At 51.4% G+C, this 127,221-nt stretch overlaps 7 protein-coding genes across 23 annotated transcripts; 2 read left to right on the plus strand and 5 right to left on the minus strand.

Annotated features, from left to right (window-relative positions):
* Positions 1-5: 5 nt before the first annotated feature.
* On the plus strand, positions 6-1,199 carry CAMK1 (calcium/calmodulin dependent protein kinase I; the record flags this gene model as incomplete). Its single annotated transcript, XM_062634096.1, has 5 exons — positions 6-99; positions 213-291; positions 384-471; positions 571-697; positions 783-1,199. Coding segments are annotated over 5 exons (444 nt in total), but the record flags the coding sequence as incomplete, so codon positions are not given.
* OGG1 (8-oxoguanine DNA glycosylase) lies at positions 1,142-2,955 on the minus strand. Of its 4 annotated transcripts, none has more exons than XM_062634113.1 (7): positions 2,753-2,954; positions 2,408-2,637; positions 2,159-2,338; positions 1,905-2,083; positions 1,689-1,833; positions 1,560-1,609; positions 1,142-1,486 (listed from the first exon to the last, which is right to left on the minus strand). In XM_062634113.1, exons 1-7 carry the CDS (start codon positions 2,875-2,877, stop codon positions 1,415-1,417), a joined length of 981 nt encoding a protein of 326 aa, XP_062490097.1. In that variant the 5' UTR covers positions 2,878-2,954; the 3' UTR covers positions 1,142-1,414. The 4 variants fall into 4 exon arrangements, with proteins under 4 accessions (XP_062490097.1, XP_062490098.1, XP_062490095.1 ...); XM_062634114.1 differs by having other exon boundaries at positions 1,689-1,830; positions 2,753-2,953; XM_062634111.1 differs by having other exon boundaries at positions 2,159-2,637; positions 2,753-2,955.
* A 73-nt stretch (positions 2,956-3,028) lies between these two features.
* On the minus strand, positions 3,029-15,297 carry BRPF1 (bromodomain and PHD finger containing 1). 12 transcript variants are annotated; one of them, XM_062634099.1, is made up of 13 exons: positions 14,434-15,297; positions 12,003-12,962; positions 9,761-9,917; positions 8,522-8,734; positions 8,048-8,194; positions 6,693-7,005; positions 5,768-6,082; positions 4,910-5,197; positions 4,683-4,830; positions 4,036-4,172; positions 3,833-3,951; positions 3,570-3,724; positions 3,029-3,500 (listed from the first exon to the last, which is right to left on the minus strand). In XM_062634099.1, exons 1-13 carry the CDS (start codon positions 15,027-15,029, stop codon positions 3,296-3,298), a joined length of 3,753 nt encoding a protein of 1,250 aa, XP_062490083.1. In that variant the 5' UTR covers positions 15,030-15,297; the 3' UTR covers positions 3,029-3,295. The 12 variants fall into 12 exon arrangements, with proteins under 12 accessions (XP_062490083.1, XP_062490085.1, XP_062490090.1 ...); XM_062634101.1 differs by having other exon boundaries at positions 3,029-3,479; positions 5,768-6,079; positions 14,434-15,296; XM_062634106.1 differs by having other exon boundaries at positions 8,522-8,653; positions 14,434-15,295.
* Positions 15,298-15,916: 619 nt separating this feature from the next.
* On the minus strand, positions 15,917-22,436 carry CPNE9 (copine family member 9). Its single transcript, XM_062634109.1, has 20 exons — positions 22,258-22,436; positions 20,902-20,942; positions 20,769-20,815; positions 20,412-20,515; positions 20,207-20,246; positions 19,568-19,644; positions 19,315-19,378; positions 19,106-19,209; positions 18,915-19,019; positions 18,420-18,461; positions 18,256-18,331; positions 18,127-18,180; positions 17,987-18,048; positions 17,677-17,723; positions 17,418-17,599; positions 17,172-17,299; positions 16,976-17,078; positions 16,841-16,898; positions 16,617-16,690; positions 15,917-16,541 (listed from the first exon to the last, which is right to left on the minus strand). Exons 1-20 carry the CDS (start codon positions 22,332-22,334, stop codon positions 16,389-16,391), a joined length of 1,638 nt encoding a protein of 545 aa, XP_062490093.1. The 5' UTR covers positions 22,335-22,436; the 3' UTR covers positions 15,917-16,388.
* Positions 22,437-22,729: 293 nt separating this feature from the next.
* MTMR14 (myotubularin related protein 14) lies at positions 22,730-51,563 on the minus strand. Of its 2 annotated transcripts, XM_062634115.1 has the most exons (19): positions 51,405-51,563; positions 51,174-51,319; positions 48,183-48,291; positions 47,102-47,177; positions 46,444-46,504; positions 45,948-46,070; positions 45,383-45,456; positions 42,912-42,982; positions 41,842-41,916; positions 40,458-40,524; positions 39,389-39,474; positions 39,029-39,105; positions 38,678-38,714; positions 37,357-37,427; positions 36,719-36,768; positions 36,362-36,500; positions 33,770-33,946; positions 26,214-26,369; positions 22,730-23,101 (listed from the first exon to the last, which is right to left on the minus strand). In XM_062634115.1, exons 1-19 carry the CDS (start codon positions 51,525-51,527, stop codon positions 22,924-22,926), a joined length of 1,896 nt encoding a protein of 631 aa, XP_062490099.1. In that variant the 5' UTR covers positions 51,528-51,563; the 3' UTR covers positions 22,730-22,923. The 2 variants fall into 2 exon arrangements, with proteins under 2 accessions (XP_062490099.1, XP_062490100.1); XM_062634116.1 differs by lacking the exon at positions 26,214-26,369.
* Positions 51,564-52,756: 1,193 nt separating this feature from the next.
* LHFPL4 (LHFPL tetraspan subfamily member 4) lies at positions 52,757-63,028 on the plus strand. The gene is made up of 4 exons (XM_062634119.1): positions 52,757-53,358; positions 60,952-61,188; positions 61,369-61,385; positions 61,564-63,028. The coding sequence occupies exons 1-4, from the start codon at positions 52,953-52,955 to the stop codon at positions 61,570-61,572; spliced, it is 669 nt and encodes a 222-aa protein (XP_062490103.1). The 5' UTR covers positions 52,757-52,952; the 3' UTR covers positions 61,573-63,028.
* Positions 63,029-64,988: 1,960 nt separating this feature from the next.
* On the minus strand, positions 64,989-101,952 carry SETD5 (SET domain containing 5). 2 transcript variants are annotated; one of them, XM_062634117.1, is made up of 23 exons: positions 101,732-101,949; positions 97,954-98,059; positions 96,874-97,085; positions 96,495-96,553; positions 95,904-96,091; positions 94,818-94,856; positions 93,061-93,303; positions 88,213-88,361; positions 87,766-87,883; positions 87,216-87,325; positions 86,684-86,930; positions 86,416-86,496; positions 83,792-84,097; positions 82,620-82,940; positions 81,721-81,963; positions 78,254-78,383; positions 76,803-77,056; positions 75,989-76,045; positions 74,076-74,543; positions 72,451-72,728; positions 69,416-69,549; positions 66,036-66,109; positions 64,989-65,866 (listed from the first exon to the last, which is right to left on the minus strand). In XM_062634117.1, exons 1-23 carry the CDS (start codon positions 101,800-101,802, stop codon positions 65,252-65,254), a joined length of 4,503 nt encoding a protein of 1,500 aa, XP_062490101.1. In that variant the 5' UTR covers positions 101,803-101,949; the 3' UTR covers positions 64,989-65,251. The 2 variants fall into 2 exon arrangements, with proteins under 2 accessions (XP_062490101.1, XP_062490102.1); XM_062634118.1 differs by lacking the exons at positions 64,989-65,866; positions 66,036-66,109 and having other exon boundaries at positions 69,418-70,752; positions 101,732-101,952.
* Between the last annotated feature and the right edge of the window lie 25,269 nt (positions 101,953-127,221).

The following is a 127,221-nucleotide window of genomic DNA, read 5'->3' on the forward strand; positions in this document are numbered from 1 at the left end:
CCCCGTTCTATGATGAGAACGATGCCAAACTCTTCGAGCAGATTCTGCGGGCCGAGTATGAGTTTGATTCACCCTATTGGGATGACATCTCGGATTCAGGTGAGCGGGAACACCAGGATGGAAGGGTGGGGACACCGGTGTGGTGTCATGGTACCGGGGTAGCAACAGGCGCAGGTGCTCATGGCTGCTCCATGCTCCATGCCCCATCCCAGCCAAAGACTTCATCCAGCACCTGATGGAGAAGGACCCCTGCAAGCGCTTCACCTGTGAGCAAGCCCTACAGCATCCCTGGTAAGGGGGGTTCCCATCACCATCTGCTCCCCATAACACCCCACATCAGCTATGGGGCAGGGGAGGCCCCACTGACCCCTGTCCCACCCCAGGATCGCCGGGGACACGGCGCTTGATAAGAACATCCACCAGTCAGTGAGCGAGCAGATCAAGAAGAACTTCGCAAAGAGCAAGTGGAAGGTGAGCACTGTGTGCTGGGGGGCTATGGGGGAGTAAAGGGGGTGTCCAGGGCCCCCCCAGTCACCCCACGGCAGGTGATGGACACTGTGGGGTCGGCAGCAAGCCTTCAATGCCACGGCCGTGGTGAGGCACATGAGGAAGCTGCAGCTGGGAACCAGCCAGGAGGGCCTCATGCAGACAGCACCAACCAGCCCCGGAGAGCAGCCGCGGGGGGGCACCAGCAACGGTGAGCCCTGACCCCCCTCCCCTCCATCCCCATCGTGCCCCCACTGGGGCTGCTGCTGGGCTCTGACCCCTGGCTCCTCCTGCAGGGTCACACCACGGGCGTCTGCCCCCAAGCAGAGCCCAGCGTCTGCCCCCGCACTGAGCACGGCCCCACACGGACACGTCCTGGGGGGCTAGGGGGGGGCCCGGCCTTCCCATGGGCACCGTGTGGGGTGGGGAGCTGGGGGGGGGGCACTGTGGATACATCCAGCCCTGATCCCTTGAGCTGTGTGGGGCTGCTTCACACTGCAGGCTCATAGCAGAGCTCTGCATTGGGGCAGCCCCCAGGAGAGCCCCCCCCCCACACCCAAGCTTGGGGCTGTGTCCTGGGCCCCCCATCACACACACCCCCCCATCACCCCACGCCTGCCCCAGCACTGCCCCACACCCCAGCATGATCAAGGAGTTTTCCAAATGGATGTTTCTATTTTAATGCTTGTAATAAAAGACAAGAGGCCAACACTGCTTGGCTCTGCCCTGCCCTGTGGGGTGCACACACAGCCCTGAGCCCCCCCATCAGCCTCACTGCCCAGGGAAGCAGCAGCTCACACTATGCACACAGCGGGCAGGGGACAAGCACCCCAGGCAGCGGTGACCCCCATCATCATAGCCGCTGATGGGGGGCTCTGTCCCTCCTGGGGTGTCCCTAAGGGGTCCCATCACCACGGCAGTCCTGCCTTCAGTTCTCCTTGTCCCGATCCTGGCCCACAGCTGGCTCCCGGCCCTTGTGGAGGTCAGCGCAGAAGAGGACCTGGTGTGGGGAGGGATGGGGTGAGCTGGGGGGTGAGAGCTGAGCCCTGTGGTGCCCGGGGTTGGGTACTCACCGCCTGCGCCCAGCCGGCGCGGGGACCCCACAGCCCCCGGAAGAAGTCGCCTGTGGATAGAGGATGAGCACCGGGAGCATCATCCCCATCCCGGGGGTCGCACACGTCCGGGCCCAGCGCTGCCCTCACCGATCTCCTGGTGCGCCCGTGGGGTGATGCTGCGGCCGCCCAGCTCCATGCCATAGCGCTGCCGTGCGATGCGCCACACGTGGGTATCCACCGGCACCGCCTCCGCCTTGTCCAGCGCCATCAGGCACACACAGTCAGCGACCTGCTGCCAAACCACACCATCACCCACCCATTCCCAACTCCTGCTCCGCGTCCCGGCCCCATGCCGGTACCCACCTTGGTGCCCACACCAGGCAGGGTGCACAGCACCCTCCTGGCCTCGGCGTAGGGCACGGTGCGGAGCTGGTGCAGCCCCTCGACGCCAAGCCCCTCGGTGATGGCACGAGCGGTGCCGCTGACGAACTTGGCTCGGTACCCAAAGCCCAGCGCCCGCAGCCGGGCCTCAGCATCATCGCCTGGTGGGGACATTGAGGGACATCAGGGGTGGATGCCATCAAGGCCTTGGTGACAGCGGTGTGGTGACACTGGACCTGCGAGTGCTGCGAGTGAAGGGAAGGCGTGGAAGGGCTGAGCATCGAGGTGGCAGAGGTGGCGGCCAAAGGCTTGGCAGAGCCGCTCGATCATGGCGGTGATGCGGGAGATGTGGTTGTTGGAGGTGCAGATGAAGGAGAGGAGGCACTCGACGGGGTCCTGCCGCAGCACCCGCACCCCTGGCGGACGGACGGGGTAAGGGGGCGCCCGGTGGGCGCTGTGGGTGCCCCCCCGTGGGGTCACCTCACCTGGGAAGTCTTTGGCCGCCTCTCGGAAGAGGGGGTCCGCGGCCCCCCAGGCGCGGTACAGCTCCCGCAGCCCCACATCCAGCTGGAAGAACTCCCGGAGGAGCCGGTCTGTGTCTGCCCCCGCCTCCCCGCCGTACACCGTGTACCAGAGCCGGTCCCGCTCCTGCCGCAGCGTCCACACGGTGTCCCCCAGCACGCCCGTCCAGGACCCGGGGCTGCTCTCCCTCCATCTGCCGCACATTGGGGTGGTAGGTGGGGACGGGGGGGTAACGTCGGGGCCAGCCCAGAGGCCACGGGCATGGGCACGGAGGGGGTGCGGGATAAACCGAGCCCCGCTGAGCTCACCGGAACGTCTGCCCCGACGGCAGCACCAGGTCCAGCCGTAGCTCGGCCGCCGGGCAGGGCAGTGCCCGCCACAGCGCGGGGCTCGCCGATGGGGTGTCCCGGAGCTTCATCCCCCCGCCCCGCATCGCGCTCCGCACCACGGGGCTCCCCTCCGCGCCGGCGCCGCTTTATCCCCACACTTCCGTCCCAACCCGGAAGCGCGGTCCGCCCAGTTCCCGTTCCCCGTTCCCGTTCCCGTTCCCCGCTCCCGCTCCCGTTCCCCGCGCGCAGCGGAGGTTTTTATTTTCTAAGAATCAATAGATTTTTTTTTTCTTCCTTCAAAATAAATACAAACAACGTCCGAACGCGGGGCCGGCCGGGGGCTGGGGGGGGGGGCGCGTGTGTGCAGCCAGAACACAGCAACGGCGGGGCGCGGCGGGAGCGGGCACCGGGACGGCGACATCCAAGCCCGGCGGGTGCAGACCAGCTGCACGGGGAACCCCCCCCCCCGAGCCCCGTTTGCCCTGAGATTCGGCGGGGAGCGGCCGTCGGGGGGGGCCCCGCTCAGTCGCTCTCGCTGGAGTCGCTGCTCTGCTCGCCCTGCACCTTGTTGCGGTGCTGCATGGCGCGGTGGTAGGCGATCTGCACCGACTTACGGATGTTGGACTTACGACCTTCCAGCATTTTTTCCTTATCCAGGTCTTGGTTCACCCCCAGTGGTACCAGTTTGGTCCTGGGCAACCACTGCCTGCGGGGAATGGGGCAAAACCTCGTTTGAGGGTTACAATCGTCTCCGGTTGCCCCCCTCCCAAAACAGCCCCCGGCGCCCCGGCCTTACCAAGTGCGCTTGTTGTCAAAGAAGAGGACAAGGTAGAGGTGCTCGCGTGCTTCCTGAGTCATCTGCTCCCCCAGCTTCAGCACCTCCAAGGGGGGCACAGGGATGGGGACGCCGTGGTGGAACATGCCTTCCCGCGGCATCTTGGGGTCGATGATCTGCAGGGATAACAAGGGGAGCACTGAATGGAGTGATGGGGATCCCCCAGCACCACTTGGCGGGACTGAGGGAGCCCTGGTGGTGTGCGAGTGGCCGCTGGTACTCACCAGCGCGGGGTAGGAGGGGTACCCCCGGCACTTCGCCCACACCAGGTCCAGAGCATCCAGGGAGGAATCCTCATCCTCGGAGAGCCAGCCCGCACCACGGCCCATGCCCTTGCGCACCACTGTGCCGGAGGAGAGGGGGGTTAGAGGAGAGTCAGCTGCTGCCACCCTGGGTGACAGTGACAGCCCCCAGCCACCCCACTTACTGCCGTGCCCCACGCCTCGCCCCGTGCCCACAGAGTAGGATTCGTTCTCTGTCCCCGATGTGTCCTCGCTGCTGTCCTCCGGGAAGTTCACTCGGGAGAAGGAGGGTTTCCCTCGGCCCTGCTTGGAGGGTGTTGTGCTGCGAGAGAGAGGCAGAGCTGTCAGCAGGAGCTGTGGTGAAGCTTCCAGAGACGGCTTCCGAGCCTGGAGGAACACCAGGGCTCATGGGCTCCAACCACTGGTCTTGGCACTGGGAAGGACTTTGGCAAGGATGGTGCTTCTGCTGGGGCTCACCAGTCTTCTGGTGCCTCAGCCAGACCCTCACCCCATTTCACCCATGAGGACTCAGAAGATGTGCATGGCTCCAAAACAGAGCCACAGGCAGGGGGATCTTGCAGGAGCTGGCTGCTGGAAGTGCCAAGAGGGAATTCCTGGTTCACACTCCCTACTAGCCCTTTGCTGCACACTCACCTTTGGGTTTTACACTATAAAAAGGCACAAACCCCACAGCTTCCTAGGGTTTAGCTAACAGCAGCCAGGCTGCAGGAGGGTGAATGGGACAGGGACCACCAAATGGGTTCCTCATGCAGCAGCTCAAGGCTGAGAGCCACCCACTGCCCCCCTGGGCAGCCCCCATCAGGGCCGGTACCTGGTGCGGTCCGAGGCAGCGCTGCTGCTGCTGCTGCTGCTGGACTCGGAGTCGGAGCTGCTCCGGGGCAGGTTGCAGTCGTTGCGGTACACCAGGAAGCTCTTCTTCACCGGCTGGCTCCCGCTGCTGAAACCGTTGGCTGGCAGATCTGCAGAGCACCAAAGAGTATTAGAACCCCACGGGACCCTGTTAGCCACCCGGCTGCAGGGGGGACCTGCTGCACCCACCCATGGGAGTATCTTCAGTGGACTTGTCGCTGTCACTGTCTGAGCTGGAGCTGGGCCGTGGGCTTCGCCCTCGCTTCCTCTGCCGCTGGGAAGAGCCCATGATGGGGAGCTGGGGGGGCCCGATGGGGCTGTTCCCATGCCCAGGAGTGATCTGGCTGTCTCGGTTCTTCGGGGGGCGGCCCGGGCGCTTTGGAGGACCTGCAGTTTTAGGGTTCTTCTTGGAGAAGAGCACTGAGGTCCTCCTGCCAACTTCATGTGCTGGGGTGGAAGAAGAATTGGGACCCAGACCTGGAAAAGGGAGGAGGTGTCAGCTGCAGGCCGTGGTTCCTGCACGGACCACACAGCAGCAGCATCAAGGAATAGCTTCATTTCTTGGGAACGTTATCGCAGAAGATCCTCCATCCTGAGCTTTGCCTGCACCCTCAGGGTGAAGCTATCCAGTCTGCCAGCAGTAAAAGCTAGATGGGGACATCAAAGAGCATTCCACCAGCCAGGGATGCCTTCCTGTCTCCCAGGCAATCTCAAAGCAGGAGTCAAGATTATGAAGGAAACAGCTGAAAAGCTCCACTGCACCCTTGAAAGACAAAGGCCATAAACACTTCCTATTTGCCAAGGAGCCTGGATGAGGTCAAAGTTCTGCTTAGGAAGCAGAACTGGGATGCAGAGGTGGCAAACCCTCAGTGGTACCTGGCAGCTCTGCCTGGAGCTTTTGCTGTGCTCCCCATGAGCCCAGCATCTCCGCCCTGGAGGCAGGGAGCTGGTAGCTGGCACTTGACGGCATCTGGAGCTCATCAGCTGGGGCTGCTGCAACCCCACCCTGTACCCCATCCAGGCAGAAGGGACACTGAGATGAGGTACCTTTGCCCGTCTCCTGGCTGCTGCTCTCCTCTGCAGCACTGTCTGTCTGCAGGTCCTTCTCGCAGGGGTTGTGTGACTGCAGGCCCCCCCTGGCCGAGGAGCTGTGCCGCTCCAGCCCGTCCCGGCCCAGGTCCCGTGGGTGGGCGAGCTTCCTGCGCAGGACTGTGATCTCCTTCTTGATCATCTTGGCGCGCCGGGACCGGCCGATGCTCTGCTTGCCAGCGTTGACCTCATCCAGCCGCTCCAGCAGGATCTTCAGCTGCTCCTCCAAAGGCAGGTGCTTCTGGTTCTCCGAGAGCAGCAGCCGCACATCTTCTGGGGAACAAAGAAGAGCAGATGGATGAAAGAAAACTGGGAACTCCTTGGAGCTACTCTACCTGAAACGGCAGGTTCCCCACAGAGGCAAGTAGCTGAGGTGGCACCAAACACTTGTGAACATGGGAAGTTATCCTAAAAGACCTGGAGAAGGAGCCACGGGGGAAGCAGGGTGGGGAAACCAGCCTGGAGAATGCCAGGGTTCCCATAGTCTAGGGCAAGGACACAGAAGGAAAAAGGTGGTGGGGGGGGTGTAACAGGAAAAACAAAAGACAAAAGGATCTTGAATCATTACAAAGCAGGGAAGTTCCTTGTCTGAGCCTAACCTGTGCTGGAGCAGGGAAAAGAGGACTGTAAAAGGACCCTTCCTGGACAAGCTGTACCTGGTGGTGCTCCCCACTGCCCAGACACAAGCAGAACTACAACCATGGAGCCAGTGAGCACTGGCTGAGGGGTATCAGGAGCTTTGTAGCAGCCAGCAAAGCCCACAACAGGGGGAAAGGGAAGCACTCGGCTCTGACAACAGGGGGGGAGTCAGTCCTTCCAGCCAGGCAGCACAGCTGGAGCCTCCGAGCAGCCCTCATACCCAGGACAGGGGATGAGAACCCACCATCCTCGATGTCTTGGACCTGAGCCTCTTCCGCCGTTACGCAGTGAGGGAAGTGCATGCCTGTCTCAAAGTCAATGCCCATCTTCTCAGCCTGCCGGCGAGCCTGCCGCAGCACAGCACCTCCCTGCTCCCGCAGGCGGACGGCTGCCCGGTAGAAGATGGTGTCTTTGGCGTTGTATTTCAAACAGTTGTTGATGATCAGGTTGAAATCCTCCTCGAAGTCATCGAAGTTCAGGTAGCGATAGGCTTCCAGGTTTTGTTTCATTGTCTGAAAGTCCATCGGCTTCTTGATGTGATCCAGGTAGTCCGGGACCTGCATGAGGAAAGAGGCAGAGCTAAGAGCCTGTGAGCCAGCCTCAGCATTACCTGCTCCAAGAAAACAGTGGTTAAAGGAATGAGGTATCACTCCCTGTGTTGTGCCCAAATGCACATCGGGGAATGCCGTCTGCTTGTGCAGCTTGAGGAACAGCAACGCCTCCGGAGCAGGAGCCCATGTGCTGTGCTCAACCTGCTCGAGCAGATACGCGCTCTGAGGCGGATTTTACAGCTCCAGTGCACTTGCCAGCATCCCGTCCTCTCCTCCTGTCTGCAGGCAGCTGGGATCCAGTATGCTCCATGGCATTCCCTGAGGGATGAAGCTGCAAGTGCAGCCCCCGGGGTGAGGGTGAGAGCAGACAGCTAAAACAGAACTGGCAGCACTGGCTGCAGGGGGGGGACGACTGTGCAGCATTCCCCCCAGCTCTGCTGGGACGCCTCCATGCTGACCTGCCTGCAGTCTGAGAGTCAAACCCTTTCCTGTGCTGTGCTCAGTGCATCACCTAGCAGAGGCCTTCATGAGAGGACAGGTAAGAGTGTGCTGCCTGCATTCTTGCCTTCCCAACGGGAATGCCCAACGGCTCACAGTCACCAGGGAGGCACCAGCAACATGTGAAGAGGAAGAACTCAGTGATGTGCTCCAGCCAACACCAGCTCAGCCCCTGGAGGGGTTTTGCTGCACAGCCCCCTCACTACAAGAGAGACATTGAGGTGCTGGAGCAGGGCCAGAGAAGGGCAACGGAGCTGGTGCAGAGCCTGGAGCACAAGTGTGATGGGGAACAGCTGAGGGACCTGGGGGCTTCAGTGTGGAGAAGAGAAGGCTTGGAGGGGACCTTATTGCTCCCTACAACTGCCTGACAGGAGGATGGAGCCAAGAGGGCCTGGGCTCTGCTCCCAAGGAACAAGGGATGGGACAAGAGGAAATGGCCTCAAGGTGCACCAGGGGAGGTTTAGACTGGAGATGCAGCACCTGGGCAGCCCTTGGCACAAGCAAGGGACGAGTCGGAGTGAAGTATAAATCTGGGAGAGGGGGTTCTTACTTCGTAGATTTCTGTTACCTCAGACAGAGGGACCGGCTCGCTGAAGATGTTGCCTGTGTCTTTCTCCTGCAGCTGCTCCAGAGTCTTGCGGAGCAGGATGAGGAAGGGGGTCAGCTGCATCTCCAGTGCTACCTGCTGCACCTTGATCTGAAACAGAGCAACAGAGTGGGGCTGAGCCCAATGCCCAGCAGCAGGGACAGTCCCTGGGGAGCAACAGTGCAGAGCTGCAGGACAGTGGCACCGTTCCTTGCAGGACAGGGGCTGCTCCTTGCCCCTGTGCATGGGGAGCAGAGGTGTACACCAGCTCCAGCACATCCCACCTCAGCCTTGCAGAGCAGCCACCTTCACTCGGAGCCACCGGGGCAGGGCACAGCACGGCTGAGGGCACCCGGCACACACCTTACAGCGCTCTGAAGAGCTGCCCATGCTCATGCCCACCCCAGCAGCTCCCCAAGGAGGACACAGAGTCGTTACCGTCTCTCTCTTGAGCTTCTCCCGCTTGCGGATCAGCTCCACCAGCAAGCGTGCGCGCTCTAGGTCATGGCGGAGGCGCTGCCATGACTTCAGCTGTTCCTTCAGGGCCCAGTTCTTATCCTCAGTGTCTCTCTGCAGGAACATCAGAGACCATGAGCTGACAGGAGATGTGTTCCCATCTCCACCTTCCTGACCGTGTGCTGGGGCTCCTCCCTGGCAAAAGGAACCAGCATGTTTGACCCTCTGGTTTAGCAAAGGTCCCAGTTCCCTTGTTGTAACCTAAGTGTGTGGTTCAGAAACAGACTGCCCTCTAGCCAGAGTGGAGTACCTGCTCCCTGGTTACCAAGCCCTTAGGATGCCAGGAGGTAGACATTCCAAGCTTCTGGAAATACTGTTCCTAACACAGCTGCCCAAGAGCACAGAACAATACCAGGGTCTGTGCTGCTGGTCAGAGCTCCAGCAAAGGGCAACAGGGCAAAAAGGGAACATAGCTCTGGTTGCTTTCACTTCTGGAGCACCAAAAAATGCCAGCTCTGATTCTGTCATAGCCAAAGATGAGCTGAAGCAGCATCAACCCTTCTCTAGAAAATATAAGTGAGAGGGGGCAAAGGCAGGAGAACACCCTGCCTGGTCAAAGGCCTCAAAAGGCCCAGGAAGAAAGATTTGGAGCTCAGACAAGGAGCCAGAAGGAAAATCTTCCTCTCTGGCATCAACGACTTCACATCTGTGAAGCAGTGACTAAGGGCTGAGGCAGACAGTGGGCTGGAAGCAGCACCCACAGGGAGTGCTCCTGGAGCGGTTTCAGGAACTGGTAGAGAGGCCTTGGATCTTTCCAGACTGTTTGTGGAGCTCTCCAGCCACCCCTCTCAACACTCACTGTTGAGCAGCCTCAGACTAGAGCCACTGTGACAGATTTGCCATCGCCACCAGCTAAATGAGGGCACAAAGCAGGAGGTAAATCTGCAGAGCAGCACGAGAGGGCAGGATTCCCTTCCTGTGGCAGGCTGCCAGTGCTGCCTGGCACATCTCTCAACACAGAGAGCATGAAGTGAAGCAGCAAATGCAGCTGGGGCTGCCCTTGTTGATGCTGCCCTTCCTCACACCCCTGACTCCCTTCTGCGCCTGCAGGCACCACATGCAAAGCAAAGGTTCCGAGCCCACAGCTCCAAAGGAAGGCACAGGAAGCACACGTGCACACACAGGCAGGATCCCTGCAGCACCCCAGCAAGCAGCCCTTACCTGGTCACAGTTCCTCTGTGACTGCAAGTGTGTCTGGAGGCGGCGGAGCAGGGGGACGCCGTTGCGGGACTGTCTCTTCAGCGTCCAGTAGCTGTGCAGCCTCTGCATGAACTGGCTCTTCCTCTGGATGGTTAAACGGTTCGTAATCTTGCTGAGCCTGAAGGAGGGAGAGGAACCACAGAGCCCATCAGCAAGGCAAGCCTGGGGAGGGGGAGCAGCGAGGCCACCCGAGAGCAGCTGAGGAGCTCCTGGGGCTGAGGTCACCCTTTCCCATGGCAGGAACTCTTGTACCTCCAAGTGACCCAGGGCAGCTGCCCCCCTGAGTCACTCACAATGGGGGACACCAGGAAACATCCAAAACAGACTTTTCCTTTCTACCTCCTGCCAAGTTTTGGGCAAAAAGCTGGGACAGTTCAGGGTACAACACATCTGCATGGGGGGGGGGGGGGGAGATCTTTAATAGCTCCCACAGTCCCCAAGACCATGAGCATTATGGCACTGTTATCCCTAAACCACTTTCCTGGCTCAGGGCCACTCATGGTGACAAAGGCCCCGGACAAATGTTATCAGACAAACTCAAGCCCCAGAAAGCCCATAATTTGACCAAACCTGGCAAAGAGTGAAGGAGGAACAGGAGGCACAAGCACAACAAAGCTCCTGTCTGATCCCATAGCACCACAGAAGGGATTTTCCTGCTGTCTGCAACAGTAGAAAGCCTGGAGGGGCTAGGACAGCCTTGTTCTGTAAAGCTGGACTATTGGGGAGCTGAAAGGATAAAGCCCCAGCATCACCTCTGCATCCCACAGGGGATGACCTGACCTGCATCCGTGTCAGCTAAAGAGGCCAGGGAGGGCAGCCTCATGCGCCATCGCCGGCCAAGCACAGCTCCCAGAGGGAGACATTTGGCATCCTGGCAACAGCCCTTGAAGAATAATTGATCCCAACAGGAAGGCCTGGGGAGAGGTTAACAGCTTCCAGCTCAGTGTGGGTTTCACTGTGAGCACAATGATAGCAGCAAGAGCCTCCAAACTGCCTGGCAGTGCATCCACAGGTAAAGAAAGAGGCTCCAGCTACAGAGCAACCCTGGGTGAGCACAAACTGAAGGTTAGGGTATAAACAGACTGTGGCAAAAAGCTGCAAGGTGACAGCAAGACCCAAAACCATCTTAAGGGTGTTTGTGCCTTCCTGTGAGCCCTCAGGGTTGGGATGTGACAGAAACACGACCTCTGGCAAGGCCTCAACTACTTCCCTGTGCTGTGAAGCCAACCTCAGGACAGTTGTGACCCTCACAGGCAAGAGTCCTGGCCCTTTTCAGACACCCCTTGCAGTCCACTGCTGCCTGGCCCTGAGGCAGAGTCACTGCCTGCAACAGGCACAAAATGCTGAAGAAGCCCAGCAGAGGGTAGGATGAGCTGTGCACAGGGATCCCAACAGATAGCTCTCTGCACCAGAGCCAAAATAACCCCTGGGGTCAGCCCATTTCCCAGGCCTGAATGGCTCCCACACTTCCCTCTTTTCCCAGCACAGCCCCAGGAGAATCAAGAGAATCACACAATGGTTTTGGTTGGAAGGCACCTTAAAGCTCATTCAGTTCCAACCCCCTGCCTCGGGTAGGGACACCTTCCACTAGAGCAGCTTGCTCCAAGCCCCTGTGTCCAACCTGGCCTTGAGCACTGCCAGGGATGGGGCAGACACAGCTTCTCTGGGCACCCTGTGCCAGCGCCTCAGCACCCTCACAGGGAAGAGCTTCTGCCTAATATTTAATCTGGATCTAAGAGCCTAAGAGCTCATCTCAATCTCCCCTCTTTCAGTTTAAAACCATTCCCCCTTTGCCCTATCACTACATGTCCTTGTAAAAAACCCAAACAAGCCTCAGCAGAAAGTTCCCTCCTCCCTGCCTGATTTACTCCAGTGCCTGAGGTCAGCACAACAGGAAAGGAGTGCCGGGAATCCCCAGCTGCTTCCTGACACATCCAGCCAAGTTCTTTCTCTGCCATTACACTAACAGCAGCTATTTCCTGCCCCGTTGAGGGCCCAGGAACCTCTGCAGGGCAGTGCATCTCTGCCTCTCTGCAGGACTCCTAAAGGAAAGCACCAACAGCCCTCTGACAGAACAAGGTGAAAAGTATCTGTGTGAAAAGCTAAGGAGAGGAACAAGGTAACACCCTTGTGAAAAGTGGGAAGTGAGGCATGGAGAAAGGGAGAAGCTTCTCCACAGTGCAGGGAGGGCGGTGGGTCGTACCTGTGCGGGGGGATGCAGGGCACAGACACCACGGGAGCCGCGGCTCGTTTCTCCGCCAGGATCTTCCTCGCTTTCTTCATCTTGATCCTCGACTTGGCCTTTGCCTTTTTGACCTTCTCAGAGCTCCAGCCCTTGCCCTCCTCCTCCTCCTCCTCGTCCTCCTCCTCGCCCTCGCTGTGGGACAGGGCGGGCAGCCTGCGCACGGAGCCCGGCGGCGTGTGGATGTCGCAGTAGGCGGTTTTGCGCACGCTGAAGGAGGTGCCATTGGCCCCCGTCTCCCGCACGGGCTCCATCTTCATGTAGAGCCCGGCCTGCTGGGCACAGGTGACATGAAAGGCTGTGTAGCAGTTGGCTTTGTGACACTGGATGCAAGCCCCGGAGCCACGTTGCTTGCAGATGTAACAGGTCAGCTTCCAGCGTGCGGGCGGTATGTGCTCAATGCTGTCGATGGGCTCCAGGAAGACGGTGTTGGCAAAGCACACCTCCGGGATCCACAGGGCACACACCACGTGTGCCCAGCGCCCGTCATCCGTCTGCTTGAAGGCCCCCCCCTTGTTTGGGCAGAGGGCACAGTCCACGGCCCGTGAGGGTGACTGCAGGCACCGTCTGCAGAGCCACTGTCCCTCCGGGATGTAGGGCACCCCGTAGCACTCCTGGTGCACAGCCAGGTTGCACATGTCGCAGAAGAGGATGACGTTGCTGTTCTGACACTCCCCGTCGTTGCAGATGCAGCAGACGGCGTCCTCATCCACCAAGGCGTTCGGATCCCCCTTGTTGTGGCTCTCAAAGTAGGACTCCTTCTCCAGCCTGTCCATCAGGTACTCAAAGATCTCCTGGGGAATGGGACTCACGCCTTCAGTCTTCCGCCGCTCATTCATGATGTCCAGCCAGATGTAATCCTCCTCGTCCATATCATACTCCACCTCCTCATCCAGCTCCTCTGCCGACTTCTCGATGTACCTGGAAGGAAAGCACAGGAGGGTGAGGGCACAGCCAGCGGGGGCTGGAGCTGCTGAACTGCAGCTCCTGCAAACGAGGGAAGGTTTAAATGCTCTGGCCAAGCTGTAAATCAACATAAACCGAACAGGGATAACGCAGGAACGTGCAGAAGCAGGAGGTGCAACTGCACCCTGAGCAGTAAGTCGGGCACGGCATAGACAAAACAACTCAGCTAATGGGTGAGGTACAGGCCTTGAGGACTTATCAGCACAAGACTGGAGCCTGCACGAGACACCAAGTAGGTGCCAGATGCTCTGGAGACAGCGGCCTTGCGCCCAAGACACAACAGCAACCAGGGATGGAGGAACCATGTTCTATTATCTCTCACAGGGGTGGCTTTCACTCCGATTGCGGGTGGAGGGATGTTATTTCATAGAAACACTGAATTGTTTTGGTTAGAAGAGACCTTAAGGCTCATCAAGCCCCAACCCCTGCCATGGGCAGGGACCCCTTCCACTGGAGCAGCTTGCTCCAAGCCCCTGTGTCCAACCTGGCCTTGAACACTGCCAAGGATGGGGCAGCCACAGCTTCTCTGGGCACCTTGTGCCAGCACCTCAGCACCCTCACAGGGAAGAGCTTCTGCCTAAGAGCTCACCTCAGTCTCCCCTCTGGCAGGTTAAAGCCATTCCCCTTGGCCTGTCCCTACAGGCCCTTGTCCAAAGTCCCTCTCCAGGTTTCCTGTAGCCCCTTTAGGCACTGGAGCTGCTCTAAGGTCTCTCCAGAGCCTTCTCTTCTCCAGGCTGAACCAGCCCAGCTCTGTCAGATGCTGCTCCAGCAAGTGACAGCAACCACCCCCCACCATGGCAGTGAGCGGTGCCGCAGACACCTCAGGAGGAGGCTTTTTTTCTAACATCCTGACCCAAAATAACATCATTATCTCATCCCTGGAACACAGTTGCCAGTGCCCACCTGGGCAGTGGTGACCAGGACAGCTGGGATGGCCACACAAATGTTACTCTGGTTCACTATTAACTCCCTGCTTGAGGAATTATTTGGCTCCCAAACCACTCATGGAAACAAAAGAGATATAAGTCTGACAACAGACACATCTTACAGGTACCCTTGGTAGTGGGGGGCTCTAGAACTACCCCAGCACACCCCCAAAGAGCAGTGTGGGAGGCAGAGGGACACATTTGGGTCTTGTTACGATTATATGCATTGTCTCAGCAAGGAAAGAGCAGAGCAATCAAACTGCCAACAATGACCTGAGCAGTAACCAAGAGCTGTGCACGTGCACAGACCCCTCAAACTGGAGTGTGACACCAGACAGAGCTCCAGGAGCCTGAAGCCATGGGATGACCCGCTCTGCAGGACCCAGGAGAAGCAGACAGAGGCCATTTCCACAAGCCACAGACAAGCTGCCTGTGCACAGTGAGGGTGATTCTGCCTCCAAACCCAAGGCACAAGCAGCAGCAGTCTGGGAGCCTCCTACCTGTAGTAGGATGTAGGGCGCGGCGGGGCGTCTGGGGTGTCCTGCTCCAGCTCCCGGTACACCACCTCGGGCAGCTTGGGCGTGGTGCCAGCCGAGGCGTTGTGGTGATGGTGGTTGGAATCCTTACGCTTCTCCTTGTTCTTGTGCTTTCCGGATTTCTGCGGGACGCTCGGGGCCTCCGTGTTCTCCTTATTGCTCCCGTTCTCGGGCACCTCCTCGGGCACCTCCTCATCCTCGGACACCACATCCAGGTTATCGAAGATGCTGATGCGATGGACGCGGCCGTGCAGGTCCACCTCCACCATGCGCTGGGCTTGAGCGTAGGTCATCACCTCCCTGCCCGGAGACTGGGAGGTCTCGGAGGGGCTGGGCGACTGCTTGTTGGCGGCGCGGGCCTGCCGCCCCTTCTTCTTGTGCTTGCGCAGCGGGGTGTGCTGCGGCGGCGGCGGGTTGTCGTGGTCATAGTGGTACAGGTGGTACTCGATGCCGCTGTAGCTCTTGTAGATCTTGCGGCAGGTGCCCACCGGGCACTCGTACGGGGGTTTGGTGGCCCGCAGGTTGTGGCAGAAAGTCTTCACGTCGAAGTCTACGCCCATGGCGAGCGGGGGGCTGAGGGGGCGCTCAGCGGGGGAGCCAGGCCCAGGCCAAGGCCAGGCCCGGCCGCTTCCCCCCGCCCCGGCCCCGCCGCCCCCTGCCCGGCGCCCCGCCCGCCTTCCCTCCCTCCTCTCGCTGCGGGGCCGCGCTCACCGGACGCGGGGCCGCTCTCAGCGGGCGGGTGCGGGCGGTGGCTCCATGGGCAGCGGCGGCGGCGGCGGGCCCGGTGCGCCCGCAACAATGGAGGCTGCGGCGGCGCCTGGCGCGGGGCGGCCGCTGGGTAAAGCGGCGCAACGCCCTTAGCAACCGCACTTTCGACACGGGCCGGCCGGGCTCGGGCAGCGGGCGGCGGGGAACGGCGGGAGGCGAAGGAGGGCGGCGAGAGCGTGGCGAGGAAAGGGGAGGCCGCGGGAAGAGCGGCGGGGGCCGGGCTTAGGCCGCGCTGCCTGAGGCGAATCTGCCGCCCTGAATCACAGGCACTGGGGGCCGCGCCCGGGAGCCCCGCCCCGGTCCCCCGCTACCGGGACGGTGCGGCCCCGGTTCAGCCCGTTACTGGTGGTCGGTACCGGGGTACAGACCCCACCGATTCCCCAACCCCCCGGCATCCCCCGGTTCAGCCCGTTACTGATGGCCGGTACCGGGGTACTGACCCCACCGATTCCCCCTTCATCCCCTGGTTCAGCTCGTTATTGATGCTCGGTACCGGGGTACTGACCCCACCGAGCAGCCCCGGTATCCTCTGTCATGGCGCAGGCCCCGGTTCAACCTGTTATTGACGGTACCGCGGTACAGACCCCGTCGAGCCGTCACGGCGCAGCCCCGGTTCACCCGTTTATTGACAATCGGTACCCCGGTACAGACCCGTCGAGCCGGCCCGGCGAACCCCGGTACCTTCCCCCCCCCCCCCCCCAAGCGGCTGCAGGGTGGGCTGTGGGGCAGGCAGGAGCGGGGCGCAGGCAGGAGCAGGGCACAGGCAGGAATGGGGCGCAGGCAGGAGCAAGGCAAAGCCCATGCCCCATGGATCTATAGGGCTGAGCCCCCCCCAGCATGCAGCCAGCCCCAGGGCGGGCCTTCCGCCCCCCCGGGGGACACACATATACAGTGGCCCCCCACCAACCGGGCCCCGGCACGGGTGCTGCCCGCACTGACAAGGGATGGTGCAGTCCAAGCCATCCCCGTTGCGCCAAGGCATCGCTTTGTACTGGGGCTATCCAGCCCCACGTTGGCCAGAAGATGGGGGTCTCAGCCCCATTCACCAGCTGATTATCGCCCTTGTGGGGAGCACATCTCCATGGCTAAGCCCTGGCCACTGTCGGAAGGAGGTGACACATGTCCTAGTCCCCATATGGCACGTGAAGCAGCTATTGGGGGTCTGCCTGGCGAGGTTTGATGTCGCGGGTCTTCATATAGGACAGGAGCTGCTCAGGGATCTCAGCCAGCACATCCTTGGCCAAACGGGCCATGCTCAGCACTTGGTTCCCAGAGTCATCCACGTAATCCCGAAAGGGCACAAACTTGGAGGGAAAGGAGTTTGTTTGTAGCCTGGTTGGAAACATCAGGATCGTCCTCATGTGGTGGGACTGGGTTACCTGCACAATGTCCCTCTCGGCGTATCGTCCTCGGGAAGACACCCGGACCTCATCACCATCCAGCTCCTCCATGGCTGTGGGGTGATAGTTGGGGTCATTGAGCATCAGTGGGGTGGCCATTAGGGATGGAAACATCAGCCCTTCCTCTGGGACGCCGACGTACATCGGCGTCCCAGAGGAAGGGCTGATGTTTCCATCCCCATTCCCCATTGTCCCCAACTCACCCTCAAACTCAGCCGGACCCACTCCCACAATGATGATGGACATGGGCAATGCAGAAGCCTGTGGAGCAGAGGCAGGGTGGCAGCAGAGGTAGCACCCAGTGTAGCTTTTACCCAAGGTGACAAGAGTGCACTCACGGTGACGATGGCTTCCTTGGTCTGCAGCATGTCGGAGATGACACCATCAGTGATGATGAGGAGGACGTGGTACTGCGAGCCGTCAGTCACTTGGGCAGCCGTCCTATGGGGGGGGAAGCAGTTGGATCCCTCCAGCACTATGGGACCAAAGTGGCATCTGGGGACAGCAAAAGGGACAGAGTCCCCCAGTGCTCACCCAGCAACCTGGTTGATGACCGGGGCGAAGTTGGTGGGACCATAGAGCTGGACTGTGCGCAGGCTCTGCAGGTAGGACTCCAGCACGCCCTCAATGCCGGCACAGCTTGGGTTGTCCATGTTGTTGTTCTGAAGGATAAGGATGGGCACTTGGAATGGGATCAACGCTCCTGGTTATCCAATGCAGGATGCAGCCGTGGTGCTTCCCTTCCCCACCGTGGCCACCCCACAGCCGGGAAGGTCTCACCAATGGGAACTGGTGGGAGATCTTGCCGTCAGGTGGGATTTTGGCACCGAAGCCATAGGCAGGGAAGAGCTTGTCACTGTCGTAGTCCTGGATGATCTCCCCAACCGCCTTCAGTGCCAGTGCATAGGCACTCAGCTGGTAGGGGCTCGCGTAGTGCAGCGAGGTGGGATGTGATGGCATCCCTGCAGCACAGCACCCATCAGCACCTGCCCCACAGCCACAGGGGCTCCCCTGCACACCCCACACCGGCTGCACTCACCGTTGGAGGCCGTGAAGTCGATGGCAACGGTGAAATTCAGCTGCGTCCTTATGGGGAAGGGGAGAGCGAGGGAGGCTGCCGGCCCCACAGCACGGTGTGGCCTTGTCCCCCCATGCAGGACCTACTGCCTGAGTCCCCCTTCCCCAGCCAGCACTCCACAGCCTGGGGCCCCCAACCTGCACCCCCTCCCCAGCCCCACGACCCCCTTGTCACCCCAAGCTGCACCTACACCATCACCACCGTCCTAGCCCTGAGACCCTCGTCCATGGGGGGGTCTCAGGGAGCCGGGGGGCACTCAGCCCCCACTCACCCGCCCCGGATGTAGTCAACGAAGGTGAACTCAGACTCAACGGAGAAGGAGAGCAGTGTCACCTGCAGGAATGGGGGGGCAGACCTGAACCCCTGCCCTCAGCACACACAATTTGGGAGGGCAGACCCAGCCCCACTCACGGTGCCGGAGTTCACGTATTTCTTCTTCTTGCACTTCTTCCTGGGGTTCAGCACCTATGGGAGCAGAACTGGGTCAGCCCCGGCATGTGTGGGGTGCCCCATAGCCCCCCCACTTTGCCCCTGCCCTACCTCGTACACTGTGAACTGGCTCTGTGCTCGGGACAGCTCCCGGTAGCTGGTGGCAAACTCCCCAATGAAGTCATGGCTGCGGGAGGAGCGCGGGGTCAGCGTGGCCAGGCACCCTGGTGAGGGGCACCCCATGTGCCCCCCCCAGCCCACGGGCACGGCCTCACCTCCCATCCCGGTCCCAGTCGTACACATCAATCTTCACCGTCCTGAAAGCGAAGGTGGGCAGTGGGTGAGCTGCCAGCATGGCTGGCACAGCCCCTGCCTTGACCCCCCCACGGGGTATGGGGACAGCCAGCCCCACGGCCAGCACCCTGCCTGTAGGCAGGCAGAGCAGCTCTGCTGGGAGGCAAGAGGGAAATTTGGGTCATGGCGGGGGCCCTGGAAAGGAGGGGGATGCCTTTATGTAATTTGGGTTGCAAAAGAGGAGAAAATAAACCCAATAAGGACCCAATTCTGAGCTGCCTGTCGCTGAGGAGAGATGCTCACACCTTAAGAGATGCTCACATCCTGAGATGCTCACACCCTAAGAGATGCTCACACCTTAAAGAAGCTTACATCCTGAGAAAAGCTCATACCCTTAAAGATGCTCATGCCCTAAGAGAAGCTCATACCCTAAGAGATGCTCAAACTCTGCTATGTCCCTATCCCCATCCCCGTACCGGTCATAGTCGCCGTTGCAGAGGGCACGCACGGGGATGGTGAAGGGCTGCCACACCGGGTTGAGCGTGTTCTTCACCACCTCTGTCTTATGGCAGATGGTGAAGCTGCGGGGACAGGGCAGGGTTGGGGCGTGCTGCAGGGTAAGGGTAAGGCCGGCACCGCATCCAGCCCGCCGTGCCCCGGCGCTCACGTGCCGTCCTCGTTGCTGCGGTAGAAGACGAGGAAGGGGTCGGATTTCCCAAAGAAGTCCTTCTTGTCCAGCTTGTTGGCGCACAGCTGCATGGTGACGATGTCCTGGGGACAGGGACATCGCTGCTGGATGCCTCCTGCACCAACAGCCACACAGACCAGGGAGCCACACAGCCCCTGCCTTGCCGGTACCGGGACATCAGCACTCACCCGGCAGTTGCTCAGCTCCTCGGCCAGCAGCAGGATGGTCCCACACCGCTTCCCTGGGACACCCCTGGGACCAGAGGAACCTGTTTGGCTTGGGGATAAGGAGGATGGGACGGGCAGGAGGTGGGGATGGGGATCAAGGTGCTCGGCAGCGTGTCCGGTGTCCCCAGGAGGGGACAGGCAGAGAGGTCTGATGGGAGGGGTGGCTGGGACATGGTGTGGGACCCCCCCATTGCCCCACCACAGGGTGACTCACGTGAGGGCTCTCTCCAGGCGGCCCCGCTGGGACCCGATCACCTCTCCCAGTGCCACAAATGCCTGTCCCAGGAAGTCCTGTGCCCAAACACAGCACCGTGAGACACTGGGGCTCCTGCCGTGCTCCCCACAATCACACCCCACCACCCAGGGACCTGCCATCACCTTGCTTTGGGGACATGCAGTGTTCTGAACACACCTTGTGCCCCAAGAGCCAGCCCTGGACCCATCCAGTGCTCCCAGGTGTTCCCTCTTTGTGCCCCAAACTGATCCTGTGCCCCCACCAAACCACCCCACATGCCCTGGACCCATCTCTCCAGCACCACCCCATATTCCCCAAACCCATCCTGCACCCCTTGAGCCACCCTACACCCACCCTGTACCCCCATGGTGTGTCCTATCCCCATCCTGCACCCTGCCCCACCAGGCACCCCCATGAGGACCATGCTCCCGGGGCAGAGCAGAGGCTGGTGCATGGTGAGCACCTACCTTCTGCCAGTCCCCATGGGGCATAGAGAGATGGAGAAGCAGGTTAGAGCCCTCTGAGGGGCATTCCCCTGACAGCAGCCACATAGGGCACAGCCTGGGGGTGCCCCACCACGGTGTCACCCCAGGGTGTCACTGCACACCCTGTGCTCACCTGCTTTAAGATGGAGCAGCTCTTGGAGTCCACGTTGTAGCTAGTGATGGGAGAGCAGAGCCTTGAGCCAGTGCCTGAGGGGTACCCTGACACGCAGCCCTGCTTCCCACCCATCCAGGCTTTTCCCTGCCATATCCTTATTATCCTGTGCCTTATTCTATTATCGGTGCCTTGTTCCACCCCGAGGGGAGCCGCTCTTACTCACACATCGAAGCGGAGGTTTTGCTTCTCCTCAAAGTAGTAGTCGAGGACGAACTTGCGCACGAAGTCAGGGTTCAGGGTGTTGTCGATCACCTCGGTGCGCCCAAACTGCAGGGAGAGGGTTGAGAGCAGATCCCCCGGGAGCCCTCCCCATCGCTGCTGCCCCAGCAATAATCCTGGTGTGGGATTAGCGCTGCCGGCACGGCCGCATCATTATCACAGACACGGAGGGATCATTAACAGGGATGCGGGGGCCATATGGGCCTGTTTAGCCCAGGCAGGGATTAACCAGGAGCGGGGACACTGGTGGTGGCATGGGCTGGGAGTCCCCCAGGCACACGGTGACAGGGTCTGTGCTCACCTCCTTCCACTCGCTGCTGCCTGAGCCCTGCACGAAGAGGACCACCACTGCGGAGAGAGGAGTAGAGCCGTGCCATTGTGCCATGCCGTGCTGCGCTGTGCCAGTCCATACCCTTCCTGTCCCTGCCACCCACCTGGGTCAGACTTGGAGAAGGTGTCCATGTCCAGCAGGTTCCTGGAGGGAAAGAGCCACGCATGAGCCACCATAAATGCCACCACCCAGCCCCACAGCAGCTCCCCCTGCCCTCCCCATTGACCACGGGATAGCACCACACCAGAAGGCCACACTGGCACCCTGGGGGGACACACTGGTTCCCACTGCAGGGTTTGGTGGGGCAGCAGCACGAGTGAGGAGCAGTGTCCCCAGCGCTGACGGTGATAGAACATGACAGAGAACCCATTTAGAAGATGAAACCTTCCCCTGTGCCGCCGGCGCCGGCGGAGTGCCCACTGTGGCTAATGGCAGGGCGCAAGACTGGGAAGAAAGGAGACACTTGGAGCAGGGGCTGGGCAGCTCCGAGCCCTCCACGGCTGCCAGCAGAGCCATTGATCACTGTCCTTCACACAGTGTGACACTGGAAAGTGCCAGCGGCTGCAAGTGCCTGTGAGCGGCTCCGCTGGGATCCTTCCTGCGCACAGGGTGGGCTGGAGCATGGCTGGGGGCTCAGCCATGGCACACAGGGCATAGACCCCCCTAGGCTGCCCCAGCAGCCCTGAGCCCTTGCCTGGCTGTGAAGCTGAATCCTGCCCATGCTTTGGGGCATCTGCAGGAGTGAATCCTGGCTCCTGTCTGGAGTTGCCAGGCCCCATGGACACGCAGCCCCACTGCCCAAAGGGGCTGGCAGGGGCAGACCGGAGTTTGCAGGGCTTGGGGCTTTATGGGGCAGCCACCAGCATTTCCTGACTCCCTGCACGGTGAGGCTGGTGCTGGTCCCCGCAAGCAAGACCCCTGGCTGCGGGCAGCGAGGGCAGCGGTACCTTGCCGGGGCTATATTTAGCCACTGACTCTGCTCAGCAGCCACTGCTTGCCCCATGGACCCACCAGAGCACCGAGCAGCACCTCTCCTATAGCCCCCGTCCCACCACCTTCCAGCGCTGCCCCACTGCTGGCCCCGGTGCCTCGCACGGAGCTGGCAGAACGGGCAGAGCCGGGGAGCTGCCCGTAGCCAACGCCGACCCCCTGCGAGCACCGCGCTGAGCGGGGCCACCGCAAACCCCAGCCCCGGTACGAGCAGCGGGTCCCGCCGAGCAGCCGAGACCGGTGCCGCATCCCACGGGACCCCACTGCGCGCACGGGACCTCTCCCCACGGGTAAAACCCGAGTGTTCAGCGGTGCCCACGGAGCGAGGCGGACCCGAAGCCCACCCCTTCCATCTCCTGACACCGGGGAGCAGCGGGATGCTGCGGGACAGGGGCACCCCGCAGCGCATCCCCATGCGCGGACACCAGCCCCCCGCCCGGGGCCCCGGCCCGCCCGGCTCCCGGCTCACCGGCAGGACACGGTGAGCTCCACCTTGGTACCCGGCACGCTGCCGGTCGCCGGTTCCAGCGCTCCCGGAGACGCCATCCCCGCCCGGGCGCCGCCGCTGCTCCGCGCCGCCTCCTCCCGCGCCGCCGAGGCGGGCGCGCCCGGGGGCGGGCACGGCACTGCACGGCACAGAGCCCCGGCCCCGCCGGCAGCACCGCCCCGGGGACCGGCAGCCGCGGCCGGCCCGACCCGCTACGGCTCAGCCCCAGCGGGACCTCCAGGCCGGGGCTGCGGACCCAGCTCCGCTCCCCAGCCCGGTCCAGCGCCGGTTCATGCCCCCTCCCCGCCCTCCTCCCCATCCCATCCCATCCCCGCCCCTCCCGGGGCTCCCTCCCGGTCCCGGCTCGGTGCTATTTCGGTGCCGCGGCTCCAGGAGCGTGGGCCGGGCTATTAATAGCGAGCTCCCGCCGCCCGAACCCAGACAGGAGGCAGGAGAGGGCACAGCTCGGGGGGTTTACTGGGGGGATTTACAGCAGAGATGGGCTGGATTCCCCCCCGAGCCCCCAGCCCCAGGCAGGGGGAAGCCGGTGGTGGGTGCTGCAGGTGCCCGCACCAAGAAGGGGGGTGCCGGGGCTTGGCCAAGGACGGGTCCCGCCAGCCCCGGTTGTCCAGGCACTGGTTCCTGTCCTCAGAGCGTGCTGCTGCCTCTCAGTCCAACACCTCTCACGAACTGCTCGAGAAGGCCCCCGATGGCCCCCGAGGGGCTGGGGGGCACGGCCTTGAGGCCGATGGTGCGACTGTAGCTGGCCAGGAAGGAGGAACGCACTTCTTCCAGCCGGGACTCGCGGTCGCTCGCTGACACCAGCCTAGGAGAGAGAAGGGGAAGGTCAGCAAGGCCAGCATCCCTCTCCCCATCCCAGCTCTCACTCCCAGTGTGGGGCAGAAGGCTGGCAGCAGGGCCGGGGCTCTGTCCACAGCATCAGCAGGGCTGTGGTGCTCAGCTGCTAATGGTGGCCAAGGCAGCACCAGCTCCAAAATGCTCCACTAACTAGAGCAGTTGCCTTCATGACTTATCCAACAAAACCCAATGCCCTCCCATGGAGCCTCTCAGTCCCAAGCTCCTGCTCTCCCCTTGGTCTCCTCCTTCACCACCCCCCCCAGTTTCTCCCATCACCCCCACAGTGCTTCGAGGCCATGGTTCATACAGAAAGTGCTGTCTTCCCCACACTGATGTCAGCCCCTGCGCCAGCTCCCTCCCCTCCTCACTCAACACTGTTGAGTGAGCCTGGCCACATGTGCTATGTCTGGACAATCACTTCCAACCTATTTGTGGCCATCCCTCACGTCCACTGGCCCCAGCACAGCCAGCAGTGGGGAAGGGGTGATGAGAGGAGGCAGAGAAGGTGACAAAAGCCCCAAGGAGGGCTCCAGCTGTTGAAAGAGGAGAGCTGAGCGGTGTTTCACATCTGCTCTCTGCAAACAGGAGGGCTGTGTGCAGAGTAGGGCATGGCTTCCCCCAGGACCTGCTCTCCTCTCCAGCTCATCCATGCATCTGCCTGTGGGCAGGGGGATGAGAGCAGAGGAAAAGAGATTATTTCAGCCAAGGGAGCAGGCAAAAAGCAAGACCAGGGTTCAGAGGCGGCCGTTCCAAACACTCCGGTCCTTGCTGCAGCGATGTACCGGTGGTTCCCAGGGAGAACAAGCCATTCCTCAAAGGTCACTCCAAGGGCACAGCGCGAACCTTCCCCATCAAATATTCTCTTTAATCTCTCCAGCGCCTGGGCTGGCTATAAATTGGCACAGCTCATTTGAATGGAAGTGTTAACCACCCACAGCCAACAGCTTCGGTCCGGAAACAGCAGCAAGAGGATCTGGTGGGAGGGCTATAAACAGCAAGCGGTGCCGAGGCAGCCAACCAGGCCGCTGTTTACAGTGTCTGATAATAAAGAGAAGACAGAGGGCAAAGGGAAAAAAAAAAATAGAGGCAACACATCTAAACACATTAAAAAGATGCTTTTTTGGCAACCTAATTAGGACGTGGAACTCACAAACCTGCCAGCAGTAAAAATAAGCTGCAGGGAAGCAGGACTTGTTTGTATCCGAGTGCAGTGATCTTAAATGTCACAGGCAGAGGTAAGCGAGGGCGTGCAGCCGCTGGGTCCCGTGGTTTCTGGCTCTCGCACCTCTTTCCAGGGCAGGTTTAGTATTTAGGTTTTTAGGTTTCTTTCCTAGAGTGAGACGCTCTGAGGTCAAGGAGCCTGGCACTGCCTGCCACCAAGCCCTGCAGGCTGGGTGCATTGGGCTTGGAGCAGTTCAACCAGGGAGGCAGGTCCCGCTTCCCTGCCAAACTCTGCCCTGCTACACTTCCTACCCGCTCGTCTGCAGCTTGGGGTGCAGGATGAGAGGAGGCTGTCAAAGCCCCAGCACAAAGTAAGCCCTGACAAGCCCCACACAAGCACAAGAAGTAGGCTGTGACAAGCGTACCTTCGTGGAGCTGCTGCCAGCTGAGATGTAAAGTGGGAACTTAAATGGAATTTAATTTTCCAAAACCCTCATACTGTGCTGGGCTGTGAAAAACTGGGATAAAGCCTGGAGCCACAATGGGCTCCTGAGCAAACAGAGCTGATGCAGAGCTGAGAGAGAGGAGGCCCTGGGTTAAGCTCAGCACAACGCCCCTGGGAACATCCCATCCCTTCCACACAGCGCCTGGTCCAGCACCCACTGAGTGGTGCCCACAGCACCCCACAGCTCTAGTGAGGAGCTGAACAGGGCAGATCACTTGCAGCACTGCTGCTTTTCCCCTCCCTTTGAAGCTGGCTGTCCCAAGCACCACATGTGCCCCTGGTCTCAGCACAGGCAGATTCAGAGCTCAACTTCCATTCGTGTTTCTCTGCCCAATTCCCTATTCTGACGTTAGATCCAGCTCCAAGAGCAGCAACAACTCACTGGTGATCAGCAGCCACTGAGCACTGCCAGAACCAGGACACAGTAAAGCAGTCACTGATTCAGATGCCCATCCTTCTCCAAACAACTGCAGGAGCAGCTCAGTGTATCCTCACGAAAGCAGGAGACCAAATCCCAGCCAGGTTATGTCCACATCTCTTGTGACATTTTCCTCTGCCAATTCATGGGTCTTGTATCTTCACCATAACTTGGGGGCAGCTGCTCAGTAAGAAGGCAGTTAGCCTGTCACAGCAGATGTTGGTTTTCACATCACTTGCCCTCTGCCTCCAAAGCATGTACTTGGATCTCAGTAAGGGACTGCCAGGTCTGTCAGCACAGCTCTTGCCCAGCTAACAAGCAGCAGCTCCTCATCTGCCATTTCAGTTTCTTGATTGAGAGTCTGCAGCCTGAAGGCACAAGCCAAGGTTCTCCTCTAACAGCAATTAAAGCACATCTCCTGTCTTTCAAGCTTCCACAGAGGTGGCTTTCTATCTGGGGAAGAACACTGGCCCCCCAGCCATTTTACACGGCAGGATGCAGGGTTTCTGCTGCTCTGCACTGGCCACATGCAGCCCCTGCAAATGATGCTGTGCAGTCAGCCAAAACTGGGGCTACAGAAGAAAAGCCCCTCTCTTATTGCAGCAAGGATCTGACCCCAGCGGGGAGATGGAGATGAGCAAGATCCAAAAGCAAGGAAATCTGGGTTAGCAGTCCTGTCCTGACATGCATGCATTCTCAAATGCACTCAATCACGCCCAAATTCAGCATCTTCAGGGAAGAAAGAAAAGCCTCTTCCTCCTACAGAAAGCAAAGTGCCCCCCAATCATTAGGCAGAGAAAACACCGGTTTCTTCCCAGTTCAGCATAAGCCAAGAGTGCTCAGCGATGGAATTTGTGATGGAAAGCATCAAGGCAGGGAAGACAGGACAGTTTGTTAACTGTCTTCTTCAAAAGTGCCAGGGTGATCAAGTTCCAGCGCTCGCAGTCAGCCGAGAGAGCGCCCCGAGGAGAGAGATGCTGCGTTTGAGACACTTACAGGCAAGTGCTCGGGAACTCATCCGGGAAGCTGCAAGGGAGAGAGGCGTCCGCGCTCAGGATTGCCTGCTCCCGAATACTGCCGCACCCTGTCACCATCTGCCAGCTCCCAAAGTCCATGGAAACGGAAGATCCGGGCAGAGAGTGGTCCCCCGATCTGCGGCAGAGAGAGAGGGACACGGCGCCGTCAGTCAGGTCAGCAGCCGCAGCCCTTACCCAGTGCTGCTGCCAGCCCGGCTGCCAGCCAGCAGCGCTGACACCCGGCACCAGGGTGCAACATGCAGCTCTGGCTGGGCCCCTGGCCAGGCCTGTCCTTTGAAAGCCAAGGGAGAGCCAAGCTGGCTCCAGAGCAGCGGGAGCGCACCGGGAGCTGGACAGGACAGAGGCAGCGGGAAGCAGATGGCCATGCAGACTGTGAAACCCGTTAGTGAGATGCAACAGCGTGTCCTGCCCCGAATCCCTCGCAGATGGGGACGTCGTGCTCTACAAGGGGCATCCCCCTGTGGCTTGTTGTAGCTGTTAGCACATCCCAGAGCAGCGGCGAGGCCTGATGGAGAGTCAAGGTTCTGCTTGGTTAGTGCTGAAAAAGACTTATTGATGCTTGGTCCATTAGAAAACAGCTCACTCTGGAGGAACTAACACCAGATCTGAACAGAGCCAGTCACTGCTCAAGATGTCCCCAAGGCACCACCCCAGCATCTGCGGATCTTTTCAGTCCTGTGTTAGAAGAATGGACTGCCCCAGAAATGAGGTGGCAAAACATCTTTAGGATAGGAAAAACAGCCAAGGGGGGGATAACTGTTTGACGCATGCAGCCTCCCACCACGAAAGCAGGAAGCATGAAATCCTGTAACTGAATCTGAGGAGTCCCTCCAAGTCAAAAGAGGGCACAATCACTTGTGACAACCCAGAGCTCCTGGCTTCTGGGGAACAAGCAATTACCGAGCCCCGCTGCAGAGCAGAGTGTACATAGCTGGAAGCACAGCCTGTGGCAGACCTACTCAATTACACACTCCCGAGATCTTCTGGATAATTTATCTGAGATCTGCTGGGCAGGGAGCAGTGCTCCAGCTCCAGCTCTGCTGGGCCAGGTACTTGCACGCTGTCTTCGCAGCCAAGAATAGCAGTGGCGCACTGCAGCTGCTCCCCAAGGGACCAGGAGAGCAGCTACACAGTCAGGATCTCCCACAGCAAGAAGGGCCTCGGTGAGACTGGAAGGGGGATGCACAGCAGGAGGCCTATTTGCCATCTCGGTCTAATTCCAGGCCTGCCCTTTAACTGGTCTGATCAATACAGCTGAGTTTGAGAAGTCTGAAAATGGTCCTGAGCTCCTTGTCTGTCAGCTTCCCATCGCAGGGCTGATGCTCCTGCAGCTGCAGTTCCAGGCCTGTCTGGAAGTTCAGGCTCTGGAAGGGCATCACAGCAGCAAATAGGAAGAGCAGAGCTTCACCTGCCCTGCACAGCTCCTGTCCTCTGGCTGCTGGATGAACAGAGGGGTGAGGTTCAGAGCACTGGCTCAAGCCCTTCATGCAAAAAGCCATTTTTCCTGCAGCATAAAATGCCGCAGCAAGACCGAGGGTGTTTCCCTGAAAGCAGAACTGCAGCAGATACTGTCAGAAAGACCTTTTGGAGATCTGTCAGGGATAACCTGCCTTTGGGGGCAGGAATTCGTAAGGGAAAGGGAGCAGCTGCTCAGTGACATCTACCCCTCTCCCTGCCTTTGGAAGAGAAAGCCAAGGAACTCAGTGTGAAGGAGGAGAGCAGGCAGTGCTTGGGCTCAGAGCACAGTGCCATCCTGGAAGCACAGTGGGAAGAGTGCAGGAAGCCAGGGAGAAGCACAGAGGAACACTGCCTCAGTGCAGAAGGAAGAGGAGGATGTCACCTCCCTGACAGTGCAGCGCAGCCAGAAAGGAGAACCAGGAGTGTAAGAATATGAGCTAAAGCAGTAAAGAAGGCGATAGGCAACAGGCTCAGGCTGAAAGGAGCCAGGGACATGATTCTGTCAGAAAAGTAATGGTTGCTGAGCAGAGGAGAGGTTTGGGGCCAGGTTTTGAGGAGGGTTAAGTGGATGGCAGAGGAGGGCTTGGGCTACAGCAGGATCTCCAGCATCTCCCTCTGACAGAGGCAGTACCAGGAGCCTGCCTGGGAGACTGTGTCCACATGGCAAGCAAAGACATGATCCATGGCCCCAGTAAAAATGTGCCTCTGCCCAGTATCATCAACCACACTGGTCAGATAAGTCTGTGCTAAAGAAGGTGAACAGAAAACAGTTTCCTACTTTGGCCTCAGCTTCCAGCTCCTGGTCACCTTCCATGGTTGTCAGCGAAGATTAGATGGATCTTACACCCCCTTCTTGGAAGTGGATCAAGTCATCTCTTGAATCCTTTCTTGGACAGGCTGATAAAAGCATCGTGTACCTCCTGCAAGGCTGGCCCTCAGTGGCTCTGGAGCTCTCTAAACAACCCTTGCTGGGGTCCCCAGCCCTGTCAAGGCTCTGCAAACTTAGTCAACTTACATCTAACCTGATAGCACTGGAGTGCAAGAGCTCAAGGCAGCCAACTCTGTGCCTCACCTCCAGGCAGCAGAATAAACACCAGCCAATTCATTGAATAAACTGACTGACTCTGCAGTAAGTCCAGGTGATGTCTCCTGGCTCAGATATCTGAGCCAAACCAGAGGAGCTAAGGCTCTGGCACACTTTCCCCTCTATCCAGAAAGCACCTTCAACAGCCTTGAGAGACAGCAGGGCCAAGGCTGGGTGAGCCAGGCAGAGAAGGCAAGGCATGGGAAAGGCATGGGAAAGCTGGTGTCTGCACTGCAAGGGCAGCAGACCTTCTTAAACACTGAGCCAGGCTTGAGCCCAAGACCAGATCTCTATGGTGACTCCATCCCACTTCAATCCAGGCAACGCCAGAGGTGAAAGTCTTCCCGTTGTTTCTATCCCTCAAGGCTCCCTCTAAAGTTTTGCTGCAAAGGCCCAAAAAGGGCTTCAGTGAAGCCCCCAGAGCAAGCTGGGGCTGCTCAGACACCAGCATCAGTCCCCAAGCCTGTAAGAACAACATGTCTGCAACACACTGCAGCCACGGAAGGACTCCAGGGCCAGGCCAGCAGCCAGATGACCATGGCAAAGCTGACATGGTTAGAGGAGATGAGATACAGCAAGTCTTCAAGTCACTGGCTCTGCCACAGACATCCAATGGCAGACAGAAAAAGAATGAAAGTGAGCTTCACACACCCACCTCTTCAGGTCCACGAGTGGGAAGAAACTCCCTCAAAAGTGCAAGATTAACAAAATTAGACTAGCAAAACAGAGATGAGCTGCAAGCTGTTCCTTCACACAAGGAAGGACCTCTAGCAGGCCATAAACTGGCAACTCCTAGCCTGGAATAGTTCCTTTTAATTAGGTCAGTGCTTCCCATGCAACATGCTGCATAGAAAAGAGTATTTCAGAGCACACGGACACTCGCCTACCAGAGGAGAGCCAATACTGGGGGCAGAGCAGCACTCAGGGATCCTTCCTTTTCCTAATCCATAACTGAGAGGAGTGCCAAGTGCCAACAGCTACGCTCTCATCCTGCCCTGCGCTGCCCCCGCTCACCTGCCACATTTCCACACACCTCGGACTATTTGGGAAGCAGCTCACTTGCCAGCATATGCTCTGTGCCTCCAAACCGAAGTAGGTACCACAAGCACAGGCAGACCTGGAGTTAAGGGCAGAGCTTCCTACCTTTGCGTGGGAAGTGTTGGCAAGGAGGACTTGGCAGAGAGCTGTACCGAGAGCCCTGGCTGAATCCCAGGCAGCTATCTACAGGCTGCTGTACCAGCCTGAGCAGCCAGTCCTCCGTGAGCACATCCATTTCTCATTGCAGCGCAGTCATGTGCCAGCCAGCAAGCCTGTTTTGTCATGCAGGAATTCCAGAAAGCATTCCTGTAAACAATCCCTGTCCTGCTGCGGCTGCCATCCCAAGTGATCTTACCACGGGTACAGCTTTCCATGCCAGGTGGCTGTAAGGAGAGAGGCACAGTGGGCATGCAGACTTATCACTGTCAACACAACACCCAGAGCCAAGGGACAGCAGCTTCTCTGCCCTCTGTGCTCAGTGTGCTCCCTCCAGACCCTCAGCTGAGCCATCTGCAGCCCTTTAAGTAAGGGAGTTCTCTGTGGCTGTTGACCAAAGCAGATCTCGACTCTTCACATCACTGCGCTCTGTGTTTTGTTTAATTAACTTAGCAAAAGCACATTCAACCAAAGATTATCCAGCTGCTAATCCACATTAGTGCTATGGACAGACAGGCCAAATCCCTGACACGGATACAGGGATTTTCTGCAGTGTCATGGGACACTTAGACTATTAGTGTCAACTGCAAACACAGAACATGGTCTGCAAGCTGCTACCCACTCGCAATCCAATGCACGCTATCCGCCATTCTCAGAGCTCTCTGTTTGCAGAACAAGGAGCACAAATAATCTATGCAGGATCTTCATGCATGTTTACCCTCAGCAGATGTGACCTTACCATCGTGTTGGGATAAGCTAAAAAAACTGCTAGGAATTTGCCTTTGTAATGCTTTGTCTAACAAGAACCATCCTGGGATTTATGGGTATCCAGGACCTCGGGATCAGAGCAGGACTTTGGCTGGTGAGGTGATGGTAGCAGCAGGCTGCTGACATGGCCCAGTCAGGAGAGGGGCTTGGCTTCCTTTGGGACACCCCAGCTCCCCTCTGGCCTCTGCTCATCCCTCTGCTGGTTTTCCTTCCCAATCCCTCTGGATCATCCCTGCGTGCCAGCAGTCGGACTGAGCTGTTCATGTGAACTACCTGGAGGGTGCCTGCTGGCATTTTACAAGCAACCATTCTTCTCCAACTGCTGCTGCAGTGGTTTAAGTGTTTTGTTGCTATGGTCACACAACCAGAAGATTAGGAAGTCAAGTACAGTAGTTTCTTCATCTTGAGAGCCTTGGATGTTAACCTGTCAGCAGCACTGTGGAGATAAAGGTATTTTTGGCATCCTGATCTCTGTGCTCCAGCCTTTCCATCCTACTGCCACTATTTCTCAGGGGGTGAAGGGACAGAATTAACTCTTCCTTCCATCACAGATGCATTCTTTCTCCTTGCAGAAATGGACTCATCCTTTCCTTTAGGATGGAAAATGGTGGCTGAAGGTACTGTGATATCCATCAGCTGTGTGGAACTCACCAGACAAATTCAGACTAACATTGTCTTAGCAGGGAGACTAAAGCCAAGTGGAGTGACATAACCCCTCTCTCTGGAGAAAACACACCATGTTCAGACCCCAAAATGTGCAAGTCATGTCAGTGTCTTCCTTTAGCTATCAACTGTTAGCAGAGAGACAGGCAGGGCACAGCCTGACTGATCTGGCAATGGACTAGGAGGCAAAGGAGCACGAAGGTGCCAGAAGACTGGGTCTGAAAGAGAAGCTCAGTTCACCTTGACAATTCCTTCCACTCCCTACAGGGTCTCTAGATTTATTCCCTCCAGCCTGCACATGGAACAGGGCAAACCCAGGTGACACCAGAGATGGAGAGCGTACAGGGGTGCAGTCCTCACCCAGCACAAGAGCAGCAGGGTAACCACCTTTATGTGCTGCTCATTTCACCCCTTTGGCTTCACAACTGATCCCCTTCTCCCGTCCCCTTGGTTCCAGGCTGCACAAGGGGTTTGTTCCCCTTATTGTCCCCTACTGCCCCATCATGTACTTTGTTCTAGCCTAGCTATGTTAACAAATTTAACAAGGATTTAGAGTGGACTGGTGCAACCTTGCTGTGCTGAAGGGATTTAAAGGCTTTATACCATGGTAGAAGCTATAATAAAGGTCAGCAAAAGGTTTATAGTGGAATTCACAGAATGTTTCTCTTACACTGACAGAATACTGCAACTCCTTCTCAGGAATAGTTATTTGGCATAAAGAAAAACCACCCCCAGGAGCTCTGGCCTGGATAAAACAAGCTTCCCCACCATGCCTGCCTGCTGCTTCAAGCCCTGGGGGTGCCAGTTCTGACACCTGACACCAATGGGCAGTAATCATGCAAAAGCTGACAAGCACCTCAGCCAGAGGAACATAATTGTTGCCTTTACCAACCCTGAGCCCCTGCAACACAAATCCCAGGGATTGGTGCTCAGCCCTTTCCTGTGCTGCTCCTCTGCCTACGCTGTTTCTCCTCTTTGCTCTCACAGAGCAGAGTCAGGCTGCAGCATCATGAACATTGCTGCAAGCTCACTGCCAGCCCTGCTCTGAACATCCTGTCAGGTCTTGGGAATGGCATGAGACCACACACAGGAATCGTGGCACTACCACCATAAACAAAAGCAGCCCCAAGACAAGCTGGTTTCTTTTCTTGAGAGAGAGCATTCTCTTCTTGGGAGATTTGTTTTTTCTTACAGACAATACAGAAGCAGGCCCCAGCAACAACTGAACACCATCCTATTGATCTCTTTTCCTGGGAGAACAGTTGGCATCACACATGAAACCTGCCAGACTGATTTCTTTGCTGGAATCAAGAGCCTTGGTAAGAAAATGTTATAAATTTGATAGACTCACAGGACGCTTTGTGTTGGAAGGGACCTTAAAGCTCATCCAGTTCCAACCCCCTGCCACGGGCAGGGACACCTTCCACTAGAGCAGCATTTTCTACGCTTCACTTGTTTGTCATTTGGTTTTCCATGTGTACTAAAATTTGGCTGGTGGCTGTTTCTGAAGGGAATCGCTAGAAAAAGACTCACTGGAAAACCTGCAGAGACTACACAAGCTTTTGATGCTGTTAACAGCAACCTCTTATCTAAGAGCCTCTTTATCCCCTGTCGGCCTACACACATGGTGTTTGCTCCACAGGCTCTGTTCTTTCTTCCCTCGCCTAGCTCTCTGCTCCACTCTGCCCTACTGCAGCATCAGACTCCAGAAGGGTGCCAGAATATCCTTTGTTATGGCATGAGATTAGGCTCAGGTCCAGGGTCCCCATTCCCTGGCTGCCCAGCAGGAACACACAGCCTTCCGGGCGGAATCCTTTGCACTGGCACAGCGCTCCCAGCTTGCTCCCAGCAGATTCCACCTCTGCTTGCCAGCAGCACCCAGAGGGTATTTCCAACCTGCAGAGTCAGGAAGGTCAGCAGGTGGAAAGGGGGACAGGACAGATGCAGAGTGAGGTCTGCTCTGTTTGAAAGGCTTCCTCTCCCACGCAACACAGCCATTTCAAGCCTCTGTGGACACATCTGACAGAGCAAGTGAGCTCCAAGCATGCGGGACGCAGAGATGCCAGAGCTCATGGAGTTCAGGCAAGCACTGAAGACAGGCAGAGCAGACACCTAGCTGTTATTGGCACAGTTCCTCACTCCTCTAAATAGGCTGAGGCAGGAATTGCTGTGTTTAATGGCCAGCATTTCATACAGTGCCAGGTTAGAGAGGAAAAGGCCTCCTGATGCCCATTTGTAGATACAAACACAAGTGCTCCAGGGTTCTCAGAGCCACACAACTGCTGCCCTGCACTCTCTTCAGCAGACACTGATTTTGCTGAGGGATGCTCTACTCCATCCCAGCTCACCTGGATCTGGGCACTTCCAGTGGGCTGCTTCCAATCCTCAGGAAGTTATCAGAATGGGTTGATGAGGAGGAGCTGGAGGACTTGACTTCGACCATCCCTGCGGAAGGCAGCCTATCTTCAGACTGCTGTGCCCTGCTCCAGAGCACAGCTTGTGGTGATGATGCACAGCTCTTTCTCCTGCAGGATAGAGGACTTAGATGAGAACAGTGGCTTTCCCATGCACTCCACCACAGCCTGGCTTTTACCCCAGCAGCTACAAGCTCTTGTTCATACTGAACCTGCCCTCCTCCCTCCCAGGGAACCACGAGTAACCACTCAGTGAGGGGGTACACTGAGCTCAACCCATCTTAGCCCATTCTTTTATAGATGCCCATCCACGTGACCTGGAAATCAGCGACAGGAGAATACACCAGCCCACACACATACAGCGATGGCTTTGTTTAGTCTAGCTGCAAAAACGCCTCAAGCAAGGGGCCTCCCAGCAGGAAAAGACCATTTCAATCTGCTCTGACTCTACAGAATGTATCAGCCCAGGAGCTCAGCCCAGGTGGGTGTTTCGCACGTACTGATGAAGGTGACAGGGACACAACACCAGTAGTATTTTCCCTTGTGGTGATTCCCTGCAGGGGAAGGTGACCACACTTCTGACCATGTGCTCAGAGCTGACAGTCACTCCAGTTGTAGACACATTTCAGTCCTCTCCCTGTCTGTGTTTACAGCCCCAGATTGCTCTGGCTTCTTTTCTAGCCAGCATGTTCATTCTCAGGTGTGATTCACTGTCCATTGCTGCATTAAGCTGCTCTTCCTGGAATGTGGATGGGCATCTTAGCTTTGAGATAGCAAGCACTGTCAGCAAGTGTAGCTAAAGACAGGCTCATTGTACAGTGGAAAGCATGATATCCTCTCTTCACTTCTTGAAGTGTGTCCACCCTCAAACATCACACCACAGCCTCTCTCAAGCATTATTCATCTCATGTTATCATAGCTGCCAACATAGCTGCACAGCCTGCAGAAACAGGCTTGTACAGCTAAAAACCAAATGCCTCTCCCTGCAAAGAGACCTTGAGGCCACTCTGCTTTCAGGGCAGCACAATGAAGCGCGTCCCCTCCTCTCCCTACTCACACTATGCACCCAGCTTGTGGCAAGATCTATCTGTTCTCTGGACTACAACAGCCTGCAGCAAGACCCATGCTAAGCACTCACAATGGTCCTTTCCCCAAGCTCATGCCCATAGCACTGGCCTAAACCATCCCTGTGGCAGCAGCAACTAATGCCAACACAGTCTGATGTCCCCAACAGGAAAGAAAGCAAACCAGAGTCAGAAAACACATCACAAAATCAAGCCCTGATACACCTAAGTGCATCGGATCTATTCCAGCACGCTCTGGTCACTTCACATCTTGGGAAAATCATGAGTACTCTGTGCTGCAGGATCTAGCCTGCATGTCCTGAGCACTCAGAGGTGTGTTCAGTTTACCATCCTGCAGCCAAGCAAGTGGAAAGCTGTTCTCTACTTGCTGCAGTCACTTTGCTGTGGCCTGATACGCTCTGTGTGTTCAAGAGGACACTGCTGCCCACTTGGCAAATGCAGTATAGGACTCTCCATCTCCATTTTGTGAGCCTCCAGGAAGAGTCTCTCTTCCCCTCTTCAGCAGTTTATAAATTGACTCACAATGTGCTTTAGAAAGGCTGCTGCCACTGGCATGGCTGCAGGCTCAGTCCCGGAGGAATTCCATCTGCCTCCAGCACAACCCAGTTTTAATTTAAAATAATTGCAATATAAAACAGTGCCTTCACATGTGCTGAGGGAGAGGAGAGAAAAATTAAACTGAGAGGGGCAACCCTGCAGCAAGGCTCTGAATCCCCAAACAGCACCTGAAACTCCACAAGCAAAGCACAACGCCTATCCCAGAGCAGCAGTGCCCAGACACCTTCCCCAGTCCCCACTTCCACACAGCCATCTGCATTCCCAGCAGAGTCCTATATGATCCCCTATCAAGAGGGAGCACTGAGAATTCCATGTTCTCCACCAGAAGTATCTCTAAGCAGCACTAAAGGCTTTCAGCTCACACCTTGTGCTGGTAGAGGGGCTAAAGCTTAGAGGGGATTCTTGGCCACCCAGCCCACCTACCACTAACTGCAGATACTCCCCTCTATAACCTCTTCCACAAACTGAGCTTTATTTTAGGGCAGCAAAACTGACTCCACTTTTCCCTGGGGAGGCTGCTGCCAAATGTGATTTTTCTGGTAGTTTGGAACCAACTTTTAGAAGTAATGAAATCCTTTCTGAAGGAGGTTTAACAGTGAAACAACGAAAAGGAAACAAAGATGCTTTACTTTTATCAGGGGACACACTTCAGGAGCATCCCTACAGGAGCTCGACAGTCTTTAACATGGGTTGGTCTCCAGTTTTTGGTGCAGAAGCTTTGCAGCACAAGTTGCAGCAAAACCTCTGACAAACTCCTCCCTCCACTGTAAGGAACCCAAGCCACAGAGAAGCAGACCCAGAGGGCGAGGGACTTCAGAAGTATCTTTTCTACTGTGCTCAGAGCCTGCTCCTGTTGTTATCCATCGAGTGGGTATCTCCTCACCATGCTGCTTGAGCCTGTGCTCCTGCTGGCATCAGCTCCACTGCTTCATAGGTGAAGCTCCCGGCTGCTCCAGGAGAACTTTCCATCCCCAGGGAGAAGTCACTGCTCAGACTCGTGGTGCTGCCTCGGTCTCTCTGCTCTAGAGAAAACAAAACAGAGGGACCTGAAGGCCACCTAGGTCTCACTTCCTCTCCCCCTCCAAGCAACACAATTCCCACACGCTCTGGGGCTGCGCTGGTGCGAGGTCCCAAGGGAAGCATACCCATGTGTGGTCACCTTGATGCTGGGAACCCAAGCCCCCAAGCGATCACCCATTACCAGCACCCACGGGTGCTGAAGCTTGGCAGCAGCACTCACTGAGCATGCAGATCTCTTCCAGGGTGAAGCCAGGTGGCAAACTCTTCCTTCTGGGGAACGAAAGACACAGTTACCTCGGGCACACTTCAGGCCACAGCCACATCCCTGCAGCACACAGCGGATGAGAGCAGAGGGGAGTTAGCTGTGCATGGGCAGAGGGGAGGGGATGGGGCTGCTGTGCAGTATCCCACTGTCCCAACCCTGTGCTTTGAGAGGGTGGCAACAGGCTGTGGGCAGACACGTGCGTATTCAGAGCCCCCTGGGTGGGCTTTGGTTCTTTCTGCCCCTCCTGACATCAGAAGGGATTTAATGTTAAAGAACCAGCCAGCCCGCTCCTCCCAGCAGTGCCTGGTGGAGCTTTCTGCAGCCTGCTTGAGCCAGAGCACAGAGCTCTGGCGTCATCCATGCTACAGCAGCCATGGGCAGTCATTAAGCAGAGAGCACGTTTGAGCATGGACAGTTTTTGAGAGCACAACACGGCCCCTCACAAGCCTCTGCCCCATTTTGCAGCCTTCAGAGTGCAGAATAAATTAAGGAAAAGTGGGCCAGGACACCAGGGCTTCCATCTCCCCAAAGGGACGGCACTAACAAGCTCCCTGGCTCTGCAGCCCATGCAGCAGCAGGCACAAGCTCCTTACCTCTGCGACTTCACAGCAGAGAACTCCTCAGAGGTGATGTGCTTCAGAAAATTGAAGCAGAAAAAGAAAATCTGAGCAAAGGGAGAGAGAAGAGCGGTTCAGGAATGAACCCGAGGCTCCATCAGCCTCTTATCTCGGTGGGGAGCTGCTGGCAGGCGGGAGATAACAAGAAATCTGCAGCTATCAGCCTCCCATGCGCCATGGCTGCCACCATCCCTTCCTGGACCTCCTCTTACACATTAAGCTGACCCTCTCTCTGCTCCCTGCCACGGCGAGGCCCAGAAGGGAAGGCGTAAAACGTGTCCTCAGCAACGCCTTGCACACATGCTGCAAGCACACAGCAGCTACTTGTGCCATCAGTGCAGAACAGCAAAGAGATGACCCCAGGAGCTGCCTGGACACCCAGGTAAGCAGCAAACCCAGCAGGACCCTTCTCCTCCTGCAGTGGCTTGCAGGGAGTGCTAGAGGCAGCCATGCACCTCCTCTCCTGTTGCAGCTACCGACTCTGCCCTCGGCCATGCAGGCACCAGAGCAGAGCTGCCACACTCGAGTCAGCAGAGCTCTGGGAAAGCAATGGATGGGAGGAATGACACTAATACAGAGGTGCCGGACCACTGAAAGACGGAAAATAGGCCAAGGTCCTGGCTCTGCTGTTCAGAGGCAGGGGATTTCCTACTGAGGTGGGAGTCTGAGGAGCAGGAGGTTAGCTACAGGGTTAGACATGCTTTCCACCTCCGGATCTCTACCCAAAAACGATGCTGCAACTATAGTCACAGCAATCATCTTTTGCTGTTTAACAGTGAAAGATATGAAGAGAATTAGTTCCACTAATCTTAACTGCCTCCCAACCCCATCTGTGCACCCACAGATACACCCTAAACACACACACTGGAACCAGCACAAGCAGCTGTGGAGACACGCAAGCCACACGCAGCTGCAGCACCCAGGCAGGAGGGCTGATGCTCAGGACAAGCACACAGGATGAGACAGCTTTATTTCCAGGAGTCACAGGCCTTAAGCATCCCTTCTCACTGCTGAGCTGAAGAGCACAGTCCTACCTACCCCAGGACCTGAACTCTAATGGCACAGCACAACTGGCAGGGCTGACACCCATCAACCCAACTGCAGCCCAAGAGAAAAGCATTCCCTCACCTTATACATCAGGCAGTGATGGGGCAAGACTGCTACCTCCTACGTTTCCAGCAGCTGAATAACCTTTCAGCAGCCCAGCCAAAGCACTGGTATGACCAGAAGCAGCAGTGAATGCTGCTCCTGTAAACAAGTATCCTGAGAATAGAAAGCAGTGCTCCAGAGCACTCACCTCTTCTCCTTTACTGAGTCGATCGACTAACATGTGCCTGGAAAGAGAGCAAAAGAAGCTCAGTCACATGCTGGAAGCCAGAATGAGCAGAAGAGCACAAAGCTCTCAAGAACAGCCCCATGCCTGAGCCTCCAGGTGAAAAACAGCATCGTCCCCTCTTGTCACAGCTCACTGGGAGCTGCCCCAACATCCACCTTTAGTTGTGAGTAAACACGAATCCCCTGATGGCTTCTTCCCTGCTGTGCAGGGATGTATGCCCATAGCAGGGGGCTGGAACTAGATGTTAAGGTCCTTCCCAACCCAAACCATTCTATGACCTATGTATATGCAAGTAAAACTTAGTGTGCCTACCCAAAGAGAAACCAGTCATAGGCCACTGTTAGGTAGAGAATCTCAGATGGCTCCAGGGATGCGTGGATCAGCCCATCCTGCAAAGCAAATGAGAACAGCCTTCAGGCTGCAGCCCTAGGGGCTGGGACTTGGGAATTCATCATCTACTGGAAACTGTCATGGTGATCCAAGATGCCCAGCTTGCTCCACCTGCCTGTGATAGTGCTCTGATGGCAGGGCAGAGCAGGTTGGGCTCCATATCAAAGCCAATCCACACCCCCTCTGAAGCCAACACAGTCAAAAGAAACATTAACTGCTCCACAGTCACCCACCCTCCAAGCAATCACCCCCAGAAGCAGAGCAGGTCAGCTAGGTACTCACAGCCCATAAGGAGAGGCGCAGCAAGGAGATGAAGAGAGGAGTTCGATCCCAGCCGGATATACAGTGCACCAGGAGCCCGCTGTCATCTGCTCCAGGCAGGGGAAGGAAGGAGAAGGACAAAAACCCCATGTTGCAACAAAAGCAATGACAAATGGCAAATGCATAAGGACAAGCTGCCCTCTGCCCCCCTGCCCAGGCTCAAGAGCAGAGCTCATCCACCAAACCAGAACATTCTGTCTTGAATCCGGCAGCCCGCAAGCAGCTCAGGGTGTCCTGGGCTGTCAGCAGCCCCAGCTGATGTGCTGTCCTGGTCCTGACAGCTGCTCAGGACATGAAGTCACTAGGTATGAACATCACTCTGCTACGCAGAACATGCACCTACCCAGCTGCAACCCTCTATCAGAACCTATTCCCTCATCCCATAGAAACCTGCTCCAACTGAATGCTTTTTCAGCCTCACCAACCAACCAACCCACACTGAGCAGAGGCACACACACACTCCTGTGACCTCCAGAAAACCCAGTATGTCCCAGAACAACTGCTGCAGGAGTCTGTAGCTGGCTTCATCTGTCCAACAGTGCTAGGTACAAATTCACAGCGCCCAGAGGGAATGGGATGCCAGCATAGGGCAATACACACCTTTCAAAGAGCTGGGTGTGATGACAGAGGATGGAAAGGGCTCATAAATAGGCACCTAATGAGACCCTGGACTGGGGGGACAAAACAAGTGTCCAGCAAAATACGAGCAAGAGTTAAGAAGCAGAGGAACAAATGTTTCCTTTTTTCAGTTTTAAAGCAGTAAAACATTAGCTCATATTTCCAGCTATCTCTCCATCCCTGAGAGGACATGGCTTTCCCTCCAACAGGGGAGCTGGAGCCCTGAGATACTAGGAATCACCCTGTTCTGAAGGGAGAGAAGTGAAGATGTCTATAAAGTGTCTCTTCTATATTGGGAATTGATCCACAGTGGCACTAATATGATGATATTAGAACAGTGGATGATGAGCTGTTCCTCCAGAGACAGCAACTACCCCAGTTCAGACTGCTGGGAGCAAGGAGTTTGCCTTACCATCACTATTGATGATGGAGATCAGCAGCTTCAGGTAGTTCTGTGTCTGTTGTACAAGATCCCAGCTCTGCAGGAAGAGAAATGTTGATGATAAAGGTCTGCCCACAGTAAAAGGCTGCTGTGCAGTTCAGAGCCTTTCTACATCACAAATACAGCCTGAAACTTGCGCTTGGCAACATCTCTGCCTAGAGAAGCACCTCAACAAGGGGTGACAGATCATCTATCCTTTGGCAGCATGTTCCAACAGATCATCCTCAGAAACAACACACAAGACTCCTCCTTATCTGAAGGTCTGATTTCAGACTGCAGACATTGCTTCCTGTGCAGCTTTTCTTCCCCAGACTGAAGAGCTCTTTAGAATTAGTATTTTCTCCCTGCAAATGTACTTCTACATTAATCAAGTCAACCCTCCATCACCTCTGTGATTAGCTGGAGCCTGAGAACTTCAGCTTCCAGTGAAGCACCTTCTCCATCCTGAGATCATTTCTGCATCTGCATTTATTAGGCCCTCCTCAATTTTTAATATCCTTTGTAAAACACTGGCTGCTCAGGATTCTAGTGAACAAGTTTCTAGCCATAAACAAGCTGTGCTCCCATCAGTTCTGCTTCAACACTGCAAGCTGCTTGTGCATGATTCTGCTTTATTTAAATCATTGATTGATGAACACTGGCCCAACATGGGGAGCTCTGCTCATGGGGTGCTTCCAGACAGAGAGCACAGGAGTGTGACATGCTCCAGCACAACCAATCAGCACCAAACCTGGAGGGGCTGGTGGGTCCACTGATGTGTGAAATGGAGCACAGTCATCAGCAGTAGAAGGTGATGCTCCCTGCTAGAACAGAGGTAAACCTTGAAGCCTGGGCAAACACAGGAGTTCAATTATCATTTGTGATGCTGTTGCAATAACAAGGAGACATGCTACAGGCAAATATGATTTTCTACTCCTCTCCCGAAGGACAGGAACCATGAAGAAGGTGCCAAGTCCCTTGGCTGCTGATCGCAGAAGGGAAGGCTGACCTCTCTCAAGATTCTCCACACTCAAGGAAGCATGTGCAGAGCTAAGACTGTGAACAAGTAACACTGCTTGCCATTTCCTGGCATGTTACTTGCTTTTGTTAGCAAGGGAACTCCCTAAGGGACTGCAAGCTTTACACAGCTACAGAACAAACTTGGACGTTACAGCCAGCTGCCTCAGGACACATCAAGCCTTTGGATAGAGGATTTCCACTGCCAATGTGAAGAGCCAAGTAAGCAGCCTCGCTCCCACTGGGATGGTATGAAGTGAGCCAGATTATGGCAACGGGAGCAAGTCAGGCTTCAAATCATTACTGATCCTTCCTGAATGGATTCATGAGCTCTCACAGAGATGGCTGCTTTGCTCACCTGGTACTCACTCCAGTCAATGTTCAGAGACTGGGTCAGAGAGACTGGGATACTTAACGGAGCATCTACATAATCCTGCAAAAAACAAACACAATCGGTCAGAGAAAAGCTCTGATCTGAAGGCAGTGAGTTCCAACAAAAACTATAACAATAAATGCCAACTGGTGCATCTGAAAGAAAACATCTCAGCAAAGCATCTTTGGATGCAGAAAAATGAAGTGGTAAGAATTAACTCATAGCCTCTTAGAAGGGCTAGTGGAGAAGAGGAGCTTTTCTGTGCTCCCAATGGTGGAAGTCAGTGATAAGGCATGTTAGTTCCTGAATTCCTCTAGGGCTGCTCCACTCAACCATCTCCCTCAGCAGAAAACAGAATATGAAGACAGAAATAACAGAGGCTATCAGTAAGATCTCAAATCCAAACCCAGGAGCGACCCATGCCCTGCATGAGAGCTCAAGCAGCACTGCAGGATAACAATTCAGTTATTTTACATACAGATTTTACAATTAGCAATTCAGTACATTCACTGCTTTGTTTGTCCTGATGGCTTCCTCCTTGTGATCAGGAGTAAGCACCTCCTGTATGAAGACAGGCTGAGAAAGTTGGGGCTGTTCAGCCTGGAGAAGAGAAGTCTGCGTGGAGACCTCATAGCAGCCTTCCAGTATCTGAAGGGGGCCTATAGGGATGCTGGGGAGGGACTCTTCATTAGGGACTGGAGTGATAGGACAAGGGGTAACGGGTTCAAACTTAAACAGGGGAAGTTTAGATTGGATATAAGGAAGAAGTTCTTTACTGTGAGGGCGCTGAGGCACTGGAATGGGTTGCCCAGGGATGTTGTGAATGCTCCATCCCTGGCAGTGTTCAAGGCCAGGTTGGACAGAGCCTCGGGTGCCATGGTTTAGTGTGAGGTGTCCCTGCCCATGGCAGGGGGGCTGGAACTGGATGATCTTAAGGTCCTTTCCAACCCTAACGATTCTATGATTCTATGACATATAGACCTTGCTTAAAAACTCTGAGACGAGACCCCAGCCCAGTAACCCCCTCAGGTCTCCATTTTGTAACCTCCAGGTACCTGTTTCCAGTTAAATATGAGACCTTCAGCTGTATAATCCCGGTCTTTGTAGTCCTTAAAAAATTCACAGCCTGCAAGAAGAGGAGATAATGAACAGTTCAGCTGACTGAGATCTACCCACTGAAGTGCCCTGTGGGACTGGAAGTGCTGGCAGCCCCGGGCTCCAAAGCACCAAACTAATCAAAACTGCTGCCTGCGGGAAGAGAAGAGCAGTAATCATCAGTGAGTGCAGCACAGCCTCCCAGCAGCACAACCCCGAGCACTCAGCAGTGAACACACTCACACAGCAAAGGGCAAACTCCAAACTCACAGCTAATGGGGAGTCTGAGGGACTGGTTTCCTTCTTTCCCAAACAAGAGGTTTCACCAAGGAGCTGCACTTTCCAGGGCCAAGGGCTTTTGCACAGATCTAAAGGCATCAGCCTGACATGCTGAGTGAGAAGGAGCCAGCAAAAGGAGGTGTTGGCAGAGCCCTGGGGAAAGGCAGCTTTCACAGGGCATCTGCTGCAGGCAACAAGAAAAGCTCTGCCAGAGGCTGCTGTGATTTCTCTCACATTCCCTCTTTCAAACACACAAACTGCCCTATCTGAAGGAAGCAGGTACATAACCACTTCCAAGGCTTCCTCCAAGCCCTCTGCCCCTGAAGCTTGTCCTTTGGCTCTGCTCTTTTCAAGCAACTATTTGAAGTCTCTGCTGCAAACTGCAGTCACTTGTCACAGCTGAGCAGCACTGTTAGCACTGAGGCTGCCTGCAGGATACACAAACACCTCTCCCAATGTACTGTGTGTGCACCAGCAGTGCCAGAGTGCCCCTGACACTACCAAAACACCCGTGCTGAACACAGGCAATGATTCCTACCCTGCAAGTCACAAGTAACTCCAATGGTGGAAAAAAATCTGTACAAGGACAGGACTGGCCCCCAGAAACACAAGAGTCAGGCAGCAATCTGTCAGCTGAGATCTAACTCCAATTAAACAACAGCTTAAAGCAAAGAACAAGGGACTATGGCAGTAAGTATTGGCATCTACAAGTGCCAAACACCAGTCAAATGGAGAAGAGGGCTTTTCTGCACTGGAGAGCACCAAAGTTTCTACAGATAACCCACTCTGAGCCAAGTCTTTCACCCCAGACGGTCACAGAGGGACATGGGTTAGTGGTGGACTTTGCAGTGCTGAGTTAATGGTTGGCCTCGATGATCTTAAAGGTCCTTTCCAACCTAAAGGATTCTGTGATTCTGTGTCTGGACACTGACTCGGTCATCTAAAACAAGAGGATCTCTCTTCTTCCTCATCCTTTACAAACCCTACAAAAGGCCTGTGCATGCTGTCTCTCCCATGTTCTCAGTCTGGTGAGGAATATGCTGCCAACGTGCCATGGGCTACAGAAATCAGTATTTCTGTACACCTCAGCAACCTGCATGGCAAACTCGACAGAAATCCTCATGCAGCTTCTCTGAATTGTCACTGATTTCTGTATGAAAGGAAATACACCTTTAAATCAGTGTATTTCTCACCGTGAGGGTGCTGAGGCGCTGGCACAGGGTGCCCAGAGAAGCTGTGGCTGCCCCATCCCTGGCAGTGTTCAAGGCCAGGTTGGACACAGGGGCTTGGAGCAAGCTGCTCTAGTGGAAGGTGTCCCTGCCTGTGCCAGTGGTTTGGAACTGGATGGGTTTTAAGGTCCCTTCCAACCCAAATCATTCTACGGTTCTATGAAATAAAATGTATATTTAAGGGCAACAACCAGCAATCCAGGAAAAGTCTGGGTTTGGATCATCCACAACAGTTTTGCGGGTTTTGGTTTGGCTTTCTTCCTGTGTGTATGGAAGAAAGAGTCCTTTCCTGCAGACAGACCGCAGGCACAGCAATCTCACATCCAATCCTATCAACGAGCCTGACATCAGCAGGCAGGCAGCAATATTCAGCTCATCTTTAAGAGCACAGCAAGTGACCCAGCAGTGGTTGCTAGGCACAGGGACTAATATAGCCAGGGAGACAGACTGGAGTGGTCTGCATCAGATCTGTATATGGCAGGCTCAGGTTAACAGCTCTGCCTGGCACTGAGGACATCTCACAATGGTGCTCTGCAGCACCAGCACTAGAAAATAGTCTTAGGAATTGGGGTTTTATATAACACAGGGCAAGATACATGTTTTGCATCAAGTAGTTTGGAGCTGCAGGGGTTCCAAAGGCCGTATTAACCCCATCTCCACCTCTGGGACTCTTTCTCTGCACTCAAATTAACTGGAACTGCTGAGAAATTATTTTGTCACCTGAAAGAGTGCCTAATGCTGACTCACAGCAGCAGAGCAGCCAGATTACTGCACAGTTTAAAAGAGCTTTTCTCCAGAGGGACCATAGGAAATATTGAGCAAGCCACAGTCATTTCACCACACAGACACACAGACAGCTCCCAGTCCCCAGAAGCAGATTGTCACCTGTCCCTTGGGAGTCCCTCTGGACATCAGTCCTGTACCTGGATATGGGATGGAGAGAAGCGTGAAGTCAGCGTAACGTTGAGCTTTGTCCACCTTCTCAGAAGACGTCACACTGCATGGGACAAGAGGAGAACAGACATTTGTGAGTGCTTTTCACGGGAATACCAGCACCCAAAAAGCTACCTGTCACATCTCCCTGCACCGTGGCTTGACTCAGCAGCGAGCAGAAGTTACCCAACACATCCAAATAATGAGGTACAGCCCAAAACCACTAAAGCTTTCCTCCGAGAGAAATACCAGGAGAAGCATTTCCCCCTATTCCTATACACAAGCAGAGGGCTCCTTTACTCCACCCTTGCTGAAGGGGGGACTGTCACATTAGCACAAGCTCGACAGAGAAAAAAATGACTGCAGAAGGCAGATGACAGCAGCTATCTTGCCCATTGATACAGCTTTCTCTGGCCTAAAACCTCAGGGCTCTCTTTATAGCAGTCAATTATAGTGGATCCTGATGTGGGACTGCTCCCAGGATGCTGAGAGCATGCCCAATAGCAACTCCATGTAAGGGCTATGCTGCAGAAAAACAAATGAACCCACACTCACTTCAAGCCAAACTTCACCTTCTTGTTTTCCACCATCAGGTCACAGATGTAGCGCACAGACAGGTATCGAAGCAGCTTGATGTCGTGCCCTCTGACCTTGTCAAACAGCTGGGAGTCTGCATTCCTTCAGGACAGAACAAGGCAAAGCAAGATGAAGAGCCTGGAATTCAATGACTGATCGTGGTGAGTGGGATTCTTTGCACAACACTGCCACAAGTCCTTTCCTGAAGTGCTTCCAGCCATAAGCTGCACAGCAGGAGCCTTGTCCAACCCGTGAGGGGCTGAGCCAGCTTTGGTCCAAGCCATTGGAATGATCTCCCCAGGGAAGTGGTGGACTCCCTAGCTTTGTTAGGATTCATCTGGACAGGGTGCTGGGCCATTTAGTCCAGGTCATACTTTGCCTAGAAAGGTTGGATCAGATGGTCCTTGATGTCCCTTCCAACCTGGTATTCTAGGATTCAAACTCCCTTTTCCCCATTCCAGTGATGCATACAAACCTAAGTGCGGAATCCTCCTCTGAGATGTCTTCTGCATCTGCCCAAGCATCATCAGAACCTCCTGCAATGAAGCGTTAAGAACTGAAGCTTGTGTAAACCAACGTGATTCTCCATCTGACAAGACGTGTATGCCCGAAAAGGCCATGGTTTGGCACCCTCCCTCCACACATATGTGCTCTCAGTAGCTCCCCACGTTTGCTCTTCCCAAAAAGCCCATTTTCTAATGTAGCCCAGTCTTCCCTTGTCACTGCAAAGGACCTAGGTAGGTCAACCCATTATTGACAGCCAGGACACCCCAATAGCGCTACACAGTGCTTTGTTAATCCCAGCTACCCACACTACAGCTACCCAATACTCCCTGAAGAGCCTTCCCTACAGTCCAGTATATGTCACCACCAGGAAGATTTGATTCCAAATGATTAATCAAGCATCAGCAAGTTCCTATCCTTTCTTCTATTATTCTCACTTCCCATGTTTTTTGGAATCAGCACCCTGATTCTCTGGGCTGCCTTACTTGCCTACAGGCTTCCCATAACTCACTCTTCAGCCTCAAGTCCATGCTAGAGCTCTGCATTAGGAAGATCTTACACTTGTGTGTAGGTCACTGTCCCAGCACTGACAAGCCTGACCAGGCAGTGACAAACAGCTCCTCACTCACCTGAGAAGATATAGTTGTAGCCAGTGCGCCCATAGAGCTCTCCCCAACCAGCCAGTGTTGCTGATCTGCAAATATGCTGGAGGAAGATTTAGTTATTAATCACCCATGCTCCAGGAGTCTTTCCCTTCCAGGTCTCTGGCCTATTTGCTGTCATGTTACACAGAATTGGTTGGTACCTACAGCAATGACCTTCTCAGCAGCCTCCCCTGCAACCCTGGTCCAAATCAAACTCTCCAAATACATTAAACTCCCAAGTGCCTTTATCTGTAGCTGGTTTTTAAATCACATTTTCACTTCTAGTTCTCCAGTTCACTAATACAGCTAACTCCTGCCAAGTTAGCACGTTCTGTGTTCTGTTAATACCCTGCTTGAGTCTTATTTCCACATCCCTGTGGATAAGGTTATAGATGGTCCCAGCATGACTGCAGGCAGTAAAGGTCAGCAGGTCCAGCCCACAATGGCTTCAGTTAAGCTACATTAAAATGGTCACAGGTGTTTTGCTATTCATCCAGCGTTTCTAAATTGAACTAAAGAAAACTGAATGAAGCTATTTAAACTCTAAATGAGACTATTCCTACAGGGCTTCAATGCAGTTTAACTAATCCACATGAAAACGAATGTAATTTCACTTTCTTACAGCTCCCCTTGCAGACAAGCCCACACATTCATAAGAGCATTAATGCAATCTTGCCTCCCCAGGGAACACACAGGGAAACTTTTCTTTAGAGGGAAAAGTTATTCAAAGGGAGGTCACTGCTAGGAAGAGTCAGGGGTAGAAAGCAGCAATAGCTGTCCTTCCCCTCTCAAAGACCAAATACCTCTGGTCCTTCCCAAGGGACATGTGCACGGAGGAAATGTTAGCTCTATAGTGCAATGGTGGGGTAAAATAGCCTGAAGCCCCCCCCCAATGATTTATGCAGCCTAGACAGGCTACCTGCTACTACAGGCTGCCTGCTTGTACCTAAGGAAGGATTTTTACAGCCTTCAGAAAGGCAACAACCACCTGAAGATGCGGTTGCATAGGTCAAATGGGGAGAAAGGTCATTTTTGAAGCTAAGACAGGTGACCCATGAAGCTTTACCTTCCCCTTGTACAGGATGACTGGGCAGACAAATCGGCCTCTGCATCTTGCCATCTTACTCCGGTTGATGAGGTCCTGCAGCTTGCCAACCTGCACAGTGCTCTCAAACCTAGTGGACAGAGACTGGGTTCAGTACACAGAGCATCTCCTGTGATCCCCATCCCTTTCATAGACGAGCCACCTCTGAAGTTAGCAAGCAGGAAGGCACTTCTGTTAAGTATAGTTTTGCTTGAGAAGAGATTCCTTTGTGTGTAATTCCCAACTATTTTGAAACTTTGACAGATTCTGACATCCAGATTTGGCTGTGGGGTTATTTTTCTACATGTCTTTCTGTTTCCTTTGCAAACACAAATACAGAGGGGAAAAAAAGAACTTTAAGATGCTGCTACCAGAATAGCTCCATGGCACTGCTTCCAAGTCCAGAATACAGCATTCAGCAAAAAATCAAATGCTTGAGATATCAGCAATTGTAAGAGAAGCACCTCCCCAGGAGCTGAGACAAGACACCAGGTTTCACCTCTCAGCACACAACCCATGCGCCGCTCTTCTCAAGAACCATCACCAGCAAAGCTAGAGGTAAACATAGTAAATAAACATGGTTGTAAGGAGACCGCTGTAGTAAGGGGAAAGGCTGCTCTGAAGAGCAGGTGTGAGGCTCTTGGAGGGAGAAGTGCTTAAATGCAGCTCAGGTGGGAGGGAACTACTGAAAAAGGCTCAGAAACCAGAGCACTCCAACAGCAGGGTGAAGGAGCAGCGTTCAGGCTGCCTGGCACAAGGTGGAGAATGAGGTGGAAGGAATAACATGTACCTTAACTCTTCATTCTTTTGACTTTCAGGTGTTTGAGTGGGGAGGTACCTTCAGAAGTTTGTTTTCCAGAAGACACTGTGGGGCAACCTTATCTCTGTCTTAATTCCCTGCCCACCCTGCCCCTAAAAATCAGACCCCAAACATGAATTAATCTTTTTAAATGCAAGAGACATTTCCTATAAGAGCAAACAACTCTATTTTAGGCCTGAAGTTCATTGTCTCTGGGTAGCCAGGGCAACATTTGGAGTGCAGACACATCACAGTATGGTCAGGTCAAACCAAAGACATGGCCTGTGTCCGAGATCTGGACATTTTCATCATGCACAGCCACAGTAAAGAACTGAGCACATCCCTCTGTCTCCATCACCTGAAGCATCTGCCTGCTCCTTCTGGGGCGACATTAGAAGCCTCTAAGCGCAGCAAAGGAGCTCCTGGGTGTCAGAATTCACCATGCTACTTTCTCTGACTCCTTGTGAGCAGCATCTGACGAAGGAGCCAAAACCATGAATTAAATTCCTCCTGCTACCCCCTGCACCTGCCTGACTTCAGAGTCCTGTTAGAAACTCTGAGGAGGAAGCACCCCTTCTTGCTCCAGCTGCCCAGCCACAGAGGAAACGGGATCAAGAAACCAATCTGGGCTTAAAATACTCAATCGTTGCTGCTTCCCTGCCTGGCTTCAGAATAAGCTGCAGCAGCAGAGCTGATGGGGCACTGCAGAGTTCACATAGCTAAGACCTGCTCCCAGAAACCCTGGGGAGAGGTGAGAAGCACCCCGCACACTTCAAGAAGATCTTACCAACTGGTTAAGGACAATACCAAGATGAAAAGCAGGCAAAGACCTAGAAGGAGCGTCCCCTTCATTTGTGTTCTGTAACACAAAGAAGCACAGTCTTTGTTTTATCATTAGGCCATAAAGTACAATGATGAAATGAAACCCAGATTAGTCTAAAAACTATCAGCAGCTTTTACAGAGATTATCACCCAGAAATCAGGGGGAGAGGGCTGATGGAGGTCATGGTTTCCATGACTCCCTGGGACAGCAAATGGAGATGTGGAAAGAATCAGTAACTCAAGTGTAACTGCCAGGGCTGATTGCAAAACTCTGGAAGAAAAGAGGCCACTGAGTGCAAGTGTATTTTGAACACTCATTAGGGGAGTGAAGCATCCTTTCCTCCTGCAAGAACAAGAAAAGCAGAAGCATTCTGCTCCTCTTCCCTAAAAACACTCCCGGTCACCGTTACAGCTTCAGAGTTGAGTTTCCCTTTTTTTGCAGCAAGGGGGTTAACCTTTTCCAACCTGATCCAACCAGTAAGCAGGAATTATCTCACCTGACAATCAGCTGGGGCTGTTTTCTAAAGACCCCCCCCCTCGCACAGCACACAGCCCACGTGCCAGCAGTGTGGTTAACAGTTTGCCTTCCTCACGCAAAGCAGCTGGACACAGGAACGGAACTCAGTGACCACCATCCTTTTGAACGTGTTACTCTTGTCATGGACGCGGTTCAGGCAGCAAAATCGCATTATGCTTCGTCAGAAGAGAAAACAAAAGCTGAGAGGCTATGGTTGGAGCCGCAGGGAGCAGCTAACAGCCAGAAGTCAGACCAATGTGATTGTAAGCTTGCAGGTCAAAGTCCAGAGAGAGGCTGGCTTAGACTTGTGCTGAACTGCAAGCCAGCACTGCCCGCTAGCTCCCTAACCTGCAGCATCCCCTGGCACATGAAGCGTGGTGAGGGGAGAACTTCTGCCGAGGTTGTCTCATCTGTGCAGCCTCTAGCAGCACCCCTCACCTCAAAAAGCTTCCCAAACTAAACCTTCTCTAACCAGAGGCCTTCCAGCAAGACCACGGGCACTTCATCACGGCAAGGAGAGCATCACACAGCCCCGCTCCCAGCCACGAGCAGCGCTCGGTAGGAGCTAACACCGTGCTCGGCTCTGCTCAAGCGCCCCGGTCCCTTCGCACCCCCTCAAGTCACCGCTTTCACCCAGGAGCCCAGGGAGAGCAGCCCTGGCAGGCGGCGAAGGGCGCCCGGAAGCGGATGACACCGCTCGCTATAATTAGGCACAGCGAGCCCGACGGGGCTTCCACCCGGCAGGCGGGGAAGCAACCCGGGGCAAGACGCGAAGCCACCTCTGCGTGCTGCCAGCAGTGCGGGGAGGGGGTACCGGGGGTACCGGGAGCCTTACGGGTCGCGGCCGACGCCGGCATCGCGCTCGAGGAGGACGATGTGCCGCGGGTAGTGGGCGCAGACCTCGCCGTGCGCGTTGGAGATGACGCTGTAGCGGTAGTCGCGGCCGAAGAGCTCCAGGCACCGCCGCTCGATCCGATCCACCTGCACACAGACACCGGTCAGCGCCCGCCGCACCGGACCCCGGTCCCCGCTGTAACCCACGTCCCCCAGTGCCGGGGCCCCTCACCTTAGCGGCGGCGGCGCCCCCGCCGTCCTTGGCGCGGTACTGAGCCCGGGAGAACTCGAGCAGCAGCTCGGCCAGGGCGCGGTCCCCGCAGCCCGCCGGGGGGCAGCCGCGGGCCGCCGCCATCCCGCGCCGCTCACCGCCGCCGGCCCATGGCGCCGCCCCGCCCGCAGCCGCCGTTGCTTCCGCCCGCTCGCCCAGTCACCGGCAGCGCAGCTGCCACGCTTCTTCCGTCCGCCAGCGGCGTCATCCGGGTGCGACGGCCGCGCTCTCGGTGCGCTCCGCTCCGCGCTCACCGGTGCTACCGCCCTCCGCCGGGGTGGGAACGGGTCCCGCGAGGGCCCCGGCGGAGAGGTGCTCTGTGGAAGGCCTGGAGCCACGGGACGAGCGGGACCCGGCCGGGGAGCGGGCTGTGCTCCCCGTGCTCCCCGGCACCGGGAGCTGGGGGACGCCGAGGCTTTGCGCAAACCGCGTTTAGGACCGCGGAGGGACGGGGCGAAGTTGGTCGGGCCCCGGGGGAGGAACCCGAACCGGCCGCTCGGGGTGGGAGTGCAGGCATGAAGCCGGTGGCAGCTGCCGGGTGAGCGGCAGCACCGGCAAAGCGGTGCGGGCGCTAGCTGGGACTCCTTGTACCGAGTTAGCGGCCGTCGCTGTCCCGCACCGGGCGGGCGGCTCCGTTGCGGGAGAATACAACGAGTTTTTCACTCTGCATGTGTCTGCTTTGTAAATCTGCCGCGAACCTTGGCAGGACGGGGGAGAGAATGGAGCAGCTCGTGAAAGCGGAGTTCAGCCACTGCACACCGGCCACGGGCTGTCCGGTACCCGTGTGTTGGGCCGGCGGGGAGGGTTTGCGGGGCACCTGCCAGCGTACATCACCAGGGAGCACATCACCACCGGGCCACACGAGAGGCCCCGGACCGGCTCCCGCTGCTCCCAGCGCCTCTACAAGCACGTTGGCACCGACCGAGTTGCACCGGCCCCACCAAGCGGCTCCAGGAGCCGCCCCCCCCTCCACCGGGGGCTTCTCCTCCCGGAGCACGAGCGGTCACGCGTGTACACCGTGAAGGCACAGGGTGGCAGAGCAGCCGCCACCGGGCGGGGCTGCGCCGGGGACCGGCCCTGATGGAGCGGGGGTAGCGGAACCTCCGCTTCAGCCCCACTGATGCGACCCCCTCCGAGCCTTGCCGAGGCGGCCCGAATAGAGCCGAAAGTTACCGAGCGCGCTCCGAACCGCACCGGGGAGCGGCCCGAACCCCTCCGAGCCCTCGGCGGGCGGAGCCGAAGCGGTCCGCTTCCCCTCGGGGCGCGCGCGGCAGCCTCGCCTCTCGGCTCGTCTCCGCAGTGGGGGGGAAGGCGCGCACCCGCGGGGGCGCGCACGGGGCGCAGAGGCGGCAGCCAAGATGGCGGCGCGGGTGGCGCAGGGGCCGGCAGCCCGCGGGCGCGCCTAGGCCGCGGGCCCCCCCCTCCTTTATCCCCTTACGCCGGGGCGGGCTCCCCGCTGCCGAGCCCCCCCCCCCCCCCCCCCGGTCCCCCGGCCCCACCACCGGCAGGATGCTGCCCTCGCAGGAAGCCTCCAAGCTGTACCATGACAACTACGTGCGGAACTCGCGCGCCATCGGCGTGCTGTGGGCCATCTTCACCATCTGCTTCGCCATCATCAACGTGGTGGTCTTCATCCAGCCTTACTGGGTGGGAGACAGCGTCAACACGCCCAAGCCCGGTTACTTCGGGCTGTTCCACTACTGTGTGGGCAGCGGGCTGGCGGGCCGGGAGCTGTCGTGCCGCGGCTCCTTCACCGACTTCAGCACCATCCCCTCGGGCGCCTTCCAGGCGGCGGCCTTCTTCGTGCTGCTGTCCATGGTGCTGACGCTGGGCTGCATCACCTGCTTCGCCCTCTTCTTCTTCTGCAACACCGCCACCGTCTACAAGATCTGCGCCTGGATGCAGCTGCTGGCAGGTACCCCCCGGCACCGGGCACCGGGCGAGGGGCGTGGGACAGCGGCGGAGGGTGCTGGCACCCCCCGGGAGCCGCATAAAGGGAACACCAAGGTTGCTCAAGGAAGCTGGGCAAGGGCCAAGCGATGCGGGGATGTGGTTCCAGGAAATAGCTCCCGGGCTTCCTGGGACACCCAGGTCAGGGACTAGCACTGACTGAGCGCCGGGAATGGGTGCTCAGGGCACCGGCACTCGGGGCTCCCCAAGCACTGGTGTCAGGGCCTGTGGCTTAATGAAGCTGGGCTGGGTATGATTACTGTGGATCCATAGGGCATGCCAGCCAGGAAGTGGCCCAAGAACACCCCAGGGCTTCCTGAGACACACAGGCCAGGCACTAGCACTGACTGAGCACCAGGAACTGACACCAGTTTAGGGCACTGGCACCCAGGGCTCCACAGGGAAGCCCAGTGGGAAAGCTGGATCAGGGACCCACCTCAGAACAGGCACCAGCCCCGGGGTGTGTGGACAGGCTGGAGGACCTGAGGACAGCCAGGCCAGGCACTGCATTTGGAGCGCGCTGTTACACCCAAGCCAGGAACCAGCCTTGGGGTACCCTGCAATGACTGTCCCACGGAGTCAAGGACCAGCTGCAAGGATGCCTTTGGACACCCTGGACCTAGGACCAGCAGTCCCCTGGGGACCCAGACCCCCAGGGCACCCCACATCAGAGACTGGTCTCCCTGTCTGCCCAGCCCCAAGGGCATCCCTGAGCAAGTCCACCCCCAGGGAAACCCCCAGCTCCTGAAGTGACCCCATCACTGGCAGGAGCCCATGCATGGACCCCCCCAGCCCTTTAAAGCACCTGTGCAAAGACAGACCCTTCAGCTCCTGCTTAAAGAGATGCTGTGCTTGGTCACCCTCCCTCCAGCATCATGAATGGGCTGTGAGAACAGACCTTCCCGAGCCCCCTTCATAAAGAGACCCTAGGTACAGCACTTCCCACAGACACACCACGCCTTGATGTCCCTCAGAAGTGATAACAGGCTCAAGCCCAGTTATTCCCACCAGAAGTGGCCCTGTCTATAGATCCTCTTTAGCTCCCTCTACATAAACTCCACCATAGATGGGGTTTCATAGTTGGGGTACCCCAACACCCTCATAGACTCAGTCCTCAAAGCAACACCATATGACAGCCCAAACTTTTCTCCAGAAGGGGACTTGATGCATATATTGGTAAGGATCTCAAGCATCCTGCTATGCACAGACCTCCAGGCTGTCCTCACTGAGGGTCTCTTTTGGGAGAAACTCCCTGAGAAAAGACCCTTCACTTCCTTCTTTCTCCAGTTTTACCACCTGTGGAAAGACATTGTGTGTGTGTTACTCCCTAGCGCACACAAAGTGTCAACAGAGGCAGAGCTTCCACCAGAAGGGCTCAGAGCCCCCCATATTCCTAATGAAAGGACCCCCGTCCCTCTCCCTGGGAGAAGGACCCCAGCCATTGCTGTTGGAGGACACAGCCCCCCATGCTGGAAACCTGTGCTGGAAAGCCTGCCCTCTCCTCACCCCGGTCAGGACCACAGCCAGACCTTGGGCTTATCAGGAAATTCCATCATCTTTAATTTTCCCTGCCCTGAAGATTTACCAGTTTAAGGCAAGCTCAGAGCCCAAATCCTACTGATTGCCAGCAGCTTAATCAAGTGGCTTGGAGCTGATGCTGCTGGACAGGGAGCTCTATGGCAGAGGACACTGCACTGAAGGCAGCTTTGGGCTTCCTGCCCCAGCTCAGCACCCTGCTGTGTCACCTGTGGGTGCCCCTTGCGCTGCCCTCAGCCTTGTCCCTGCACACACTTTGCACCTTGTGGCTCACTTGCATTGCTCACAACTGCACTTGTGAGAACCCTGAGTATGTGGCTCGGAGCAGCACAGACACATGGCCTGCGTGTGCTGGGGAAAGTAAAGGCAGCATTTGTAGAATCATGGAATCAACCAGGTTGGAAAATACCTTTAAGATCAAGAAGTCCAACCATTCCCAGCACTGCCAAGGCCACCACTAACCCATGGCACTGAGGCCTCGTCTCCATGGTGTGTGAACACTTGCAGGGACGGTGACTGCAGCCCTGCTCCATCTAAACCTGCGCTGGGGCAGCTTGAGGCCATTTCCTCTTGCCCCATCCCTTGTTCCTTGGGAGCAGAGCCCAGCCCCTCCTGGCTCCATCCTCCTGCCAGACAGTTGTAGGGAGCAATAAGGTCCCCCCCAAGCCTTCTCCAGACTGAGCCCCACAGGTCCCTCCATTCCCCATCACACTTGTGCTACAGGCTCTACACCAGCTCCGTTGCCCTTCTCTGGCCCTGCTCCATTAACAGAGACTGGCCATCCACCCTGCCCTGAGATGCTGAGGGTGCTTCTGTCCTGCAGCAGGGGCTGGTGTCACCACCAGGAAGGGCCAGGACACAGAGGCAGTGGTGTGTCTTGGCCAGAGGGAGCCTTGTCTTGGAGGGGGCGGGCAGGGCTGAGCTTCCTGGGCCTTTCAGAGGCAGCTGCAGCTGGGTGTTACCTTGTGCATGGAGAAGGAGCTGCTGTGACCCATGGAGAGGACACCATGGACTAAATCACATGGATAAGGCAGGGGTGTTGCCCAATGCAGGGCCTGGCACAGTGTAATGTCCAGCTTTGGCTATTCACCTGCCTTGGGAGGCTGGAGGGATGTGCCAGAGCAGAGGGCTTAGAGAAGGGCTGGAGGAGAACTTGGCACCATTACAGCAGAAGCAACAACGAGGCCTAAAGTTTCATGGTCTCACTGGTGAAAACCAGGTTAACGAGGTGCAAGGCAGAGAGCTGGGGCAGAGGTGGGTCCATCCTGTCCCTATGGGGTGGCCAGTGCAGAATACAGGGCTGCTGAGTGGGAAGACTTCAGAGTAGGAAAACCAAGAGCAGGAAGGGGGCAGGAGGATGAGGATGGGGAATTCAGTATCTCTTTCAGAAAAAGACAAGGTTTAAATCATCAATGTCTAATTAGTGGACCACAGTCAAGGAAGGGTTTAATTAGAGCTTCACAGAAAGCTCCAGCTCAAAAGCCACTGCCCCCCAGGAGGGAACTGGATCTAATTAAGAGGAAAGAGTGTGCTTTAGCGCAGATAGCGCAGCCATCTGCCCTCTGCAAATCCCAGGAACACCAAACTGGAGATTTCCCTAAATCTCTCTGTTATAAAACAGAAACGGGCCTTTAACATAAGCACGTCAACAGCTGCATGACTGACAGTGCCCTGGTGCCACCCCAGGCCTCTATACTCGGAGATGGGGATGGTGCTTACTTGAAGAGAAATGGGCTGGGAAGGTGATCCCGCTTGTCTGCCCTCCATGGAGGGCAGGGACAGGGGCTGGGCTGGTTCTGTGGGTGCCTGTGTTTGAAGGACCTCATAGGAGTCATCTCCTGGAGTCCAGAGCACGGGAATACACCATAACCAGCACCACATCCTGAGGCTCACCCTGCGTGGCTCTAGGGCTCTGTTTTCAGGAGGGCTTTGGGTTTGTACTTACAGTCTAGTGGGGGTCAGAAGAGGCAGCCAGCTGAGCACACGGGTCCCTCGTAGCATGGAGAGAGCGACTGGCCACTTCTGAAGGTGTTTCCCTGCCTTTCAGGTCCATCAGTCAATGATGAGACCCTCAGGCCAGGCACAAGCACAACACATTCTGTGTCACTGGCCATAGAGCTGGGGTTTGTCTTTATCAGCAGCACTTTGGAGCTAATTGTGCCATCAGAGACCTTGCAGTGTGATAATACATCAGCATCTCAGCCCTCTCCTCCTGTGGGCCAACCCCTCTGGAGTTATACTCACTTCTTAGCTGGGCCCTTCCCACCCAGCAGCGTGTGAAGCAGGAGCAGGGGCTGATCCTTGATCAATGGCTTTATCTTCTTCACCTGAGCTGCATTTGCCACCATCTGAGTGGGGCCCCCTCACATTGTGCAGCTGCACAGCATCGTTTTGGCATGTCTGTGGAGAGGTTAGGACTTGTTTTCATGGATGTGAAAGTCCTAACAAAATATGAAATGGTGTGATATGAATATGAAATTCTAATGAAAAAGTGGATGACAGATAACCACTGCTCCAAACAGCTAGGAGGTACCTGGGATAGCTGCTGGGGTTGAGGGTGAAGTAGCCTCAAGCCCTTTCTCTGCCCAAAGCAGAAATAAAGCCAATAAATGGTCTTTGAGCTTCCCTCTGCCCACCCTGCAGCAAAAAGGAGGCATCACTTTAAAAAAAAACCTTTGCATGTACTGAAATACCAGCTTCTGGCCCCAGAAAACCTTTCCTGAAGTTCCCCCTTCTGCTTCCCCTGTCGTGCAGCAGCAATGGGAGCGCAGCCTTCGATGCTTCAGGCACCGGGAGGCAGCATGACCCTCCCATAGTAGCTGTTAAGGTGCCTGTGGCGCCGCAGGGAAGGACTGAACCTCTGATGTCCTGGAGCTGACATCCCATAACTGTTATTCCAGATAAAGTAACTGTCAGTTCGGATTCATACCACCTCCTAACTCCATTCTGAATCCTGCTCAGGTTTTGGCTCGCAAACAGGCTGTGGAGCAGCGTGCCTTGAGGGAGCTGCTGTCTGTGTAAATGGCTGGGGTTGGCCATCCCAAGCATGCTGCCTTTGGGTTTCATTTAGCTGGGAGGGGGTTCTATTTTTAGGATGGGGGGAAAGGAGGGAGGAAAGCTCTGTTTGTTCCCTTTCCTTTCAGTGCTCAGCTCTCAGGAGGTTTCCTATATGAAGCAGGTACTCCAGACCCCAAAGGCACATCCCATCCCCTGTTCCCCAGGGATTCAGGGCTGCTGTGCAGCACCCAGGGGCACCAGGGCTTGGCAGTCATGGGGTAAAGGTGGGACTTGATCATCTTAAAGGTCTTTTCCAACCTGGTTGATTCCATGTTGGGGATCTCCAGTGGGGACCCCGCATGTGCTGATAGCACAGCAACGCAGCGAGTAGCTGTGGGCATGTGGCACACAGAGCTTCCCTTTGGCACAAGGTAAATATGAGGGGCTGGGGGTCACCCAACTACCCCTGGCAGGGAGATGTGACTGCAGTGAAGGTGGGAGTGATGTGCCTGAGGGCAGGGGGCAGCCACTGAGCCTGAGGGAGGATGAGCCTGTGTGCCCAAGCCAGGCACTCAGCAAAGGTGGGTTACTCACAGTCCGCATCAGCTACACACACCTGCCACCGAGGGATGCTGTCCTGCCAGGAGGAGCCTCCTCATCTCTCTGCTGAAATCCCCCTCCAGTGTTGCAGCCTAAGTCATGACACTGAATTCCCTTCAATTGATTTCTTTTACAAGGATATCAAAAGCCCTTGAGGGGCCCAGTTCATTTGTAAGCGACAAGGGAGCACTGAGGAGCCTCAAGCCATGAACCACCTGCAAAACAAGCTAAGAATTACCAGTTTCCCTGGGGCTGAAGCCCCAGCCCCCAGCAGCATCCCTCCCTATACACCCTGCCCCTGTGGGCACCAGAATGCTCAGTCTCAGATCCATCTTTCCAACTGGGAAAACTCTGGAAGAGGGAGTTGGACCCCAGGGCCTAAGGGAGGGATGGCAGCTGTGGTGCATGACAAAGTGCTGGTCCTCAGTGCCACTGCCACAGGGACAGGCACTGCACCCTCACAAGAATGGCAATTTAAAGCAAAATGGGTGGGAGTTGGGTTATTTTGTTCCTCTTTAATAGCAGCAGAAGCCCCATCCTCATGTCCCTCGGACCCACTGCGAGGGGCTCGGTGAGAAGGGCAGCGCCAAGGCCTGTCCACCTCAGGGCTCGTCTCCTTGTCCCTGCTCTCCTCTGTGTCCCTGCACGCTGCAGGCACAGGAAGGTGTTTCCAGGACACAGGCAGCCTGGGGACACGCGGGAAAGGGAATTGCTTGTGACAGAACAGAGAACAGGGAGAGGCTCAGTGCTGGGAACCCGTGGGACGGACGGGAAGAGGAGAGCGGGAGAGGACCTGGTTTGTGCGGCCAGGGAGCTGCTGAGCTTCCCTCGTGGGAAGGGGCCTCAGGTCACCCTCAGGCAGAGGAATCTGGGTACGTGCCCTTGGATGTGCTCCTTTGCCCTGGCAGTGAACAGGCAGGTTCATTCCCTCTGTCAGACAGGAGCTGGGGCACTGCCCCGTGCCCTGGTGCCAGTGCAGAGCAGGCACACAGGGACAGGAGGGACCAGGGCGGGCAGGCACAGCTAGAGCCAGCCCCATCCATCCTGGGCTGCCTGTGCCCATGGCTGCGAGAACCCCCTGCACCGATGCCTCACGTGCTGTGTGTTTCTGAGCTGCTGCTTTCTCCTTTAACCCTGGCTCTGGTGTCCTCCATGCACTAATCCACTGCCTCCTGCATCACTGCCCTGCGAGCCGCGTGTGGGACCTGCTGATGTCCTCTCAGACCCTCACACATGTACCCGTGGTGGCTCTTGGTGACCTCCTGCTTTACCCATGCAGCCAAATCCATCTGGAGCCCTAATAGATGCTCAGAAACACAGAGCAAATACTGATGCAGAGTCTAAAGAACGACCCAGGGGCTGTTGTTGGGCTGCTGGAGGGACCAGCCGAGGGCGGTGCACAAAAGCACAGCGGGTTGGACCGGCACCTGATGATGAGGTTTATATTCTACTTACATTTATGTGCATTCCCCACCCTCTTCCACCCTGGAGCACAGCCCCGTTGTTCTCTGTGCTGACAGGGGCTGTTGCTGAGGGTGCTGCTGCCCAACGTCACTCTCCTGTGGCCTCACCACCCACTTGTGGCTCTTTTCTCCCCACACTGATTCCAGCAGGGCTCTTACAGGCAGTGCCCGTCTCCAGGCTGTCCCTCTGCCATCTAGCTCCAAGGTGCCCTGGTCAGCAGGAGGGACAGGCTGCTCCTCACCCTTTATCACACAGCGCACATCGCTGGGGCTGGTTTCTTTCCAGAGGGGATGGGTTTGGGTTGCTCCGGTCCCAGACGTGGCTGTGTGGGAGCTGCTCCTTGTACAGTGCCAGGGTGGCACCAGGGCTGTGCATGGAGGTACATCAGGGTGTAGAGCTCACCTCTGTCTGCAGCAAAGCTTTTACCAGCAGGTTGGTAACGTGGATGAAGGAGGCAGAACCAGGCAGCAGCAGGCGGGTGCTGTTACGTGCTGGAGCATGGATTCACCTCAGCAGTCCTGCTCTTCCCTTGGGAGAGCGGGCAGTGTGGCTTATTGGGATGCACTGGAGCTGCTCTAAGGTCTCCCCTTAAGGAGCCTTCTCTTCTCCACACTGAACCAGCCCAGCTCTCATCCTGGCTCCAGAGCAAAGCTGCTGCTCACTACTTTATTAACTACTACTTGCTGTAGTTACAAAAGCAAACCTTGCCTCCTTACCTTGACAGTCACGGGCTTCATCTCAGCATTCCCTTCCCATTCATCCCGGTGCTCCCCGACGTCTCCCTGCTCAGCACGGGCTGTGAGGTGTGGATGCTCCTGGTGACAACGACCCTCTCAGCAGGCAGCACTCCTGCCTGCAGCATTCCTGCAGCTCCTGCCCACCTGCAGGAAGCTCGTGGTGATGAGGACAGGCTCAGCACCTGGAATCCCCTTTGATGCTCCCCTTTCCTCTCCCGCTGCAGCGCTCTGCCTGGTGCTGGGCTGCATGATCTTCCCCGACGGCTGGGATGCAGAGACCATACGGGACATGTGCGGGGAGAAGACGGGGAAGTACTCCCTGGGCGACTGCTCCGTGCGCTGGGCTTACATCCTGGCCATCATCGGCATCCTCAACGCCCTCATCCTCTCCTTCCTGGCCTTCGTCCTCGGCAACCGGCAGAACGACCTGCTGCACGAGGAGCTCAAGACAGAGAGCAAAGGTGAGCGCAGCACTGACAGGGGTCCTGCCCCATGGCCATGGAGGCGGGATTCCGGGTGGGAATAGCCCACGGGGGGCTCAGCCCCTCCAGCAGCCTGGTCCCATGGGCAAAGCGAGGGATTGGGCAGGGTGGGAGGGAGCTGTTGCTCCGTGCCTGACACCTTCTCTTCTGCTTCCACAGATTTTGTTGGCACTGCGGTAAGTCCTGTGTGTCCTTGTCCCATCCCTGAACCCTGCCTGTGCTGGGTGGTCTCATCCGGGTGGGATGGGATGGGATGGGGGGACCCCTTGGCTGCGCAGGGCAATGGGGACATGGCCCACGCTGGTGGCACAACGCGGTGGGTCCTGCCCGACACCGGCTCTGCTCTCCCCGCAGAGGATATAGGGCCGAGCGCCCGCAGCAGGACCCTCCTCCCTCGGCCGGCAGCCGGGGCCTGGGCTCCCTCCTCATCCCGCCCTTCATCTGCTGCCAGCGGCCGCACCGCGTCCCGGGGACGTGCCTCCATGTCCACGCCGGCACCTCCATCCCATGCACCCCCAGCGGGGGAGGACGCCCCGACCCCGCTCCCTCCGAGAGCAGCGTCCGACCGCGGCTTCGTTTCGAGGAGAAAACAGAGTTTTTAACAGATTTCTACATCCCCGACCCGCTGCCTCCAGCCCTGCGCGCCCCCCGCGCCCCCCAGCTCCGGGCCCCTTCCTGCTCCCGTTTTGTACAGCTCCGCCATCCTGCCTCCACAGCCAGGGGACCCGGTGGCCGGGATGAGGCTCAGCCCCTACTTTTACGTGTAAATTCATATTCTTTAAACAGGGTAAAGTGACCCGCGCCCCCCCCCCCCCCCCGGGACGCGGTGTTCCCGGTGCGTGGCCACGCCACGGGCTGTGTCCCCCCCCCCCCGCCCCGGCACGGGCACCGCAGGGGCTTCGCTGCCGCCGCTGCTGAATGTAACCCTGGTAAGTGGGAGCAGCCGAACATGCCAACACCCCCCGGGTGGGTGCAGGATCCCCACATCCCACCAAGCCCCTTCCCCGAGCTGGCCGCGGGCTGTTGCCGAACGCCTTCCCCCCTCCATCCCCATACGGTGCTTTTATCTCCACTGGTGACCGGGCGCCCCGGTGTTCCCACCCCTGGCTGCACCCCGCAGGGAGCCGGCAGCCTCCAGCACGACCCAGCCTCCATCGCACACACACAGCACCCAAGAGCCGGCCCCGACACCGGTGCCCACACCGGCACTTGGGACCGTCGTGGTCCTGGCCGCAGGGGGCTCTGGTCGCTGCAGCCCCTGCAATGCAATAAAGTCCTCAGCACCGGCTGCGTCTCAGTGCGAGCGGCCCGGGGCTGTTTGCAGGGCTCCCCGGGGATCGGGGTAGGGGGGGGACCCCTGGCAGGGCTGGACCCAGGCGCTGGGAGCGGAGCAGGAGCGCGGCCACAGGCAGCGGAGCCACTGGGGATGGCCACCAAGGGCGCTGCAGGAGCCACGGCCCAGGGCTGGTGGAGCAGGTAAGTGGTGCCCAAGGGACGGAGCCGTGCCCAGGAACACCGTCTGGGAGCCAAAGTCACCCGGGACGGCGCCGGTGCTGCTGCCAACGGGCTCTGCCAGCCGCGTCCCTCCTCCGGCACCCGGGCATCCCGCTGGAGCGGGGCTGGCGGGAGCCTCGGCAGCGCCCGGGATTTGCCAAGTGGAGAGTGCTGCTGCCGGCTGCATCGGAAACCAAACCAAGGAAGAAAACCCACACGGATCAGTGGAGAAAGGAATACAGTAGCTGTAATATATCTGTATTTTAGTACAAAGTTTGATACGGTGTTTCACAAAACCTTATTGAGAAATATAATTCAAACCAGACTAACTCGGAGGCCTGTGGTGTGAGGAGGAGCGGGACACGGAGCTGAGGAGGAGCAGGAGGTGATGGTTTGAGGGGAGGGTGAAGGACTGGGCCGTGGCACAGCCACATGGGCTCGGAGAGCAGTTGGGGGGTGCCAGAGCTGCGGCGGGGATGGGAGGAGAAGGGGAAGATGAGGATGGGGCTGAGCCTTCATCCACACAGGCTGGCACACAAGGGGAGGGAAAGGGTCTGTCCCACCCCGTGGCAAGGCGAGAGGTGGGGTGGGGGGGTCCCCTCTGTCACTGGGAGTGCTTCATCCCTCCCCATGGAGCACTATGGCTGCTGGCTCACACCTTGCAGTGAGGGTGGTTGAGGCCCTGGTAGGTCCTGCTCCAGGCTCAGGCTTTCTAAAAGGGCAAGAAGCAGGAAAACTGACCCCCCCCCCCAGCCATTCCCCTTGTCCTGTCCCTACAGGCCCTTGTCCAAAGCCCCTCTCCAGGTTTCCTGCAGCCCCTTTAGGCACTGGAGCTGCTCTAAGGCCTCCCCTTAAGGAGCCTTCTCCTCCAGGCCGAACCAGCCCAGCTCTCTTGCCCAGGTAGGAAGCTCAGGGAATTTCCTTCTCCTGCAGCAAACCCTGGCTTTCCCTGGCAAAAGGAAGAGCTGCTCCTATGAGGCTCCATTTACCCTGCAGGGACAGGGGAAAGACACCAACACCCCCCCCAGCTCCCCACCATGGAAAGAAACTCTCAAAAATACCATTTTTTTTTTCAAGTTAAGTATTTTTATTATCAAAATTATTACATCTCTTGTGAAAGTTCAAATGTTACAGCACGGTGTAAAAACTCCACGAGAGGAAGAAGCCTCAGCCCCCACCCTTCCAAGAGCTTTCCGGGGTCCCTCCCTCCTGCCCCACTGCTGCGCCCAAAGGTGCCGGAGCCTTAGGGATGGGCCCCCCCCCATGGCCCCTGGCAGGGCAGAGCCTGCCTGCCCTGTGCCCTGCCCAGCACCGAGGGGGGGGGGGGGGCTGCACCCCCAGGGCTAAGCCGAGTGAAGTTTACACCTATATTATACAGTATAGAGCCACCCGACGGCGCGGTGACAAGTCCCATCCCGACACGCTCACAGCCAGACAGGGTGAGAAAGTTACTCTGTTTGTTTTCAATAGTTTAAGTCTCCCCCTACACCTGATTTTGGGTTGTGAATGCAGAGAAACCTGTAACAGTCCTAAAAAACCAAACAGAAAACAACCGAAAAAACAAAACCCGGAAAGGAAGAAGACTGCGTCTGAAAGGACAGGGCAGACGGACTCACAGCATTATGTTATCCAAGAGAAAGGAGAAGTTCCACTGCAGCACCAGGGATGACACCTGTCATATATTAGCTAACCTACGATGGTTATAACTGAATATAAAATTAGATAAATAAAAACACGCCTGATATTACAGTAAACAAGTGAGAAAGAAGCTGGCAATCGTATGGAATCGAACAGACAGCGCACTGTGTCCGGGTTGGGAATGACATCCCCCAGCACCGCAGCATCACTTGGCTCGCCAAGCATCCCCCATCCCCGGCCACCCCGCAGCACCGCTCCTGCTCACGGAGCGGTGATCCCAGTGCATCCCGGATGCTCTGCAGCGATAGGCACACGCACTCCAACCCCTTCCCTGTCCCTTTCCCCCCCCCACCCCTCCCCGTGCTAAGTTCACATTTGCGGAGGCTCTGTTGTCCTGGAAAAGCTCCGGCCGGGAGCGTGCGCTCGTCTGCTCGTCACTGGAATGATCGTAACGGATTTGAAGCCCTCCCCAGCCCGCACCGAGAACCTGACCTATGGAGAGAGCTTTGGGATTTGGAGATCCACTTCCCCCATGGTTTGCCTTGAAAACCGCTTTCGTGTTCAACAAGCCGTCCGTGCTGCATGAGTGACTGTGGCCATGGGCACGGACGAGAGGCAGAGGCTGCACCACAGTCATTGCACTTCAACCACTTGCCTATTTCTTTGCAATGCACCCACGTGCCAGGGAACAGCTTTGCTACAGTCTCTGCCTCAAGAGGAATCCGCCTTCTCCTACAAGGCCAGAGGCCAACTCTGCTCACAAATCTCACCCGTGCGTGTCAGACCTCAGCCTCTGACCCCTGGCACCCCAGCATCGGGTGCAAGCTTCCCCATACTGGCCCAGGAGCCACTTCCAGAGGTGACTGGAAGGAGCTATGGGCAGTTTTGTCCTCCTGGAGTCCAGGCAGCCCTAGGAAAGTCCTGTTTGAGTCTTTACTCCAGAACCTTGGAGCTGCTGAAGTCTGTACTGATGGACACTGCTCCCCCCACGGTGCTGATAGTGTTGTGCACTGGAAATCACTGCCCCCCGGGAGCTCTGGTAGAGCACAGACTGCCCCGAGCTCGGCAGGCTCATAGTCCTCAAGTCTGACTGTAGTGACCTGGCACTTGGGGGGGCAGCGGAGGAGCCCGATGTGCCTGTGCAGGACTGGGAGCCCGACTCGGAGGACAAAGAAGAGTCCACAGCCGTCTGCTGTGCTGGGCTGGCAGCAGCAGGGCAGCTCTTCTTCAGGAGGCTGCTGCTGATGCTGCCAGAGTGCTGCTGGCTGCTGTAATACCCCGAATTCCCTGCAAACAGGGCAGAGGAGTCTGTGGAGACCGAGTGGGCAGGGCTGGAGTAGGAGGTGGTGGAGGAGGAGGAGGAGAGGGATGCTTCTGAGGAACCGTGAGAGAGGCTGTGTCCTGTCCTCTGTGCTGCTGCTCGGTAGCTGTACCCAGGAGACGGAGTAAGGTGTCCTCTGTAGGGGGAGGAGCTCTGCTGGAGAAGGGTCTGGGACTCTGCCTGGGGACTGTCAGACTGCAGGAGCTGAATAAGTCAGTGGAGAGAAGAAAAGGCACGTCAGGCTGACTCCTTCCCATGCCAAGGGTGTTCAGTGGAGCCAGACTGGGAATAACTGGCAGCCAAACCCAGATCCCCCCAAATCCTGTTAAAAGCTTTATTTCAGACTGGGCAGGTAATATAGGAAAGAATTTACCTGGTAGCTGTATCGAGAAGGACTGTAAACTGCTGGTCCTTTGTGGGCTTCTGGAGTGTCTCCTCCTGCTGTGTCTGCAATGTACATGCAAGACATTAAACCTCACCCTCTGAACTCAGATCACAGCCATTCCCTCTCAGCCAACACTGCACACACCCCATCAGCTACAGCTGAAACAAGAGCAGCTTCTTCAGCCACCAGCGTTACAGGAGCTGAAGAACCCCAGCAAAAGGCAGCTGGAAAACACTACCATGTGTAAACCAGCCACAGTGGGAACTGCTGATTGCCTTCTTCCAGGCATGAAGCTCATCTGCCTCAGAGCAGCCTATCTGTACCTGGTGACATCACAGAGACCCAGCCAGGGCTCCCCCAGATGCTCACAAGGATACAAGAGGCAGAAGGCAGTTTCTAAGGACTCATTCTCCACTCGCAGGAATCTCACAGGAGATAGAACTGTCCCTTCCTAAACGCTTGTCAGAAGCATCCTCACAGGTTTTCCTCAAAGGCAGATCCAGACGCTGCCAAAGACGGGTCTGATGCTGCCAAGACTGCCAGCACCCCTTCTGTTCGTTTGGGGATTATGCTTTAGAAGTCAACCGAGCTGCTCCAGTTACTCCCAGACCTCAGAAATGCCTATTTTTAAAACAGGCCAAGATGAGGAAAATGCTTTGAGGTTTGAAGGGCACCAGCAGCACAGTACACACCAATCCCCCTTAGTTAAGTGAGAGAGCAAGAGGAGCAACGCTGCTTCTTGACGGAGCCTTTCTAGCACTTGTATCTTAGAGGGTGGGCAAGCTTCTTGTCCTGTCAGATAACTGAACCTGAACTGGGGCAGGCAAGAAGCACTCGCTGCAAATGACACAGGCACTTTGCCCATGTGTTGTTCAGTTGTTACTACTGTTGTAACCATGGGGTTCAGCTGAGAATGGCGCTTTCTTTAGGAGGGAGTGAAGCTGGTGGAACTGGAAGATCTCACATCAGTTATGTTGCAGCCTAATGAGACAGAGCTGCTCATCCGCAGCATCTCAGGGACTCTCAGCAGCCACGTTTGAAATGCCTCGGTATTAATATCAAATCTATATGACAGATGTATCTCAGTCATGAAAACAGGACACGCTGCCTCCCTCTGCTCTGTACTTGAGCCAGACAGGTCTGGCTCTGCACCAGATGCCCTGGCAGGAGCTTGGTGCCAGCAGTGCCCATGGCTTTGCTGCCTTGTCCTCTCTGTGCTACCTCACAGTTACCAGCGTGGCTAAACAGGGATCTGACAGAGCTGTAGGCTGTGTTGAGGCTCAGAACCCTCCCTGCTTGGGACACAGGACCTGCACAGAGACCAGGGTGTAAAGCTTCCAGCACGTGTCTTGTGCCACCTTCCACCTTCTGAAATGGCATCCAAAGCATCCAGCGGCTGTTTGCTGTGGGTGACGTTCCAAGTGCTGCACTGCAGAACAGCAAAGCCTGGGAGTTTGGGGCGTGCTTTGTTAAGCAGTCATGCACAGAAGACACTGAGAGTTCAGTCTGCAGGAGATGGCTGTGACCAGCGGAAGCCGAGTGTGAGAATCAGAAGGAATCTAAAGAGCTCTAGAAGGACTTGTTTCTGAAGAGGTCAGGCACACCAGCAGGGCTGCACTATTTACTGCAGTGCTGTCCACAAAACACACCTTGATGAGTTAAAGGCTATTGAAAGACAAAGGGCAAATAAACCATAACCTTCCTGAATTTGTCTTATGTAAACTTAAAAGATGAAGCCAACATTTCCCTCACCTACTTCTTCATACCTGCACAAGGAAGGACATAAAGAACTGCTTTTCCTGGCAGTACTGGCCTGGATCTACCCAAAGCCTATATGAAGTGAGAGCTTCAACTAAGAACAACTGCCATTCTCACAAGTATGGCATGCACACTAATTCCATCTCATTCCTACATGCCCCATCAGCAAATCATTCAAATTTGGGGTTTTTAGCTCCCCTCATATTATCATCTGTTACAGCATCAAGTGAACACTTGTGCTCACTTGTGTATTGTGTGTGTAATCAAGTGTGTATTGTCACAACTGCTACAGGTGATACCAGGCATGGCAGGGACTCAGCAACTCACTTGTTTCAGTAAGCAGCAGACCAGCAGCTGGGGGGAGGGAAGGTGGCTCACAAAATCTAAGCAGAATCTAAACCAGCTACTGAAGAAACTGCCCGAGTATGCAAAACAAGAGAATAAAGACGTTTTGCTGCACTAGGATGAAAGAGACAAAAAGACCTTTGTCAGCTGCAGCACTGAGTTTTCACAGCTTGGAGTGGGATGGGTTTTGTGCATCAAGAAATAATGGATCAATGCAGACAAGCATTTAGCTCCAGCCTGGCTCTTGGGTAGGACTGAAAAGGCAGAGCTGTACAGATTACAGCCTGGATTTTGCCTACCCTTCTAAATAGGCCTTACTGCAAATGGTTCAGATCCCTGCTACAGATCATCAGCAAGCTGCAGTCGTATCAGCCAGGAGTGTACCAACAGTCCTCAGCGATGAGGAAGCAGGGGCAGATGGCAACAGACAAAGTTATTCAGATGCAGTGATCCACTGCTCTGAGTCCCTGGTGCAGTCAGGGCTCCGAGGGCACTGTCTGCTAGGTAAAAACAACTGTGTTCAACACAGACTGCAAAATAAACAACAGAAAAATCACTCCATTTCAGAGCTGAGAAACTGGGCAATGATGAAGTGATCTGTCCATCTCCCACAAAGTTACATCTCACCTTTAGCCCACTGATCGGTAACAGAGGGGTATAATTGCAGCTCAAGTCACAAACACTGACCCCGCGGGCTGCTTGGCGAGGACAATGCTTTATTCAGAGAAGAAAGGAACATCAACCAGAACTGAATTGAGTTCAGCACATTTCACACAACTGACAAACATCACAACTCAGGGAATCAATAACTTCAACAAGAGCTGAAGTAAGATTTAGAAGCTAAATTAGTTCTTAGCACTGCCTAAAGCACACACCTGCATTTCACTGCGATAATACATTTATCCGAATGTTCAGCCAGGTAGAGCTATTAAATGCTAGCACTTTTATCCCCAGTAACCAGGGGCAGTTGAGGTAATGCTGCCTAACCCATCTGTCCAAGGACAAAGAAGCTGTCCTTGCCAGAGCAAAGATGCAGGTAAGCCTTGAATCCAAACTCGGGAGAATCCTGGAGGTCCTCCAGGTCCAATAAAAGAGAGACATAGGCTCAATGTGTATCTGAACAGCAATAAAGTATGTGTGAGGCTCTTAGAAGGCATTGACAATGTTACAGTTGAAAGTACAACCAAGTTCACAGAGAAGTTTGCGAAGTTACCTGAGCCCATCACTTCCCACCAGCCAAGCACTCAAAAGGTTCCTCTCCCTACCTGCATCTCTCTCGACGGCACTGTCACGGGTAGGTGAGGATTCGTTTCTCTGGGATACCTTTGCACCACTTCTCAGCACCTTCTCAAGCATCCCCCGGCCCTCTCGAAGCCTCTCCACCGACGTTGGGACCATCCTGCAACAAAACCCCGGTAACAGCTGAGGACTGCCGTGACACAGCTAAGAGTGATGTGACCAACACGCACAGGGGCTGGGGGGTCCTTGGGATAGCTGCAAGACACGTTTGGCTTTGCTTAAATCCATTGGTAAGTGTTAGCGCAAGTACAAACCCCTACCATAAAAGGGACGGAATCAGAGACCACCAGCTCCATAGACAGATGAGGAATAAACTTCTGAACTGCTTTTGCAATGTAAATAACCTCCTGTGGGATTTTCCACTGCCAGTCCCTGGCTCCCATGATAGCGCTGCCCTCAGAAAAACAAAGTCTTTATTCTTATCAAAACCATAAAACACCCAGTTCAGTGGATCAGCAGATTACAGGCCATCTTATCCCAGAAAAAATGTGGGAGATTCAACAGCATTTTGGAAATCCTGGCATTATTTTAAGATTAGTTGCAGTTATTTCACACAGACTACTTGTATTCACCCTAAAAAGAAGCAAACCCAATACCTTTACAGTGTCAAGACAGTACAGTCACACCTACTTTGGCCATTTTGTCCTTCATACTACTTTGTCCCATTTATTTGGTAATGTGAAAACTCTCCACTCAAGATTGGTGCCAGATTTTGTCCCATCCTGTATCACCAGTGTCTGCTCTCAGGGTGAAAAAGAGGTGAAGCAGCTTTCTTAAAGCCAATGTGTAGAAGAAGAAAAGCCACAGCCAAACCCCAGACCCCCAGGTCAACATTCAATCTACCATGCACAGGACCATCCAAATCTCTTTACAAGTATGTCTTTTAACCCATGAGATAGTTACCTTGACCAGGGATTCACAATGCCTTTACCCTAAACACTGAAGAACATGTGCCTTAAGAATGCCTATATTTAAGTATGCATTATTAAATGCACTGCATGCAGCTTAACACCATCTTCACAGATTTCTGTATTTAATTATTTTCTTTTTAAAGGTATACTGAAAACTGTGCTTTCCATCAGCTTTACTTCTTTAAATAAATAGCCCAGACATTAAAATTCACCCCTCACTGAAGCAGAAGGGAGAAGACACCAGAGTTCACACCTCATGGTGGTGAATAGGGTGAGGGGGTGAATTCACATCTTCCTTGCTGCTATTGTTTTGCTGGAGACAGTGTTCTGCAAGGCTGGGTTTACTGGGCAGCAGCACATCTGTTTACATTGTGATGGCTGTATCTTGGCAACTGAAAGAGACAGAAACTTAATTCTTTTTTAAATTGAAAGCTACTGGCAATTATTGTAGAATTCAGCAAAAATTGGGACAATTCAAAAAAAGTAAGGCACGTATTTTTAGTTCCCACCCTTTCCTTCTGTCCCTGATATTATCCTATTGTGAATGTCTGGGAATGTACCTGGAATGTAGGCACTTAAAGATGCAACTGGGTCACAACTTTAACTCTGTTACATGCAGTTCCTAATATAGCTTTTTAAGTAGAAGGTGACTGTACATTTGTTAGCCTTGCCCATTAAAACACAGAAGAATAAGAACTTAAAAGGCACCAAAACTGCTTCATCCCATTTCAAAACATCGCAGCATGGCTCCAACTTTATATCCAGGGTCCTGTAACAATACAATCTTTATTCCCACACAATACTTACTCATGAAACCATGTGAGAAACTGAAGCCAGAGCACCTGCTGATGAGCAACAGATGAAGCTTGGAATATAAAACATGGTACTAGAGCAAGGCTGCCACACCAACACCTCACCCTGAGCTATTATTTTTTCCCATTCAAGGTTTTTCTTTCACCTTTTTACAGGCAGAAAAAAGCGGCACAGGAGGAGAAGGACACGGGTTATCAATGCTTGCACAGGATAAAACTTGATTATAAAATAATGATTATAAGCTAATCATCAGCCTCAGCTGTGGCAAATCCCAACATCTGGCAGAAGGTCATCTGGTAGACAGAGTACTGACAAATTATTTCTATTAGTCTCTGCTTGAAGAGTGATAAAGAAGTGAAAGAAACAGATCTCACTGCTCCTGCAAATCCACCCAAATGAATGTTTCTCAGGCGCTTTTAACACAGACATCCTCCTCCTCACTGCCTTCAGCATTGCTTTGCATCTCCTTCCCTTGCCACCCCCCACCATTACATGAGCAGTGGCACAGCTGCCTGTGTGGAGATCAGCATTAAGAAAGTTCTGCCTTTTAGCCTGTGGTGTGCAGGAACAGAACTTGAATACAAAGCAGCAGAGCCAGTGTACTACATCAGTCCGCACAACATCTTAACCATCACTGCAGTGACACTATAGAATGAAACACTCTGCATTCCAGTGCTGCAGTACTTCATTCTTTGGACCAGACATTATTACCGGGTTCAAAAGGTTTTGAAGACCAGCCTTTCCCCTTATCAAACCTTCTTACTGTAACATGATAAAGGTGTGTTTCCCACGCCTTTGGCAAGTCACTGACTGCCAACTGCTCTTCAAGCTGTATGTGCAAGGCATTAGGAAAACTGGAGCTGTTTCACTGTCCCTGCTTCTCACATGTCAAGTTGCAGAGGGCTCTGTTAGCCTTCCTTCTGAGTAGGAGCTGATTTAGTATCACTCAGGTTCAAGAAGACCAGACCTGGATTAAATTCTCATTGCATGGATAAGACCTTCAAACCTGAGACTTTAAAAGGAAAGTGGTGAAAGAGTCAACTCTTTATCTTTGTATCTTTCAAAGACAGTTTTTGATACCTAAACCAAGAAGTAAAGGGCAGGCTGAGAAAGCTGCTTGTACCCTTCACAGTTGCTTAGCAATTACGAAAGAGAACAAAGCCAAGAGACCCGACTGAATCCATCCACATGCAGACATTGTTATGGACATGCCCCCTACAGAGTTTGGTCCTCCTCTGTGGAGGAACCTCAGGCTTGCTTGGAAGGATAACACTCACCACCTACTGCTGATGTTCTCCTGGGATTTGCTGAGTGACGATGAGGAACTAGCCCCCCTTGAGTCTGGTGGGCTGATGTCCTCTACGTGAGGCAGGGAGGGATGAGAAGGGGAGAAGCCACTGTGTGGGGAGGATGGGGTTCGTACTGCGGAGCTGTTGCCATCTGTGTCAGTCACAGAGCTGTTGCTGCCCTGTCGCGTGGGAGTCCCTGTACATCGCATGGAATCACTTCCCTCCTTGGCTTCTTGTTTCCGCTTGCGGTACTCTAATAGAGATACCTTGAAGAGAAAAATGCAGCCATGAGTCTGGGAATGCAATGGACTGGGAGAGGGGGAGGAACAAGCCCCAAACCCATTTTAAAAATCTTTTTCTCTGGTTTGCAGATAAAACTTTAAAAGGTTTGTTGGGATTATAAAATCTTCCTGAATCAGCTCTTTTACTGGTGTGCCTGGAAAGTGGTACAGATCTGGACCACTCACCGACTGCCACGCTCACCCACATTGCACCAGCATACGACCAGTACTTCAGACTGCTTCTCTAACAACCTGGGATTTCACATTACTTCAGTACATGCTTGTATATTCAACCATCAAGCCTCTCTACCCTCCTCCTCTCAACACCCTTCTTTGAGCGGGTTCCTGCTATGGTGGTATTGCAAACTGCCAGTATTAACCCTTAAAAAACAGCCTACTTTTAGTAAATGTAGACTGTAGACTGTGCAAAACACTCTCAGCTTTGTCAAAGACACAAACCCAAAGGTCCCGGATAACACAATCTCCTAACACAGGGACAGCAGAGCCAAAAATATGTATGTATATATAGATGAGCACTTACCTTTCAGTGTGCCTTCCCCTTAAGAGTTATTATGAGGTGCAGAGACATAAAGGAATTACAGAAGGCAGCTCTGCTGTACAATTTATCAACTATGACCAAATGACTGCACAAAAAGCTTTACAATACCAAAATGTTGAAGAGGGTACTTCCAAATTAACTCAACATATGAAGGTTTTAAGTATAACTTGGAAAAAAATCAAAATGCTCTAGAAATGGAATAGAAATAAGACATTCCATTCAGCTGGACACTTACACAAGTGATCTGAGTTAGAAACCAATACACATTTGTTTTCTTTAAACACTACTCCTGTAGTTTTACTTTTAAAGAGCCAAAATTTAAGTAACAACCTTCACCTACTTTTCTTGCCATGTTACTGTTTCCATAGTAATGGCCTAATATGTTTTAATAAACAGCCTATGTTTTCTTTTCAAACATTAGATCCAGTAAGAACTCTTTCCACCCTGGTAAATAACACCTCCACCAACTAGTACAGCTGCTCTGTTATTCCTCTGGGTCTCATCTCAGTTGAACAACTCCCAGAAGAGGTACTTTCATGGTGAACTTTTTCTTTCACCTCTCATATCAAAATCCTGCCTAAAGGGCAGCTCACTCTCTTAACAACATTTAGATTACTTTCATCCAGGCACTGGCTGCTTGGATTACTTGCCCAGACTATATTTTAGTTGTATTCTGCTCTCTTTGTTCTCCCTGTAAGTCTTTCCATGGTGCTTACTGTTTGTTCCCACTCAGGTTCCTACAACCTAAGACTTCCTTTTACAGGAATACTTGCCTTCTTCCTTTGTGGAGGATTCTGAGGAGCCGATCTGACACCTTCACAAGCCCTCTCGCCGCACGGTGACATGGATCCATGCACTGTCTCTTTAAGCAGCCCTGACTCGTGTCTGCTGAAATACCCTTCAGCAGGAGAGCTGCAGCATCCTGCTTCCGAATTCACTGGCTTCCTCTCCCCCAAAGGAGGAGATCCCTGCAACAACCCATCCACACGTGGCATAGCGTTCAATGGGGAGAAGGCATACATTAAATTAAACTCTGTCCGAAAAGCCTGATCAGAGCTTCGTAGCAGCATCTGTGCTTCCCCACTTTTCCCTGGGAAGTTCATCTCTGAAGTAGAGTTTATGGAGGGTTGTGGAGCCAGATCAGAGGATCCAAAGTTGAGCAGCAATGGCCGTTCTGGGCAAGTGTTTGCACTGGAATCCACGTACCCACCCTTCAAATCCAAGTCGGATCGGACGCAGAGCTGGAAAATCCAAGAAGGATATAGGAGGAGGTGGAAAGTCAGGGAAAGGGTCAAGCAAGGGTAGGGAGAGAAAATTAAGTCAGAAAGTGCTCTGTACAATGCTAGCTTACTGCTTCTCAGTTCCTTTTCGATCCCCCTTTGGCCCTTTCCTACACTATTTCACTCATTCTACAAGGAGTGATTGAAACTAAGAATCAGTTTAGCTGTCCAGTGCAAGGTAGCCTTTGTCCTTTAGCAGTTCTACTGCAGCAAGAGAATAAGGGTCAGCACTATGCCCGAGCAGTCAATGAAGAAAAAAAACCATTTTCACAATGGTCTCATATGTCCCAAAGTTGATGGCAAAGCAGAATACTTCAGGGTTCATTTTGGGGAGAAACCAGAAAGATCTGCTGTCCATTTGTTGTTCTATTAGCCAATTCCTGGCTGTCCCAAGTCAGCCACTACTAACTTCCTAACAATAAAATGACCAGGATATCCAAGCCATTTGTTTTCACTTATTGTGAGCTTTGGAAATCTCTAACAATAGTACATTCATTTAATTTATACTGCATTTCTACATGTTACATCTCTAACAAAACCATAGTGGCATCATCTTTGTGCTATCACAGTTTCCGGAGCACTAGGCACTGATACAACAGTATCTCCATTTATCTGCTTGTAGTGCCAAAAACCCTCCAGGGCAACTGCATAATCATCTCCTTCACCATGTTAATATGTCAGGATCTCAGACAATGAGCATAACTGACACGATTTCATCCTCTTTGCAGGACTACAGTGCTTAGGGAAAAACACAGCAGCAAAAGGCACCAGCTCTGCCCTACTGCTGCTGCTGCGAATGTTTCCTCTGCTCATTGGAGATGAGCACATACTTTCTGCAATGAAACAGGCTCTGAGTACTTCACCTCATGTTTTGCAACAGGCCAACAGGTAAACAAAATCCTACTTTCTGGCATCACCTCAACGTTTTAAAGTCTGCAAGTGAACAGGTGATAAATGCAGGCTGAAGGGAGCAGGTCAGGTGCACCACTGTGTCCTCCTAACTCAAAACTAGTCTCAAATGCTTTCCCTTTTCTCCCCCCATAGGCATTTTGCTGCCACTGAGTAAATATCACACAGCACTTATCTGCTGGGCTGGAGCTGAAGTTGATGATGGTAATTTCAGGGTTGTTAGACCTCTTGCCTTCACCTTAGTAGCTGAGACATACCAAGACCCCACACTGGCTGTTTCCCATCAGTGCCAAGTGAATAATAAATTTCAGTCCTCAGTTTGTTTGCTCTTTTGTGATAACCCTGAAAACTTTCCTCAGCCTTATTGTGATTAATGCTCTGCCTTTATTCCCACTCACCTCCACACTCCTCACCCCTTCCCTCCCACCACAGCCTCAATACACACACAAGCACACACACAGTGGCCTCAAATGTAATCAAGACAGTGTGGTAACTACCTCGGGTGACATGGACTCAGGCCTGTGCGCAGGGGAATTCTCAGGGGAGGAGACGTTCTAGAGAGGAGAAAAGCATCTCGTTATTCATCTACTTAAGTCAAGAAGCAAAATAAATTAATGAAAAAACAAGCAAAGAGGTAAGCAATGGCTATTCTAAACAGAGTATCCAGGAAACAGCCTGGGATGACAACTCCATCCATAAAGTAGTTTCTAAAGCTTCCTGGAAGCACAGAGACAGGACTGGGCTACTGTGCTTCATGCTATAACTTAGTACCCAAAACAGAACACAAATGTTAAGAAAAGCATCTTATTCTTTGTATTCCTCATGACGTCAGATAAGTGTTTGCACCATGAAATATAGAGAAAGCCATTTACAGCATTCAGTCTGAGAACAAGGCAGAAAGGAAAGGCTGGGTTTCCCCAAAAGGTGAAATAAGATCTCCAAAACACTATAGTGAACTTCCACAGACATTCTACTAGCCACGTTGGCACAGAGATCTGGAGTGGGGAAGATGACTAAAGAACACTGAAAAGCCTGCAAAATTTGGGAGCTACTGGGCAGAAGTGGAGAAGAGAATGATACCAATGTTATAAAGGTAGCTACAAAGTGAAGGGAGGCTGGGCTGCAGCAGGGTTTGACCAGAGCAGGAATTCTGGCCAGAAATGGAGTAGAGGAGAAAGGCAGCAGTGCTCGAGTGATGCTGCCCAGCAACATAACCACATTGTCAGAAAGGAAGGTGTCTATAGTGCTACCTCTGCTGCAAATACCCCAGTTTCATACTTTTTAGCACTCTCAGTCCCTGGTCAGATTTACCTCGAACTGTAGTGGAGTATTGCAGCGACTAGCAGCCAGAGAAGGAATCGGTGAGAACATGATGCCATAACCATTGCGACTCTCCTCCTCTCCCGGCAGTGATGAGCTCGGTGTAGCCAGCTGTGGGCTCGCTGAGCCAGGAACTGGAGGGATGGGAGGTGGAGGGGTGACGGGAGACAGCGGCCTCAGCAACTTCTTCACATTCTGCTCCATCAAGTAGCGAGACTTCCATTTCTTCAGGGGACTCAGCAAGTCTGAAAAACAGACTGAGCTGAGGACAGGGCTCAACCATTAACCTTAACCATGTGCAAACCACACGCTGTCTCCTGCCCTCTATTCCCAACCCAAATGGAGCCCATGAGTCTCCAATGTGACTATGAAAGGTTCCTCAAAATGAAGTACCTCTGAAGTACTTCCATACCAATCCTGAGACATGCCTAGATACTGGTAACAGAACAATACATAATCAGCAACATACAGTGAACAAGGAAAGGAAGTATCTCAAGCAGAAGGAAGCACAAGAGGGAGATAGGAGAAAGGAAGACAAGAAGGGATAGAAAGAGGAAAGGGGTCAGAAGACATGTCACATGTCACTGCTACAACCACAGGCAGCTCAGTTATTACCTGAACCTAACAATTGCCTATAGGCTACGTCAATACAGCCCAAACACTTTTCACTCCCACAAAGGATTAATGCCTTTCCCTTAGGCCTACCCATAGTCAAAATAATATTTTTTTGATGCTCAGTTTGAAGAAAAAAAATTAAAGTGTTCAGTAAATCCTGCAGTTCAGGTGTTTCTTCTTCAGGTCTTGCTCAGGAACGTGCATCTATTGGCTCTGGCATTCTGCCCAGTTCCTATTCATCTAACTTTTCAGTAATCAATTCTGCATTTTCTGCATGATGTCTAGCTTCCTTTCTCTGTTGTCCTTGGAAAACTGACCCCTGACTGGGCAGATCTTCACCCTCTTTCTCTGTAGAAAGATTCAGACACAATATTTAACCATTCTGCTGCTTTAGTCACAGATTTTAGCTCCTCCATCTTTGAGACTTAATAATTTGCTCATTACCTACATGCCTGTGAGACTTTGCTATATCTTCCTACAGTCAGTAGATGTTTATTCGTCCATCTAACAGCACCCTGCTGAAAAGAGATGATACTTGTACTCTTCTTTGGTTTTTACCTCTACTGGACTAAGCATCACACAGCACTGAGGTTGATAAAATAAAGTGATTATCTTTCCATAGAATACTGAGGAGCTTCACACACGGTCAAGCTAGAATGGGTCTGCAGAAAACTGAGTAAAGGGCAAAGTATCATTCTCGCCTGCCATAGAGCTGTGCCATCGAGCAGGGGTACACATTAAGATCACATCCTGCACAGCTGCTTTTGTTATTCAGCAGCTTCCCCAGTTTCACTCAAGGGCCCACACTAGTGGTGCTGAGCACTTACCTGTGTCATCTTTGCAGATGCTCGAAGAACTGCTGCTCTCGTTACTTTGGTATAGACATTGGGTTCTGTTCTCTTGTGGAGCTGGTGAGGTCTGAGTCATCCCCTCTTCCAGAGCTTGTTTGATCCAGCGCTGAAACAGAATGAGACTGCATAAACATGCAAACCCCCTGGTACTTTCTATGTTGTTTTGCAGGATGTACTCAAACTCCTACACCTCAGTGCAGCAGGGCAGACTGCTCAGAACACTGCTGTTACCTCCTTCAGGTGTGCTCAGACAGGAATCTGTTAGAACACAGCAGTTAGCACTGAGCCTACCACCTACTGTGATGGGGCTGGCTATGCGCTCCCTTTTGTGTTCTGGGCATCAGCAGTCTTCAGCAATAACACAAAGATAAATAGAGAGTAAATTATAAATAGATAAAATGCAAAACTCTGGCAGCTAAAAACTATCACAAGGAATCTTAATTAGAAGAAAAAGGAGAGAAATATGATGAACTATCTTAAAACCCTGATTTTTGCAAGAAAAGCTGTTTCCTGCCCAGGAGCACACATACATTGTGCCCCTGCTCCACTAAGGCATATCAGAGCTTAACATAGACTCTGCTGTAACAATTCCAGCAGAGAAATGGCTGAGTTTAATCACATAACAATTCTTTCAGGGCTGTGCTTGCTGCCAGAGACAAAAAGCAAAGAAAAAACTGTGATAAAATGCAAGCAGCAGTTTCCAAGGGGCGTAAACCAAGAAGAGAATAATAAAGGCAAATCTTTTCCTCAGCTGCTAATAAAAGAGATGAAAATCACAGTGGTCTTCTGAATATAGGTTTCACATCTCATGCAAGTGAACATGAATTGAAGTCTCGGCAAATCTGCCCTGTACCTTGATATAAACCAACTCCTGATGGCAGGCAGGAAACCTTTGCTTGCTTTACTATAAAAAATAACCACCACAATGTAAGGGAGAACACCCAGGTGATTCAGTAAAATGACAGCAAATTGCTGAAGAAAAGCAAACAGTGATTTGCACTCGTGTTGTTGGACTCACTTTACCAGCCTTGTCTCCCAGATAGGTTTATAATCATAAATCACCTTTCAGATATCAACAGTTCACCTGCACACCAGCAATACACTCCCCCTTTTTGATACATGTACATGACTTATGATTCCTCAAAGCTATCATGGAAGTGCATCAGAAACTCAGTGGCCACAATCCTCCAAATGAAAAACTTGAAGGTGTGGATGAAAAGCAGGTGACAGGGCCTATTTTGATGGTTTCCACTACTGTACAGCAGATACTTCTTCTCTGATCAGATATAACTCAATGGGTTCCACTGTGGCCACCAGGGAAAGCGAGAAGTGCCAGCCAGCCCGGAGCACTGCTACCTCAAGTGGGCATCTGATCTGACAGCCAAGTCACTGTACACTGCGTGATTAACATGAGCAGGTTATACAGTTCAGTTTCCTTGTGAGGTTCAGACATTGGCAGGCTCTGGATGCAAACTGAGATCATCAGCTGAGGGGTTTTGGCACAGCTCTCAATAGTTTAAGGAAGAGGCCTGCTGACAATCCAAGAAAATATGTGATCTATTCAACAGCCTTTATAAATCAACCTTCTTGACTGAGCAGACAAAATCAGGTCTTGAGAGATCAAAGTCATCAAGTCCTGAGCCATTTCTAGACCTCAGCTGGCTGAAAGGGAGATCTTCCCTGTGAGAGTTTTCTAAACATTCCTGAATGAGAGCAGAGACATTTTTTACATTTCCAGACTGTCAGTGATGAAACCACTGAATGCTACCAAGTATTCTCCATGAAAAAAACCCTCGGGAACTCCTACAAAAGTGGATGAAACCACTTACTCAAACAGTTATGGATCATTTCCCTTCAAAAGGTAGAAATCTAACAAATTACTTTCTGCGACGTCTGTTCTGGAAAAAATTAAGGGCTAGAAAACTAATGGTTTATTCTAACAAATGCAGTAAATCATAAACTGAACATGAATCTACATCACCCTGTCAAAGAAAGCTCAGTCATTATCCTGGGATGGACAAAATGGGTGTAGGCTACGAGACATAGAGCAACTCTGCTCTGAAAATGTCCCAGCTGCAACACAACATTCTGTTTTGGGCATTTGGCTTCAGGAAAGACGTAGATTAAATGGAAGCCATCCAGAGTGAGACTAGGCCGTTCCCTCTCCAACAGTGAGAACTATTGTATGATTAGAAAATAGCCAACTAAAGCGACAGATTGGAAGATTTGTTCTGTGACAACAGTTTCCACTGACTTGTGAGCTTGCTGCTGGCTGGTTGTACAGCAAACACAGCAGACAGACAACTCAGAATGGCTCTGACAGGTTCGCTCTCAATGCTTCTCTCTGCCCTGAGGCTCAGAGACACTGTTTTGGTTCAAAAAAAGCAGCTCAAACCTTGAAGTTCTCAGCTTAAAGATGCATGGAGAGATTGTGCAGACACATAGACACAAACATGGCTTTGTTCATATGAGTATATATGAATGATCAAGAGCTTGACCTGTGAAGAAAATACCCAAGAGAGACCTTGGCTTCTTTTTGTAGGTGCCTGTTAGGGCATAACAACAAATTGGCTGAAGGTGGAAACAATAAAGTCCAAAGCTTCTCCCTGGAAAAACTCCCTCAAAGGCAGGCAAAGAAACCAGGCCATGGTACCTGGCTGTGAAAGCTACCAAGAGTGGAAGATCAGAAAGGATTTCCATAACATTGTTCTGAAGCAGTCACACAGGAACTGGAAGAGCCAGTGAGCAAAGATGACAGGCAACAGGCAAGATGGATTCTGATAGAAACCTGACTGAGCAAACTAACCAGGACTACTGTTTCTCTGTGATGGGTAACTGCTAGCATGGCCACATACTATCTCTGGAGGAATGAAGTCCTCAGCTGGGCTTGGGTCAGGCTTCCTGCACAGCCACAAGTATCTGTTGTAGATAGTCTATGATCCCAAATAAAGAGCTGTGGGCTTGCTCTTGCAAACAGGCAATCCCTAAGCTTTACTAAACAACAAAAGGTTTCCAAAGACAATGGATCTTGACTAAGGCAATGTATTCCTGAGGTCTTTTGCAACACTGTCTTATCCCAACAATGCCAACCATGCTCTGACTGTGAAAGTGGTAACATAAAACATTCTAAAGGCAATGACTAAAACTCCTTGAATCACATATGCTGGATAGTAAACAGCCACTGCAGATTTGAAAGTACATGTTTCTAAGAGGAGAGTCACAGAACAGTTGTTCTGCCTGGTAAAAGGCCAGGACGAAGACTGAACCCTGGCTAGGAGGGCATCAGCAACCATAGCCTGGAGACTACATCGACACACCAGGTAAGGCCAGCTCAGCAGGAATACATGGAAATAGGCCCAAAGAAGACACAATGACTTTACAGGGATGCTAGTAGGAGCTTGCTGACTACAGAGCTCCTGAAGGGGAGACCTGAGCCAACATACCTTTTTACAGGAGCTGTAAATTCCATCCAACAGAAAGGGCCTTCGCCGTCTCTCGGGGTTGAAAGGTGAACCAAAACGAATGTAGTGTTTAGGTGTGGTACAAATCAGCGGGGAGTGGACGAGACCTGGCAACATATTCAGGGTAGTTGCCAAAACTGTTGGGTCTGTAGTAATGCGCAGAGGACATTCAATAGGGCACTCCTGCTTCTCTGCCTTGTCATTCAGCCATTCCGTAACGAGATACTGAAGGAGAAAACACACATGTCAATGCAACTAGAACAGGTGAAGAAAGGCAATATGGCACAAAGGCATATGGGGAAGCAGTGCTCTGGTCAGCCTGTGTGCTAAAACCTCCCTCCATCCTCAACAGGAAGGAACATAGCCAGGACATCCTGAGTCAAACCCTATTCTCATCTATTGCAGGCACAACAGGCAATCCAGTTCCACACAAGTATCTTCTTGATTTTATGCTCTATTAATCTTATTAGAAGGCTCTCCCAAAACTTGATCACCTTGTTCAAAACTAGAATCCAACTGCAAGCCTAACTGTATTACTGCCTAATGGCCACTAATGGCCAGTACGTGGCAGTTGGCACTAGCTTCTTTGCTGTACCCAGAAGTGAGACCTCTTCCATTGCACCTGCTGGTGTCTAAGGTCTGTGCAGATTTGCCATAAAGATCAACTAATTTCTTTGTCTGATCTTTGTGTGACCAGGGATAAGCAGAGACTCTGAATCATGATGAGGGCTCTTATCCCCTACAGAACAAATATCACTGTAAAAAATAAAGTCACGTAATTTCAACTATTCTGAAGAACTCTTTCCCTTGAGCCAACTTTTCCCCAAAGGCCACATAAAACCTTTTTTTCCCCTCCAGTTTCAGCACTCAATCATATCTACCTTTTTAGTTTTGGGGTACTTTACTGCAGCTCGATTAGACTGAGATCCTGCAGCCAGGGTAGCAGCTGGGTCAGATCCTGTTAACTGTCTGCCTTCTCCTGGACCTTCTACATTGTTGACATCTGCTGTGGTTACCAAGCTGGCAGTGCTTCCTTCCTCTGGAGCAGCCTGTGCGAGTTCAGCTTGCTGGGAACTGGCTTGTTTCTGCCTCCTCAGTCTTTGTGCTGAACTGGTCCGGTATCGAGAGAAGCGGCTTTTTGGTCGAGGCCTGGAGGGTTTTGGTGGAGCTGGCTTAGCAACTGCTTTTTCAGGGACAGCATCCTACAATATAAAGTGTCATTAGTCCAGGCACCTCTGTGAGTAATCTTTTTCTCTGCATACAGCATCAAGGATGGAGATCTATCGAATGACACTACCTGACTCTCAACATCTGGTTAGTACTGGCTCCTAAGATGGCTTTGAGGACCCTTCTAAAATACTGGAACATTATCCTTGTCTGCTGTGTTCTTAAGGGGGTCAACAAGGACATTGGTCTTAAGGAAGAAAGCAGCAGTATGAAACTTGCCACTTGTCTCAAGGCAACTGGTCTTATTCCTGATCTGAGTTGACATGAATCATTCCAGGTAAGTGTCTGGGCCCTGCCCTATAATGAGAACACATGCATCCAAAGTAGAACAGGCTGAAAAAACAAAGAAAAGGCAAAGAATTCCTCAATCACTGCAGTTACTCATTCAGCTTAAGCTCACACCAGTACAGAAGGGGCCCACTTGGTAAAGGAGCTGGGCTTGTTCAGCCCTGTGAAAATTCAGGGGAACCTAAGAGCAGTCTTCCTACATCCAGACTGAAGCCATCAAGAACATGCAGTGATGCATCAATGTACATACACTGAAATGAGAGGTTCAGACTGGATACAAGGCAAAATTGTTTCACCATGAGAACAGTCATGAACTGGAAGAGGTTTCCCAGAGGGACTGTGAGGTCCCTCCTTAGAGGTATTCAAGCCAAGGCTGGTTAAACCCTGGCCAACCCAGGCTGACCTCAGAGCTGATCCTGCCTGACACAGAATGGATTAGAGACCCCATGAAGCTCCTCCCATCCTGAATGATCTTATGATCAGATCTGCTGCATCTGAGCTTGCTACAAGCTATTAAACCATCCTATCTTCATCTTACCATTACTTGTGAAGACCGTCGTGTGTTCACCCCGGTACTGCTGTTACTGTTAGAAACATTTGGAGGAGCAGGAGCAGGAGCAGCAGGAGCAGGAGCAGCAGCAGCAGCACCAGCACTCTGTGCTGAACTTCCATCCTCAGTTTCAGGAGTCTCTGTTTTTACTTCCTCCAGCTCAGGAGCTTCAGAACTGATGGTGACTTCAGCATCAGTGCTGTTACGGTCTGAGGGTTGCTCTCGTCTCCTCTTTCTCTTTTCCAAGTTTTCAAACATGTGCATGATGGCTTCTACCTTCCTGTCTTCCCGGGACTAGAACACAAGAGGTAAATTTATGTCAGCACTGCAAATCATGCACATAAAGAGGAGGAGGCAAGAACAGATATGGGATGCGGCGCAGGAAGGAGAGCAACTGCCAAATAGCAATGACAAGAGCCAGAAAGGGGACAGAAAGAAGCAGTTCTTCCCAGATATTTGCATTTTCCAAAGTGGCAAATTTCCCAGAACAACAAAATAATCATGTGTTCATAGAGTAACTAGAAGAACTAGACCTTGTTCTTCAATAGATACTACTGAGTTACATTTATAAAACAGCCGCAAGGAAATTCATGATTTTGAAGAACTAAAAACCGTAAGAAAGAATAAATAGAGTGAAGAGACAACTTGGAAACAAACAGAGCTACTCGCTAATGACTAAACATTAGAAGCAAACAGAAGCCAGAGGCAATAGAAGTAAGTGAAGCAGTAATTTGCAGCAAGTATAACACCACACAAACTGACTAAAACGATCCAGATTCATTCATTCCCTGATGCCAGGAGATCACCCAGCTCACAAATAAAAGCTCTTGTCTAAGCAGCTTATATAGTGGGTAAGAAAAAGAGAACATGAGAGAATAGAGGCCAAACCAAAGGTGTTTACTAGGTAAACAGAAACAACAGGAACTCCTATCACCAAGCTGTGTCAGAAGTAATTGGAATTATGTATGTAAAAGGCCCAGTACAACAAAGACTGGCAGAAAACACAGGCTAAATCAAGTGAATATTTAGATGTGGGTCAAGTGCCTTCTGAAACTTGTCATGGAGGAGAAAGTACTTTGAAGCACACAGGAGTATTTAATCACAGCAGCCTGGCCTTTACAGTTTTCTGGTCAAAAATGTTCCATATGCACCAAAAAATCCCCACACCAGACACTGGGAAAACTACAGCTATGTGTATTTACCTGGTGCCAAGTATAGAAAACCGAATCTCCTTAAAGGAGATTAACTGGTGCCACACACAGGAACAGGGCTTACAGGCTCACACGAACACTTTCTGAACTATACTATCCCAGGAAGAGATCAGCTTCTCTGCTGAATGAAATCTACCCCCAAGCTAAAGGGCAGCTTGATGGATGGCTGCTCCTATTCAGATTTCAGTAGGAACTGACTGCTTTATCTCCCCACGAGATAAGCCAAGGATCTCTCACTGGGATGGCCCTCGGCTCTGCACTTTGTTGCACTAGCTCCACATTTAAAGCATTCTCAGGAAATTTACACATGGAAGATCCCTATCTCCCATTAGAAAAAGACAGGAGATTACGGGATTTGGCGAACAAACGAAAACCAGGGAACTCCTTGTTCCCAACGCATTTGTTGGTTGGTAGAAGGATGGGAGCACATTTTCCTTCTTCCTCGGGTTTGTTTGGCTTTTTTTGTGGTTTTGGAGGGGGGTGTAATTCTTTTTTAATGGATAGAGCCAGAATAGCTCCATTCACATGCATGAAGCATTCTGTTCCAGGGAGCAATCCCAGGTGCCATGAGAAGCACAAGAGAAAACAAACAGCTTTAGTCAGAATAGAAGAAAGGCTGAGAAGGGACTGTGTTATCAAAGATCCAAGAGCACTATGGAATATCTTGACTAAGACAATAATGATCTGGAAGCACAAAGGAATTTCCAAATAAAGAACATAGGTTGTTGACTTGTGCCAACAATGCTGTTTGTGGTCTACCCTTCATATTAACTTCTGCCACTTGATCCTACCCTTTTCCCACTTGGCAACGCATTTATGAAGCCATACAGGGAACAGATATACATTAACAAACCTAACCCTCTAAAACACGTCAAGTTTTAACATAAATCAGATCCTGGTTCATCATACCATCTAGTGGAAGGTGCCCTGCCCATGCCAGAGGGATGGACTAGATGCCCTTTCAAAGTTTCTTCTGACCCATACTATTCTATGATTCTATACGGCTCCATAAACTCCTGTAATAGCAATAAGGAAGGGCAGCAGGAATGTAAAAAGGGTGCATTTATCTTTTTGGAATCTAGTGCTGATTGTCTTGTTAATGTTATATTTTAGAGCATAGGACAGCTCTGAAAGTAACAGGCCTTTCAATTAGGAAATATATATACACACATACCCCCCTCTTCTAATCTGCAGTGCTCTAACATAAATCCTGTGTAATCAGTCTGTGTGGTTGGTTTTTTTGGGGTGGTTTTGGGTTTTGTTTGTTTTTAATCAAATTACTGAAGACCACTGACAGTTGGAATTTGTGTTGAAACAAGTGAAATCACCACTTAGACCTGTTGGTCACTGCATAAAGCATGTCCTAAGGGGGATGATACCCAGACTAAGAAAGGTACTTGCCCGTCGGCTGTGGGCCAAAGCTCCCTGTTCATCTCCAGGCTCCTCTTTCTCCCCTTCTTGCTTCTCCTCCTTCTCTGCTACCTGAAAGAGAAGCCCAGATTTAGTATGTCAAAGATCTGGTACTGTCATAGTTAATCAGGATTCCTAGGATAATCTAAGGTGCTAAAGGCCTCCTGCAATTGCTGTTCTGAAGAACCCAGTGCTGTAGCGCATCAAATTCCACACCACTCAATGATAAAAGCATATATAACGGTGTCAAGGGCTTTACCTCATTGTCACTGACTGCTGCGGGTCCCTCAGGAACTTCCTCTGTTTGCTGACTGCTGTTCTCATCTGAAGCCATGCCCTGCTGTTCCATTTCCAGCTCCTTTCGACGGGCTTTCCGCCGGCGTGTTTCTGCCCCAATCAGTGTGCCTAAAACAGGTGGAGGTAGGTGTTCTGCAGCATTTGGGCTACGTTTCTGCACAGGGCAATTCCGGTTCCCCTTGTGACACGCACAGTCCACTTTATAGTTGCTGCTCCAAAACACAAACATAATTCGTGTCACTCTTCATTTCTCAACCCTTCTACAGAGACATTCAATGCATCTCCTACTAAACATCTCACCACGTGCCAAAGCAAGGACAGCAGGCTACCTTATGGCCTCTATTGGAGAATATGCCAGCAGAACTGGACAGAATAGCCGGAAAATGCAATTCAGTAGAAAACGGAGCAAAATGTAGAATGCGAGGAAAGGGCTGGAGGAAGATGTCCAGTCCAGGAGGGCAGTGGAGAGCTCCTGGGCGAGGTGAAGGACTCACCAGATGTTGTACTCATAGTCAAAGGCGATGGTAACCTCTGTGTCCTTGGCAATGGTGGCAACAGCATAGATACACAGGTGGATCATCCCATCAGCAATCACATGACGAACCTTGTTAAACAAAGTAGAGAGAAACTAACATCTCCACAAGTTGCACTTCTTATTTCCAAGAGGGAAGGCTCCTCTGCGAAGTAGCTCTTATTTATTCCATGAATAATTACCCCAAATTCTCCATAGGGAAAAGCCTGCATCACTGCTCTTGTCTCATCCTGTGTTTTTCCACTTGTACTTACTACCAACCTGCTTACCCTAACTCACTCTGCAGCCAAAGGAAAGCCATAAAAGAAACCTCTTCCTTCCAAACAAAAAAAACCCAAATCAAACAACCCTTGTGTTCTTAAACTTTCTCATCTTCCGAGTATAAACCATCAAACAAGCATGAGATGCAGAGCATTTACCCCATTTACTGCATTTTAAATTTGAACATTCATAAAAAGGGAATGCATTAAACGTGGATTTGCCATTAGAGTGATGAAGAAGAGAGAATTTACCTCTGCATTCGGAGTGCAGGACCGCCTGATGAACCTGGCGTCGTTACCAAAGGTGCGGGCATCAACACACATTTCAACACCATTGAACTTGGAGTAGAACAGCACAAAGGGATATGGCCTGGAGAAGTAACAGAAGGTCTCAATCCCCAAATACCCAATCCCCATGGCATTTACAACAGGTATCCCCCTCACTTCACTGGAAAAAGCACTTCCATCAGCACTATTGCTCTGGATGCTTAAGCACTTCCATCATCACAGTCTAACAGATCTACTTCAGAGGGGTTTGAGTCCATACACAGAGCATCAGGCTGAGGTTGTACATTTGACTTCCCGTTTCTATGGATGTCCCAGCTGACAAGGGCCCTGTTAAGACTGCATTATCCTACAGAGACATTAGCCTCTCCATGCCACGATGCTCTCATACTAATCACTTCATAGTACTCTTACTTTTTGAAGAAATGCCCATTGACCTCGAATTGCTGCCGTAACATAACCTTCCCTCGATACTCAATTATAAGAGTGTCTAGTGCCAAGTCTCTTGCTGCCCTCAGGATCTTCCGGTGCTTCTGAACCCGAGTCACCCTTCCCAGCTGCAGCTGTAACAGAAATCAGAGCAACAGATGAGAATTTAAACCAAAGGCCTTTAACTCATGCAGTGTATTTTACCTACATGAAAAGAGAAATTACTCTAGTGGCAACACACAAAAGCTCTGCCAGGTGAATATATTGTTTATTCTGTAGCAGTTTAGTAACAACCAATGAGTTTGATAATATTTATCAAAAGCAAAGAGTATTCATTCCTTTCTTTCAACAATACATCTCACAAATCTACCAGACCGAGGATTTCAGTCTTGCAGCTAGGAGGTATAATCAGACCTGTCAGTTGCTGCTAACAGGGAACTGCAATTATGGCTACTTTCACAGCCAGAATAACTCAAATCTTCCCTAAATTGTGGGTTGTCACACATTCAGAGGAAAAAACACAAGCTTTTCCTTCTGCAGAGGATGCTAAATTCCACCTAACAGGCCAAAGACTTCCGCTGGCAATTTCCATCTCCATCCAGAAACTTCTCTTCATCTGCCTGCTCAACTAGTGCTCTGGGTTTTTTACACGAAGAAACGATTTTGTAAGTAAGCATTTTCCTGTATCTTCTTTATGTTAAAGTCTATAACTCTATCACAATGGATTTTCACAACGGTGTCTTGACAGTATGAAACAGCAACATTCTTTAAGCACAGACATCCAAATACAACACAATTTATGGAATAATGGAAGGGATATTACAAGCACTGAAAGACTTCTTCCATAAAAACAAAGTCCTTCTCTTGCTTAACAGATTGAACCTCTCTGCAAGTAAAGATTATGTGAAGACGGCTGGCTGCCTCACCACTAGAGCTGTGCCTGTTCTTTCCTAAGCATGCTATTCATTGTTCTTAAGGACCCGGTTCTGATAGTTTTCCGGAGTGAATTGAGGCATAAGTGCTCTTACTCCAGCAATAATAACAGTCATCTATCTAAATGAGATGTAAATCACAACATTTTATTAAAAGCAAGCTCCCAACTTTTGCTGATAGAACTTTCTTGTTAGAAACAGCTACTGAGCACGCTGCTCAAATGGGTAAAAATCACATTAACTTCAGAAGGGACTCAGTTTGGACAATGACATTCTAACCTTGTGAAAATGAACTTAATGCCTTAAGGCAGCACTCAGAACCAAATGAAACTCTCCATACTGAGCGCATGAGAGTACAGAACCACAGATAGGATGGTTTTTTTCGGAAGCAATCTTGTATGTGCTCTGAATTAAACTTCTTTGGGAAGAAGATGGCTTTCATTGTTTTAATATGACATTATGCTGCAGACTTTGGACCAGCCAGTGAAGTAAGATGTTTGTTGACTTCTCTCAGGTCCAGAATAAAGACAGCTTCATGAAAATATTTATCTGAAACCTATGCAGATGGAACTAATGGTCTTGCTATTCCAGATCTCCTTGTATCTCTCTCTTTCGTACCACAGTATCTGCTGGCAATGGGAAAAACCTGCATGTACATATCTGAGCCACTGAAAAGCCTTGCATGGTGTCATCTGCCTATCACAGGTCCTGATAGGAGCTTACGGAGGATTCCTCAAGTCCACTGAACTAGCAGAGAAGAAACATGTTACTTCCAGACTAAGAAGCCAAACTGGCCCTGATTTATGATCAACAAATCCATGACATGAGTGCGCTGTAAGATAAGACTGTTTGCATTGCCAAGAGTAGTGGCTAAGTTGTTTCAAAAACACTGGATGTGCTTTGTACTGTGGTAAGACAGAGTAAATAAATAGGAATAGTTTTGTTAGTGTGTGACAGAAGGAGATAAGGAGCAAGTCCCTGAAGTTAGTAGGTAAATCAGGACTGAGACAAAAGCATGTCTCCAGTTGAATAATTCTGTTTCTATACTACCACTTGGTTTGCTGTCATACCCAGTTTCTCATCTACGCAGAAAGGTTGGACCAGACAACCTTCAGCAGTTCCTCCTAACCTAAATTATCCTACTAGTCTATCAAATTCTCTTAGTATCTCTCAGAGATGTGAGTTAATGGCTGGCAGCCTTCACTATGGCCCATGACTGGCCTGTATTACTGTTCACCTGGTGCTGGAACAGAGGTGGAATAAGGTGGGGTGGTGGGAAGTAAAGGGAGCCCATGAAGGAAAGAGAAGCTCCTTATCTGTAAAACTTAGTTATCCGAGTTTGGTAAAACAGGAATGATCTCCCAGCTTTTTCTGCTAAGGCCCTGGCTCAGCTTGTTTTGGTTCCCTGAATTCAGAAATAAGAAGAGGATTAAATGCCATGCTTTCATGTGTGAAAAGAACAAATGATTTTGTTCATGTCACTCCCTGGGGACTGCTGACTGCTAATCAAACAAAACTGCTCCGATATGTTTCCAGAACAACATCTGCAGTAATACTCAGTGGCTTTATTTTATAAAGGCCCTTTCGCTCTTCACTTCAGAATGTGAAATCGTTCAGGAGTTTGAGCTCAAGTCAGCAATTATCAGAGGCAACAAAGGGCAGATACTGACCCTGGGTTTGGTTTGGCAACAGCAGGCAGAAAAGTGATTCACAGCTTTCAGTTTGTTGAGCATCTGGCAGCAGCCAGCACTGAGATGATTTTATTCATGACACTGAACAGCTTCATATTTTCACAACTTTCCCTTTGCATCATGAGGGCAGTTGAGAATTGGTTTATTCAAAGCATTCCAATGATCAAAATCCCATATCCATGTATAACTCTTAGGCCATCCTTCCCTACTCCTCTTGGCATGGGGAAGCTTTTAGGTCACACTTCTCTCTCTTCTTTCTTTAAGTACAGACTTGCATCATTATTTACCCAAGCCAAAAACCACTCTCAACTGTGAGAGTATGCAAGGTATATAAAGCATTTCATTTTTGTTCCTTCCTCCTCTCTCCAGAGTCTTCAGAGCCAAACAGAGCAGTTACAATACCCATCTTCTACATGCTGCTGCTATCTGCGTATTCACACGATTTTCTTGATTTTTTTCCTAGCTCCAAGTACCTATTTCCTTATTGCCCATAAAAGCTATTTTTACATCCAGTAACAGTATCTAGTTAAAAGACAACTGATGCAAAACAAGAAGCCTTCTCAGTTTATCTAACAAAGATGAGACCAATGAGTGGAACAAAAGCATAAAGCACAGGACCAGAAACCATGCACTCCTCACATGTACAGGCTGTCCTCCACACAACACTCCACAGCCATCTGCTGAGCAGAGAAAACAAGGACATAAGGGGCTGACAAGCAGAAGTCAGGGACATCCACCCTGTCTTCCCTCAGTATCCAAGCAGAACTACAAATCCTTCATGTCCTTTTATACTATCCTGGCACATGCGATGTGCAATAGGTACCTACTCACAGCTTGTTTAGAGTAACTGCAGCTCACTAGGAAGTCTTGTAACTTACTATCTTTTTATTTCTTTGGGATATATTGCATGTGGAGTCTTCCAATTTGGGATTCTGGCTGCTTTCCCCTGTGGGAAAACCTCTATCTGTACAGGGGTGAAGGGAGAGGGCAAAAGAGCATGACAAAACCAAGCACACTGATGTATGATACCTTCTATAGTCACCTGTCCTGCTGTACTCTATGAAGGTGATAAAAAGAAACAGCATATGTTTTACTACTCATTTCAGGACTTTTCCTAAAACTCATGTGAAGAAGATTGAAGAGTTTACATTTATACTCAGAAAATACTAACATTTCTAGAGATGCAGAGCATTTTCTTCCCTGTATTTCCTCAGTTCCTCTCCTTAGGGAGGCTACTCGCACAGCAAAGTACAAGTGTTTCTCCCCAACCCCCCCACAAGTCTTATTATTGCAGACCTAAAGGCAAGAGTGGAAGGAAGTTGGGTCCAAAGTCCTTTTTCTGCACTCTCCCTTACTGGCAATATCTGTGCTCTGCCTGAAGTGCTTCACCTACATAAAAGCAGAGGGAAAGGTGGGAGGGAGCACGTGAACTTCACAGAGCAGTGAGTCAGCTGATATAAACATGAATGATTCAAGCACAAACATACCTGACATTCAGGTTCTGACTCTTGTTCCCCTTCTACAGAAGAGGTGCTCTACATCTGTTTTGGAGCCCATCCTTTTCAACTGCACCTATCTCCATTCCCCTGGCCAAAGAAGCCCCACAAAGCCTAAACTGAGTGGGAATGCTGCTCTTTGTCCCATAAAGCATGGACCAGATAGAACATCAGCTGAGAAGAGTAATGGGGATGACATGCACCACACAAACACATCCGTTTCCTGTTTCTCCTTGTCTACATGTACTCCATAAAGCTGGCAAGACACCAATCATTCACATCTTGGAAAATTTAGGGAGACAGCTCCCCAAAATCAACTGTAGTTGTGCACTATTTGGAAGTCACCAGACTCCAAATATTCAAATCATTGAAAGACAGGAAAATTCAGCTGGAAAGCAGGAAATTTCCTATCTCCAGCAAGTGATAGGTCTGGTTCTGCCTCAAGCCATTCAGTGACTGAAAGTATTCATGACAAAATACCTGTGAACCATGTAACAACTGTACAAAATACTCCCAAATTAGCAACACTGGTCTGGTTGAATGTGAGTGTTTCTGAATCTGTCTTGGTCCTGACATCTCTTCTGTTCCCTTTTATATCAGATCTGTGTCTACTGGTCTGGAATTAAATAACCAGCTACGATATTGCTCACCCATGCCTTATATCTAGAAACCTGAGGACCTGACCTACCCCACTTCAGTCACAAAGGTTCTTACCTGCATCTGGGACCCAATAACAGTATTATTGCAGGCCAACTCTGTTTTGTTGATTGTGTCTAGCAGAGCAGTTTTGCCCACATAGTCTTTATTAGAGTTTAGATGCCGCTCCAGCAGGTTCTGCACATCAGCACTGTACTGGTTAGTGAAGGCTTCCTCGTACTGATCTGTCCACAGGCGTATTCGGTTCTCCCACCCTTCAGCTGTGTTTTCATCCAAGGCATGTGCTTCAGAAGGGGAATTCTGCACCAAAGAGCAAAGAGTGAATGGCTAGCACACAATGGGAAAAACCTATCCACAGTGCTGAGTGTGTGAATATGCTACACAAAAAGGCAGATCTATTCCAAGCTAATAATGTGTTGGTTATGAGGACATCTTTTTCAGAGCCTGCATCCTCCAGAACATTGTACAACAGTGCACATAAGAATATAGAGAGAACTCCATGCAGGACTAAGATCTCTTGAGAGTTGGTACTTGGCACTGCTACATACAAGAAAATTAAGCTGGTCCATGGCCAGAAAAGGTTTTTAAGTCACTTAGGAAAAATAATTAGGAAGATCTAAAAAGCAAAGGAACAGAACGCACAAAGGCAAATAAATGTCATGTAGACTTGCCCCAGAGTCAACCCACTCATGCCCAGCCTAATGCCAGGTGATGCTGGCTGCATCTCAATCTTTGCAGTGACTGATCCAAAAATACTTCTGAACCTGACAGCGAAACGGTTATGGGGTTTTCAAGGAACTGAACGTAGAGCATCAGCTAATACCCAGAGGGTTAAAACTGCAAGTCCTAAGCAGTGTAAAGAAGACAGGGCAGAATCAGGTAATCCACTTAGACTATCTTGGAAGGAAGGGGAAGAAAGAAGCTGGTAGGGGAAAAATACCCAAAACAAACAAGCTTCATTCTTGACAGTAACAAATAATATCCCAGAGGTCAGTAATTCAACTGGCTTCATAAAGGACTGAGACATATGTGACACTGAGTTCTTAGTGACAAGGACCACTGAAGAACAATCATTATTTTTATGGTATCTATTAACAGCATGAATACTTTTAATGCATTTTCACCCTCTCAAGGCACTTGAGTTCTATGGAGACAGGTGCATACGGACAGACACACCACAGGATTGACCCATTTCCTCTGAGCTACCTGCTAGAAGCCACTGTTGGCTACAGACCTGGGGTCAGACGGAGCCGACTGAACTTTAAGGCACCTCTTGTGTTTCTAACAACACGTTTAGTTCAAAGTCTCCCTTTTTTTGTCAACTTCCTATCAGACAGCCACACCTACCAGGATTGCAGAGAGTCAGAGATCAATACATCATCCCATCCCATCCCTCGTAAGAGGATGTGGAGAGAAATAAGGCCACATTGCAAGGGACTCCTAACATTAAACCCATGTACTGCTTTGATGCCCAGGTTTAAAATAGCTTTGATGCAATTAAATGATAACTGACCTCACAGAAGAGTGGCTACAACCAGTTCTACATCCCTTACATCAAACACCCCACTCCCAAGTGTCATCAATCAGTCATATCTCTTGGAATTGGATGATATTACCTTACAGAAAGCTATCTGAAGCAGAAGCAAGGTTCAAGGGGCAACTCCTGTGAACAGGCCTGCCTGTGGTGCATGGTAAGGCTTGAGATTATTCTGAAGCCAGGCCCACAATCAAAAATTCCCCAGACAAACCAAGAGAGGCACAAAACACAGGGGAAAAACCCACCACCAGCAGAGAAGGTTCTCAGTCCTACTCACCTTCATCCTCAGAGACTTTCGTGAGCCCTCTCGAAAGGCCTGGCGTCAAACAAGCAGAAAGAGAGAGAAAAGACAAGGCATTATACATAGACTCAGAATTAGTGTCCCAGAACTACAATAGATCTCACTCCAACAGACCAACCCTTAACAAAAGATGACAAGAATTACAGGAAGACCTATGAAAGGAGCAATGGACTTGGAACAAAAAAGCTCTGCAATGCAAATCTAGTGGAAACTGCTGAAAAGCTTGACAGCCAGGATTGCTGAACTAAAAAGGCTGCCTCATACTTAGTAAAAAACCTCGAGATCAAAACCAAAACTGTCCCAACTAACCCCACTTGCTCTGATAGAAGAAAGGGCCAGCAACAGAACCCAGCTGGTTCATACCAAGAAACCCTGAAGACCTCACATGATTCCTGCTCCGAGTCTTTTATTGAGTCAGTGCCTACAATAAGAACTTCAAGGGAAACCTAAGCTAGGGAAGATGATGGTAAAGCTAAGCTGATGATGGGGAAGAACCAGCTGCTCACACACTTGCATTCCAACATAAGCAATCCAAAATTATTTCAGTCCCCAAACCCTCACAAACAAGACTGTAAAGTCAGCCCTCATCAAATGTTCAGCACTACCTACGTAGTTTTCCACACAGGCACTATCTCTGTCCCTAATGAACAGTGCCAAGAAGCTCTGTAGTCCAGATTCCTTAACACAGCCGGCTAAGAAATGCCACGTTCCCTTTGGTTTTGATTCCATTCACAGACTGCCCCTTTGCCACAAACAGCCTCCAAAAGCTACTTCCCTAAATGCTAATAGACCAGAAGGCAAAAGATGTAATCGAATCCAAGCTCTGAGCATGAATGGACAGCGTTGGGAAAGAAGGGTGGAGTTCCAGTAAGGTAATTTTTAAACCAACAGCCACGTACTTGAGCAGGTCACAAATACAAGGCGTCGCATTATTACACCAGAGAGAGCAATTCCGGACAGGACAAAAGTTCCTTGTCTACTGCCAGCTTGTCACCCTGCTGTCAACACTGCTCCAGAGAGCCTTCAGTAGGAACTGCAGCAACGTTGTCTCACTCCACATACCTTGATCTTTTTGGCCTTTGGAGCAGTGCGAGCTTTTTCTGTGCTCCTCTTCCTCTTCTTAGGTTTGCTTCTACGGACACGGTTGACAGTCAGCGTGATGCTCGTAGGGGTGTGCTGTGTAGCTGTGTACAGCACCGTAGAGGGAGATAGTTCTTCATCCCAGCTCTCAGTTGCGCTGCTGTCCCCGCCTAGAGAGAAGTGCTCTGTTAGCAATATTTTTATTCATCCCAGAGGTAACAGCTTACCCTTATGTCTGTTTTCACCAGGACAATTTGATGACCATGCACAGCTCTGCCCTGAGAAAACTATTCCACCAGTTTTCCCACCCAAACTGGGAACAGGTCTCCCAAACTTCTGATATCTCAGAGAATGACACTGATGAACATTTCCCTCTTCTGTTCACAAGGTAATCTGATTTTCCTAAGAGCTAACTGAGGTGAGGGGAAAGGAGAGGAGAAAATCCCAATGGTTGGGAGGCAAAGAACATTAGCGGGCACTGATCACAATTGGATGATTACAACAATCAAAAGACAAGGGTCTTGTAGAAAGAAAGCAAAAGTCACCATTATCAGCACTACAACCCAGGCTCACCTGACACGTTGTCCTGCTTCCGGCGGCGGAGTCTGATCACCTTCCCCCTGCTCATTCCTCTGCCAAAGGAGAATGCACAATTGAAGCTGGTTTGTAGGAGTAAAGTCACTTGAAATTCAACAGGATGTCACAAGATGCGTGCCCTCAGTGGGGCCCAGGATGATAAGAACATCGATTTAACATCCTCATCTCCACTCCTGGTGCCACCAACACTTGTCAGGCTGACAACGCAAAGGAGGAGGGTCAATACTGGGTAAAGCACTGGAAAGAACGCTCCAGTTAGCAAAAGGAAGTCCGTCCCATAGCCCAAACGTGACACGGATCGGTAGGAGAAGTCAACACAAGGAGCAGTCCACATCTGCACTGCACCAAAGCTTACCTGCACTTTTCACACTTGAGGAGGAAACCATCTTGAGAGACACTGCAGTGGCACCAAGTGGGAATTGATTCTCCTTCTGAGGAGCTTTCACTATCCCCGGAGTTCTCCTCATCAGGTGAGTGCAGGCCGTTCAGTTCTGCACGAGGTATAATGGTCTGGACAGGAGGAGAGGCTGGCGGCGTTGGAGGAGGAGGGGCTCCATAATTATGATCCTGAAAACGAGTATTTGCAGTACTACTTTTAACATGAAGATAGGCTGCCTAGAAACTGAAGCCCCACATCCACAGTTCCCAGGTTATTATTTAACAACTGGTGTAAACTAGTAGCCTGAATTCCTCAATCTACCAAGAAAGTAAAGCAATAGCTCTGAAAGATGCAAATGGTTTTCATCTGCACCAATAAATTCAATTCAAAACCTATGAAAACAACGAGGCTATTTCAACATTAACTGTTGTGCTGCTACTAATCTGACATGACACCAGTGGTCAAACACTGGAACCGGTTGCCCAGAGACGTTGTGGAGTTTCTGTGTGTTGAGATATTCAAAACCCAACTGGACACAGTCCTGGGCAACCTGCTCAAGCAGAGTCAGCCTGAGCAGGGGGGGTGGATTATGTGATCTCAAGAAGCCCCTTCCAACCTCAATGACTCTGTGATGTCCTATGCAGCCCATAGTTTCAAGCCACGCTCCCACTCTTCCTGACTGTTCCTTGTTCCTCATAGTTATAAGTTAGCAACATGAAAATCTGCACAGTTGAAACAAGTATAAATAGTGCATAATAAAGCAAATGGGGCATAACATTACCACCAGGAAAATATTACATGCTCAAAAATAGTCACACTTCATTCATATACTTCAGTTAAAAATCTATCACCTAGAACGCTAATAAAGCTTGCTATGGAGTATGCAAGACTTCACAAACAATAAACACACAAATGCAAAATGTATGGCAGAACTCAACTGTAACTCAGTGCTCCCTAATGAATTTCCTAAGGCTTAACAGGCAAAGAACTATGGAACAAGGAGAAATGAGTAAAGTAGACAGTAAAGAGCTGATTCACTGCAGAGAGAGTACTCACTGCGTAAGGCAGCCCGCGATAGCTGTGTTTCTGGGTGGCCCCATAGCCGTGGCTGGAGTACACATTCTTCTCACTGACAGCTGGACTAGCTTCCACAGACTCTGGGCTGCAGAGAGGGCCAGAAGTAAAACCCATCAATACAACATCATTTCTTTAGTGCTGGTATTTCACTGCTCTTTTCTAGTCAACACATGAGCTCAAAATGAAGAAACTTCATGAAATCAAGGTGTGATTATGCGCTTCACCAAGCATCATGTGTGCAGAAGTTGTACAGGATGAACCTGCTTTCAGAGGGAAGGAACTGAGTAAGGGCCACCCTGGATAACTCATTAAACTGGGTCTCAATCTGGGAAGTTCAAAAGATAATTAGCATGTAAGAAGCTCAGTTTCCTTATTGTCGAGGAAGTTGGGTCAAGTTCAGCGTTCATGTCTGAACTCAGGCAGCCTAATCTCAAAGCCACTGAGCAGTGCTGCCATTTTATCTCTGCAACAGCTTATTTCAAATAGCAGCTAAGCCGCTTTCCTGCATCTGTGCTTGTTTCTCTCCTCCTCAGGTACTAATTGTTAGCCAAGTCCATTGTCCTGTGATAAAGTCTGCATGAAACCTGCAGCTGTCCTGACAGCAGCTACCAGGAGTTGAAGATTTCTGCTACAAACAGGCAAAAAAATCCATGACCTGGACAGACAGCGGCCATGGACAAATCAGTTTTGCCCTGTGCTTTCTACACAGCAACATGGTGTGCAATGGGCTCAGTAAGAGATTTGCTGCTGAGGTACAATGCACTCTTCCACCACACGGTGGTGAAGAAAAACAGCTAAAAATGAAAGGTATATCCTTAGCAAAGCTGCAGAAACCCTGCTCAGAGAAGGGACAGCTGCAATTCAATGCAGGGAGTATTAGGTAATGAGGCTACAGACAGAACACCAGCAAGGAAACACACTGTCTGGTACAAGCAGAAGATACGAGTCAGCTAAACCTCTGCACAGATCACAAGTAAGGCCCACATCAGAACACAGCAGAATGTTACTGAATCATGTCTGCAGGTGAAATCTTCTTCCAAATTATAGCATGGAGCTGAGCGAGCAGGAAAGAAGAACACAAGAAAGGAAAACTTTACCTTGGACCTGTGAGATCTTGCAGGATTCTCAGTGGTTCCTACATTGCCAGTGTGAATGAGGCAGCACTCACACAGCAATGGCCAGTGGCCACGCGTGGGGCAGTGTTTAGGCACCACCCAAGAACACCAACCCCTGTGTCCTTTGGACTTCCTATTAGCTCTTGAAATCTCTGCTGCGCTGAAGTTTGCCCCACCCTGCCACCAAACCCCATACAGTCTCCAACACACCAAGCTTCTGCCTTATGCTGGAGTGAGTTTGTCTTTGCGACATAAAGAAGCAGTAACTTACTGTACAAAGAACTGCAAGAAATAGAAGACCTTAAGCCTAAGCAAACCACCCAGGATTTAGGAGCATGTCAAGATAAATTAAGTTGGTTTTCAATGTAACTACAGCCAGCTACATTGTCAAAAGCAGGAGATGTAGGTAGCAGTATCTCTCAGAGGATATACTTCTTAATAAAAGACACCCTGTAGAGCTTGTCACATAATCCAGCCTTGCTGGATCTTTGCGACAGTCCTTTAGGGCTTCCAGATTGGTACAGAGTTAAATCCCTTCAGGTTTAATCGTATTTCCAGAAACAACATTAGAAGGAAAAGAGCCTAAGCAGCCTAAGCAGCAGATCCGTCCTGTGTCCAAGTCACCCACATTCCAGTCAGCCTGGAATACCAGCAATGCTGCTGCAAGCATTAGCAATAAAACTTCAAGACTGTTGGTGCAACGGTGTCCAAGGGCAACAACGCTGGGGCCCATGCTTCCTTAGCAGCAGCCCACCAAGGAGCTTCAGCAATTTCATATGCACAAGCAGACTAACGCACAGAAACTACTCTGCAGCCTCCACGTCACCCTCGGATGAACCCTTCAGCATTTTCACTTCCCCTCTGTATCAGAGGCCATGGGAAGATGCTGAAGCTCAGCCTGAAGAGATTGAGCTCATTCTCCTTTTACCTTCCCACTGCCTTTGTGATACTCGTCTTTGAAATCAATCCCCTGTAGAAGACAAGAAGCTCAGATGTTCCACACTTCCTGCACCAAACTAGCAGAGGTTCAATGCAGAGCCTGCATATAAAATCCCGGCATTCTTCATTTTTAGAAAACAGATAGAGAAACCAATTCAGAAATCTTCAAAAGCCTTTTTTCAGAGCACTCCAGCCTCAAGTTGGACCTACAATCCTCATACAACCAGGGAAAAAGAAAATGCTTTGCATTTTCTTCTGTGTAACCCATAGAAGGGTTACAGACAGTCTGTTTGATATCTGGTTCTTAAAGGGGCATGTGTAGATATATCTGTCTCTCCTCTCCAAAAGCAAAGTGCCTGATACATGAGTAAACACTATTTAGCACTCTCTCCTGTCATAAGCAGTTTAAAATTCCTATATGCTGAGTCTTCAAAGTGCCCGTGTGGGAGAAGATGGTGACAAGCAATACTGGTTGTGAAACCTTGAAAAGGGAAGGATCATATACCCACTGCTGATGAGTGACTGACTAGACTCTACTCCCTGTTTTAATACAACACCCAAAAATACAGGCTTTAGGATGGAATGAAGCATCAAAAAGAGGAATGCCCAGAATGGGGCATTGCCAGGACAAACAAAAAGAGCATTAGCAGTCTTGCAGAGAGCACACTGTGTAGCCAAATTCTGTGCACAGTCAAATCAGGGCAAGATGGAAGGGAAAAACCATGATTCACACTCTAGCCCACTGCTCTTGCAGCTTAAAATGAAGAGTCTGCAGCAATATTTGCTCTACATTGATCAATCTGACACGCAGGTATTTACACAGTAAGTACCTTGAAATGCTACATGGGGAAATCTACCTCCAAAATACCCTTTGGAAAGACATGCTACAGTCAGTGTTTCAAAGGAGGATGCAGGAGCTAGAAGCACACAGACTAACCTGAGCCCTGCCTCTTGCCTTCAATAAAACCACAGTACTCATCCAAGCTGACATCATTCTAACAAGGGTTATAAGAGAAGATCACAGGGCAGTATTTTCTGGATTTGAAATGCTCCCGACTACTGCAGAAGCAGTCTTTCTAGAGAAATGGTATATCCCCTCCAACAGGCCTCAGAGAGAGTGCTGCAGTGAGAGCCTAGCACCAGGGGCCTCTGAAGTGGTGTGGACCCTCAAGGACTGACTGCCCACTGAGGTGTGCTTCCTGCAACCGGCTCTGGGGCAGAAACAAAATAAAGGTGTCCACCCAGGCTGATGGTGTATCGCATCTCTGGCCAAGCCCCAGGAGGGTCCAGCAATCAGGTTCCAAGCCTGAGCTCCACTGAGGGGGGGCTCAGCACACTGATTACTTCATATAACACAGCTTTTGGAAAAGAAAACCTTGTACCTTGCCAATGTGAAGCACGGGTACAACAAACACACAACTGCCTGCACTTGAGTACAGACTTACTAGCCAAGCTGATATAAACCCCATGGTTGAGTGTCTCAGGCTATTGAAATTCTCCTTTTCCCCATCTTTTGCATCAAACTTACCAATTTCCATAACACTGCATCTGTTAAACACTCAGAACCTCTGCATTCATCTCTCACACAGGCAAAGCATCATCACCCCTTTTCTCCCGAGCAGAGAAAGCACCAGCATCAATCCTGCAGCCCCACCCCAGGGCAGCCCTCAATGCCCTCCCCTCTTCCATGGGGTGACACTCACTCCGATCCTGCAGCCATGTCGGAGTAGGATGTATCTGGTGTGGTGACTCCCAGAGGGATTGCAATGCTCATGACGCCCGTCGGGGATCACGGAGTCCAGAGGGCAGCGACCGGCCGCTCCAAGGGTGGAGAGGAGCCGCAGAGCCTCGGCCAACACGTCACGGACATGGGGAAACCTGCCGGGGTAGAAACAAAGCATTGCATCTCTGTTAACAGGGGGAGGTCTCCCTGTGTAGCCCTAAAGAAGGCTTTTGTACTGAACAAAGCAGGAATAGATTCCTATCAGTAACATGTTACATCATTTTTACTGTATTTTCATACATGGGGGCAGGGAAGAGGTAGCTGGTAGCAGTTTGGTGGTGGTGGGGTTTCCAGTCATGGACTGACATGCAATGAGCTGCTCTGCTGTAAGCCAGTAATGACCCTTCCCTCCTCCCCCAACTAAACTTAGGACTCATTATCAGATAAGCAATCTATTAGCTCCTTCTGCATATTAAGCAGCAGCTGTCACCCATCACCCTCAGCCCTCCATCAGCATTTCCTAACCCCTTCCCCAACCGAGTTGCAGGCAAAGCCCCGTGTGGAAGCACAATGAGACAGAGCCGAGGCGGGGACCTCTTGCTCGCGATCGGCTTGGATGCGCACTCATGGCCCATGGCACGGGTGAGCGGGGTGGGCAGGGCGGGTATCCCTGTGCTCCCTTCCGCAAGCAAGGCCCGTCCTGGATCCTGCTCCAAGATCCCGGCGGACACCTCCCCGCGGCAGAGCCACGTCAGACATCTGGGCGCTCGCGCATGGGCTGCACCGACCAGAGGCACGGCGGGGCCATAGGCTCGGCCTGAGTCACGGCAGCGGCATCACGGGGCGCAGGCACCGGCTCCGGCAGGGAAGCCCATGCCCAGGCTCCTCCTTCTCTTCGCTACAGCCAGCAAAACTCCATGATAAACGGGAGCTTCCAAGGGTCGGGCGGCAGACAGGGAAAAGGGGATCAGCTCCTCGTTATGTAAATAACCTCAATAAGACCTTCATAAAGGAGCCATTATTCTATGCAGCTCAAAGGAACCCCCCCTCCGCCCGTGACACAGAGAAAGCACATAGCAGAGGTAACTCCAAAACCAAAGAGAGGATTCAGGCATCCTCTCAAGGACAGCCTTGAATAACTTCCCACAGTCTTCCTTCCAGTTCCAGCAGCAGGGACGAGCCAGCCCCTGCCCTTGCCGACAGCCATCACATGCTCCCTGGCATCCCAGGGCTCTGCCAGCAAACCCTCCTGGGCTCCAGAGAGGCCCTGAGCCAAGTTTTCCTGGGGGTAGTGCATTTCTCACGGGGAACTGCCTTTGGACACCACAGTCCAGCCATTGTTTAGCACACAAAACCCCCCCAGGAACACAAAAACACACACTGGCTACAAGGGCAAATGAAGGCAGAGGCAGAAAGTTTAAACGCCACATTCTATAGTGCCTTTTCCTGTTGAAAAGGCATTTCTCTTAGCACAAGGAAATACTTTCCTTCTTCGGTTTACATCCCTAAGAGAAATCGTTCTGGTAGTGACACCCATACAGTGAGTTACAGAGGTAGCACATAAAGATTCCCAAGTGGTCTGTGGCAATTCCATGTTATGCCCCAAAGCAACGGCCTGATGGGAAGGGGGAAGATGAGACAAGAAAACAGGCAGGACTAAGCTCAAACCTGAGACAGCCTTGACTGTGTTTTCCATGAAAAGACTTTTAGGAGGAGTCTCATTTACCCGTTCTCAAGCTTGTGACAGAATTGTGATTTCTACACTGACACCAGATGAGGCAAACTGCTGCTAAAATACAGCTAAAAAGCTACAGACATCAATCCCTGCTCCAAGCCAGCCACATAAAATGCTGGCACAAGGTTAAAAGGAAACAGTTTCTCAGTGTCTGAAGGATTCTTCCCTTTCAAGGGACATAGAAAAACCCTCTCCCCTACCCCCAATTCTTTTAGAACACTTGATCAGGTATTTTTTCCCTCCTCCCGTTGATCTCTTGCCTCTGCCATGAGCATTCCCAGCTGGGAGCAGCCTGAGATTTCATCAGGACAAATTCCACCTCCTGCCTGCCCGTGACTCAGCAGAACTGGAGGATTTCAGGTGCAGCTTCTGGACTCAAATCGCAGGATACATGGTCAGTCCTGGGGTAACTGGGGCAAGTTTCCAGCCACTTTTCATAGGAAACCCTTTTCCCCCCAACACTGTACAATCCACATTGCATGGAAACACTGTTAGCTCCCACTTTTGGGAAAAACTCAGTGGAGGACCGTGAAACCCCAAACAGAACGGTTAGACAAGGCAAATTCCAGTTCAGTCGCTGCTGTGTTGACCCAGCAGTACTCACCCAACCATCACCCCTGCTCAGGTTTTGCTGCTGGTTGCTGCTGTTTAACGTGTACTTTCAACTCTGACAATGCAACGTTCAAACTGAGCTGCTGAGACCCAAGCTCAAGTGCTGGCCAAGACCACGTCACCTTCGGGCTAGATCACAGCCTGGTGGTCATGAAACTTGGCCTGGAAACATCCAGAACACAAGCCTGCACAGCACACACTGGGGCTGGGATCAAAACCCATCAAGCTGGCTCATTTCCTGTACACACAATCCCATGCTCCTTCCTACCTCACCCCTCAAGAATATAAAGCTGCATGGAAGGAAAAAAAGTCACATCAAGGTCTCTCCTGCGCCACTGCTAGAAGTTTTCCTCTGAAGTTCAAAGTTTTAATGTAAATTTGCTGAGCTTCTGACCGCAACACAAAGCTATCACCCTGGTGATAGAATTCTTCTTGAAATCAAATGGAAATAGGAATTTTGGGTTCAAACTTAAACAGGGGAGATTTAGGTTGGATGTAAGGCAGAAGCTCTTCCCTGTGAGGGTGCTGAGGCGCTGGCACAGGGTGCCCAGAGAAGCTGTGGCTGCCCCATCCCTGGCAGTGTTCAAGGCCAGGTTGGACACAGGGGCTTGGAGCAAGCTGCTCTAGTGGAAGGGGTCCCTGCCTGTGGCAGGGGTTGGAGCTGGACGAACTCTAACTTCCCACTTTTGGCACCTGCAGGCCTACCCCCTTAACTGATCATACCAGTATAAAGACACCTGGTCTTCTCCAACATCATCAAACAGCCCAGATGACCATCCAGCAGCAGAACCACCCCAGTGTTGGGATCCTTGTTTCCCCCTCGGCTCAGGTCACACACCAAGCGACTCACCCCCCTGCAGCCCATAAGATGCTGCCTTATCTAGAATATGAATATATGCTCTTCAATTATTACATCCTGTATTGATGGAAAGGACTGTAATAAATCTAAGTGGCCAAATGAAGGTTAGGCAACACCTGCTAGAGCAGTGAATTTAATCTTCCAAGCTCTGTTTAGGATGCAGCAGCCGCAGCGCTGCACTGTCTCACTTCCACAACCACTGCCGACCGTGTTACGAGTCAAGCAGATGCAGAATTTACTGCTAGAAACTCTATTCATTCCTGGTGGTGGTAAAAGTCAGTATTAAAGGGGGCAATGAAACACGTTCAAACAGCTCACCAGAGCTTCCTCCTTCAAGCTGTGGTTGGTTGTGTTTTCACTGGTGTCTTGATGTTGCAGACCTCTCAGGCGTGCAACACTTGGTGAGAGACTCTACAAGTTGTGCACCATGAAAAATTCACCTCCAGACAAAAATCCCTGGGCACAGCCCCACAGACTGTGTGTGCTCCCTAAATTCAGGTGCCCAGGCTCCATCAGCATTTGGTGCTGCTATACAGCCTCAGGGGGAACAGAGTGCTCCCCTCGCACAGACTCCAGGGTAAAGCAGTTACCAAGCAGGGGGAAGGACAGATAACAGGATTATACTAGTGTCCAAATGATAACTACCATCTTCTTCTGCATACTCAGGTCACCTATATAGGATGAGCTCCATATATAATGAGTTGCACATCTTCAAGCTCCCAAGCTTACTAGTCACATCAAATTCAAAGCATGCTTCTTCGCATTCATCTCACACTGCCACTGGCCAGAGCTGGTGGTGAACTGGAAATAGCAGCTCTGCCATGCAGCCTTCCTTGGCATTCTCTCCATCAGCCTCAGCTGGGACAGAGCCAGCAAATTCTGACCCGTTCATACTTATGCTGTCATCTGCACCAACAGCAAACTGCTGCAAGTGGAGCAGCATAAAAAGCATGACCAGGCTTATGGATCCTATTCCTTCATCTTTCCCCCAGGAAAGTTTGGAATAGCTAAAATCTATGGGACATCTAATGTAAACACGAAGTGCTTCAACTACCGCACTGAAAAGGTCCCATCTCATCAGCCAGTGCCACCCAAATACAAGCACAGCCCGCTCAAGTCCAGTCAAGCACTGCGTGCTCCTCCCAGCACACCCATAAACCTCATGTCAAGGACAGGTCTTCACAGAATGTCAAGCACCTTTAGTACAAGCAGAATCGGACTGTGAGGGGTTGTGTTTAAAATGGCTGGCTCCAGAAAATGCACCAAATTCCCAGAATTTCTCATGTGTTATTCTACAAGGACACTTATGCAGCAGCGGGGCAGAGCAGACAAATCCTTAAGTCATTCAGCTCCAACTTACCCTGAAACACAGACATTGCTAAAAGTACTTGAATTATGCCTCAGTCTACCAGTACAAATACTAAGCTCTGCTCTGAAAACAAGCTGGCTTCACAAAGCAGCAAGGAAACAACTGTGCCAGCATTAAAAATGAAGTATTGACATGAGGATTTACTGTTATCATTAGTACCATCTATCATCTGCTAGGTGACTGACACAGCAAGACAGCAATCTGTCCACTCCACGGGGTCTGGGAGAGCTCAGTCCTACTCCACAACAGAAAGGATCAAACTAACAGGCAACACAAGTTGTCAATGACATTACCAGCTACTTATGCATACCATGATAACCAAATTATTGGCAAATACAGTGCAATGGTTCAAGATTTCTTAAGACTCTCTCCTGTTTCATACATAAGTAACTATATGCAAAAAGAAAACCTGTGTATACAGTTGGTTCAGAGTTTATCTTGCTCCCTGGGATCTGGAGGACCATGATAAAGCACCAATAAGTTCTTGGAACAGTTAGAACAGTAAGTGTTGAAAAGCAACCACCCAGCAAGACCTGGTCCTGCTCACCACGCTGCACAAGGCCTGGAGTCAAGGATGCTGCTTTTAGGACATGGGTGGTTTCAAACAGCTTTTGGTACCTGTGGGCCTGTGCATTAGTCACGTTGTGCCATACAAGATATGAAATCATATTAGCCATTCACATTATTCTTACAGGACTCTATGGAAACACTAGGAACTACCCCAATGCACATCTTGACTGAAGTCTGCATGATAAAGCTGTTCATTGAAGGCCACACTTAAAACTGAGCTGCAAGCAAGTTAAACTGATATTGTAAAATGTGGGAAGCAGCTGGGAACTGAACCCCTCTTGGTTCAATTTACTCAAAACTCCGTTTAAGCTGTTTTAAGGCAATTTCTGCCAGGTCCATCCATGGGATTCCATCATTTTATCTGATGAAGAAAACATCAATTTTAGTTAAAGTCCTCTGCAAACTACACCCTAAGGGACTGCAAAAGATGATGGTGAGCAACCGAAAGAAATTAAACCATCAAGCAGGGAAATTACAAAAATGCATAGTCAAGAATTCTCAGCAACTGACCCAAGACTGCAGAGACTCAGAAAAGCAAGAATAAAAACCTCAAAACCTTGCTGTTGCTTCAGCAATCGAGAAGTTACGCAAAACCTCATTGCTTTGCACACAGAAGTCAAAAAATTCTGTGTTTTTCTTTCATTTCAGGTATTATGATAAGAAAAAGAAGAGAAATTGAGTAAGAGTTAAAGGGTGGGCAGATAAGACTTTGTCTCCAGAAATACCTTCTAGTGGACAATTCAACCACGTTCTTTGAAGTCTAATACACTCTGGAGATGGAGACTGCAGACAAGGGTTTGCCTGGACTTTCTTATAACACCTAATTTGCATCACAGAACCTTGCTGGAAAGTTTAATTTATATCGATTGGAAACTGGTTGAAGAGTCATAGCCAGGGATAATTCCATAGACAAACACACGCCAAATTAGAAAGGGGAAGCAAATTACAACATAGCAGTGATCTGTGGCAGACCAAATTGTTCTGAGGTATGTTTATGGAGAGGTGACAGACACCGGGGAACTTCGCCTGTATCCCAGGCCCGTGAGAAGGGACCCAGCTGCATTTGCACCCAGTCTGCCGAGTAGGAAGGTGACAGAGGTGATGTTGAAAAGGAATAACGACCCCAGTGTAAAGGGGAAAGGCCCATCCCAACTAAGAACTCCATACTGAAGTCCTCTTAAGAGCCATGAGCAGGAAGTCTTCAAGGAAGCCCCACAATACTCTGAAAATCTAGCAACCTGTATGAAATGCTAACACTTCAAAAATGTTAATAACCAAAATAATACTGAAAGAATAATGGTAATGGGGGACAAATTCCGAAAAATCCCATAGACTTGGAATAATTGTTGGCTCCTTTCTATGCTGAAAGCATTGATTTTTATTGCCTCTGTGTCTCCCAGCATCACAAATCATTGGTGATGATAACAAATTCCTCAAGTATGGAAATAGTAGCTAAAATGATCGTTTCAACAATAGCATTTTTGAAAGGAAGCCCCTGAAAACACTTTTATTTTTGAAAATACTTGGTTTATTCTTTCCTGAAAGATACACAGCAATACAAGAAGAAAAAAAAATTACATGGAAGACCCCACAGAAATGATGATACAAAACTTACTAGAGTAAATGGAACAGGGAAGAGGAAAACCATCCCTCTTTTCTTTCAGTTCTAGAAACTTTTCATCTGGGCCAGTCACAGGGGAAAACTACTCTGCAGTGAGGGGAGCACATCCCAATTGCTACGCCAGCTCCATACTGCGAGCTTGCTGCTCTCTTTTCCCACGGGGTGAAGGAGAACACTCAAACCTCTGTATGTCACAAAAAGAAGTCAGACAAATGCAAGCAAAAAGCTTCTGAACTGATATTTGGAGATGAAGGGCTGACAAGTAACCTCCAGTGAATCCTGCTCTGGCAGCTGATGTTACTGCTGCCACTGTCCCTTCTAAGCCTCTGCCAAACCAGGTGGCAGGAAGGAAACGTTGCCATGTCTCATCAAGTGCAGTGGATGCCAAGAGTGGACTAAAAGCAGAAGCAGGTAAAATACACATTCCCTTTTAGATACTGTTATAGAGGCAGGCAGCTAGGAACAGCAGTCCTGGAAACACTCAGTCCACCACACCATGCCCATATAAATCCTGTTTTCAGCATCAGTTTGGGGCCTGTCTACATCAGAAAATGGCCACAGTAAAAACAAGACTCAAGATGAATTTAAATAATAGCAACTCTGGTTTAATCCTATCAGACCAGAGTGTTTCCTTATGCTAAGTTTTGTTGCTTGTGAACGTAACAGTACTCACATGAGTGGTTGTACCTGTGTAACTACAAACCTTCCCTAAGTAGACACGCTCCAAATTAAAGAGGTTGCCAGACAACCCCCTTAAAAACAACTTTAGGCCTTGAAATTATGTTTTGAAGGTATTTCAGAGAAAAGCCCATACCACATGCAAGGTCAAAGGGAACAGAGTAATAATAAAGGGCAATAACTAGGACCAAATCCAAACCCAGAGCATTACAGTTCCCATGAGAATCCAGGCAGTCCAGAGTCACGGGAAGTCGCTGTATATAGCAGGGGAATCGGCAGAATTTACTGGCAGGGAGCAGAAGCTGCAACCGGTGGAAGGCTGACCACAAACAGGCTGCCAGGAGCAGGACTGCAACGTCCAGCCCTAGTACTGGAAAAAAGATTTCTCCATAATCCCACTAAATACCCTCTGCCTCGCAGGTCTCGCTCCGCATCCTTTATCCATCTATTTAAGGCCCCCACGTGATGAAGGCTCCTGCACGGCCACTCCCAGCCGGGGGAAACAACCCAGCTCCAGAGGAGACTCCGGCAACCGCTTCCAAGGCAGACGTTGCATCAGCCAGGTGTGCAGGAAGCAGCGGAGATAAAGCGGCTGTTGAAGGGGCTCTCGGACGGAGGCCGCTTCAGGAATCCCGTGCAAAGGACGACAGGAAGGAGAGAGCCGTTCCGCACACAGAACGAGCTTCATCGGCTTCAGAAAGCCTTTGTGCTGGGGCTCCGGACCTGGCTTTTCTCCCAGAGATGATGCAACACTGAGGAACAAGGTCTGTGCCAGAGAAAACTATTCACAGGCTATGCAGATGGCAACGCAGCCAAAGGCTCTCACATCAAAACACGCCGGAGCCCATCCAGGCCCGGCAAGCCCCCCCATTCCCACCCCTCCAGGCCTCCCTTTGTGCCCCCCAGGAGCCTCCATTTCACGTTGCCCCCTCGCTCCCAGCACAACCACGGCTTCGAGGGAGGATGAAGGCCATTATGATAGAGGGAAAGAAGTAAAAAGGGGGTTTAAAGTCGTGCTAAAATCCCAGCTCTTCCTCTGATGTGTTGGAGGGAAGAGGCTGAGCTCAAAGCCTCTTGATCCCCAGACGGGGATCCTCCCGTCACCGCGGCTTGCCAGCGCATGCCTGAGCTCCCCAAACACGTACGGCGGCCTCGGCCCCGCTCTCACACACCAGGAAACCACGCAGGGACAGCCCAGGCAGCCATGGCAACATCACACAGTGTGGCAATTATGGAGCCGTGGCTCCCAAGCAAAGGTTCAGCCTTCATTTCCATCACAGCGCTCATTCTGAGCCTTCCCCCACACCTCAGCCCAACCATCCCTGAGCGCGCTCCTGGCTCCAGCCTGGGCTCTGTGGTCTGTGAGCAGTGAGCTCTGCAGCCCTGCACCTGGGCTCGACATCATGCAAATGCATTCTTCCCCGTGTTGTAAGTTACTCCAGGCTTAGGGAATGCTCTTGTGCCGCGTCCCAACAAACACTGGTTTGTCTGACGTGCCTCGAGTGGGAAACCAGGCTACAGAGACACCTGCAATCTGCGCCGTGCGCAGCCAGAGCCGGATCCATTTACTGACTGAGCTACCTAATCACTGTTAGGCACTAAAACCGAGTGATTTCACAGGATTTCAGCAATCTCGCAGCACTGGGGCAGGTTTCCAAGCTCAGCACAGGGCACTGCCCCACCGCATCCCCTGCTCCGGCATGTCTCTGTAATTGCCCAGAGAAGCTGTGGCTGCCCCATCCCTGGCAGTGTTCAAGGCCAGGTTGGACACAGGGGCTTGGAGCAAGCTGTTCTAGTGGAAGGGGTCCCTGCCCGTGGAAGGAGTTGGAACTGGATGAGCTTTAAGGTCCCTTCCAACACAAACCAGGCTGGGATTCTATGAAACATCACCAACTGTAGCACATGCGCAGGCACTGGTGCCCAGTGGCACCCTTGGTCATTTAAGATGGTCCTGAGACCCCTAGAAATCCAGACATTTCCTGCAGATCCACTTTCCCCAGCACAAAACCTGTTAAAGAGCAGACAGCCACTAGGATGGTGGATGAGAGCAGTCACAAAGGCCCAAAGGCAGCAGCCTATCAGCTAAAAAGCCTTATTTCCTCTTCCACCCACTTGATGGTGCTGAATTATGTTCAAGAGATGTTCTTCACTGCTGTTAACTTGTCTGGCTTACTTGCACGTTCTGTTATATTGTATTTTGGCACTGGCAAGGTACATGCTGATCCCAATGCACTCCCTAGCTCTGCCTGTTGGATCTTCCATGCATGGTGGATATTCACCCATATATTAGTCTTACAGCATTATAATATGACAGTAGTCAGATTTACAGAATGAGCCATCAGCCAACAATATCCTGGATGCCTTAAGGAATATAAATTTTGATAAGTTATTTTGGTAGGTTTTGGTAAAACAAGACAATCAAAGATGTAATCTTACAATCACAGGGATGAAGGCATAATACATATTCAGGAAGCTCCCAAATACCTGCTTTATAAGTGCTAGCAAGAAATGCAAAGCTCAGTGGTACAGACACTGCTGAGAGCCATGGTTACTTTTTGGACCAGCCCATTGTTTTGTTAGGAAGATGAAAAGCAGGTAATGCAATTGAACACTTTTTCAAAGGAACTGCAGATGACCAGAAATCAGCAGTCAAAAACCTGCAACCAGTGCCTGAACACAGAAGTCACTCCAACCAGCTTTATACCTGGTGACTTGCAGATAAGTTACTAAGCTCTTCCTCTGAGCAGAGCTCCTCTGAGCAGACAGCCCCGTAACCAACCACCTGAACTGCTTGTGGGTGGTAACACTGGAGTACTGACATCAAACAGTTGGCCAAGGGTGCTCGTTTTCGAGCTCTCATGGAAGTGATGCTGAGTGAGTGGTTCTGTAACACATCTATGCATCCCTATCTGCTACCACAACCACTGGCTTTTTTAAATGTTGAATTATGAGCTGAGTAATACATTGAGGACATTTTCATAATTACCAAAAATGCAACTAAGCACTGGTAGGTACAACCACACGATGAAACTAAGAGGAACACGAGAGCTGCTCATGCTGAAGAGACCAGCAACCCACCTCCAGCAGGTCATCTCCATCAGCCTCTTGATGCTGGGGAGAGAGGGATGATGGTACAGCAGAGAGGGGAGGCAAGGAAAGGGGGGAGATTTCCTTCCTGCTAAGCCTTCACTACCTCTTTTGTGCGCAGTGCTTTCTTTGAGGTGATTCTGCAGGTTAAGACAGATAGGGCTGTCTGGATGAGGTGAGTAGCAGGGGTTGCTGCACTAGCTCTCAGAGCTGGAGGCCTTTGCTTTACACTGTGTAGTGCCCCAACACGTTTCTGCAGTTTGCTATCCCTTTAGCCGTAAGCAAGGAAACTTGCAGTTGCTAGACAACCTCCTTCCCACCTCAGAAATAGCTCAATTTATGTGACAAATCCATAGGCTCAACGTTCAAAAAGCTACACAGTTTTGAGCTGCCTTTTCTTCCTTTAGGACACAGCAGCATTTCCTTACTGCAGAGCTGCAGAGATGAGAGCCACGGGGCTCCTCCCTGGCTGTACCTGGAGTAGGAGAGGAGAGGCAGGAATGCAGCCATGCAGGAGAGGAGGAGAGAGCAGCCCAGGTAGCTCCAGGTCCTCCTCTGCACAGCAAGACCAACCAGAAGAGCTTTACCTGCACAAAGCAGCAGATCTTGAGAGCTACCAGAAGGGAATTTCAGAGCTCTGCATGTCTGCAAAGGCATCTGGAACAAGGAAACGCATGGAAATAGAGAAACTTGGCAGCCATCGAGGGAGTGGTGGAATGGCCAAACGCAAATAAAAAGTAGAAGCATGATCTGGAGCCATTACCAAACTGAGTCACTCAATTCCCCAGGTGAGTTTACAAAGTGAGGGAGGAGCAGAATCGCTGAAGCATTCCCATTTGGACGGCATGAAAACCGGGAAAGAAGTGCCATTAGAACACTGCTTGGGAACAAGTATTTCATACTGTATCAGCCACAAATAAACTCTCTGACTAAATCCAGTTCGCTTGAGAGACAGAGACTATCCTAGAGTAATTTAAGAATGAAACCTAGCAGGAGCGCTGGTGCGCGCGCTGCCTCTCAAAGGAGCTGTGCTCATGTTGCCCTTGCGCAACTTTCTTCATGCTGTTGCTAAAAAAGGATGAAAAAGATTTACAGACTTGTGCTGCGGTCAACTGGCACTCAGCAATGCTCATCTGAATACAGCGAGTGCACACACTTACAGCAGGGCTTCTCTGAAGAGGCTTTCAGAAAGCCTTAACCATATCTTAAACATCTGAAGCAACGCAGGATGGGAAAGAGCCGAGTTCCAACGATGCAAGCCACAAAGCATTAAATTTCAGAGCTCCCTTCACATCTTATGTGTCTTATGCAAGGCAGTATTCTAGCACCAGGTTAACTGTTTCTCCTCTAAATTCATCCTGATTTCACGATCTTGGCTCTGGCAGCAAGTGCACGTATCTGAAACCGTGCCAACTGATCACGGCATGGATCCTTTTTAAACTCAGTGTCAGGAATGCAGCAGGCATGAGTTGGGCCTGTTTTAAAAGACTAAGATGAATGTTTGCTCCTTCCCCCTTCCCTGTAAACCATTCCAATGCTTAACTGTCATTGCTAAGAAACTGTACTTCCAAGATTGAATTTGTCTAACCTCAGTTGATACTGCTATGCCTTTGTCAGCAAATCTCACAAGGCCTTTTAGAGAAAGATCAAGTCCTCTCTCCATTGTCTTTTCAATAAGCTGGGTAAGTTGAGCTCCTTTAAGCCTCCCATCATGAGGCTTATTTTCCAGTCCCTGGATCATTTCTGCAGCTGTCCTTTGAATTCTCTCCAAACACACTGGCATCCTTCTTGAAGCATGGAAACCCAAATTCAATTCCAGTATCAGCCTCAAGGTTGCTGTGTTTATAAGATTACTTATTTTTGCTTCACATTCCATTCCCCCACTTGTTTGGTTATCCTCAATATGCCCAAGAATCACATTAACCCGTCTAAATGCTGCCCCCCAAGGACCATGTAGAGGGAACCAACTGGAAGGATCTTAAAGCCCTCTGAGCTACTGCTTTCCAAAATGCTGTTTCAGTTTATAGATGGGGTTGCAGTTTTGCTAACAAATGCATCACCCTGCAAGGGGATGGATTCATATCTTTTATTGAAATGTGGAAAACCAATTCAGAACTCCCTAAACACACTTTATTATCCCACTAGTGCCTCTCTGACAGAAGCTCTATCAAATATTTTACGCTACCCAGATAAAACAGATTCTAAAGAGTAGTAAACGAAAGGCTGATTTCATCTCACAACCTTCTATAAAGCCAGGTGTGTCCTGTCCAAGTTACAAACCCGGCTATTTTAGATCTCTGCTGTTAATGCGATTTCTCCAGCACAACCATTTCTAGTGTCAAGAGTATCCTGCCTTCTTCCTTGTAATTCCTGCCCTCTCTATCCCAACCAGGCATGGCCCCCCCAACACCTCCTACACCCTCAGAACCACAGAACACTCCAGGCTGGAAGGGGCCACTGAAGGTTAACTGATGGAAACCCCCTCCTCTCCCCAAAGCAGAGCCAACTTGGATCAGGCTGCTCAGGGCATTGCTCATTTCTTCTCCAGGGCCACCAAGTGTTTGTGTAACTATGCATTTTAAGGCCAAAAATAACCTTCTAATGATCTGACTTTCCACCTAACAAAGACTGGAAAATCTCACCTAGTCATTTCTACACTTGGCATTGCAGCTCACAAATGAGCGAGGCCATGTTTGTCAAGCACAGCCTACAAAACACCATATGGATTTACCACAATTCTTTGGGGGGGAATGGAAATGCAGGCAACAGACTGCAGCCCAGCGGTCCCCAGGCAGCATCAACCCGCTATTAAGTCTTCACAGTGAGCACAGCACATCTGTAGTTCTTAGGAAAAAAGTATAAAACTTGGGTTTTTTTTAAAACTAAAACTACATGAAGCACTTTCTCAGAAGCCTTTGAAGAATGCTTCAAACTACCCAAGTGAAGCTCCAGCTCTAACTCCTCCAAAGGAGACTGTTCTTCCACTGTGTATGTGGGTGACTAAAGATGTCAGCTTTCCCAGTTCTGTGAAACATGTAGTAGTGGCAAATGTAGCGGTATCATCTTAAATGTCATCTTCCATATCCGCAGTGCTAAGATGTATCAGCACCTGCCTTTAGCAATATGATTTATCAGCACCTATATTTATCAATACATTTATTTAACAACATACTTACAGCATCTGTCTCCTTGACTACCTAAATAAGGATGCCCATCATCCCTTAACTAACAGAGTATCTCTCAACCCACACAGGCCAGTCCCTACAAAGCTTACCAGTCACTAGCAAGAATCTCCTCCACCCCTCCAAAAACCCCATAATTATAGCAACAAAGGACTATTGTGGACATGTATTTATCCACACAAAAGCATGTCATAATAGTGCAGTTCTCCCCCTTTGCTTAAAAAAGAGCTATGTGAAATCAAAGCAACTAAGAGCAGGGCTGGATTTATGTAACAGCATAAACACTACACTGAAATGGGAGATGCTAGCCAAGATCCTGTGATCCTCTCACCTTACATTCTTCCCTAAGCATCCATTTTTGGCCCTGTCAGAGCTGAACAAAACCTTCAGTCTGACTCAGGAGAGCCACTCTTGTTCTCACATTACATTCCCTGCTCTCCTGTCCAGGATTATCAATGCTGCATTCCCTGCCAGCAGCAAGGAACCTCTTTAAACTTGGAAAAAACGTGGAACAGAATAAAAACAACTCCAAGAAATCCCATCACATGAGTAAATGAAGCTTGACAGCATGATGGATGCTGCAGGTTCACCACTATGAAGGCGCTCCTAAGAAGATGGCTTGCGCTTGTTACAGCTTCACAGAAGCACAACAGACGCTGGTTTGCCGCATTCAGGAGGGAGATGCTCAACTATTTAGATTGGACGCATTTTATATAAGACTGAAGATGACTAAGTCACAGCTGGACAGATTATGTTCTAGAAGCAAGCTACACGCTCCTCCCTGTACCTTAAACAACAGCAGTTCCTAAGCTGCATCTTTTCTCCTTTCAAACACAAGACACTGAGTTCTCCAACGAAAAGCAACAGCCAGAAAATATTCAGGACAAGATGCTTTAACCGAGAGGAATTTCACCAGTCATCCTAGGGCTGATTTCATTTTGTCATTATGGAAAAACTGAGAACTCTCAAGACCTCAGCTGGGTAACAGTGGGATAGGAGAATGATCTCAGCACAGGAGGGGAACAGCACAGACAGGGATTATCTTCCTTGCACAATGCAGATAGACTTTGTGTGCACTGAACATCCAAACACAGTTTGCCAAAATACTCTGAAGGCCCCTTCACACAGTGTATCAGTCCTGATGGCTGCATATCAGTAGCAACATTGTTCTTAACCCCAGCTATCTTGCAGCATTATAAAGCTAGTGAAAACAAGCAGGAAAAGCACCCTGGCCCAAACTACTGCACTTCCCCATCAGCAACTCAAACAGGAGATTTTTCCACCTGTGTCTACCTTATAATGTGCTCCCCCTACACCTATTAACATCAGTACTAAAAACACAGGTTGCTTTACTGAAAGAAACCAAAGGCACATGCAGAAGCAACACAGCACTGCAGAGCATGGACATGTGAGGGCTGGTGTGGGAGAGACAGCTACCAAAAACGTCTGAGAAGTGATTTGTACCATTAGATCAGGAGTCAACACCCCCCCCCCTCCCATGTTTTACCTCCACACTGCCTATGAGATGTCCTGTGCAAGCTAATCCCTTCTTTGTGTCTCCATTTTCCTACCAGTGAAATCAGAATACTACCCGGGATGTCACACTCAGTGTTTCTACATGTGAAAGCTGGAGCTGAATCAATGGATCCTACCATAAATCACTGCGGCCCTTTCACTTGTTTCACTCGTGGGCTCAGGACCCACACGTGCACCCCCAGTGAGAAACAGCAGCCTCCCGAGATGCAGGGATGATCAGTTTAACTGGAGAGATTTTACCCTAAGCTGAACTACACCTCAACAGAACTCCACAGCAAGTCCCACTGTTCAAGATGACTTTTTACACTTGAATCCCACATACACTTCCAGTAACAACCATCTTCCTTAACAACTTAGGTAAAAAGTTTCCATCATCTTTCAAACACACTTCAAGGCCACTTATTTCCTCCCTCACAACCTTCTCTTCACATAAAACTGGGAATTTCAGAAGTCCTTGCAGATGTTATCCCAACCCCATGACTCTCACAGGAACGGCCTGATTCACTATCGCTCAGAGAAAGGAGCGAGGCCTTAAACCCTGGCAGAGCAACAGAAAGCTGCAAACTTTGCTTGCAGGAACAGCCTGCTCCTACATCACCCCCATACACTTCCACTCTGTGATATGGCTTCAAATGAAAAAGAAGGAATTTCCAGATCAAGGATCTCACTGGGAGGATCCTGGTGACATTTGCACATGGTTCTGCAAAAAACAGAGAAGTTCCATCAATACTTGGATGTGCCACTTCATTCTCCTTCAAGGTCTTCTTCAATGAGCTTCTGCTGATCACTTCCCAGCTGCCGGTCCCAAACTGCACCCCAGAAAAGGCTAACAAAGGACTCGATGCTGCAGTGTATAACCTCACTTTTAGACTATGTCAGTGCTTTGTTCTTTATTCATTTATTACTTCTATCTGCATATGTAAGACTCAGAACTACGGGAGCAGGAAATGGGACACATTAATTTCACTCTCAGTTCCCTGGCAGCTTGTGGGGAAAGTCTTTTCCCAGTTTGTGAATTTTTCAGCTTATAAATTGTGTATCTGAACTTTTCCTAAAGGATATTCTCAACCCCCAGTGTCCAAAGAGGACTTGTGCCACCAGATGCAGGCACTTCTGTGCTTGGCTTCTTGAGTCTCGCTGGCTGACCCACGCTGTGCTCCAAGTGTTTCAGGAGCTAAGCTGGGAAAGCAACAACCATTGCTCTTCAGGCATCACTACCAGTGATTTCCAGAGGTCTATAAAGGATGGATAACACTGGCTTGGGACTTCAGCACCCAAGTGCCTCTTAACCTCAGGCAGAGTACCCAAAACACCTCCCCAAACAGGACCGTTTCCTTTACATATCTCGCAAGCCTTAGTTCTAACCTCAGCAGAGATCTTCCTACTGACAAGACACTTATCTAAAGAGGCAGGTTTGGGATGGCATACCCCAGAATACAATGTCTGTTAGTAACATTTTCCACCTTCTGCCCAGGCACTGTCAGATAAAGGACACGTCCCAGCCCTGGATACTTATCTGGGGGCACGGACACAACTGTTCAGATGAAGCACACGCAGGAACTCCTCACCCTAACGCTCACCTTGTTACCACACTGCAAAGCCAAAATAACTGCTACTGCCTGTGAGGCAGAAGACAGCAAATACAATCTGCTGCATTCCCTCATTGCAAAGTGATTAATTTGGGGCTATTTGCAAAGCTTTTCATTAACTAAAAGATCACCCTCACAACAGATGAGCTTTCTTGCTTAGGAGACATACTGCTCATGGCCAACGTGGATTCTTCACACAGGAACATGCATTTGGAGATGTCATGACATGCTAACATTTAAATAGCTTTATTTAAGCACAACTAGCCAAAACACTACCTCAAGTTCTACCAGACCAAACACTCTAAGTAGGAAACTAAAAGCCTCGGCTCGCAGTGAGCACACACTGCAGACAACTGCTCTATTCCAAAGATATGCTGCTATAACCAAGTTTTCTGTAGTAAAGAAATAGGATTCAAGTTGTTGCTGCAACTGGCCTCGGTTGAATTACATTTGTGTGTTGTTCCAGCTGCATGTCTTTCAGCAAAGTGATATGGAATTCATGCCATGGTTGTTTCACTGCTGTAGTTTTTATATATTGGACTGACAAGGTATCTTCAGTCATCACTTTCTGCTTGTCCTGATATTTTACAACTCATAATGACCAGCAAGTAAATGCAAACTAACGACTTTCTAATTGCCAGGTGACAAAGAAGTAAGGAACATTGGGTGGTGCATTTACTGACAGAGATCTGCAGTCCTGGTACACTAATGAACATTTAGCCACCTTTCTATATCCATCACTTCAGCTTTCTGCTGCACTCAGTTTCTGCACAGGCATACCTACAACAACTTGCTATTTTGAATCAGTCAAACACCATGCTCGGGTTGTAACAGTATTCTACTATCACGCTGTTCCTACATTCAAACTCACATCTGACCACCTTCCCCAGCAAATGAGAACTGACAAAGGAAAGAACACCATCAATTTTCAAGTGGGTTTGTCTAAAGTAAGCACCCCATGCACAGCAGCTAAGGGCATCAACCCACAGACTGCTCACAGGCAGGGGATGGGAGCTCATTCTCCTTTAAACAGGCACAGGCTGAGCTGGCCACCAAAAGGCGGAGACCCTGCTCCCCTTCTCCGGTCCCCACCACATCCTCCACACTTCCACCCATATGCTCTCCCCTATTTATTTTGTGAGGTTTCTGGATGCTTGTCAAATCTCTTGGTGAGCCAATTCAGTTCACTATCTTGGCAAGGAAATAATGCAGCAAAACCCAAACCATGAAATAAACCCCAACGTAGTTTTCTGCTGGGTTGGCGAGCTGGAGGAGCTCAGAAAAGGGATCCAGCAAGAACCAGAGCTGGCAAACAGCAAAGGCAGAACTCCCCATTGGGTGGGAGAGCACAGGGGAACAGAACTTCCCCCATTCAGCAGCAGAGCTGTTGGATGTACTCAGCTGTCTCGTGTAACTTCACCCGGAGTAACCTCACTCGCAGGGTGCAGTGCTGCAATAGTTTCAAGCTGACTTCAGCTGGCACAGCTTCAGGGCAGCCTCCCCATCCCTCCCTGCACTGGGGCTAACCTGACCCCACGCTCGAGCAGTTCAGGCAGAAGGCAGCAGAGAACTCTTGCTTCCAAAACCAAAATGCACTTGTTTGCATCATGGTAGCCTTCCTGAGCAGTTCACTACTGGGGCAGGCATGGAGCAGAACAGAGACAAAAGTGATGGTGGGAAAGAAGGAGAGCAGGACTGTGGCAGAAGCCCACCAGGTCAGCTTGAATTGCCATGGAACTGCACCACTCATGTACACAAAGCTGTGCAAAGAATATACAGCGTGTCACCAACACCCATTCCAGCTTAACACAGGAATTCCCATATACAAGCAAACCCCGAGGTGGATTCAGAACTGAGCAACAAAGCAAGTCTGTGGCAAGCTCAGAACCTGACTTTCACCCTCTGAGTATCCTTGTTCCCCATGAACCTTCGGGCCATCCTGAGCCCCAACATCCTTGTAATTCATGAAACTGCAGGAGAACTTTGGATCAGAAAGGCAGGCTCCTCTCCAGTCCAGCAGAGCCTACTTAACTTGATCAAGCAGTCCTCTTGGCTTCAAAGGTTCACTTGAGCTGCATTTACACAGGAAGCTTCCAGATCTTTGCTGTGGCAAAAGTTAATCTACAGCCACATTACTGAAAGCATTCTTGCAGCATGATTGTAAGTTAGTTATTCCAACCTAATGCCACCAAAACACAGGAAATAATTTGTTTTAGTGTCTCTAGTTAAAGGCCACGTGAACGCAAAAGGCTTATATATTCTTCCAAGTATCTATAAATTGATATTCTAACTCGGGTTGAGACATGCTAACTATTTTAAGGCCTCCACGCTGAACCCCCAGGGCACTTCGGTTTCTGCAATCACTGGTTCTCCAGCTTTTCCCAGTGTATTCCTTCCTTCCTGCCTACAAGCAAGGATACATTCTCACCTCTTTATTCTCCCCCATAAAAACATTTGGGAACTGCTGCTCAGGAGCAGCTTCCACACTGGCACCCTGAAGGGGCACCAGTCCTAGGGAGCATTGCCAGAAAGGTGTAATTTGGAGCTGGGAAACAGGGCCATGCTGAGGAATACTCCTCTGCTCCTATTCCCTGCACTACCTGGGGCTGTGATGAGAAGTCACGGTCTTCCCAGTCCTATCCTCCCACCAGCCACCATGTCTGCAGCTCCCATATTCCACTCCCAGAAGCACAAGCTGCATCTTTGCCTCCTCTGGTCTGAGCAGCGCTATCCCTCCATGGGCTTCCTTATCCAAATAGTTCCCCTTAAAACAAACCTCAAAAATCCTCCAGCCACTTCTTTTCATGATTCCAAGCCTATGGAAAACCCAGACTGCATTCTCTGACACTGACAAACCAAACCTCCAAGCTGCATCTTGGCTTTTTGTTTCTTTTACTGAATCATCATCCTCAGGCATGTTCTGCTACACTTTGGTGGTGGGGTCTTGCACTCCTTCCCTATCAATGACTTGCATTTCAAACTGCTCACTTCCAAGTCAAGAGGATTCTTCTCAGTATCAGAACTTCAAACTGTTTTCTGGGCTGCTGGAACAGTCACTGGAAAGAGTTTTGTCCTGTAAACCAACAAGGCTGCAGAAGAAAACCTTGCTATGAGCTCCGTAAGGACAACAGGAACCAGCCTGAGTCACTAAATGAGCTGCTACCAAATCCAGACAATATCTTCTTGTCAATGTGTATGATTGCAATTGTGATCATGCTCTAAATATGAACACACCAAAAGCACCGTGACCTTTCTACTCTGAAATTACTTGGAAATATTTTAGAGATTAAGCATTTTGGTTTCCAAACTAACTCCCATTCTGCCTCAAAAGGCTGCCTGTGAGTGGAAAAAAATAACAAAGCTCACTTAGAGCAGGATGAATAAGCAAAAAAGTTTGCTGCCTGGAAAACTGCATGGATCTGACTGCCCGGGATACCTCCCCTTTGCTAAAGTTAGCCCTTCCGTGACCCTCGGGGAGGAATGCAAGACCTGTCTACGTTATCAAGTTTATAAGGATTAAACTTTAGCATAAACAACAGCTCACTTCTGAACTTCACTCTAAAAGCCAAATTCCTGACTATTTCTCAATGCCACTACTCCATTCTCCCCTCTTCATTCTTTCCCTTCAGGTTTGGTGAATGTGGGACTATTAGATTCCTGACCACAAAAGAAATTACTTCTCCTGCTCATTAAAAGCTTGCCACTCAAACTGCTGACAAGTCCTCCCACATTTCTGCACCTTGAAGTCTGAGCACACCAGTAGACTTTGCTGAATATTTCCCATATTGCTCATTAAAATAACTGGGGTTTGTGTGTGCTTGGTAGGAGGAAAAGAAAACTCAGCAAGAAAGCTTTTCTTTCTCAAATTTATTATGTAAAAACGTAATTTGTTTGTTTGCCTGTTGAAGCATCGAGATGAAAGTTGCACATTTGCAATTTAAACAACAATATTGACGCTCCTATAGGGCTTGTGGCAACAGAAACTAGCACGAAGGCCATTATTCACTGCAGAGTTCTTCTTCTGGGCTACAGCTTTTCAAGTTCAGACTCATCACTTGAAATGAGGGGAAAAAAAATCCCTTTAGCTATTTTTGTTGCAGGAAAAGAATACTTCACCACTAGCTGGGGTGGGGGGGAAGGGGGACGATGAACAAGAACCTCCTGATTTGTTGCGTAGATAGTCCTCGAGACAAAGAGCATCTCTGCTAATTATGGACGAAAAAGATACTAATTTAAAGTAGGAGCAGTTGAAGAAACACAAGAAGTGTTGCTCAGCACGCTCAGCGGGCATTAGCTGCGATTTCAGCAGCTTAGCAAGTCCCACCCCTGTGTGAGCTCAGCGGGGAGGCCAGGAGCGCTGCACATTCTCCCTGCTCAGCAGGGACAGGGGCCGCTGCTCGGCTGATTTGCTGCAGGAATACTGGAAAACTGCCACCAAACTAGAAAATCCTGTGAAAAGAAAACCAAAAAACACCAAACACAAGAAGACACCCCCTCCCCCCCTCCCAAACAAATTCAGTACAGAATTAAGCGAAGAAAAGTGGAAAAAAAATCCCAGCTCCCACAGTTTCAAGATGTTGAACTTTTGCTCCATGATGGTCTGGGGCTTTTTCCATGCTCAAAATAAGCAAGAAGTTTAGGCTAAGCCAGATCTCTACAACACTGTCTCTAACAGTGTAAGTGCAAACTCTGCACTAACTCTTGCTGTAAGACAGCCATGGAAGCCAAAGACCGGCTGGAGGAGCGTTATCATTCATAGCTATTTTCATCTGGAAGAGAAAAAACCTAAATGGACAAGTAACTGAAACAAAGCCCTTACTTTAAAATCAAATAGCACTTCAAGTTTCCTAGGGACAACTGAGACTTAATAACTCACATGCCATACACATTTAAGCATATATTCAATGCTTTTAACTCCAGTACTCTTACTACATCTTGTATAGATAAAACCCCCCTCTTACATACTGCACACAACACAAGGTTTCACTGGCAAGATGTCAGGGATCCACACACAAGCAGCACCAGAGTAAGGACACAAACGTGCTTCTGTAACGCTGTAATACTGCCATGAGAACAATGAAGTTTGAAGTTTCAAACCTTGGAGCACTCATGATGTTTGTTTTACTGCTGCCAGAACAGACAGAAACATTTTTATCTCATCGCATCATTCAAAACAAGTTTGCAGCAGTCTGATCATCCAAAATGGGAGGAAGAATAGACTGGGTCAGGCTAATACATGACATAGCTGGGACATCACACATTTAGCTCGCTCCTGGATGCTTCCTGCCTGGAAGTTTGAATTCAAAATGTGTTGGGTTTTTTTTTGTTTTTTTTTTTTTTTTTTACTTTAGGGAAGATTTGGGAAATTTAAATCAACGGTTGTTGGTTGTTACCCCCCCCCCCCCGAGTGGGAGGGGAATAAAAGAGCATAAACTGCATGCTCTTAGATGCCAGTTCAACACCATCTCTTTTCTATGGGTTTTTCAGCTTTGACCTATTACTTCTCAAGATCTGTCTGTAACCAAGCCCTCTTTCTGAAAAGGGGCTTAAATGTACATGGGATTTCACTGACCCACCTTGGGGTGGGGACATTTCAGATAACAGCAGCTAAGGAATATTACTTTCAGGTCGCTTGGGATGCAACAGTAAAAGGAAAAGCCAGGACATTCTCAAAGTGGTGCCAGTTATCCAAGAGGATGCGAGGCAGAGGACTGATTCCCTGTTACAACATACAGAGAGACTGTAAACAAAGACTAAGGGACCATGGAGCTCACTTGCTGTATTTTATTAAACCAAGGAGCCAGTTTTCATACTCACAACACCCTAAGTTCAATGCAGTTGTCACGCAGCAGACACCACATTCAGCCCCAGCGATGGATGCGTTTCAGATGAGTTAGAAGTTGCTCACCCCACCATGTGAAACAACTTGGGTGCTCCAGAACCTCAAATATAAAAGCTACTCAGAGTTTGGCATCTACCACGTGATTGCTGCCACTCAAGCGGATTTAGGGGCAGATTTTAATCTCTTTCACATTATCCTGGTCATGGAATTTTTCCTTTGAGCTCACAGGAGTTGTGAGGCAGGGCAAGGGCTTCCCATCACAGGTGTTAGTTTACAAAGATGGCAGTTGTGTTCTAATGCTTAATGTATTCCAATTTCCCATAGTGCATACCTCAACTAACAGTTCCATCTTTAACAAATGCACTGGAATAGGCTGATAGCTCCAACTGCACCACACAGTATCACACAGACAGCAGCCAGTGCCAAATGGTTAGTTAAGCAGATAAGAAAGGCACTCATTCTTCCTTAAAGAAAAAAAAAGGAAGCTATTGCAGTCAAGCCGACAGAGTGTGGATAGAAGCTGGCAGATTCCACAATACAGAGTCACGTCAAAAATGGCCTCCTGCAAACTGTTCCTTCATCAAGCATTTGAGTCAACTCAAAGAGAGGAATTTACCCCATTATTCCCAGGAGTTTCACCTCCCTGCTCCACGGCACAGCAGCATTTTGGACACGTTTTGACACAGAACCGCATAAGAAAGGCAGAGGATCGATTTCACACTGCAGCAAAGGGGAAACTCTTCTCCCTGCTTTCTGTTCCCAGTCCCAAAGTTCAGCTGGGCCTTTATTTTGACTGTTCCCTGGCCTGTGAATGGAAAATCCCTCCTCAGCACTAGCAGGCTGGTGTCTGCCGCACACACCCACTGCACACAGCAGAAATTCCAGTCAATAAGGCAAGTGGGGCCCAGGCGATGGAAGGGGAGGAAGGAGACATACAAACAATAAGAAAAGCATCTGGCTCTGTTACTGGCTGGAAAGGAGACTGGAGTTCAAAAGAGACACGACGGCAGCCTTCACTTAACAGGAAGATCATATCAATTCTCGCTGTTCTACTTTTCACACAGACCAAAGTATCTGGAAAGGGTAACTCAGGGTTTCCAGCCCACACTTTAAAGCAATTCCATTAACTCCAGAACAGCAACGAACCCCACGAGGTAGGTTTTTATCCCACCAGACCAAAACATAGCCTTGCTTCTGCTTTAGACCTGTGGAAACAGCCCCAAAAGTGAAGGCCTTTGCTGAACATGAGCCAGCCATCTCTCCATCGCCTCACTAATGGAGGCTGCTCTGCTGTCCTTCCCTGGAGATAGCAGCCAAGTCTAGTGAAGCTTCTCTCATAGCAACCAGAGCTCCAGAGCCAACGGCAGCTGCTGTCACTGCCTTCAGCGCTTACCCACAGGATCCAGAGCAAAGCAACACCCTCCTCCCTGCACCTTTAGAGCACAACCAAGAAAAACCCAGAAGGCTGGCGACAAGATGACTTCCTGGGTCAACCACAAGAAGAAGAAGAAAATCCTGGTATTTCCTATACAAGTGAAAAGGGAAACCTCTTATTTACAATGAAGAAATAGGAAAATCCTTTTCTGGGTTTAGGTTCTGGCAGGGTGGGGGGGACAACCGTCTGAAATCCATGATCCAGCACACCATCAGACACCAATGTCAAGTTCTTCGAGCCCCTGTAGCACCCTTCACACAAGGAGAAGCATTCACCCCTTGCCACAGCCATACCCCCAGCCCTTCTGTTCCATCACAGCCAGAGGCTGCAGCAGCCACCGCAGCCCCGCAGCACCCCGTGTCCTCCTCAGACCCGCAGACACACACCCCCCCCGCAATAGAAAATCCCAAGCAGGGATCTTCGTTTATGACAGTGGAGGGGGAAAACAGACCCGGGAAGCGGCTTGACACCCCCCACCCCACCCCCCGCTACACCCGCTGCCCCGGGGCCACACGCGGCCTCGCACCTCGCCTTTCTCCCTTCCCCGGCGACGGCAACAGCGGCCCGGCCCCGCTTCCCCGCCCGACCCGAAGGTGAACTCCGGTCACCAGCACCCAAGGACGAGCCGCCGGCCGACAGTGACCTTGCCGGGGCCGCTGGAGCGCAGCCGGCGGGGGTCGGAGCGGGGTCGGGGTGCGAGTGGGAGAGCCCACCCTGCAGCGGCCACGCGTGACTGGAGAGGGAACGCAGGAGAAGCCGCGCTGCAGCCCCGGCGCCGGGCGGGCCGGGAGCGGGGGGTTACGGGGGAAGCCGCTGCACGGGCACCATGAGAAAGCAGAAAATGCAGGTCAAACACCGCCTCCCCCGAGGCCCGGCGGCTCGGGGCGGGCACGGGCGGCAGGCACCGGCGGCCCCTGGGAGGCTGCGCCCAGGCGGACAACGACACCCGCGGCCCCCCAGGACAATAAGGGGGAATAAGGGGAGCGGAGACACCGGCCTGCAGCGAGGCTCCCGCAGTGCTCCGACCCACCGACAAAGCCCCGCGGCCAAGCCCGGCCCCAGCCCCGCACCGGCACGGGCCCGGCCGCCGCGGGCGAGCGCGCACCACCGGGACGGCCATGATGGCCCGCGCCGCCGGGCCGGGCCTCCCACGCCGGGCCGGACAGAGCCAGGCCTCCGGGGCCGCTGCCCCATAGCCACTGTGGGGCCACAACGCCCGGGCCCCCCCAAGGCAGGGCAGTGCGGAGCGCCCGGCTGCGGCCCACGCCGGGAGCCCCCCGCTGCCACCCGCCTGCCCGCCCCGGCATTCCCTCCCGAGCCGGCATTCCCTCCCGCCAGCCCCGCCGCCGGCCACG

This window comes from Pezoporus occidentalis, unplaced genomic scaffold (assembly GCF_034315485.1).
Source record: "Pezoporus occidentalis ecotype Australia unplaced genomic scaffold, CSIRO_AGI_Poc_V1 ctg414, whole genome shotgun sequence".
NCBI classification, from domain to species: Eukaryota; Metazoa; Chordata; class Aves; order Psittaciformes; family Psittacidae; genus Pezoporus; species Pezoporus occidentalis.

Bases quoted from the DNA above. Each gene is read 5' to 3' on its own strand.
- OGG1 (XM_062634111.1), bottom strand. From the start codon at position 2,877: ATGCGGGGCGGGGGGATGAAGCTCCGGGACACCCCATCGGCGAGCCCC. The intron at 2,638-2,752 runs GTGAGCTCAGCG...AATGTGCGGCAG, and splicing joins CCGTCGGGGCAGACGTTCCG to ATGGAGGGAGAGCAGCCCCG. The intron at 1,487-1,559 runs GTGAGTACCCAA...TCCCCACACCAG, and splicing joins GCGCCGGCTGGGCGCAGGCG to GTCCTCTTCTGCGCTGACCT.
- BRPF1 (XM_062634097.1), bottom strand. From the start codon at position 15,029: ATGGGCGTAGACTTCGACGTGAAGACTTTCTGCCACAACCTGCGGGCC. The intron at 3,725-3,832 runs GTGAGTACCAGC...TTATCCCTGCAG, and splicing joins ACCCCTCCTACCCCGCGCTG to ATCATCGACCCCAAGATGCC. The intron at 3,480-3,569 runs GTAAGGCCGGGG...CATTCCCCGCAG, and splicing joins TTTGACAACAAGCGCACTTG to GCAGTGGTTGCCCAGGACCA.
- MTMR14 (XM_062634115.1), bottom strand. From the start codon at position 51,527: ATGGCGGCGGCCCGCGGCTGCCCCCCGGCGGGCTGCGGGGACCGCGCC. The intron at 46,071-46,443 runs GTTTGTATGCAT...TCTGTCCTGAAG, and splicing joins GAGGAGGATTCCGCACTTAG to GAATGCAGACTCCCAGCTGT. The intron at 36,769-37,356 runs GTAAGGAGCTTG...TTCGTTCCCCAG, and splicing joins TCTGCTGTGAAGTCGCAGAG to AAGGAAGAGTTTGCCACCTG.
- SETD5 (XM_062634117.1), bottom strand. From the start codon at position 101,802: ATGAGCATTGCAATCCCTCTGGGAGTCACCACACCAGATACATCCTAC. The intron at 96,092-96,494 runs GTGAGCCTGGGT...ACTTCTCTCTAG, and splicing joins GAAGCAGGACAACGTGTCAG to GCGGGGACAGCAGCGCAACT. The intron at 72,729-74,075 runs GCAAGTATTCCT...TTTCTCTTCAAG, and splicing joins ATCCTCCACAAAGGAAGAAG to GTATCTCTATTAGAGTACCG.
- CPNE9 (XM_062634109.1), bottom strand. From the start codon at position 22,334: ATGGCGTCTCCGGGAGCGCTGGAACCGGCGACCGGCAGCGTGCCGGGT. The intron at 19,379-19,567 runs GTGAGTCACCCT...CTCTGGTCCCAG, and splicing joins CGCCTGGAGAGAGCCCTCAC to GGGTGTCCCAGGGAAGCGGT. The intron at 16,542-16,616 runs GTAACCCAGTCC...TTTCCCTCCAAG, and splicing joins CCGAGAGGGACATTGTGCAG to TTTGTGCCCTTTCGGGATTA.
- LHFPL4 (XM_062634119.1), top strand. From the start codon at position 52,953: ATGCTGCCCTCGCAGGAAGCCTCCAAGCTGTACCATGACAACTACGTG. The intron at 53,359-60,951 runs GTACCCCCCGGC...CTCCCGCTGCAG, and splicing joins CTGGATGCAGCTGCTGGCAG to CGCTCTGCCTGGTGCTGGGC.